At 37.9% G+C, this 119,411-nt stretch overlaps 3 protein-coding genes across 8 annotated transcripts; all 3 read right to left on the reverse strand.

Moving 5' to 3' along the window:
* Positions 1-3,613: 3,613 nt before the first annotated feature.
* LOC104432831 (acid phosphatase 1) lies at positions 3,614-81,129 on the reverse strand. 3 transcript variants are annotated; one of them, XM_039305874.1, is made up of 4 exons: positions 80,997-81,129; positions 6,475-6,884; positions 6,191-6,403; positions 3,614-3,956 (listed from the first exon to the last, which is right to left on the reverse strand). In XM_039305874.1, the coding sequence occupies exons 1-4, from the start codon at positions 81,018-81,020 to the stop codon at positions 3,779-3,781; spliced, it is 825 nt and encodes a 274-aa protein (XP_039161808.1). In that variant the 5' UTR covers positions 81,021-81,129; the 3' UTR covers positions 3,614-3,778. The 3 variants fall into 3 exon arrangements, with proteins under 3 accessions (XP_039161808.1, XP_010043653.2, XP_018727488.2); XM_010045351.3 differs by lacking the exon at positions 80,997-81,129 and adding an exon at positions 7,180-7,283; XM_018871943.2 differs by lacking the exons at positions 3,614-3,956; positions 6,191-6,403; positions 6,475-6,884 and adding exons at positions 78,038-78,361; positions 80,117-80,329; positions 80,405-80,904.
* LOC104432823 (acid phosphatase 1) lies at positions 31,896-35,230 on the reverse strand. 2 transcript variants are annotated; one of them, XM_010045356.3, is made up of 4 exons: positions 35,126-35,230; positions 34,422-34,831; positions 34,138-34,350; positions 31,896-32,418 (listed from the first exon to the last, which is right to left on the reverse strand). In XM_010045356.3, exons 1-4 carry the CDS (start codon positions 35,171-35,173, stop codon positions 32,241-32,243), a joined length of 849 nt encoding a protein of 282 aa, XP_010043658.2. In that variant the 5' UTR covers positions 35,174-35,230; the 3' UTR covers positions 31,896-32,240. The 2 variants fall into 2 exon arrangements, with proteins under 2 accessions (XP_010043658.2, XP_010043667.2); XM_010045365.3 differs by lacking the exon at positions 35,126-35,230 and adding an exon at positions 34,933-35,098.
* Positions 81,130-96,950: 15,821 nt separating the features above from the next.
* On the reverse strand, positions 96,951-103,235 carry LOC104432784 (acid phosphatase 1). Of its 3 annotated transcripts, none has more exons than XM_010045329.3 (4): positions 103,154-103,235; positions 99,617-100,026; positions 99,320-99,532; positions 96,951-97,263 (listed from the first exon to the last, which is right to left on the reverse strand). In XM_010045329.3, the coding sequence occupies exons 2-4, from the start codon at positions 100,012-100,014 to the stop codon at positions 97,086-97,088; spliced, it is 789 nt and encodes a 262-aa protein (XP_010043631.2). In that variant the 5' UTR covers positions 100,015-100,026; positions 103,154-103,235; the 3' UTR covers positions 96,951-97,085. The 3 variants fall into 3 exon arrangements, with proteins under 3 accessions (XP_010043631.2, XP_010043614.2, XP_010043623.2); XM_010045312.3 differs by lacking the exon at positions 103,154-103,235 and adding an exon at positions 100,284-100,411; XM_010045321.3 differs by lacking the exon at positions 103,154-103,235 and adding an exon at positions 100,223-100,411.
* Between the last annotated feature and the right edge of the window lie 16,176 nt (positions 103,236-119,411).

Below are 119,411 nucleotides of genomic sequence, written 5' to 3' on the forward strand. Positions count from 1 at the left end.
TTTGATATTATATGACTCTAAAGCAATTAAAAAGGAATAGGCAAAAAGAAAGCAATAAAAAAATGGTTTCGTTTGGATCCCATGAACACGCCTAACTCGTGTCGTTCCACACTTAAAAGAATTAGAGACACTTAACTAATCAAAATTTTCTTTTAAGATATCTAGAAGTTTTTGGATTGGTGCCTGAAAAATAAATATTTAGCACCTAATGAAATTAGTAATTAGTATTGATGTGAAAAACTCAATTAAGTAGAAAATTCACTTAATTTGTGTAAGCTAGTAAGAGCTTACTTAATTCGTTTAGTACAAAAAAAAATTAATGGCAATCAAAATCTTACCAAATGTATTGTTAAGACTCACCACTAATAATCATAATACTCAATAGGAATATATATCATAATTTTTCTAATGATTATCGAGCAATTTTTTTCAGTAGTAAAGATTGCTTATACTGTAAGCACTTATTTTTTTTTTTGAAATTTTATCAAACAAGTCCTTATTCTTGAGTTATTCTTTTTTTTTTTTTTTATAATACACCAAAATTCATCAATATTATATCCAACGCTTCGAATAATGTTTTTCTAAATTATTATAATCTTCTGGACTCTATTATTACTCATTTTTTTTTTGGTCAAATGACCACTTTACTTCTCCTACCAACTGCTCCTTGATCAGGTCTATACTTGATCAAATGAATTCACTATATCAATGGCTTTTACCTGCTTTTTACCCCTTTGAGATAAACCTAATTTTTTTTTTTATAAAAGTGTTGCCCATTGCAAGCATGGACCTTCCATCAATGGACAAATGGAAGAGGCTGAAGAGGCAAACGACAGTGAATCATAATGCCTCCTTGTTGGTTGAAAGGAGGGCATCAACCAACTTCAACACCTCATCATCATGTGGCTTTGCATAAACCATTCACGTTCTTCAACTTTGAATCCATTGAAAACCAGAAAGAAGAAACGAGGGCAATAACAGCAAAAGTAGCAGAAGTAGCACAAGAGAACAATGATTTGTGTTTTGTGCCCCTAACACAAAACAACCATCTCAGTGGATGTACTTCAATATTCCAGCAAATGCAAAATATTAGGAAAAAAATGGGCATAGTATATAATTTTAAATTTAGGTGCATCATTAATCACTAACAATTGATATGCTTTTGAAAGTGGATAGCCATACCTAGCTAAGATGGACAAGACTAAGACACTTTCACATCAAGTTCAAGTCAAGTTTACTTCATTCATGTTGCGTTATTTGAATTACCCATTTACCATTCATTTTAGTCTCCTTTTATATTCTTCTCTCACTTGGTCTACTGTTATCTAACAACCGAGGAGTTGTCATCTCTATTATTGACGAAAAAAAAAAATATCTTTTTCATAAGTAGATTTTGACAATTATGGATATCAATGCATTGTAGTATGGGATGGAAAGACTCACACATGAGAGGAATTAGTCAAGTGCTCATAGACCTCAAGACACCATATTGATATACAAAAATATTTATTATTAGGAGAATATAGATTGAGTAGAAAAATCTAATAATCTAAGAGAACATGAGTATTGATGAGCATTATTTTCTTTTTAAAAAAGATAAAGTTGTATTTAAATCAATAAGTAGAATAAGACCATATGTATATAAAGAGTACATAAATTACATAGACTAGCAACGAGGGATACTTTAAAACCCCTCTCACATGTAGCCACACGTGCAAACTACACTGGGAAAGAACCTAACTCTTATGGCATGTTAGAAAATTCAATCTAAAAGCTTAAGTTGAAGGAAGATCATATATATATATATGTATATAAATAGTATATAGACCCTATAGATAAACCACGTTAGAAATATTAACAAAGCCCTAAAATTACGCAACCAATAATTGCTTAATCCGGATAATCTATTTATATCCCAACTACCAATATTCTAAGTAGTTGAAAGGAAAAATGTTCTAATAGTCATAAATCTATTATATGACAACCAATTCATTTATACATTTTTTTATGGGAAAATTCTAAATAAGGATCTAAAATGCCATTATTCTCTCAAATGAGTACTTAAAATGGACCATATTTCAAATAAATGCATGAAGTGACCATATCAGTTTCAAATAAAGACATGAAGTGACTATAGCTATCTCAAATAAGGGCACCTCATTGGTTAAATATTCTACCAATCAAGAGCATTTATGTCCAAAAACAATTTTAACTAAATTTTGGTTAAATTAAATTAAAAATTAAAAAAGATAAGAACCTTTTTTTTTTTTTTTAATAAAGGAAAGCAAAAATCTAGGGAGGGTTGGTCCTCCCACCTATGGATACTACCCTACCACTAGTGGGGTGGTGATAATGGCTAGCGAGGTTGCTGGAGTCTCAACGAAGTTCGTTGGCCCTCACCTCGATCTAGCAGCCCTCCCTCGAAGCTGGGCAAGGGCCAACAACCCTCACCCATATTTGGGAGAGGGTCATTGGCCACAAGTGGAGGGCTTGTGTAGTCCTTTTTTTTAAAAAATAAGTTTTATCCTTTTTCTTTCTTTTTTGATTTTTTTTGGAAAGATTAAAACAGAAAAAGGAAAGAGAAAAGGAAAACAATCTAAAGATTTAAAAGATGAAAATGCCCTTGACGACTGGCGAGATTAGGCCTTTCTTTGAGACTAACATAGTCACTTCAAATCCTTATATGATACCACATCAACTTTAGGTTTTTATTTGAGAATATGATATCACTTTAAGTTTTTATTTGAAACAAGATTCACTCTAGGCTCTAGTTTGAGACAATGATGGTACTTTGGGCCCTTATTTGAAAATTTCTTTATTTAAAAAAAAATTGGCTAGGTTAATCCTAAATCTTTAAAAAATTTGTCAATTAAGTCATTTTGACCAATTTTGCCGAAATTGCTGATATAGCAGTCCAGTCAATGTCGATCATTCTACATGGCACCGTCGGTGCTAGTTGATACTAACATGAATGATTTTTGCACTTTTTTGATTTTTTTTCCTTTTTTCTTTTGATTTTTTGATTTTTTTTTTTTTCCTCTATCTCCCTCCTTCTATCATCGTTAGCAGCAAGTGAGGGTTGTGACCCCTTGCCAAAGGCTAACGGGGGCAACCCTCGCCTATGGGTAGTGGAGTGAAATAAGGAAAACAAACAAAATGGAAAGACAAGGAAAAAATTAAAATATTTTAAAAAGATTGTAAAATTTCTTGACATTGTGCCAATTGTACCATGTAGAACGGTTGATGGCCACGTTAGTGATTTTTGGCCAAATAAACTATAATGGTAAACTGCTAGAAGGTTTAAGATTAAATTGGTCAAATTGAAAAATTTAAAATTGAATGGACTGTCATATAATAAGTTTATGATTCTTTGGACAATTATCATGCTAGTCAAGGAATAACGAGAATACGAAGAGTTCAAATTTCTATTTAATAAAAATATTTACTAAAAATTCACCCTTCTTAAATATTTTCTCTTTATTTTTAAAACCTTTCAGCTAAGAATTGAGGTTATTTTAGCAAGGAGGAGATCCGAGTAGCAAAATAAACCACTTCAGTCATAAATTAATGATGATGATGATGATGATGATGATTCACTAGGCACAACAGGATATACCACTTTCCATAATCTTATTTCCCTCTCCCATTTTTTTTTCTCATTGTCATTCAAAAACACAATTGGTCGATTTACTATTTTTTTCATTATTAAAGTACAGAAAATTATGGGAATAATCTGTTTGTAATGTTCTCAGGTTCCGACCAAAAAATACAAATGTTCTCAACGAACGAAGTACATGGGATTAGGAATCTTAAAAGTTCGCTTGCCCACGAATTGACCCTGAAGATCACTCCATTGATCCCCAACGTTCCCCCAGATTCTGTACCCTTCTTCCACCAATTGCCTCCTTATGTCTGATTTATATGTTATCGCCCTTTGCCCTTTATAAGCCTGTGTCCTGTATTAAAAAAAAGGATCCATCATAAAAATTATCAGGATCATTATACTTTGATTTTAATAGAGGGAGGCATGATGTGGAATAAGCAATAAGTTAGCTCACAGTAAATAAATAAAATTTGAGCACTGGACCTAAGTCATGCAAGATATAGCCAATATGATACCAGTTTATAAATTTAAAGATGTCATGCATTTGCCACATAAGCGTAACGTGGATCCCTTATTTATAATGTAAGAATCTATGGGTAGTCCACGTCACAAAAATAATATTGTCCACCACATGTAGTGTCCTTAAGTGAACTGTGCACTAGTTATATAGAGCATTTCCACATATAATACACTCAACTATCCATACTATAATTTCATATCGGACGACGTGTATCAACACGTCTCCCACTTGGAGACGTTCCTCATGGACCTGGGCCGGAAATCAAATATAATATAATAGCCAATTCATGTGAGACAGATGGGAGGAGACTCATTATGGTCACCGTTTATTGACTACACGAATTTATGACATAATCGGTACAATAATTGATCGACTTATTGTGGATGCACACCCCCTATTTCTTCAATTTCGGGACTTAATATGATTTTGAAGGATGACGCCGTTCTTGATTTTGGAGTGGCTCAATAAAATGCAAATCAAACTAGGTTTTTTCCTAGATTATGGTGTGTTATTGATTGAATATTGTACATACATTGTCCTTAATTCTAATATAAGTCAATTTCAAAGAGATTTATAGGTGCTTTCAAAGTACCATGTAGTTTATCCAATCGGCAAATAACGAAGCACTAAATTTCACTATTTTAATTCTTTGAAGAAACCATTTGGATTCGCCCCAGTGGCCATTTTCCAATATGGAAGGGGGAGGTGAGGGGTTCAAATTCCCACATTCTCAGGAAGGATGGGGTGGGAATGCGTAAGTTTCAGGAGTGGGTTTTGACTCCCACGCCCTGCAAGAAGCAGGACAAAAGTCTGAGAGTGAGTGTAGAGTAGGAATAGAGTATGACTGACAAAAAAAAAAAAATTCTTTGAAGAAACTAATCTTGATAATATTCCATACTCTGTGATTGATTGGGTGGAAGGGCAACGTGACACTCTAAAGAGATCACAAAAAATTCTAAAGAGTTCTAATTATTTAAAGCCTCCAAATTCAGGACATCAAATTGCTTTGGAATTGACAAAAAGAGAGCATGCATATCTATTATTTAAACCACAAGAGGTATCCATATCGTGCCACTAACTGATCAATTGCCGTTATTAAACTATACATTTTGAGGACAAACATGCATACAAATGCCTTATTTCAAAAGGGTATCACATTAATATGTTAGCCATTATCTTTTCGATTAAAAAAAATCTAATTATTAAAAGAAATACGATGTGACTATCATCAGAATCATGGATTGAAACTATAGAAAATAGATGAACATATCAAATATGTGGCCCACCACTTGTCATTGCTTTGTCAAGCAAGATTCTTCCTATTAAGAAGCCTAAGAAATATGATTTTGTAAATTCTTTTTCCTATCATACCAAAAAAAAAAAAAATGCAATTTAAAAGATAAATAATGAAAACAAGAGCAGAGCACCTTAAGTTGCAAAGAACAAAGAAGACCCGATAAGGCTATTAACCGAAATAGCTTTGCGCTCCAAAAACCAGAAGCAAAGCAACACCTTTCTTCCAATTCTATCAAGTATGAAACCATGCCATAAGATAACATAAAAGAAAAATTATATCATATGATGTAATAGCTACTAATTATTAAATTGCTATGGCGATTGTATGGCAATTGTTCTCTTTTATCTAATTAAAATCCAATTGCCTGATGACGGGCTGACTCGAAAGACCATTAAGCAAATCACTGGGATTTGCTCTAGTGGCCACTCTTCCAACATGAAACGGGGAGGTGAGGGATTCAAATCCCCACATTCTCAGGGGGATGGGATGGGGACGCCTAAGTTTCAGGAGTGGGTTTCGACTCCCACATCCTGCAAGAGGCAGGGCACAAAATTCTAAGAGTGAGTGTAAAGTAGGAATAGAATATGACTAATCAAAAAAAGAAAGAAAAGAAAGACCATTAAGCGCATGCTACATTAATTATGTTTGTATTCTACAGGGACGACTATATTCATTGCCATCCAATGTCGTTGCAGCTTCCTAGCAAAGAAGTGCGCAGAGAGAGAGAGAGAGAGAGAGAGAGAGAGAGAGAGAGAGATGGGTCAATTACTTCATAATCAGCCGTTCATAGCCATGAAATCCCTGATTACGCAAATTGTTAAAAGTGGCAGGTCCAAGCGTCTCTTGGTCTCTGCCCGTGAGCAAGATGACCTTGAATCCATCATCTACCAGCTTCTTGAACAGCCCCAGCACCGCCGGTATCGCTGGGCACTCTCCTCGTGCCGCCCACGCCTTAAACCCCGCCGCATCGAACGGGTCACATCTAGAATAAAATGGGTATATCGCATTAACCCTAAAACAGGCTTCAAGACAAATGACTGTATATATGCATACCCATATCTCTTTCTCTTGTAGTAAAGCATATTGGAAATGATTGTGTCATCAATGTCCAAGATCCAAGCGTCCATGCCGTCGTTGGACACAGTAATTCCGTTGGCATAAGTTGTGACCTGGTCGACGGTCAGTTTGAGGTCCTGCTCATACTGCCCCCCGGTCATGTAGGACTCGACATGCCGCTGGCACTGGGGTGGAACTGTGCGCCATGCGCTCATGTTGTTCGCCTCCACTGCAAGCCTCCAGCTCAACCAGAAACCATTGCCACCTTCTGCCTCTGCTGGCACGTCACTCGCCCTCAATTGGCAGCTCGGCTTGCCGAATGTTGCTTTATGAAAGATGGCCAAGACCACTTGGACTAGTAGCTCCTGTACCCGATGCGCCATGGCTCTTATCATGTGAGTTTGATCCTATTACCAGATATACACAACATCATATTCAGTTGAAGAAGTGCAAAGATATAAGCATAGATATTTCCCTTAATTTCTGTGTCTTCGAGCGTCAATTTCATCTCACTTTTTAAGAAATTGGCATTATAACTGCCACAGTATAGTCGCTTGAGACAGATTTCCGCATTGACAGACATGAAACTGGAGCGACAAACATTCATAACCTTCGTGGAATAATAGCAAAGCGAAAAATTCGGCTACATCACATTATTTTATGTATCAAAAATGGAAGGGAACTGGGCGTCGTTGATCTTACGAGGATCGGAAACCTGGATCTCAACCTCGAAGAGACAGATGATCATGTGTGCGGGCGTGCGCATGAGAGAGAGAGAGAGAGGTTAGCTGAACACGTGAATCACAGAATGGGGATATCTGAAATGGCGAAGGGGGATAAATACGTCTTAGCCAAAGACGATTGACATTGAATACATCTTGATGATGTAGGCTAATGTTCGTCCACGGATGACGCGAGGAATATAAATCTAAGACGACGGGCGACTATTAAACAACGGTTGCTTCGAGAAACAGCGAAGAAATTGCACTTGCAATTCGCTTGATCTGACGTAGAAGCCAGGTATTCTCCTCACAAAAGAATAGAATATATGCGGTGTAGAACAGACGCTGCTATACGAAGTTACCTGACAAAATCGAACATGTACTTTTCTTGTAGAAGTGGTCTTAAATTGAAATTCAAAATATCTGTTAAATTATGTTTTGAGTTTGACTGTTTGCAAAACGCGATTCACTGGATTCTTGAAGATTTACAAAAGAGAAAATAAAATAGGATAAAATAAAAGCAGCAAAGTTTTCTTTTTCATTGCAAGGAGGCCAAATAAGGATAGTTATGTGGGGAACAAAGTCAAATGTTTGATTTTGCGCGCATACACACATATTCCACGCAAAGAAGCCAATTGTGGGCGCAAGTCTCCTGTTTCTTTTCTTGCACTGCCGAAACCCTTTGGCGTGAAGTCTCTGCACGTGAATCAGAAACATTGTGGGCCCAAAAGTCAAAGTGTTTGACTCGGGCACATGCATATAAAAGGGAAAACAAAACCCTATGAAGCCGCCGAAGCCCTACGTAGAAGAAGTCGTGATAAGCCGCACATCTGCTGAGAGAGGAGTTGCACGAAAGAAAGAAAAAGATACAGGAGATCTTTTCTTTTTGGCATACAACTTGAACACGTGGTATTTTTGTGTTATAAGTTTATGTCCAAGTGAATTATTTATTTATAAATATTTTGGGTTTGGGGTTAAATTTAGGTGTGAAAACACTCGAGCGTGTGAGCAATTGTAAACTTTGATTCTCCAATTATAGTGGATTATTTGCTACTGGCTTTTTCTGTGGATGTAGGTACCGATATTCAGACCAAACCACGTAAATTTCTAGTGTCCTTATTTTTCTCTTTTATTTCTTTAGCGATTTCGCGTTGACGTAAATTGCAAGATCCTGTCGTTTCCGTGTATGATATTCCAACAATTGGTATCAGAGCTTGGATAAGATCTCTTGATTATGATTTGGAGCTTTTCTTTGTCTGATTATTATCTGAAAATTCTGTTATTGCAAATATGTTTGAGAGGAAATTTGAAATTGAGAAGTTCAACGGGAGCAACAACTTTGTGTTATGGAGCATCAAGATACGGGCTTTATTGATAACCCAAGGTTTGACCGGTTAACTAGTTCAATCAATCGGTTAAACTCAAGTCAGGTCAACTCGGTCAACATGGGTTGGGTCATGGGTCACCGTGATGTCATATGTCACGTGTCAAACGCACATAAGGTGGTTACACGTGATATCACCATGATGTCATCAGAGACACTTGTCTAAGTTGGTGATACGTGTCTACGAATGATGTCAAGCATGACATCATCTAGCCCTTAAGACTCAAGCATTGGCTGCGTGAGCACACATGGTGGCACGTAACGCCCACTCCCAGCACCTCCTCGGCATGTGTAGGCGTGTGAGGCAATGTTTGGCCTCTTCTAGAGGCGTGCCACCCATCAAAATCTTCATTTCGACAAGAGGAATCCAAATGCATGATAAAAATTCACTTTTAACATATCAAAAATCATGAAAATGAGCAATATATATATATAATCGAGCCAAATCCAAATGCTCAAGGAGGCATTTATGGCCTCCGCCATAGGCACGCCGGCCACCAAGATGCTTGTCTTGCCAAGACAAGTCCGAATATGTGTTCAAAATCAAGTTTCAACAGATGGAATTTCTGAAGTCGAGCCAAATGCAAAAGTTTGAGTTCTAAGCTACGAGGCTTTGATACCAAATGTTGGTCGTCGAAATGGCTTCCTAAGATCAACATAGCTAGAATTTCAAACATATTGAAGGAGAAGACAGAGATTTGTGTACATGATTTGGTATCCATGATCTTGGTGCAGAACAACATCAATCCAATCCTTCTATGCTGAAGATCTTCTCTCTATCACCCTTAATACCCTAGCTCGATGAGACTACCCTTCACAAACGTTCCTTATGTGAGGAAATTGGTGTGTATGTTTCAAGAATGGTAAAAGCTAGGGTTAGAGGAGGGACCTTAATCTATTTATAGAGTTTTGGCTTGACCCTCTCATCATGGGTTGGGCCCAACTCAATTCACACAAGCTAGGCCCATGTTTGATTATTAATAAACTTTATATCTTACCTTATTGGACCAAGCCCATAAAAAAAGTCACAGTTTCAATTAATGTAGCCCACATCAAGAAAACTCTTACATATGATACTCGATATTCTTGCCTAAGTTTGAGGCGAAACCCGCCTACAACAGCACAACACTAGTTGCCTTCTATAATATTTGTCTTTTCAATTTTTAATCAATTGCAAATAGCAACAAGAATATTGCAAGATCCTAGAGGAGTGTGAAATAGACTTTGATTGCTACTTCTATCATGGAGACTGATTTTATTTCATGTTTTGAGACTACCTCGCATAATGTATGGTTGAAGAATTTCATATTTGAGCCGAGAGTTGTGGATTCCATTTTTAGGTCATTAAAGATGTTTTGTGACAATTCAACTATGGTCTTCATGGTTAAAACAACAAAAGTGATAGTTGAAGTAAACATATTGACATCAAGTATTTAGCCAAAATGAAACGTGTTAAGAAGAATGAAGTGGTCATAAAATACGTTTATACTGAATTGATGATAATTGATCATTTAACTAAAGGCATGTCACAAATGAGTTATAAGGATAATGGCTCATGTATAAACGAACTAATAATCTAGAGGTAGCTATTATTCAAATTTGAACTTTGCTGGTTTTATTGAATCCCAAGGATCAACATTTGGATATGTTTTTATATTTTCTGGCAGAGTTATGTCCTGGTGGAGTACGAAGTAAACTTTGATTGTTTTCTTAGATATAGGAGAAAAGGATTTCGTGTAATTGATTCCCTTCTTTTGATTGAATCATTTAGCAACGTGCGTAGCTTTGTACCTCTCAATTTACTTAATGAATCTTTCTTTATTTTAAAGACCCGTTTACAACCAATGGCCTTCGCACCCTTGGGCAAAATAAATAAAACCTAGACTTTGTAAAAACATGGCTTGTAAAAACATTTCGAGATTATTCTTATCTCCGACATTATAATCAGCTTCTTGTAAATACACAATGTAATTACTATGAATTTTAATGTTGCATTCTCCTAAGGATCATGTTGTTCAATTTATTGCTCAACAATTTCTGGTAATCGCTAAACAACTGGATCTCCCATATCAATATTAGCAAATTGTGGAATTTCAATAATTGGTTGTTCAATAGCTGGTTGAACTAGAGGAAAGTTGTGAACAACAAACAATCTGATACTTGTGATGGAAGGTGGAGTATCCAAATGATCTTTTTCAAGAGCAAGGTTCCGAATGCTCTTCAATGCATAACTAAATCATACTAAGTTCTCACTATCTTCTTATTTTATCTCAACCTATCATTTACGTAGAATGATGACACGTTTGCTAATCCTTTCTAAATCAAACAAAGCTCGATCATTATACATCACACATGAGATGATGCCGATCATTTTTACATGAGACTATGATTTTGACACCTAAATTTTGGCTACTCAATTTGATATTCATTGCATAGAAGTTGACTCCTAAACATAAATATTAGTTAAATCACATATAGATATTAAGAGAGTTTGCATTAATAGTTTATTATTTGCATATTTATTGGACCGGCAGTGGATGAAATATAATAAATGGTTGGACTATGCCCGTTGTGAGAGGAATTTTGGCCGAACCCATATACATCATAAGATCCGAAATTTTCATTAGACAATGTGTTGAAATATAATATATGAAAATGATAGAATCTTGCAAATTAAGTCAATGTGAAATCACTAGATAAATAAATGAGAAATAACAGGATAATAGAAATTTACATTGTTTGGTATGAATATCAGTATATATATCTATGAAGAGAACTAGCAACAAATAATCTATTATAATAAGAGAATCAAAGTTTACAACCCCTCACATGTTCGACTATTTTTCACACCTATATTTAAGCTCAAACTCAATATGTTTACATATAAACAATTTAAACTCATAACACAAAATCACTAGCGTTCAAGCATTTGACATATGCCCAAAATAGAACTCAGCGCTTTCGTTGGCTTCTTCTCCATGCGTCTCTACTTGTGTAGCTCCTCTTTTTGGCCTTCTTATTTGGCTTCGAAAAAGAGTAGTATATATACTTTTGTGGGTCTCTCTCACGTTCAATCCTTATTGACCGAGTACAAAGAAGTTACGTCCACTTCTCTCTTCCTTTTAGAGATAGATTCCTTTTTTACTATAAATAAATAAATATAAATTGGAGAATATGTGAGCCCATCTTTTTTCTTCTAGTGATTAACTAATTTAAGTCAAACTTGGATTCATATATGCGATATTTCACTCTGGATAGTTACGGAGATTCATACCCAAGAACAAGAAAACTAAATCTAATTCGGATAGGAAATAACATATTTTGAACAAATCAAAATCCTTCTACAAATTGAATTCCGTAAAAATTCAAACTCGAGACATAATTTAATAATTATCTACCTTAACTCGACGTTTAAAGCTAAATTATAGTACTCATCATCCATACCGCTCTCTCAATGCCTTGATGGGCATGCATTCTCTATAGACACTAATAAAGCAAAGCTTGAGCTTCGCTAATGGAACATACTTAGTCATCATGTCTGCTAAGTTATTAGTTGTAGCAATCTTTTTTACAATAACATTACATTTAGCTAAGACATTTTGAATGAAGCGGTACTTGATGTTGATATGCTTTATTTGTTCATGATAAACTGGATTATATAGCAACTATATTGCACATTAGTTATCACAGTGTATATCAATACTATTCTAATCTAACCCAAAGTCCAAGAGTAAACTTTGTAACCATATCAATTCCTTTGCTACAAAGGTTAGTGACATATACTTTGTCTCAGTCGAAGATAAAGTAACATGATCCTATAAAGACACTTTTCAACTAACTGCACCACATGCTAACGCAAACATGTATGCTGCTAAAGACCCGCAATCATCCAAGTCACTAGCGTGATCTGAATCCACAAAACTAGTGGCTTTATGCCATTGCTGTCCCTTTAGTACATTATACCCATGTTTGTTCTCTCTTTCAAATATCTAAGGATCATTTCACAGCTTCCCAATGAGTTTTATCAGGGTGCCTTATATATCAATTAACTATACTCATAACTTGTGAAATATTGGACCTAATACATATCATAGCATACATAATACTATTCACATCATTAAAATAAGGAATACGGGACATATGCTCCTCCTCCTCCTCCTCAGTGTGTGGTAATAATTTATTGAAAGTTTAAAGTGCTTTACTAAAGGTGTACTTATAGATTTCGTTGACTACATATTAAAATATGCCACAACATTCTCAATATATTTCTTTTGAGATAGATGTAAAACTCCTACAGCCCCATCACACAAAATCTCCATAACTATTTTTTTCTTTGCAACACCTAAATCTTTCATATCTAACTCAGCACTCAATTGCCTTTGCAGCACATCAATATCAGACATATTTTTAGTTATTATTAGTATGTCATCAATATATAAGAGTAGATAAATCAAAGAACATTCTCCAATCTCCTCAAATAAACACAACTATCGATATGACTTTTGGAGTAGTCTCGACTAGCCATGAAAGTATCAAAATGCTTATACCACTGCCTTGGAGACTGTTTCAATCCATACGAAGATTTTTTTTAACAAACAAATAGGATCTTCCTTATTCACAATAGCAAATTCCTCTAGTTGTCTCATGTAAATCCGCTCCTCCAACACACCACGAAAAAATACAGTTTTCACGTCTAGCTACTTTAACTTGAGATCTTGCAAAGTAACTAAGACAAGTACAACATAAATAGAAGTATGTCTTACCATAGGAGAGAACACCTCATTATAGCCAATGTCTTCCCGCTATGTATACCCTTTTGCCATAAGTCTCGCCTTATATCTCGTTGTTTCGACACCACAAATGCCCTCTTTTTGTTGAAAGACTCATTTATTTCCAACAATCTTTTAGCTTTTTGGTACTTTGACCAACTCCCATGTCTAATTCTGATGGAGTGATTCAATCTCTTTATTCATAGTCCCTAGTCACTACGATGACTCACTACTAGCCATCACCTCAAAGTAAGGCAAAGACTCATTTGTCTTCACCTTGTCACCTACAGTTAACACATAAGTAAAATCTGTACAGCCATAACATATCGTTGATTTAGTTTGTCTTCTTTGTTTGTTTACGGCTATAGTGTGCTATAGTTGTGCTAGTTGTTCACTATCACCGACTTCAAGAATTGTGGCTTCATTTACAGTCTCAACTTTTGTTACCTTTGAGATATTAAGAGTCTCTACTTGAAGCTCTACCTCACTAATGACATCATGATTTGTTTGCTATGCTGGTTATGTTTTAGAACTCCTTTGTTAAAGCATTGTAGTCTTATTGAAGATCACATTTGTGCCTATTAGAAAACTGGGTGATTTGGAATCAATGTACAACAACCAATAGCCTTTCACCCCATGTGCATAATCCAGAAATATGCACTTCTTCACTCTTAGCTCAAGTTTACTATCATTCGCATGAGCATATATAAGATATCCGAATATACGTAATTTGGAGTAATCAACAGTTTTCCCTGGCCATACTTTTTTAAGAGTCTTTCCTTCAATAGCAAATGATGAAGATCAATTAATAAGATAACATGCCATGTTCACTGCTTTGGCCCAAAATTCTTTACCAAATCCAACATGCTCAAGCATGCATCAAGCTCACTCAAGCAAAGTTCTATTCTATTGTTCTGTTACACCATTTTGCTGTGGTGTCTTGGATACTACGTGGTGTCTCATAATCCTTTTTTTTTTTTCTCGCAAAACTTGATAAAATCCTTACCACAAAAATCCATGCCATTATTTGTGACACCCCGAACCACCTAGGGTCGCCACAGGCACCTGGCGTTACACCTAATTACATCTCTTAGCCGAAGCGTCGTAATTCATAGACATTTTTTTTAAAACGGTCCCAGCGCGACTTATTAGCAGAAGCAAAATAAAACATCACCATCTCTCCCCTACCAACCATGATACAAATACACACCACTAATCATCATGATTTTATAGACAAGCCATGACACTTTATTTACATATATTTTCAAGATGGGACTTCTTTGGGTCGATACATCAAAAGGAAAAGCCAGGACTTAGCCACGTCCGGCCTAAAACCCCAAAAAGAACCCTCGACCCTCTACATCTCATGTGCACAACCCCCATCATAAGTGTCGGCTACTATCCCAAAAAAAAAACCAGCTCCTACTCGTCACGCATGGGCCTCACACCCAATCCGGTGCATCAGGCGGTGGCGGTGGCAACATCCCTCTCATCACCCCGTCGCGACGAACGTGGACGGAGACGAACTCCTGGACAATCGGGCCCCCAGCTAGGCCTATGTCATACATGACAAAACAGCGCACTCGTATATACGTCAATCCAGGCACAGAAGGACAGCCGAACTCTTCGCACTCAACCTCGACATCGGATGGTAGACCGTAAAATACACCCCGCGTGACGGTAGGGAGCGGCATGCTGCTAATTTGAAATGTTGGCCCCCAAAAGGGGTGAGTACAACCACTCAGCAGGTAAAAGAATCCAATAACCACTCAATGCATCATACAAGTCATACATGCATCGCATGCATTACTTACCTTGAAGCCATGCGTATACTATCATGTATCATCACCACAATCATAACACATACATGTGTATCATCATGTCATACTCATATCATCGTCATCATGCCATTATTATATCACACACATGTCATCATCACCATATACATGACATCATTATACCATACACATGTCATCATCATCATGGCATCATCACATCACACGTGTCATCATCATCATGACATCATCACATCACACGTGTCATCATCATCATGGCATCATCACATCACACGTGTCATCATCATCATGACATCATGACATCACACATGTCATCATCATCATGACATCATCATATCACACATGTCATCATCATCATGACATCATCATATCACACATGTCATCATCATTATGTCATATCATATCATGCATATCATCATGCCATGGGTGATCATCATCATTATGTCATATCATATCATGCATAGTTCAATTTTCCACTTTTTAACTTTCCATTCAATCACCACATCACCCTTCCTTGGATCCCCACTTTCATCTCATATTTTACACTCGCATCCCATGCGAGAAAAACCTCCGGCATTCAGCCATTCCAGGCCACCGGGCATCCGCCCCCCCACGGCATCTCGCATCCCAACTGGCATCACGAGGCATTCCCCTCGGGCAAAGACCTCCGACAGGGCTTCCGGCACCCCCAACTTTCCGGGCATCCTGAATCTCCCAGGGTCATCCGGCAATGTATCTCTATACATTCCGAGAATCATCATCCACCACAACCATCTCCTCATTTAACATTATTCATGTTCACCAATTTCGGTCTTAATTTAGCATGGCATATGATGTATTGGAAATCAACAATCATGTTTAGCATTTGAATTCACACATGCATCTCGATTCATTGTCATGCATACATCAAGACCTCATCATTCATACTACATGGTACAATTATTTATGAAATAAAATTTAATGGAATTATGCCAAATAAAATAATCCATTTTTCACGCCCTTTTCATTTATTTAAATTTCAGCTTGTGCCATTAAATTTAATTATTTATATAATCTCAAAAATCATAAAATTAAGGCAAGTGATAAACAAGACAATAGGATGATGATTTCATGTAAAATACATGGCCAAATAAAATTTCACATAATTCCATAAATCACACAAAACAGCATGTAATTTTCGGATGAAATTAGAATGCACAGTTTCCGAACAAATTCGATTAAAATATCCATACGACCTCCAAAAATTACGAAATTTTACCGCATTATAGCCAAGACATTATAGTACATTTTTCATGCAGACTTCCAAGTCAGATTATTTTTAGATAAATTTCTACAGTCTCACGAAGCTTCTGGATCCAACACCGAATCGTCCAGTACATGCTTCTCCGAAATACTGAGTTTTCACCTACCTATTCTTTTTATTTTCCTCTGAAATTTGGATATGTTATACATATAAATGTTCTCTAAAAGTTTCATGAAGAGATCCAAGTCAAATATCCAGATTATAGTCGTCATTTAGGTCCATGAAGTCTCGGGTGTCCTGTAATACATCTCCAGAATTACCGTCTTCAAGATCTAGTCGATTTACTAGGTTATACTTGTTCATTTCACTTAAAATTTGAGTATGTTGTAGTTTAAGATGTCCCCTACAACTTTCATGAAGAAATTGAAGAGAGATTCTTAGCACAAATCAACATGCAACCACAAATCCATCAAAAGGTCAATGAAATCTTTCCAGATCTGAGGTCTCCGTAGGATGAGAGCTTAACCCCTCAAATATCCATCATTTTCCATCAAAGTTTAGTATGTTATAGTTTAAGATGTTAGATACAACTTTCATGAAGAGATTAAAGCCAAAATCGGACTCTAAACATGCATTCAAGCTCACACAACATTATGACTCAAACTGTTCAAGCGAAAACAGCAACACCACTCAAGAACAAGCCATCCAAGCTTCGGTTTTCCTCTCATAATCACCCAAAATTCGACATACATGTAACACACACACATGCAAGAGCAGCTAGAGGACTCCAACTTGCCTCTAGACCGGACGGACGACGGCACACGGCGGCGAGCACGGCGGATGGACGGCGAGCGACGGCGACTCCCTCCTCTCGGCTTCTCCTCTCTCGGCCACTCTCTCTCTCTCTCTCTCTCTCTCGCACAATCTCTCTCTCTTTGGGCGAACAAGCAACCGGCCATTCTCTCTCCTCTCTTCCCTTTTTATCTCCCCCAAACCTCATCATTTGCAATCATGAGATGGGCTTGCATGAGCTTCTTTGCCACTCGGCAAATCTCCATGGGCTCTTGGGCCTCCTTTGTGGCCAACTTTGTGGCCCACTCCTCCTTGGGCCTCAATGGGCCGGTCGACAGCCCCACCGTGGGCTCCTATTGGGCCGACTAGCTTGGCCCACTAAAGCTTAGGCCAATGGGCCTAAGGCCCATCCTAATAAAATTTAAATTTTCCTTCTTATAATTTCTTCTATGGATTTTAAATTTTAATTTTCCACATGGCCAAAGTCTTGTGACATTTTATTTAATTCATAAGGTGCATGGCCAAGCATAGATTATCATCATTAATATATCTAATTTAGAATCTCATAAACACAAGCACAAATCACCTAATCTTAAAAAGAGACTAATGGCTAAAGCATAAACCATAGGTAATTTCATTACCTAATTAGAGGCTTTAACACACCTTATAGATTGACTTTGAATTTTTGGGATGCCACATTATTGGTCTTGGGCACTTCATTTATTTATCTAACTAATTCTCAATCAATGTCTTAAATTTCTTAAACTAATCATATTTGTACTTCAAAAAGTATATCCATATATTCCTCCAATAATCATCGATAAATGTCAGCATATAACGGGCACCTCCTTTTGAAGGAACCAAAAAGGGCCCTAAACATATGAATGAATATATTCAACTGGTCGTTTGGTCGAATGAATAGCTACAGTAAACTTAGTTTGGCACTACTTCCTAGAGATAAAGTGCTCACATAAGTCCAACTCCCTTGTCTTCAACAATCCCCTCTTACTCAACATTGTCATACTTACCTCACTTACTACATTAAACGCTTATGCCATAATCGAGTCATGTCGTCTAACTCACCTAATGAAACTGCAGTGGTTTCGGTCATGGTCTCTCCTAATAGATGATAGAGAGTACTCACTTTCTTCCCCTTCATCATTGTCATGGCACCTTAAGAGATCTTCAGTACTCCACCTCCAATGGTGTACATACATTGATGTCATCAAGTTTCCTCATAGAAATAAGATTCTTCTTGAACTCTAGTACATGTCTCACGTCTATCAATGTGCACACCACCTGTCGTGCATCTGAATCCAAATTGTTCCTATTCTCACAGCCTTGCAGGCTACATTAAAGAATTATACCACCATCTACAATCTAGTATGTAATAAACTAGTTCTTATGAGGCATCATATGATAAGAATACCCTGAATCTAGCACACATTTGTCTCCAAACCAACTAGTAGTCACACATAAAACAGCTTTGTATCACTAGTACTCTGCTCTAGAACGTTCGCTATATTACTTGTGGCATTCTCGTGACACTCAAAGCACTTCATGCGTCCCTTGGACTTTCTTTGACATGTCTTTACTAATTTTAGTGCTTGAAAAAAAGAAGTGGTTTGATTCAATGTCGGCATCAAATCAAATCCGAGACTGCTTAGCTCTTTGTTCGAGGATGATTTCCTAATTGCTAGTACGAATCAAAGGCCAAAGTCTGAAAGAATCCTACTTAAAAGTACTTGATGGACAAAGTCAAAGCTTGAAAAACTTGTCCACTTGAAAGTAGTTTACTTGCTTACCTGTTAGAGTAAGGGCTTACCACTTTTAAATTAGATGCCTTTTTTACTTCAATGCCACTAGGCCCTCAATGTTATTCTCTACCTCGAATTGTTAGTGCTTGCGCTACCCTTGCTCCAGACAGTCATCTTGTAATTTTTTCTGCCACTCCTTAGAGAGTAGAGCGGACTTTATCTTTTCCAAGGTAATTGTCGTACGCTCTTGCAACAATTGATCAGTAAAGTGCTCCCATGACTCTAGTAAATAAGTTAACAACATCATGCCCCGTTCTTCATCATCAAGTATCTTATCGACATTCTTCAAATCCATTGTGAGTTTATTGAATTCATCCAGGTGGGATCTTGTGGCATCCTAGAATTCCTTGCCAATCTTTAGGGGTGCTCTAATTCATGTCTTGCATTAAAAACTTTGGCCAAGCTTTTGGTGGTAATTATTTGATAGAAAAATTCTATTTTTGGCCATGTGGGATTATGGATTGAAATTTATTAAATTGGGTCACAAAGTTTTGGTGAAAAATAAATCTCAATTAGGTGTATATATATAATCAAGGATTAGGTGAATTAATAGGTTGAGGATGGGCTAGACAATTAAAGCCCAAACCAGCCCATTACCTCACCCCATTCTCGGCCGGCCCACGAAGCCCAAGAAAGAGAAGCAGCCATTGGCCCATGGCTGGACCAAGCCCAGCCGAAAGTGGAGGCCCATCTTGCATGAAGAAGGCCATTTGTCCCTCCTAGCCGCCAAGTGTCCTCCATGCATGACCTAATGATGGCTAATGATGGAGGGAAAGAAAAATTAAGGGAAGATGATGCCGGTTTAAGCGAGAGAGGGGGTTCGTCCGAGAGAGAGAGAGAGAGAGAGAGAAAAGAGAAGAAAGGAAAGAAAGGAAGAAAGGAAGAAGAGAAGAGGGAAGGAGGAGAGGCCGTGCGTCCATCGTCCGTCGCCGCCGTGTCCAGTCGCCGTGTGCTCGCTGCTTGCTCGGTTTAGAGGCAAGTGAGATCCTTGATCTGCTCTTGCATGTTGTTCCTGGTATGTGTGCTTTAATGGTAATAAATTTCGGATGTTTAGGATGTTAAAAGTTGAAGTTTTAAGAGGGGTGGTTGAGGCTAGTAAACTGTTCTTGAGAAAACAGTTCGACCTTGGATGTTCTAGTGGCTTGCACGTGATGTTTGAGTTGGGTTTTGGCCATGACTTCTAAATGAAAGTTGTTAAGGACTTTTTGAAATATAACATACTCAAATTTGGGACAAAACGAACAAGTATAAGTGGGTAAAATATTTATTCTTTGGAAAGACTAAATCTGGAAATTTCGGTAACTACCTTTGATGAATGCATGGACTGTAAGGTTAACTTTTTGTTGAGATTTCACTTTGATTTCTTAACAAAAGATGTAAAGGACATCCTGAGTTTTAACATATCAAAAATTTAGAAAAAACCAACGAGAATAGGTAGGTGAAATCGTGGTTTTTGGAGGTTGTTGGATCTGGAAATTTCGGTACTAGGAACAGAATTTTTAACCGCCTATATTTAATTATCTAGGACGAATATGACTTTTATTCTTTCATAAAAAATATAACTTAGGGTATTGGCTACCACATAGTCGAATTTCATAATTTTTGAAGGTCATCAGGGTATTTAATCGGAAATGTTTCTAAAACCGTGTAATCTGATGTGTTCGGACTTAGTCAGTTTCAATGCATGGGGCTATATCGTTTTGTATGAATTTATTTTGACAAAGTTTTCTTCATGAAGTATCTCTATTTATGTCTTCTCTGTAACATATTCAAATTTCATAATTTTTTAAGTTCATTTTCCTATTTAACTAAAAATGTTTCAAAAACTGAGCAAGTTGAATTGTTAGAATAATGGTGCTGTGATGCTTGGTCTATACCGAATGATATGAAGGCCCTTTTGGTGTAGTGTTCTTCATGAAATATCTGCCTTTGTGTCTTGGCTATCACATGTTCAAATTTCATAATTTTTAAAGGTCATTTGGGTATTTAATGGAAATATTTTCTAAAATTGTGCAAGCTGGATCGTGCGAATTTCAAAGGTTGTAATGCATTGACTATTCTGTTTTGCATGAGCCCCATAACTTGTAGTGTTGTATGTGATTGAATCTTGCTGCAGATGTGATGATATTTGTCATTACATATATAATAAAAAGCTGAAATTGACTTGATTTCCATCATATCATGTGCCATGTTGATATTGAGACATAAATTGTGAATATGAGTTATGATAAATGAGAATACTGTCGGAGGGGTGAGCTGACGATGCCTCGGGAGTGTCGGGATGCTCGGAAAGGGGAGTGCTCGATGCTCGGGATGTGAGGGTGTCGAATGTCCTTGGGAGTTTCAAGATGCCCGGGATGTGGGGGTGCCGGAAGCCTCGGAGGTGTGTGCCGAGGGGATACCTCATGATGTCAGTTGGGATGCGAGATGTCCTGGATGTGGGGGTGCCGGATGCTCGGCGGTGTGTGCTGGAGGTTCATCGCGATGCCAGGTGGGGTGCAAGCGATAAAATGTGAGATGCAATCACTAGTCCCAGGAAAGAGAAATGTGGTGACCCAATTTAAAGATAAAAAGTTGAAATTGAATCATGCATGGTATGGTGACATGTATGGATGTGGCACCCATCGACGGCCCCCGATCCGTTAGGGTCGTCACAGTTCGCTTTCCTTTCACTTTCCTTATTAACATGTCACTCTGATACCATTTCAATTGCAGCGAGTCCATACAACATAGGGGGTTTACACTTTTTTTTTATAGGTCCCTTGCGCAATTCATATACGGAAGCACATCCAACAAGCTTCCTTCCCTATATTTAGAAAACAATGCACACCTACTAAACATCTTATATAAGTTAAAGCCGAACACGTTTATTTACATAGAGCAGATGGACATCTTTAGTCAGTACATCAAAATGCCGTAATCTTCTATACTTGGCTATACTTCAAAAGATGACTGACATCTTCTCCAACAATCGAATACTTAAAGTCCATCGATCAGTGTCGGCGTCCAAAAGTTCCCTCCTTTGCTATCCTTCTCCTCGCGATCATATCCAACCGCTCAATCCATCTACTAATCTGAAATGTTGGTCCCCAAAAGGGGTGAGTACAACCACTCAACAGGTAAATGAATCCAATAACCACTCAATGCATCATACAAGTCATACATGCATTTCAGACAATACTTACCTTGGAGCCATGCGCATACTATCATGCATCATCATCACAAATTATAACACATACATGTGTATCATCATCATATCATACATGTCATCATCATTATGACATCACCACATCACACATGTCATCATCATATCATACATGTCATCATTATCATGACATCATCACATCACACATGTCATCATCATCATGGCATCATCATATCATATATGTCGCCATTATCATGACATCATCACATCACACATGTCATCATCATCATGGCATCATCATATCATACATGTCATCATCATCATCGTCATGCATATCATCATGCATATCATCATGCCATATCATATATCATCATCATCATCTTCGTCATGCATATCATCATGGATATCATCATGCCATAGTTTAATTTCCACTTTTAACTTTCAATTTGATCACCACATCACCCTTCCTCGGATCATCAATTTCATCTCATATTTTACACTCGCATCCCATGCGAGAAAACCTCCGGCATTCAGCCATTCCAGGCCACCGGGCATCCGGCCCCCCCACATTCCGGGCATCTCGCATCCCAACTAGCATCACGAGGCATTCCCCTCGAGCAAAAACCTCCGACAGGGCTTCCGGCATTTACACTCCCTGGCTGAGCATCCCGCACCCCAATCCTGGCATCGCAAGGCATTCCCCTCAAGCAAAAACCTCCGACAGGGCTTCCGGAATTATGTACCGATATACCACCAGACCTCCTCCTGGAATTACGTACCGTATACCACCGGGCATCCCGACACTCCCAGGGCATTATCATCCACCACAACAATCTCCTCATTTAACATTATCCATGTTTACCGATTTCATTCTTAATTTAGCATGGCATATGGCGTGACATCCAACAAGTCATACTTGGCATGAAATTCACACATGCATCTCAAATTCAATGTCATGCATACATCAAGACCTCACCATACATGCAACATGGTATAATTATTTATGAAATAAAATTAATGGAATTTATGGCCAATAAAATAATCCATTTTTCATGCCCTTTTTCATTTATTTAAATTCCAGCTTTTTGTTATTTTCAAAAATATTAAATTTAATATCTATAAATTTCCAAAAATTAAGGCAAGTCATAAACTAGCCAATAAGATAATAATTTCATGCAAAACGTATGGCCAAATAGAATTTCACACAAATTCGCAATTCTCACAAAATGGCATCTCATTTTCGGTAAAATCAGAATGCACAGTTTCTGAAGAAATTCGATTAAAATATCCATATGACCTCCAAAAATTACTAAATTTTACCGAGTTATAACCAAGACATTTTCGTACATCTTTTATGAAGAACTACAAGCCATATTATTTTTAGATTATTTTCTACAGTCTCACGAAGCTTCTGGATCCATTACCGCATCGTCCAGTACATGCTTCTCCGAAATACTGAGTTTTCACCTACCAAATATTCTTCTTTTCCTCTGAAATTTGGATATGTTATACATAAAGATGTCCTATACAAGTTTCATGAAGAGATCTAAGTCAAATAACCAGATTATAGTCATCATCTATGTCCATGAAGTCTCGGGTGTCTCGGAATACATCACCAGAATCACCGTCTTCAAGATATAGTTGATTTACTAGGCTATTCTTGTTCATTTCACTTCAAATTTGAATATGTTGTAGTATAAGATGTCCCCTACAACTTTCATGAAGAAATATAAGAGATATTCTCAACACAAACCAACATGCAACCACAAATCCAACAAGAGGTCAGTAAAATCTTTCCAGATCTGGGGTCTCTGTAGGATGAGACTTTAACCCCTCAAATCTCCATCATTTTCCACGAAATTTCAGTATGTTGTATTAAAAGATGTTAGCTACAACTTTCATGAAGAGACAAAAGCCAAAATCGAACTCTAAACATGCATGCAAGCTCTCACAACATTCTGACTCGAGCGGATTCATGCGAAAACATTCCAGATCTGACATCTCCGTAAGATGAGAGTTTGACCCCTCAAATATTCATCATTTTCCACCAAATTTTATTATGTTGTATTTTAAGATGTTAGCTACAACTTTAATGAAGAGATCGAATCCAAAATCTGACTCTAAACATGCATGCAATCTCACACAACATTCTGACTCAAACTGTTCAAGCGAAAACAGCAATACCACTCAAGAACAAGCCATCCAAGCTTCGGTTTCCCCCTTCCAATCACTCAAATTCGACACTATACCAAACATACATGTAACACACACACATGCAAGAGCAGCAAATGACCCCAACTTGCCTCTAGACCACACGAACGGCGGCACACCGATGACGGACGAACGGCGTGCGGGCGGCGACAGCTCCTTCTCCTCCTCTCTCGGCCTCCCTCTCTCTCACTCTCTCAAAACCAGCCACTCTCTCTCTCTCTCTCTCTCTCTCTCTCTCTCTCTCTCTCTCTTTCTTTCTTTTTGGTGGCTTATATATTGCATGCTTTCTCCTCTTGCATGGGGGACACTTGTCCCTAAGAAGGAGACAAGTGTCTCCTTTGCCGAAGACACTTGGAGGCCATGCGTCGGCAGCCCAATGGGATTCATGGGCCGGGCCTCTTGGCCCACTTTAGGCCCATCTCACTTGGGCCCTAGGTCCAAACTTAAATGGCCCAAGTTTATTTTATTTTATTTTTATAATGTATCTTAATCATCATTTAAATAAATATCTAATTGCATAAATAATAAGGCCATTAAACTTATAGTCACAAATCCCTAAATTCCAATTTATGATGCACATGGCCAATGATAGAATTTTATTTCCTATCACCTAATTATCCATTAAAAGCTTGGCCATATATCTTATTGCTAATTATGGATTAAATGGCCATAACTTGATGGTACTTCCATCACCTATTCATAGATTTTAATGTAACTAGAGGTCGTTATGAATTTTGGGATGCCACAATGCATGGCTATATGATATGATATGCATGAGTGCATGGAGTTTATGCACATGAGGCATGGATATGCATGAATGCTTGATGATGAATGCATGGTTGTATATGCACCTATGGCATGATGGTGTATGCATGAATGCATGGTTGTGTATGCACATATGGTATGATGACATATGCATGTCTGCAAGGTAAGTTATGCTTGGGTGCATGAATGATATGTGTTTTGTTTGTGATGCCTTGATTGTTCTATGTGATGCATTGAGTGGTTTAATGGATCATTTACTTGCTGAGTGGTTGTACTCACCCTTTTGGGGACTAACATTTCAGATTAGAAAGATGCCTCTCCCTCCGGTCACGCACGGTACCTTTTACGGCCTTCCATCTGACGTGGAGGTCGAGTGTTCGGAGATTGATTGTGTCACCATCCCTGGTCTGACTTTTATACGGGTTCATGTGCTGGTGATGTACGATGTGGGCCTGGCTGGGGGTCCGGTCATCTAGGAGTTCTTGTCGGTCCATGTCCGCCGTGACGGAGTGATTCGGGGGATGTTGCTGCCGCCGCCACCGCCTGACGCACCGGGGTGAGTGTGATGGCCCGCGTGAGGAGTGGAGAGCTAACACTTTTTGAGGATAGCCGACACTTGTAGATGGAGGATGACACGTGATCGATATAGGGGTCGAGATCTCTTTTTGGTTGTACCGACCCAAGAAATCCATCATGAAAATATGTAAATAAAAGTGGCTCGGCTTCATCTTTTCATATGGTGTGTAGTTGGTGTGCATTGCATTATGGTTATTGGAGGGAGGAATGGTGAAACTTGTTTATGCTTCCGCTAATAAGTTTCACTGGGACCGTTTTTAAAAAAAAATGCCTATGAACTATGGTGCTTATGGAAAGAGATGTAACTACTATTCATTAGATGGAGCGATAGGTACCTGTGGCGACCTTAGGTGTTTCGAGGTCCCACAGATCTAATAAACGTACCTTCAGTACATCTAAACTAAAACATCCTCGTCAACGTGTACAAATGGTTGTTCAAACCCTTCTTCACATAGAATACTTGAAGTTTTGCCCATAATGCCGTGGCATCCTTTTCTTCATCCACCTCTATTAACACATCATCTAATAAATTTAATAGGATTGTGCTCTTTGCTCTTTCCATTAGCTCTACCCTCTCAAAGGCTTTCATTATAATCGGCAACTCATTTTCACCATCTAGTGCCTTAACTAAACCTTGGGTTGTCAATAACACACGCATCTTGATGCTCTATAACCCAAAGTTGTTCATCCTATTAAACTTTTCAATTTCAGCTTTCGCCTCAAACATAATTACAATAATAAAATTTTTAGATAATAATCAAACAAGGAAAAAAGCCCCAAATCATAGTGAAGAAATCTAATCTCAAGCTTTTATACAAATTGTTGAAATATAAAACACGGAAACAATGAGATCTTGCAAATTAAGTCAATGCAAAATCACTAGATAAATAAAGGATGAATAATAGGACACTAGAAATTTACATAGTTCGGTCTAAGTATCGATATATACATATACAGGAAAATTAGCATAAAATAATCCACTATAATTGGAGAATCAGAGTTTACAATTGCTCATACGCTCCAATATTTCCTACACCTAAATTTAAATTCAAACCTGATGTGTTTACAAATAAATAATGTGAACTCAGGGAACAAAATCACGTGTGTTCAAGCCCTCTATGTATGCCTAACATAGAACTGATCGTTCCTCTTTTCTTCCGTACGGGGGCTTCTTCTTTGTGCAGCTCTAGTTGTGTGGCGCTTCTCTCTTTGGTCTTCTTATTTGGCTTCGAAAAAGAGAAGTATATATACTTTTGTGGGTCTCTCTCATGGTCAAACCCTTATTGACCGAGTACAACTCAAGATGCAAGTGACGTCCACTTCTCTCTTTCCTCTTAGAGATAGACTCCTTTTCTACTATAAATAAATATAAATTGGAGAATATGTGAGCCCATCTTTTGTCTTCTAGTGATAAACTAATCCAAGTCAAACTTGGAATTGTATATGCAATATTTCACTCTGGATAGTTACAGAGATCCATGCCCAAGAACAAGAAAACTAACTCTGATTCGGATAGGAAGTAATATATTTCGAACAAATCAAAATCTTTCTACAAATCGAGTTTCATAAAAATTCAAACTCAAGACATAATTTAATACAATGCCAAGTTGGAAGATATTGGCTTATTAGAAGCAAACTTGGGGATGGGCAATTAAAATTGGATATTAAACTTTGAAGTGAACAAACTGATTTGATATTAACACAAAGACTATCTTCTTTGAGTCCAAATAGGAAATACAATATTAGTGAGAAGCCATAAACCTAACATCGTAAAAGGAGGCATTGTTCATCAAAGAGGTAGGCTACACTCATTTTAGAGAATACGATAGGAAAAAGAGAGGAATGTTGGAGAGAAAAGAAGGACACCGCGGTCCTCATTGATAACTTCTCTTTGCTGTTGCCACCGTCCACGACCCCTTCCTGCCTCGCGTCCTCTGCAGCCTCACCAATTATCAGTCCAGCACCAGAGGAGTCAGGCGTTCGGCCCTCATCGCGCGCAACACGCCTGGCCACCTCATGCCTGTTCCTGGCCGGGCCTTGTCTTTGTTTGCTCAGCAAAGGTTCCGTTGATGAGTTTCTTGCCAGTCCTGTGTTTTGGCATCCCTTTAGGTTTCCCGGAGTTCGTCCAGTGGCAGCCGTGTTCCAGCAGTCCGGCAGCGCCTAGCTTCCTTCATCGTGACCACTCCCACTCTTGTTCTGAGCCTGCCGCAGCACCACCATCGTCTCCATCGACCAGCAGTCTCTTCCCTACGTTTTCTGTGAATTGCTGCCATCAATCAGCCTATTTTTCCGACCGACACCTTCGGTGACATCACAGCCCCGTTGATTGGCACCCTGCAACCTTGACTCGACCGCAGCTCAAATCTTTGCCGTGCTTGCCACCCCTCATCGCCACTGGCGTTACCAGAGCCTTGCTGATCCCCGCCGTGAGTCTTGTAAGCCGTGCTCCTTACGTCCGCTGGTCCTGTTTTTTAAAATACATTTTCCTAAATTTCTTAATCATTCGAAACTGAATTCATTTCAATGTTAATTGCCAAATTTGGCTTATTTCAAATCTAACTTTATTTGTTTTGACATGTTTGGGCATTATCCAATTAGGGGAGTTTATGTATAAAAAACACCCTAATGATTAATTTGAGCCGTGAGTAAAATCATTTTTGATTTTTTATTTATTTTGAATCTTGGTGAATATTTTGATGTGGTTTTGTTAAATTACATATCTTTAATCTAGTAAACTTTCTTATTTTTAAAAATGAAAAAAAAAAATTGCATGGCATGTTAGGATAGATTAGTTTCCAAGATAGAATTGTGTGTTTAGGAAATATATTGTAATTTAGGAAAGTTTCCAATTTAGAATATGATTTAATTTAAATTATTTCGGTATTCTCACATTTTAGAAAGTTTCATATTTTATTATTTTTTTAAAATCACTAAAAATAGAATGAATATATTACATAGATTTAGTTGTATCGTTGCCATGTCATCACCATTTGCCACGTCATCATTGCCACGTCATCATGCAACATCATGTCGCCATGTCATCCTTTCCATGTCATTTGTTAGTTGCATATTTAGGGTCATATAAATTAGATTGCATAAAATGTTATCATAGCTTTCAATGTTTGTCCGTCATTAGAATTAGGTCATTTAAATATATCACATAGACATAACTTAGATTAGAATTGCTTCTCATACATTGTATGTAATTCAATTTTCATTAATAAGAAAAACCCATAAAAAAGTATTAATTGGGCATAAGCATTTAGAAAATCACGTTTACATTAAGCATGCATTCTTTTTTATAAAAATCTTGCAGATATTGGGACGTAATCATAGCAAATTTATGCTTTGCTTTGCATTGATGTTAGCCTTAGTTTTAGCAATTTATTTATTTAATGCTTTGATTATCAATGTTAAATTATCGATTGTGAATCCATAAGATCACTTTTGCATGCTAGTGGTTTAGACTTAATACCAATAAAGATTGCTTGAAAAATATTTTTGAAAATAAAGAGAAATGGCACCGAAAATGTAGTAGATTAATCCAGTGTAATCAAGTCTTCAGATCCATTGATTTGGCAACACTAGAAGGTAAGAATATTGTAAGGTGTGATTAATAGGGATTGGTACAGTTTGTGCTAAGTCTTCGGGCATTGTAATTTATTAGCATTCCCTTTGGTGGTTCACCGTGTTCTTGTACATTAGCAAACTTAAATAGCAACATCGGATTCAACGAAAGGAAAAGAGAGAGAAAACTCGAAACACACGTAAGATCACTAGAAAACGAAGAAGAAAAAGGGAACAAAGGCGAAGAGAAGATTATCAAAGGGGAAATGATCAGCTAACAAGATTTTGATTTTGCTTCCGGTCTCACAGCTGATCTTGAACAAAGTTCTAGCAAATCAATACTCAAAGTTGATCAATGTGTCCATATAAGAGCGAGCGAGCGAGCGAGAGAGAGAGAAGAGAGAGAGAGAGAGAGAGAGAGAGAGAGATTGAAGAATCATGTGATAAGAGGGAGTCATGGAATATAAGCCAGCCAATGAGCTACTCCAAGGTGCGGTATCAAATGAGGAAGAAATAGACATCATAATTACGAACCCGTTTGACCTACCACATTCAATATTAATAAGAAGATGCAGAAGTTTTATCTTATTTTATTTTATTTTATTTGGCGGGGTGACGTCAGGGAGCAGACGTTCCGTATTTTATCTTGTTATCCAGAAAACCGCAAATAATTCATTTTTCTTTTTAACTTCTATATCTCATTTTACCGTTTGAGTTGGTCTCTTAACTCAAAAGTGAGTTAATATTTTCTAAAGTTATCAGCATTGGACATCGTTTTCATCTAATATCTTAGACTTTTAGATGCTAGGAATTTGGCACTCACGAATTTTTTAGGGTGCGCATGATAATCGTTTTTTTTTTCTTTTTCTTTTCTTTTCCTAGGAACAGTGTGGAATAAAAATTCATTTGATAACAGAATTTTATTTTTTTATCTCTGAAATAAATTTTTACTTCAAAAATAGATTTGGAATAGAAATTAGAAGTTAAAATTTTTAGCTTTTTTTTTTTGGAACAAAAATGAAAATAAAAACTTTTCTCATCGTTTACTCTCGTCACCACCCACCACCATTTGCTACCCGCTGGTTGTCGCCCCTCACTGCCCATCGGTTGCCACCCAATGCCGAACGATGGACGATGGTTGCTGCCCATTGGAAAAGTAAATTGCCTATTGGAAGAAAAGTGTGCAATGCTATTTGTTGTAATCTAGAAAAATACTAATTTCGATAAAATGATAACAAAAATAAACAAGAGGTGAGTTATGGCTAATCAAATCTCCTTAAAGAGATTAATTTCTACCCGCAATACTAAGCAGCTTTACAAACTATGTCTCCCAAGATACAACACCTTGAACCCGTTTATATCAATATATACAAATAGGAGTCTATTGGACACTTCTTGAAACCGGCACACTTAGAGAATTACTATAGAGAAAACTAGAAAGTACTTTGAGGAGTTCCTATAAATTGAACTAAGGAGGTATGTCTATTTATAAACGAGGAAGATAGCCGCAGAAAACTAAAATGACATGAACTTAAGAGTCATGTCAATTTTGCTCGCATTAGTTGAGCCATTAACCCTTAATAGCAATAATATTAAATTCAGAAGTTGCAGTAAAAGAAGAGTCACATTGAGTCATTAATCCATAATTACAACAATTCATCCTTATAAAAAAACACATAAACTACTACAAAAAAAGATCTGAAGAGACATAATTGTTGCACATGAATTGAAGAGATGTGAACTGAAAAAGACATCTCACTAACATCGAGCCATTAAATAACCTATAATTACAATATCATTTGCCTCTCCTACAATACAAAAAAAAATGATTTATTTTTCTCTTAAAGTTGCTAGATCCTTGTATTATGTCATCATTAAACGTGAATATGCACCTTTATATGGAACACTTGTGTTTGAGGGCCTTATAAGATAGGTTTTAGGTTTCAAAAAACTCAGAATTGATATTGATAAGGTAGGTTCCAAGGCAGGGCTCACCCTACCACATGCACACCCACATTATTATATATTTTTTATGTTTTAGTTTTTGACCCAAAATTTAGTCTTAAGTGTAAAGGAAGAGGTAAAATATTTAAATTTTAGATAAAGTATATATCTAACAATTTAAACTTATACAAATTTTTATAGTAATCTCACAAAATTTTACATTAATAATAATATTTGATATTTGAATTGCTATATTATGGTGGTTCATCCATGATGGGCTACGTTTAAGAGACACCAATTGGGCTTTGATGAGATGTGATAGGTGTGAAGGTTATCTATTAAGAGGAAGTTAAATAACTTCACAATTATAACTTCCCCATGACAGAAAAATCATGTTCTTGCATGGTGACAACACAGCAACAAGGTAACTAGAAAATTAGCCGAAACAAACAATAGCAAGTTAGGCTTGAACCTACTCTGATACCATGATAAATTTAGAGACAGAACGTAAACGCAATTTAACAAGGTTTGGTTTAAATAAGCCTATGTCCTTGGGAATCCTCTCTCAAACTTTTGTTATGAATTATTTGAAAGAGGGATTGCCTTTTTATTGATAGAGGTTCATAATTGTTTGTTGAATTACAGGAAATATATAAGGTAACAATTGAACAAGAAAAGATCACCAAATCGGGAGAATATCATATAATCTTCTCATAACAAGAATAGAACACAAAATCAGGAGAATATCGCATAATCTTCTCCTACCAAGATGGAAGGAGTCGATTTGGTTACCACGAATAGCAAAATAAAGCACTTTAGTCGTCATGATGATGATGACGATGATGATGATTCACCGGTCACAAGAGGACATGCCACTTTCCATAATCTTTCTCCCGTATTTTTTTTCTCATTGTCATTCAAAAACACAATTGGTCGATATACTATTTTTTTTTTCATTATTAAAGTACAGAAAATTATGGGAATAATCGGTTTGTAATGTTCTCAAGTTCCGACCAAAAAATAAAAATGCTCTCAACGAACGAAGTACATGGGATTAGGAATCTTAAAAGTCCGTTTGCCCATGAATTGACCCTGAAGATCACTCCATTGATCCCCAACGTTCCCCCAGATTCTGTACCCTTCTTCCACCAATTGCCTCCTTATGTCTGATTTATATGTTATCGCACTTTGCCCTTTATAAGCCTGCGTCCTGCATTAAAAAAAAAGACCCATCAAAAAAATTATCAGGATCATTATATTTTGTTTTTAATAGAGGGAGGCACGATGTGGAATAAGCAATAAGTTAGGTCACAGTCAATAAAAAAATAAAAAAATTGAGCACTGGGCCTAAGTCATGCAGGATATAGCCAATATGATACTAGTTTATGAATTTAAAAATGTCATGTATTTGCCCATAAGCGTAACATGAATCCCCTATTTATAATGTAAGAATCTACGGGTGGTCCACATCACAAAAATAATATTGTCCACCACATGTAGTGTCCGTAAGTGAGGTGTGCACTAGTTATTTAGAGCATTTCCACATATAATACACTCAACTATCCATACAATAATTTCATATCGGACGACGTGGATTAACACGTCTCCCACTTGGAGACGTTCCTCATGGACCTGGGTCAGAAATCAAATATAATATAATAGCCAATTCATGTGAGATAGATGGGATGAGACTCATTATGGTCACCGTTTATTGACTATACGAATTTATGATATAATTGGTACAGTAATTGATCGACTTATTGTGGATGCACACCCCCTATTTCTTCAATTTCGGGACGTAATATGATTTTGAAGGATGACGCCGTTCTTGATTTTGGAGTGGCTCGATAAAATGCAAATCAAACTAGGTTTTTTCCTAGATTATGGTGTGTTATCGATTGAATATCGTAAATACATTGTCCTTAATTCTAATATAAATCGATTTCAAAGAGATTTATAGGTGCTTTCAAAGTACCATGTAGTTTATCCAATCGGCAAAAAACGAAGCACTAAATTTCACTATTTTAATTCTTTGAAGAAACTAATCTTGATAATATTCCATACTCTGTGATTGATTGGGTGGAGGGGCAACATGACACTCTAAAGAGATCACAAAAAATTCTAACGAGTTCTAATTATTTAAAGCCTCCAAATTTCAGGACATCAAATTGCTTTGGAATTGACAAAAAGAGAGCATGCATATCTATTATTTAAACCACAAGAGGTATCCATATCGTGCCACTAACTGATCAATTGTTGTTATTAAAATATATATTTTGAGGATAAACATGCATACAAATGCCTAATTTAAAAAGGGTATCACGTTAGCATGTCAGTCATTATCTTTTCGATTAAAAAAATCTTATTATTAAAAGAAATATGATGTGACTATCATCAGAATCATGGATTGAAACTATAGAAAATAGATGAACATATCAAATATGTGGCCCACCACTTGTCATTGCTTTGTCAAGCAAGATTCTTCCTATTAAGAAACCTAAGAAATATGATTTTGCAAATTCTTTTTCCTATCATACCAAAAAAATAAAAGAAAAAGACACGATAAGGCTATTAACCGAAATAGCTTTGTGCTCCAAAAACCACAAGCAAAGCAACACCTTTCTTCCAATTCTATCAAGTATGAAACCATGCCATAAGATAACATAAAAGAAAAATTATATCATTTGATGTAATAGCTACTAATTATTAAATTGCTATGGCGATTGTTCTCTATTATCTAACTAAAATCCAATTGCCCGACGACGGGCTGACTCGAAAGACCATTAAGCGCATGCTACTTTAATTATGTTTGTATTCTTTAAGGACGACTATATTCATTGCCATTCGATGTCGTTGCAGCTTCCTAGCAAAGAAGTGCGCACAGAGAGAGAGAGAGAGAGAGAGAGAGAGAGAGAGATGGGTCAATTACTTCATAATCAGCCGTTCATAGCCATGAAATCCCTGATTACGCAAATTGTTAAAAGTGGCAGGTCCAAGCGTCTCTTGGTCTCTGCCCGTGAGCAAGATGACCTTGAATCCATCATCCACCAGCTTCTTGAACAGCCCCAGCACCGCCGGTATCGCTGGGCACTCTCCTCGTGCCGCCCACGCCTTAAACCCCGCCGCATCGAATGGGTCACATCTAGAATAAAAAGGGTATATCGCATTAACCCTAAAACAGGCTTCAAGACAAATGACTGTATATATGCATACCCATATCTCTTTCCCTTGTAGTAAAGCATATTGGAAATGATTGTGTCATCAATGTCCAAGATCCAAGCGTCCATGCCGTCGTTGGACACAGTAATTCCGTTGGCATAAGCTGTGACCTGGTCGACGATCAGTTTGAGGTCCTGCTCATACTGCCCCCCGGTCATGTAGGACTCGACATGCCGCTGGCACTGGGGTGGGACTGTGCGCCATGCGCTCATGTTGTTCGCCTCCACTGCAAGCCTCCAGCTCAACCAGAAACCATTGCCACCTTCTGCCTCTGCTGGCACGTCGCTTGCCCTCAATTGGCAGCTCGGCTTGCCGAATGTTGCTTTGGGAAAGATGGCCAAGACCACTTGGACTAGTAGCTCCTGTACTCGATGCGCCATGGCTCTTATCATGTGAGTTTGATCCTATTACCAGATATACACGACATCATATTCAGTTGAAGAAGTGCAAAGATACAAGCATAGATATTTCCCTTAATTTCTGTGTCTTCGAGCGTCAATTTCACCTAGATTTTTAAGAAATCGGCATTATAACTGCCACAGTATAGTCGCTTGAGACAGATTTCCGCATTGACAGACATGAAACTGGAGCGACAAACGTTCATAACCTTCGTGGAATAATAGCAAAGCGAATAATCGGCTACATCACATTATTTTATGTATAAAAAATGGAAGGGAACTGGGCGTCGTCGATCTTACGAGGATCGGAAACCTGGATCTCAACCTCGAAGAGAGACAGATGATCATGTGTGTGGGCGCGCGCGCGCGCGAGAGAGAGAGAGAGAGAGAGAGGTCAGCTGAAAACGTGAATCACGGAATGGGGATATCTGAAATGGCGAAGGGGGATTTATACGTCTTAGCGAAAGAGGATTGACATTGATTGATTACATCTTGATGATGTAGGCCAATGTGCGTCGACGGATGACGCAAGGAATATAAATCAAAAGACAACTGGCGACTATTAAACAACGGTTGCTTCGGAGAAACAGAGAAGAATTGCACTTGCAATTCGCTTGATCAGACACAGAAGCCAGGTGTTCTCCTCACAAAAGAATAGAATATATGCGGTGTAGAACAGACGCTGCTATCTGACAAAATCGAACACGTACTTTTCTTGTAGAAGCGGTCTTAAATTTAAATTCAAAATATCATTTTATATAGACGTACTAAACATGGTTTTTACTCCATTGACTTTTAGGTCTCGAACCCACTAGATTTTTTGACCCCACGAGTTCGACCCATTAAATTTAAAAGGTCCATAATTTGAGCTAATCGAAATTATATTATGGAATCGAACTATATTGATTGTTTCACAGATCATTTCGCAAAAAACCAAAACGAAAGAAAATCTCATGAAGATTCATAGGAAGACCAGCTGAAACACATTAGTATCTAGCATTCTACCGCTGTGTATGATGTTGGCTGTTGAAATTATTAAATTATGTCTTGAGTTTGAGCGTTTGCAAAACGCGATTCGCTTGGATGAGGAGTTCGTGGGATTTCATGAAGATTTACAAAAGAGAAAAAAAAAAAAAAAAAAAACAAGAAGAGGGGCCTATCACCGTGGTAAGAAGATACGAATTTCTTTTGCGGAAGCTCGCCGAAATTCGTATCCTTGTGGGGCTCAAAAGTCAAAGTCAAAGTCTTGACTTTTGGGCGCACACTCAAAATATCCCACGGCATGGGTTTTCTTCTTTTAGCCAATGAAGATAAAATAAAATGAAAGAAGCGTTTCACTTTTACGTGCAGGGGGAAACCTAATCTACTTTGAAGTAAAAAGGATCGTGGGGCCTAGAGTCAAACTTTTGACCTCTGGGCACACACACACACGTATAAAACAGCTCTAAAAAGAAGAAAAAAAGCTGCCGAAGCCCTACGTAGAAAAAGCCGCGAGAAGCCGCACATCCGCCGAGAGAGGAGCTACACAAAAGAAAGAAAAAGACGCAGGAGATCTTTTCTTTTTGGTGTACGACTTGAACGCGTGGTATTTTTGTGCTGTGGGTTTATGTCCAAGTCAGTTGTTTATTTATATGCACTTTGGGTTTGGGGTTAAATTTAGGTGTGGAAAACACTCGAGCGTGTGAGCGATTGTAAACTCTAATTCTCCGATTATAGTGGATTATTTGCTACTAGCTTTCCTCGTGGACGTAGGTACCGATACTCGGACCGAACCACATAAATTTCCGGTGTCCTTATTTTTCTCGTTTATATCTCTGCCGATTTCGCGTTGACGTAAATTGTAAAATCCTGTTGGTTCCGCATATTATATTCCAACAATTGTATCAGAGCTTGGATCAGATTTCTTGATTGTGATTTGGAGTTTTTGGTTGTCTGATTATTATCAAGAAATTTTGTTATTGCAATTATATCTGAGAGGAAATCTGAAATTGAGAAGTTTAACGGAAGCAATAACTTTGTGTTATGGAGCATTAAGATGCAAACTTTATTGACAATCCAAAGTTTGGCCATGGCACTGGATAGTGAAGATGAGTTGTTTATTATAATGAAAGCCTCATAAATGGTAGAGCTAATGGAAAAAGCAAAGAGCACAATCCTGTTAAATTTGTCGAATGAGGTCTTAATAGAGGTTGTTGAGGAGAAGGATGCCCCGGTATTATGGGCAAACTTCAAGCACTCTATGTGAAGAAAGTTTGAACAATTGCTTGTACATGTTGAAGAAGATGTTTCAATTTAGATATACTGAAGGTACGTTTATCAGAACCCACCTAGATGAATTTAATAAACTCATGATGGATTTGAAGAACGTCGGTAAGATACTTGATGATGAAGAATAGGGCATGATGTTGTTAGCCTCTTTACTAGAGTCATGGCAACACTTTACTGATTCACTGTTGCAGGGGCGTATTACAATTACATCAGAAGAGATAAAGTCCGCATTATTCTCTAAGAAATGGCAGAGAAAGTTGCGTGATGACAGTCTAGCGTAATGAGTAGCGCAAGCACTGATGATTCGAGGTGGAGAACAACATCAAAAGCCTAGTAGTAGCAGCAGAGCTAAAGGTAGATCAAAGTCATGCCATAGAAAGTCCAATGGACGCGTGAAGTGCTTGAGTGTCATGAGGAGGGGCACATCGGGAGAGATTGTCCAAAGTGAAGGAATAAGGCTAATAGGCATAATGCCACAAGCAGTGTGACAAATGTTGCTAAGGGGAGCACTAGTGATGCAGAAGCTATTTAATGTGTAACTGCTATTTCGTTAGGAGACAAATGGGTGCTGGATTTGAAGTTTACTTATTACATGATGCCTCACAAGAACTGGTTTACTTACCGGGTTACACAGATATTGCTTATGCATTGACTATAGGTGATGAAGTTGAGATAGATGAGCCTTCGTCTTACTCTGAGGCGATGGCTAGTTTGGAGTCGCCACAGTGGCTAGAGGCTATGAGTGAAGAGATGGAATCACTGCATCGAAATTAGACATGGGAGCTGGTCAAAGTACCCAAGAGCCAAAAAATTATCGGAAGTAAATGGGTCTTCACATAGAAAGAGGGCAATCCTGATGTTGAGGCAATGTGGTATAAGGCAAGACTTATGGCAAAGGGATATACACGTGAAGGCATTGACTACAATGAGGTGTTCTCTCCTGTGGTAAGACATACTTCTATTTGTGTTTTACTTGCCTTAGTTGCTTTGCAGGATCTTGAATTAAAACAGCTAGATATAAAAACTGTGTTTCTTCACCGTGAGTTGGAGGAGCAAATTTACATGAGGCAACCAAAGGGATTTGCTATTCCGGGTAAGGAATATCATGTTTGCTTGTTAAAGAAATCTTTATATGGGCTAAAACAGTCTTCTAGGCAGTAGTATAAACGTTTTGATACTTTCATAGCTAGTCAAAACTATTCAAAAAGTCAGAAGGATAGTTGCGTTTACTATAGGAGATTGGAGAATAGTTCTTTGATTTATCTACTTTTATATGTTGATGATATGCTTATAGCAGCTAAGAATATGTCTTATATTGATGTGCTGAAAATGCGGTTAAATGTTAAATTTGAGATGAAAGATTTAGGTATTGCAAAGAAAATTTTGAGTATAGAGATTTTGTGTGACGGGGCTGTAGGAATTGTACGTCTATCTCAAAAGAAATATATTGAGAAGATCGTGACGCGTTTTAATATGCAGTCAGCAAAATCTGTAAGTACACATTTAGCGAAGCACTTTAAACTTTCAGATAAATTATCACCACATATTGAGGAGGAGGAGGAGCATATGTCATGTGTTCCTTATTCTAGTGTCGTGGTTAGTATTATGTATGCTATGGTGTGCACTAGGTCTGATATTTCACAAGCTATGAGTGTGGTTAGTCGCTATATGAAATGTCCTAGTAAAGCTCACTGGGAAGCTGTGAAGTGGATCCTTAGATATTTGAAGGGGACAACAGACGTGGATATAATGTACTGGAGGGACAACAATGACAATGAGACCACTGGTTTTGTGGATTTGGATCACGCTTGTGACTTGGATGATCGCAAGTCTTTAGCAGGGTACGTGTTTACGCTATCGAGTGGTGCAGTTAGTTGGAAAGCGTCTTTACAGGATCACATTACATTGTCTTCAACTGAGGTAGAATACATGGTACTAATCTTTGTAGCGAAGGAGGCGATATGGTTATAAAGTTTGTTTTCAGACTTTGGGTTAGAACTAGAAAAGTGTGGATATATACTATGATAACCAATGTGCGATATATTTGGCGTATAATCCAGTTTATCACGAGCGAATGAAACATATCAATATCAGGTACCACTTCATCCGAGATGTTTTAGCTAAAGATAATGTTATTATTAAAAAGATTGCTACAATAGATAACCCGACAAATATGATGACTAAGTCTGTTCTTTTGGTGAAGCTCAAGCTTTACTTGAGTTCTATTGGTGCCTATGGAGAGTGAACGCCCGTCGAGGCGTTGAGAGAGCAGCATAGATGATAAGCATTATAACTTAGCTTCAAACATCGAGTCAATGTGGAGAATTGTTAAATTATATCTCAAGTTTGAGCGTTTGCAAAACACAATTTGCTTGGATTAGGAGTTCGTAGGACTCCATGAAGATTTACAAAAGAAAAAAAAAGGGGGGCTATCACCATGGTAAGAAGATACAAATTTCTTTTGTGGAAGCTTGCCGAAATTCGTATCCTTGTGGGGCCCAAAAGTCAAGACTTTGACTTTTGGGCACACACACACACAAAAATATCCCACGACATGGGTTTTCTTCTTTTAGCCGATGAAGATAAAAAAAAAAAAAAAGGAAAGAAGCGTTTCACTTTTACGTGCAAGGGGAAACCTATTCTACCTTGAAGTAAAAAGGATCGTAGGGCCTAGAGTCAAACTTTTGACCTCTGGGCACACACGTATAAAACAGCTCTAAAAAGAAGAAAAAAAGCAGTCGAAGCCCTATGTAGAAGAAGCTGCAAGAAGTCGCATGCCCGCCGAGAGAGGAGCTGCATGAAAGAAAGAAAAAGACGCAGGAGATCTTTTCTTTTTGGCATACGACTTGAATGCGTGGTATTTTTGTGCTGTGAGTTTATGTCCAAGTGAGTTGTTTATTTATAAACACTTTGGGTTTGAGGTTAAATCTAGGTGTGAGAAACACTCAAGCATGTAAGCGATTGTAAACTCTTATTCTTCGATTATAGTGAATTATTTACTGCTGGCTCTCCCCATGAACGTAGGTACCGATATTCGGACAGAACCACGTAAATTTTTGGTGTCCTTATTTTTCTCATTTATATCTTTGGCAATTCCGCATTGATGTAAATTGCAAGATCTTGTCGGTTCCGCGTATTATATTCCACTAGAAATGGCTTCCCAAGATCGATATAGCTAGATGCTCGAACATGTTGAAGGAGAAGACGAAGATTTATGTACTTGATTTGGAATTCATGATTCTTGGTGCAAAACAATGATCAATCCTTTGATGCTAAAGATCTTCTCCTCTGTCACCCTCAATACCTTGGTTCAATGAGACCACCCCTCACGGACGTTCCTTATGTGAGGAAATGGGTGCGTATGTTTCAAGAATGGTAAAAGTGAGGATTAGAGGAAGGACTTTAGCCTACTTATAGAGTTTTGACCAGGCCTCTCATCACAGACTGAGCCCAACTTGGCCCACACAAGCCAGGCCGACTGTTAAGAAACTTTATAACTTACCTTATTAGACCAAACTTGTAAAAAGGGTAAATCACAGTCTCAATTAATGTAGCCAACATCAGGAAAATCCTTACATTCTCCCACTTGAGCTATAATAATTGAGACTATACTGTATGTGCGCACCTTAATGTTAATCTAGAGATAATTTTCAATAGTCAATCCGATCTCATGAAGTTTCAAATACTGGATCATAGCAGTAACTAATATATATATACATAACCTTTCATGATCACAAATGCCTTCAACTTTACTGCTATGGATTCAATATGATTGTGTGTCAAATGGATAACACATCGTGAAGAGTAATACCTCATATGTCGTCCCTTTTATCAATCGTCATTCTCTTACTTTAAGTGTCACATAAAACTAGATATGTCACTAGAGAATATCTTAATGGTTCTAATGAACCCGCATATATGTCTTATTTTTATGGTTAACATTTCTTTATGTGTAATTGAGACATATGTAAATTGCTAATAACTGAATACCTCTAGTCTTCGCTCAAGCTTTACACAATATCCTGAGATTTTCAACTAGATACACACACACACAACTCAATAAGTATGACATCTTGATTTTGATTAAATAAGTTGGGTCTTTCGTTGACATGCTTATAGTGTTTTCCTCTGAGATGACTATTCAAGAGATAACTAGTCTATCCGATGAAGCCATTAAGGGATTTTAATGCAATAAACTTGAGAACTCGACCAGGAATTGGCTATTTGACCGTGCTCGTCTATAAGGGTCATTACGGCACAATTAAAAATCGATCGGAGACCGAAAATAGGTCGATTCGATTGAGATGTGTAATCAAATTGTGGGTGATTCCACCTGATTACAAAATTATCATCGATCGTCACTAGACCGATTTTCTTTCGTTTTGGGTGACCTGTGTTCGTATTTGAAACCTCGAGATTTTCACGACCATCGATAATCAATGTGTCGAAGAGGTACGTGTGGTTCGAAGAAAATTGACCATGGGTCAATTGCACTAGAAATTCCTAAAAGTTACTTGGTAGGCTAAATCACGCTAAAATCGCGTCTGATTGAAATTAACCGTGAATTTGAATTTGATTTCAGAAATTGAAAGTTCTGTCGTGTCATGAGTCATTCTAGGAACGTTGACTCACCTTTTGAGGAATTTCCAGCGAGTTCGAGATTTTTACAGAAAATCGATTCGGACGATTCAGAAAACGAATGGAAATTCGGATTGGTCAATTTGAAGAGATTTTTGGCATCTAGTGTGAGTGAATTGGTGAAAGGATATTCGTGGGCTTTTTTCGCAACAAATCAAACCTCAATCGGAGAAGTTTGTTCAGAAAATCGAATTCTGAGAAAAATGAAATAGAATTCGGATTCGAAGGAAATTTGTGGGATTGAGGGACTGTCTTATATTGGTCTTCTTTTGGACTTTAATTGTTCAAGTTGGTGAAGAAATTGGCCTTGAGTGACCAATTGTTTTTGTTATGAAGTTGAGCAAAGTATGTTTGTGTTTTATTTAATTTTCTCCTTGCTCTCTTTTGATCCCACGCCCATTCTCGCACACCCCCCTCTCACGCGCGTTTTCCTCCTTTTCTCTTTTTCTCTTGGCTAACCAAGCATTGCAAGTTGGCCTCCTCTTTATTTTCCCTTTGACTTGGTCTTCCCTTATCCATCCAATGCACACTTTTCTCTCTCTCTATTATTCTTTCATTGGTTTTTCTTACATGTTTAACTTTCCTCAGCTGACAATCCACCCCCCCTGAATTGTCTATTTCTGTCAAATTCTTCCATGCCAGCTGCCCCAATTTCTTTTGCCCTTTTTGGTCTCCTTCGGCTGTACACGAGCAGCAGTCAACATCTCCTTTTTAGCTGCTTCAGCCTCATCTTTTCTCTCTCTCGGCCCCACCAGCTTCATCGACGCCCAGACTTCTCTTGCTTTTGCATTATTTTTCATTTAACCGCACGTTGCTGCCCCCACCAAATCCTCCCCAACGTGGCTGCTTCTTATTCATGTGCGCCCACCGAATCTTCTCCATTCGGCCACGACATCAAGCCCGCCTGAAGCTGCCTCGCCAAACCACCCATGTCAGCCCATCCTTGCAGCCCAGCAGCATCATCACACGTCTATTTCCATCAAAACAGCAAGCCCATTGTCCGTGAGTTTCAACTTTCAAGCCGAGCCCGCACCACCACCCGCGGCTATCGAACCTAACCTCAAACTGTGCCCAAACCAGCCCCATTGCAGCTCCTTAGGCTCAAATTTTGGAGCCGAACTAGCAAAGGTTTGTGAGCTTGGCAAGCCCGTTTTGGCCTGTTCTTGGCCCCGCTTGGCGGGCTCGCTTTGAAGAGGATCGTCCCCCGTCGCGCCCTCGTTAGTTTGATCCAATTAGATCGTCGAACAAGTGAGTTTAACTCACTAATCCTTACTTAGTAGGTTAATCACACTTATGGGTTGATTAATTTAAGTTAAGCTAGATTAGGTGGTTAGTTAGATTAGATTAGAGAATTTTAATTAATTACCGATGCATGTTAGGTGGATAGTTAGTGCAATTAGAGTCTAGACAAGCTCTAGTATTTATCTAGAGTGATTCGAAAATTTTCTGGGTCCGTCTCGGCGTTCAATTAGGCTTTTCCGGGCCTAAGTCGTATTATTGGCATTTATTTAACATTTTTCGTAATTATTTAATTATTTATTTATTTTTCGAAAATTAGACCGGGATAGTCGGTGACCGGAATTTTATGCTGATTGCAATGGTGTGGTCCGTTTATTTAATTGAGCTTTAATTTGTTCTGAATGTACATGAATTGCATTTTTAGAATTTATTATTAAATTGATTTAATTTCAGTAATTGATTGAAAAATAACCGAGCGTCGGTTTATAACGCTATAAATATTTTGGTTGATCATATAAAATGGTGGGATTTATGGAGGTGAAATTATGATATTTTGGCTAAGGTCGACCGTGTACCCACACACGGCTATTTTTTTATTATCGGGTATGATAAAAATGAGAAATTGGTTATATGATTAGAGTGATATACTATTTTGGCCAGGGGACTCTAAATTGATTAGCTTTGGGTGAGATATATATAGTATACCATATTATCAATTTTGGGTGAGCACATATTATCAGCTTTGGGCGAGCACATATTATCAGCTTTGGGCGAGCATATATAGTATACTATGTTGGCCTGGGGACCCTAATCTATCAGCTTTGAGCGAGCTATACTATCTATTTTCAACTTTGGATGAGCAGTCCTGAATTAATAGAACCTTATAAATAGTATTGAATGTATCGACCATGGGAAGGTCGTGGTGACATGTAATCGACTGAGTTAATTGATCAATGATTCGATCTGGTTGAATAAATGTTTGAATTATATTGTCTAACAAGAAAGAACTGAGGCCAAGGTAAGTTCTCTAACTTGTGTTGTGCTTAGGCAGCCCTTAGGGCGTATTTTCTTCCTAATTGAGTCTTAAGGGGTAGAACTCGCTGAGACGTCGTCTCACCCCGTTGTGGGATAACATTTTCATGTTTGCAAATGGCGACTCCCCCTAGATGTCACGGTTGTCTTATGAGAGTGACCGAGTAGGTCTTTGTTTTCCCTGATCCTAGAAGTGATTGGACTTACGAGTTGGTTGTGACCACAATTTGGGTTAAAGAGGTCCCACACTAGGAGATACCTGATCGATTCATAGCTTGGTTCCACACCACTCCCTATAGTGTTAGGATAGGTCGCCTTAGGGGTTTTGATACTCTTGCTGAGGTGTTTGATGCTGCTCGAGATGAGGATCTAGCACACCCTCATGATAGTGTAGTGGAGGACCCTTCGTCTCACCCAGATCCCGTGGACTCTGAAGGTTTAGCAATCGGGTTTGAATAGTTGGTCCTAGGACAATTAGTTTTGAGAATCGACCTTTTTGGGTAGACCTTGTAAATATCATATAGTAATGTATATAAATTAATTTGATATGTATAAAGGTGTGTTGTAATTTTCAAAAATGATGGCCTACTTTTCTATCTCATTGTATTGTTGTCTGGGGATTATTTATCTACTTCTGCATGTGCATTAAAAAAATGAATAGGTCGGCGATGCGTCCTGAAACGTTGCTATTTAATCGAATATAGAGGGATAGGCACGTGCTCGGAGGATCGGGACGTGACATCCCTGTTTAATGTTATTAGAGTAAGTCTGTGTCTGTAGTGATAAGGTGCGATAGTCATGGGATAGTTAGTAGGAATGGCCTTTAATTTATGCTGGTGCATTTTTGTGATAGTTGATTGGTAGCTTGTTTGTGGATCACTCAAATCCTAATCTGGTATTGGAATTAGAAAACAGGTTTCTATAATGATCATGTAGTTTGAGTGATCAGGAGTTGAGAACTCCTAGTAAGAGGGCAGTAACCTTTGGAACTCGAGAAAGAACGCCGACAAAGATCGGTGCCCGAGGTAGTTATGGCAGAGCGCCGGCTCAGGCCAGCACGAATGTAAGAGTACTACCGTAGGTCGATACTGAGAATGTAGCAACTCCGAGCGATCCTAGGCTCAATGGGATCGTTTAGGTGCAAGTGTTCCTTAGGAATTTGTCGAGTCAGCAAGCTTAGGACTGAGTTGCCACTGTTGCCATTGTCACTATCGCTACCAATGCCATAATGGCTGTTGTTGCCACTCTTGCCGAGGTCCAACCTGGAATTGTGATCGAGGAGCAAGCTACCACATCTGAATCAAGATTTAGTTCAGGCAAAAATGGAAATCGATCAGGGAAAAGACCAATGCCAAGAGAAAGGTAGTCTATTCCGCCCAAAATAAAGGGTGGGATAGACAAGTCAGCACTGAGTTAAAATGAAGCATGTTGTTCCCATGTGTGACGACAGAGATCGGCCGTATGTCATTCCTAGGACGAGAATTTGTTTTAACCGTGGCCAACAGGGTCACTTAGTCAGAAATTGAACCAGAAGGCCGATGGGACAAAACAGAGGGAATGTACTGCAAGATATTCAGTGGGGCATTGGGAACAGGTCCCAGGTGTAAGTAAGGGTGCATGCTGTCACCCAACAAGAGATAGGAGACTCACTAGATGGATGCCGAGTTCGTAGAAGGAAGCATGAATCGACCTAGTGTCCTAGTGTGACTGGAGTGTACCATAGATGTGGCCAGAGCAGTCATCAGGTGATGGACTGTCAGTATGAGTCCAAGAGAATACAAGTACCACTACCGCAGATAGGACGCCACTAGGATGGCAAAAAGGACATGAATTGAATCGAACCATGCATCGATTAGAGGGTGAATGTTCTTGTGGAGATTTTATAAGAGTAGTGCAGCAGAGCTTTGGACTAAGTTTGTCGAATTTTAGTTTGTTGAAATCAAGCGAAAGAAAGGGGAATCTCTAGTTATAGTTGTGCTCGACTAGATGTTGAGGTATAACTTTGACGTCACATATGAATATAGTGGGCTCGTGGAGCATCTAATGGTAATGAATTATTGTCGTGGAGTAATCCAGCTCAGTCCATTATCAGGTGGAAGTGTCGAGTTTATTGGGAGTCGAGAAGGACCCTCGATTTCATTAATCTTGTCTATTGAAGACAACCCGTTTGTTAGACGAAGGTTGCCAAGGGTACGTGGCGATTGTCATAGATAAGACAGATTGAAGAACTGAAAATTTAGGACATCTCAATGGTCTAAGAATTTCTACATGTGTTGTCACAAGAGTTGTCAAGCCTGTCGTCAGAGAAAGAGATAGTACTCGTGTTGAGTCAACACCCGGGACTAAGCCACTCTCTAAGGCTTATTACCAGATGTCATTGTCTGTGTTGAAAGATCTAATGGCGCAAATGCAAGAATTGTTGAATAAGGAATCCATATATACTAGGGCATCACTTTGGGGAACCCTAGTTTCGTTTGTGAGAAAGAAAGATAGTTCATTGCAATTATGCATCAACTATCGTTAACTCAATCAAGTGAGGATCAAGAGCAAGTGTCCATTGTCGAAGTCTATGTTTGATACTCGAGTAAACTATTACGAGAATATTGTAATGCCATTAGATCTGGCGAACATTCCAACTGCTATCATGGATTTGGCAAACTGAGTGTTTAAAGAATATCTAGATTAGTTGTGATCGTGTCTTTTAATGCTAAGAAGCACGAGAGACATCTGAGAATGGTGAAGAATACTCTGTGGACCCGACCAAGATCGAAGCAGTTATCAATAGACCAAGACCGACAACAGTATCAGAGATCAAAAGCCATCTGGATTGAACATGGTACTATAAAAGGTCCGCAGAAGGATTTTTAGCATCAATGTCACCGTGGACTTGACTCCTGAAGAAAGGAGAGAAATTCATATGGACAAACAAATACGAGGATAGTTTCAAGAACTTAAGCAGAAGCTGGTTACAGCACTTATGCTGATTGTTCAATATGGTTCTGGAGAAAGCGAGATCTATAGTGATGCGTCGTTTAGAGGATTGTGTTGCATGTTGATGTAACGTGGTAGAGTGTTACACATGCGTCCCATCAGTTGAGACCTCTCGAGTTGAACTACCCGGCGCATGACTTGGAACTCGCAGCATTAATTTTCACACTGAAGATTTGGAGATGTTAGTTGTGTGGAGGAAGATTTTGGATTTTCACTTACCAACAAAGTCTCCAGTATTTATTCTCTCAGAAGGAATGGAATATGAGATAGCGCTGTGAATAAGAACTTTTGAAGGATTAGGATGGTGGTATTCGATATCACTCTGGAAGAATGAAAGAAGTCACTGAGGTGTTGAGTCAAGAGACTTCAATTGTGTATAGGCTGGTTAAAGTATGGACCTTACTTGAGAAAGTTTAAGATTCGATTTTCAAATTTGAGGTAGGTCACCTTTCGAATTTTATGGCCACCCTCATAATGGAACCGAATATTCAGGTTAGAAGGAGACACTTCAATTGATAGATTGGGATGTTTAGGAAATCCTGTAAAAGGATACCGGTAAGAGAAATGTTGACTTTCAGATTTCAAAAGATGGAATGCCGAAGTATCGTGGGTGATGATAGGTGTCAGTCAGTACGGAACTTGAGGAGGAGACCTTGTTAGGAATTCATTGTAGTAGTTGTAGTATTCGACCAAACATTACAAAGTAGTTCAGAATCGGTGTCAACTCAATTGGTAGACCGATATAAAGGTAGATATTGACAAACGGGTTGCAAGTGTCGAGTGTGCTAATAAGTGGAAGTTCAGTAATACAAGTCTGGAGGACTTTTACAATCACTCGAGAGTCCCGAGTGGGAACGGAAGTATATCATGATGGACCTTGCGAGGAGCTTGTTAAGAAATTAGAGAGGCAATGATTCCATTTGGGTAATGGTCAACAGACTGACAAAGTCGACTTCTTTGTTATGTGAAAGGATCTTAATTTGAACAGACACGCAGAAGTGTACGTGAGTCAGATAGTTCGTCTACATGGAGTGCTAGTAGCGGATCTATATCAGATTTAGAACCAAGGTTCCCAGTTGCAATAGAATAGTCAGGTGATTCCTCTTGAAACAGGACAGAGCAGAGTGTTCAGAACGTCAGTTTGTTGAAGTGAGGTCAGAGAATGAAAGATCACAGGCTTAGAGTCAGTTTAGCAATCAATGATTACAGTTGTCGTGATCAGAATCAGATTAAGGACCGCTCAAAGTCGCCGAAAAGGTAGTATCGTTGGGCATTGAAGGCCCTTAGAGTTCCAAATTGGTGAGTACATCTTTCTAAAGGTGTCACCAATGAGGGATGCCTTGTGATTCAGCAATGAGGAAAAACTGAAACCGGGGTACGTAGGTCCCTTTGGGATTCTGGAGAGAGAATCGGGATCCTAACGTATCGTCTTGCATTACCGCCGAGGTAGACACGAGTGCATGACGTCTTTCATGTATCGAGGTTGAGGACATATGAGCCTGACCCGACCCACGTGTTAAATCTTGAAGAATCAGACGTTAACGATAGAGTAACCGATTCGGTTGGTAGAGTGTCGTGGTCTACGTGGAAATTCTTCGTCGATCGGCACTAGACCGATTTTCTTTTGTTTTGGGGGCCTTTCCCGATGTCCGTATTTGAAACCACTCATGAAATTTTCACAACTACAATATACTTGAAAACTTGAGTCAACTACTCGCCAATGTGATCAAAAACCGAAGAGATAAGATGTGTAATCAAGTGTGGTGATTCCACTTGAAGAAAATCAACCAAGGATCAATTGCACCAAGAAAATCAACCAAGGATCAATTGCACCAGAAATTCCTAAAAGTTACCCGATAGGCTAGGTCACGCTAAAACCGTGTTTGATTGAATTAACCACGAATTTGAATTCGATTTCAGAAATTGAAAGTTTTGTCGTGTCATGAGTCATTCTAAGAACGTTGACTCACATTTTGAGGAATTTCCGGCGAGTTCAGGATTTTTATAGAAAACCGATTCAGACGATTCAGAAAGCAAATGGAAATTCGGATTGGTCAATTTGAAGAGATTTTTCACATCTAGTGTGAGTGAATTGGTGAAAGGAAATTCGTGGGCTTTTTCCGCAACAAATCGGACCTTAATCGGAGAAGTTTGTTCAGAAAATCGGATTCCAAGAAAAATGAAATAGAATTCGGATTCGAAGGAAATTTGTGGAATTGAGAGACCGTCTTATCTTTGTCTTCTTTTGGACTTTAATTGTTCAAGTTGGTGAAGAAATTGGCCTTGAGTGACCAATTGTTTTTGCTGTGAAGTTGAGCAAATATGTTTGTGTTTTATTTAATTTTCTCCTTTCTCCCTTTTGATCCCACGCCCACTCTCGCACACCCCCCCCTCTCACGCACGTTTTCCTCCTTTTCTCTTTCTCTCTTGGCCGACCAAGCATTGCAAGTTGGCCTCCTCTTTATTTTCCCTTTGACTTGGTCTTCCCTTATCCATCCAAGGCGCACTTTTCTCTCCCTCTATTATTCTTTTATGGGTTTTTCTTGCATGTTTGACTTTCCTCAGCCGACAATCCACCCCCCTGCATTGTCTTTTTCGATCAAATTCTCCCATGCCAGCTGCCTCGATTTCTTTTGCCCTTTTTGGTCTCCTTCGACTATACATGAGCAGTAGTCAACATCTCCTTTTTGGCTACTTCAACCAAATCTTTTCTCTCTCTCGACCCCACTAGCTTCATCGATGCCCAGACTTCTCCTACTTTTGCATTATTTTTCATTTAACCGCATGTTGCTGCCCCCACCAAATCCTCTCCAACACGGCTGCTTCTTCTTCACGTGCACCCACCGAATCTTCTCCATTCGGCCACGACGTCAAGCGCGCCTGAAGCCGCATCATCAAACCACCCATGTCAGCCCATCCTTGTGGCCCAACAGCATCATCACATGTCTATTTCCATCAAAATAGCAAGCCCATTATCCGTGAGCTTCAACCTTCAAGCCGAGCCCGCACCACCACCCGCGACTGCCGAACCTAACCTCGAACCGTGCCCGAACCAGCCCCGTTGCAGCTCCTTGGGCTCAAATTTTGGAGCCAAACCAGCAAGGGTTTGTGAGCTTGGCAAGCCTATTTTGGCCGGTTCCCGGCCCCACTTGGCGGGCCCGCTTTGAAGAGGATCATCCCCCATCGCGCCCTCGTTAGTTTGATTCGATCAAATCGTTGAACAAGTGAGTTTAACTCACTAATCCTTGCTTAGTATGTTAATCATGCTTAAGGGTTGATTAGTTTAAGTTAAGCTAAATTAGGTGGTTAGTTAGATTAGATTATAGAATTTTAATTAATTACTGATGCATGTTAGGTGGATAGTCAATGCAATTAGGGCCTAGACAAGCTCTAGTATTTATTTAGAGTGATTCGGAAATTTTTTGGGTTCATCTTGGCGTTCAATTAGGTTTTCCATGCCTAAGTCGTATTATTGGCATTTACTTAATATTTTCCGTAATTATTTAATTATTTATTTATTTTCCAGAAATTAGACTGAAATAGCCGGTGATCGAAATTTTATGCTAATTGCAATGATGCGGTCCGTTTATTTAATTGAGCTTTAATTTGTGCTGAATGTGCACGAATTTCATTCTTGGAATTTATTATTAAATTGATTTAATTTCAGTAATTGATTGGAAAATAATCGAGCGTCGGTTTACAACGCCAAAAATATTTTGGTGGACCATATAAAATGGTGGGATTTATGGAGGTGAAATTATGGTATCTTGGCTAAGGTCGACTGTATACCCACACACGGCTATTTTTTTTATTGAGTATGATAAAAATGAGAAATTGGTTATATAATTGGAGTAGTATACTATTTTAGCTAGAGGGCTCTAAATTTATCATCTTTGAGTGAGCATATATATAGTATACCATATTATCAGCTTTGGGTGAGCATATATATACTATACGATATTATCAGCTTTGGGCGAGTTATACTATTTATTTTCAACTTTGGGTAAGCAGTCCTAAATTAATAGGACCTTATAAATAGTATTGAATGTACCAACCAGGGGAAGGTCGTGGTGACATGTAATCGATTGAGTCGATTGATCAATGATTCGATTTGGTTGAATAATTATTTGAATTATATTATCTGACAGAAAGGACTAAGACCAAGGTAAGTCATCTAACCCGTGTTGTGCTTAGGCAGCCCTTAGGGTATATTTTCTTCCTAATCGAGTCTTAGGGGATAGAACTTGCCGAGACGTCGTCTCACCCTGTTGTGGGATAACATTTTCAGGTTTACAGATGACGACTCCCCCTGGATGTCACGGTCGTCCCATGAGAGTGACTGATCAAGTCTTTGTTTTCCCTGATCCCAGAAGTGATTGGACTTACGAGTTGGTTGTGACCACAGTCTGAGTTAAAGAGGTCCCACACTAGGAGATACCCAATCAATTCAGAGCTCGATTCCAAACCACTCCCTACGGTGTTAGGATAGGTCCCCTTAGGGGTTTTGATATTCCTGCTGAGGTGTTTGTTGCTGCTCAAGATGAGGATCCAGCACCCCCTCCCGATGGTGTAGTGGAGGACCCTCCGTCTCGCCCGGATCCCGTGGACTTTGAAGGTTCAGCAATCGAGTCTGAATAGTTGGTCCTAGGACAACTAGTTTTGAGAATCTACCTTTTTGGGTAGACCTTGTAAATATTGAATAGTAATGTATATAAATTAATTTGATATGTATAAAGGTGTGTTGTAATTTTCAAAAATGATGGCCCTACTTTTCTATCTCATTGAATTGTTGTCTGGGGATTATTTATCTACTTCCGCATGTGCATTAAAAAAATGAATGGGCGGCGATGTGTCCTAGGATATCACTATTTAATTGACCATAGATGGATGGGCACTTGCTCGGAGGATCGGGACGTTACAATAAAAATCCATACAAAAAGAGTCGACATATATCAAAATGTTACCCAATGTAACAAAGCATAGATGTATATTTTATTAGAGCAAATCTGAAGCAGCTCCTACTAAACAACAACATATAATGACTCTCCCAAGCTCATGTTTATGACATGTCGCTCAAATACACAAGGGCGAAGGCTTTTTGTTACTAGATTTGCAATCATATTGCTTGTGGGAATATACTCTAATATGATGTCACCAATCTATACCGTTTCATTTATGGTAAAAAACTTAATCTCCATATGACCCTTTGAGACTTTTGTTGTTGAAAAACAATACTGCAGAGTTATTATCACAATATAATTGTATGGGCATATCCACAAAATCAAATACAGTTAATTCCCTAATGAGGTTTCGAAGCCAAGTAACTCGAGTAGAAGCTAAAAAACATGCTATAAACTTTGCTTGCATGGTAGATGATGATATAGATTTATGTTTCTCACTTTTCCACGATATTATACCTTTTGCTAACATGAAATATATCCAGTTATCGACTTCCTATCATCTTGACAACTCGCAAAGTCTACATTCAAATATGTTACCGGCCGCAAATCACAAACATATCTGTAAATCAACATATAGTCTCTTGTCCTTTTTAAATACCTCAAAACTTTCTTTGCTGCAATCCAGTGATCATATTTTGGAGTTGACTAATATTTATCTAGAAGCCCTATCACAAAAGCGATATTTGGTCTAGTGTAAATTTGAGCAGACATGATACTTATAAGTACACTAGCATAAGGTAATATCCTTCATTTGGTTTTTCTCAAAATATGATTAAAGACATTGTGAAAGACTCAATTTGTCACCCTTAACAATAGGAATAGTTCCTGACTTGCAATGCCGCATGATGGATTTCTCCAAAATATGATCAACATATGCCTCTAAGATAAATTTAACATACAACAAGAATGATCCTTATGGATCTCAATGCCAAAAACAAAAGATGCATCACCAAGGTCTTTCATGTCAAAATTCTTCGACAGTATTTTTGTCTCATGCAGTAATTCCATATCGCTACTTGTAATTAAGATGTCGTCCACATGAAGTATGAGAAGAACAAATTTCCTCACACTAACCTTGTAGTATATGCATTAATCTACTTTGTTCTCAACAAAACCAAAAGAAGTGATGACATTATGAAGCTTCAAGTACCATTGTCTATAAGATTGTTTGAGACCATAAATAGATTTCTTCAATTTATATACAAGCTTACCTGAATCATTTACTGCAAAACCTTCAGGTTGCATCATATAGACTTCCTCATTAAAGTCTCTATTCAGAAAAGCAGTTTTAACTTTTATCCGGTGTAACTCCATATCAAAATAAGCTACTAACGCTATGATTACTCTGAAAGAATTTTTAGAAAAAACTGGAGAAAAAGTTGCTTTATAATTTATTCATTCTCTTTGACCGAAGCCCTTGGCCACTAATCTAACTTTAAATTTCTCAATATTTTCTTTAGAATCCATTTTAGTCTTATAAACTCATTTGCAACATATGGGTTTCCAACCTTCTGGTAATTCAACAAGCTCTCAAACGCTATTATGTTTCATAGATTGCATTTAATCTTTTATCGCATCTATTGTGGCATCCCAAAATTCGAGTCACCCTCTATAAGAATTAAAGCCTATAATTAGGTAATGAAAATTTCCTATGCTTATGTTTTAGCCATTAGTTTTCTTAAGGCTTTGTGTTATTGTGCTTGTGTTCATGAGATTTTAAAATTGATAGATTAATGATAATAATCTATGCTTGGCCGTGCACTTTATAAATTAAATTTCTATAAATAAAATGTCACAAGACTTTGGCCATGTGGAATTTAAAATTTAAAATTTATAGAAGAAAATAAAAAAATAAAAAAGGGGAAAAGTTAATTTTTATTTGGTTGGGCCTTAGGCCCATTGGCCTAAGCTTAGTGGGCCGAATGGCCAGCCCAATTAGGCCCACGGAGGGGCTGTCGCTGGCCACAAAAGGAGGCCCAAGCCCAAGCCCAAAAGCCCAAGCCCATTATGCATGCAATGAGACAAGTGGCAAGAAGGATGGCATGCATTGGCCATTGGTGAGGCAATCTCATGATTGCAAATGATGAGGTTTAGGGGGGATAAAAAGGGAAGAGAGGAGAGAGAATGGCTGGTTAGCTATTCACCCGAAGAGAGAGAGAGAGAGAGAGAGAGAGAGAGAGAGAGAGAGAGAGAGAGAGATTGTGCGAGAGAGAGGGAGAGCGGCCGAGAGAGAGGAGAAGCCAAGGAGGGAGTCGCCGTCGCTCGCCGTCCGTCCGCCGTGCTTGCCACCGTGTGCCGTCGTCCGTCTGGTCTAGAGGCAAGTTGGAGTCCTCTAGCTACTCTTGCATGTGTTTGTGTTACATCTATGTTGTAGAAAAGTCGAATTTTGGGTGATTAGGAGAGGAAAACCGAAGCTTGGATGGCTTGTTCTTGAATGGTGTTGCTGTTTTCGCTTGAACAGTTTGAGTCAGAATGTTGGGTGAGCTTGCATGCATGTTTAGAGTTCGATTTTGGCTTTGTTTTCTTCATAAAAGTTGTAGCTAACATCTTAAACTACAACATACTAAAATTTTGTGGACAATGATGGAGATTTAAGGGGTTAAACTCTCATCCGACGGAGACCTCAGATCTGGAACGAGTTCACTGACATCTTGATGGATTTGTGGTTGCATGTTGAGTTGTACTAAGAATCTATCTTCAATTTCTTCATGAAAGTTGTAGGGGACATCTTAAAATACAACATACTCAGATTTGAAGCAAAATGAACAAGTATAACCTAGTAAATCGACGAGATCTTGAAGACAGTAATTCTGGAGATGTATTACAGGACACCCGAGACTTCATGGACCTAAATGACGACTATAATCTAGTTATTTGACTTAGACCTCTCATGAAACTTGTAGAGAACATCTTGATGTATAACATATCCAAATTTCAGAGGAAATGAAGAAGAACAGGTAGGTGAAAACTCAGTATTTCGGAGAAGCATGTACTGGACGATTCAGTGTTGGATCCAGAAGCTTCGTGTGACTGTAGAAAATAATCTAGAAAGAATCTGACTTGGAATTCTTCATGAAAAATGCACTTTAATGTCTTGGCTATAAATTGGTATAATTTCATAATTTTTGGAGGTCGTATGGATATTTAAATCGAATTTCTTCAGAGACTGTGTATTCTGGTTTCATCCGAAAATTTCATGGACCTAAGTACCTAAGTTCTAGATATGACAATATTTTACTAATAAACAAATTCTAATTAAACTTATTATGCAAATTAACTAGCATGTACCTAATATTTTTTGGATTTGTTTTTTATTGAAATTCGAAATTAATAATAAAGAATAAGTAAACTATCTAAAGTGAATAATATTCTAATTTATTTTAGGAATAAATTTAACTTAAACTATATCTTATCTTAAAAACTATATAAGAAATCAAGACATGCCAACATTATTTAAAATTAGCCCTAACAAAAATCACCCATCTAAAAGTATAATCTAAAAATTATAATTCTATAAATGCAATTCTAATTTACTAACCCTAAAAATACAGTCCTAATTTACTAAATCTAAATGCTCCAATGCAATATTTAGAATTTTATGCACTTTTTGATTTTTTTTTTATTTTTTTTAATCTTTCCAAACAAGTAATTATTTTAAAAGAAAGATGATAAGAATTAAAATAACCGAAAAAAAAAAATAATCCGTTGTCTCATGGATTAAATTAACAATTATTTTAACTCTATAACGATTTAACGATTGAAATATTAGTAAAATTACTAAAAATTAAAGTAATTAAAAAAATGACCCGACGTCTTACGGGTCAAATTAATAATTACCTTAATTTGAGATAAAACCCCTAATGTCTACAAGGTCTACAAATTATTGACATACAAAATATTGCAATTCAAATAATTAAACTAAAAAAAATAAACAAAATAAAGTAAATAAAAAAAAGAAAATAAAACTACCTAATTTTTTTTTTTTTTTTGTTTTTTCCTTTATTCTTTTTCCTCCCAAGAGACTTGGGCGTAGCAGTGGCTGCTCACCGTTGGGCACCGGTCACGGTTGTCGGATCTCCGGCGAGGATCGGCAATGGGTGAATCGGCGGCGAGCGGTTCGGCGGCAACAGCAGGTCGCGGGTGTCGGTTCGGAGGAGAGCGCGCCGTCGGGAGGAGCTCGAGTCGGTGGCGTCGAGTGTCGCCCGGGAGGGCAGCACGGTGACCTGCAGAAGGGACAGAAGCGCGCGGTGATGGGCACTGCAGATTGCGGCAGGTCACAGGTGTCGGTTCGGAAGGGGGGCGCAGCGTCGGGAGGAGGGCGCGGCGTCGGGTTGTCGCGGCAACGGTGCGAGATCGGGCACGGCAGCAGCAATCGTCGGAGGAACAAAAAACTGCCAGCGTCTCTGGTGGCTCGGAGGCCGACTGAGGGTGGTTCAGAGAGGATCTGCTGGCGGAGCGGCGGTGGCGCGACGATGACCGGCTGAATCGCGAACCGGCGGGTTGCAGGCGAAGCGAAGGGAGCTGCTGCAGGCGTCGGCGGCGGGGCTGGAAGTCACGGCGTGACTGGCGTTGCGGCGGGCGGAGGCGAGCAGGTGCGGGTGGGCAAGACGCGGCACCGGTGGCTTCGGAGAAGACGGACTGTAGCCCCTTTTCTTTTCTTTTCTTTTTTTGTTTTTCTCCCTGCTCTTACTGCTCTTTGTCTCTGACTCTTCTCTCTCGTGTATTCTTTTTTTTTCTCTCTCACCTGACACTCTCTCTCACCTCTCCCTCACGTCACCTCCCTCTCTGCCCCCTGTACACTTTCCTTTTTCCAGCAAAAAGGACAACCCAAAGCTTTTTCCTCTTTCTCTTCAGTTTTCTATTCTTTTTTTCTTTTTAGACGAACCATCGAGAGAAGCCCCCGGTTCCGAAACCTCGCATTCCTTTTTATAGAGGAAAGACTTGAAATTGTTGAAGATCCGGCGATATTCACTCAACTTCTTCAACAAAGAAATGGCTCCAAAAATCAAACGGTTAATTTTTTTTAAAAATTTTGAAATGAGAGTATATTTTCAACAACAAAGATTTTCAAAAACTGAATTTCATTTAATTTATTATTTTCTAAAATATTAGGTGTCAACAAGTGTCTAAGTTACTTTTAAGAGTACGTAGGATGTGTGCCTTTACCAACCTTTTAACTCTTTCTTTAGAGATATGACCAAGGTGTTTATGCCACAATACATAAGTTCTTTAAGTAGAGATTTTTTGAAAAGAATAAACAATATTTTCAACTATATTAGCAACGTATATATCATCGAGAGATAAACACAATCTATGCAATTCATTGAACATATTACAACACCAACCTTATTCGAACTAAAGAACATAGGCATAATATTATTCTTTATTTCAAAAGAGTAGCCATATATGTCCAAACATGATACGGAAACTAAGTTTCGTTTAAAGGAATGTATATAAAAGATGTTTCTTAGTGTCAAATTGAAACTAGAATCTAAAATTAAAATGACATCTCACATGAACTCAATGTCGATTTTATCATTGTTTCCCACAATGAGCTTTGATTCATCATGATTTGGCATCCTTCTGTTTGTGAATTCACATATGGTAAATGCAACATGATTAGGTGCACCACTATCTAGCCACTAAGAACTGGACGGGGCTTCAAATAGATTGAATCATAGACAAATGCTAAAGAATCATTACATTTAGGCTCATTCTTGGACAACCAAGTTTTATATTCAATGCAATGTTTCTTTATGTGTCACCTTTTTCTACAAAAGTAGCAAAGGACACCCTCCTTCTTAAGAGGTGCTTTTCTAGGACCCATGCCATTGGAAGGACCAACAGCTTCAAGATTTCCTTTATTAGGAGCTTGACTGTTAGAAGGGCCTATGGCTTTGGGATTTCCTTTATAATTAAGATGTACAATCCCTCTACCTTTCCTGCTAGCAGAACTGGAGGCATACAAGATGGGATGTCATCTTTCTTTCTTTAGTTTCTCTTCATTTGCCACACTCTAACTATTAGGTCATTCATTAACCACATCTCATCTTGCGAACTATAATTGATCTTAATAATTCCAAAATTATGAGGAAGAGTATTTATCTATAAGTCTACCATCATAAACACATAATCTTTGGCCCCACTTGAACCATCATACCTCATATTGAAAAATGTTTGCATAAGTGTATCAATCTTAGCATTGGAAGAGACACGGTACCTAATCTCTAGGGCTTCCATCATTTACTTAGTAGTACAGTCAGTTGGTAAGCTACTCATCAAATGTTCCTAAATGGATGGTTTCATAATGAGCAAGCAGATCCTTTTGCTCTTTTCCCAAGCAGTGAAGCGTACTTTTTGGGCTTTTGTACTGATATCAATAACATATGTCAGTCTTTCCTCAATAAAAGCAATATGAACACCTGCCAACTCCATCCCAAATTGAAAATCATCTTTCCATTTCTTAAAATTTGAACCAGTAAAAATCTCAATAGTAATGAAATTGCCATTTACAGAGAATGTGATTAATTTCACAAGCAATGCATATAATTAGCATTTTGTGAGTATTGTGTAACTTGAAAATCATTTAAGTACACATCCTGAGAGCTACATACATGATCATATAAGCACATTTGAACAGAATACATAACATGCAATTGTATACTCTCCACATGATAGCAATCAAAAAATATATTCCAACCTTTTGTGAATTCATCACCTTTGGGTATATGAACCACTAAGGTCAATCACTCATCAACTATATATTATACATATATCCCTCCATGAACTAATACACAATCACCTCATTTGAAAGTATGACCATGCATTAGAACAAGAGATATCACATTATAATGTGAGATCAATATTTCTCAAATCCAACTAAGTGTGCCACTTTGGCGGTCACAACCCAATTGAATCATTAAAACTCTCTCATACCAAGAACATAAACTTTATGTCTCACATTTACTTTATACATATGATTTTAGACTTGATGACAAGGACAATTTGCCACTAAATCACATGCCATGTCAATTACATTGCTCCATTCATTAATACATGTTGAATCATATACATGTTATTGATGGATCAATGTTCTACACATTCTTTATGTGATGATATATACCCATGAGCGTGCAATTGTATTTTCAAAAGCATAGATAAATACATGAAAAAATACATCAAAATACACTTATTTAGGGTTCTATGTGTATTTTCACATCTTTAAAAGTATCAAATATGCAAAATAAATACATCACGGTGTAGAAAATTTCCATACGAGCATGTAAGTACCAAGCATATGCCAAACAGAGCATGCAACCGCCTTCATGAGTCGTTGGAATACGTGGCACATGAACTGCACGCATTTGCATGCATGAGTCAATCTAAAGTCAATTCGACTAGCACAAATCAGTCAACGGTTAACGATCGGTTTGATCAATTCGATCAATCAGTTAAACTCGACTCGGGTCAATCCAGTCAACTCAAGTCAGGTCACTTGGTCAACATGGGTTAGGTCACAGGTCACCCGTGATATCATCCATGACGTCATATGTCACGTATCATATGCATGTAAGGTGGTGATGACACGTGATGTCACCATGATGTCATTAGAGACACTTGTCTAAGTTGGTGACACATGTCTATGGATGACGTCATCTGGCCCTTAAGACAGTTCACATATTGGGCGCATGAGCACGCGTGGCGGTGCGTGACGCCAACTCTTAGTACCTCCTTGGCATGTGCAGGCATGTGAGGCAGTGTCCGGCCTCTTTTAGAGGCACCCCACCCATCAAAATCTTCGTTTTGACAAGAGGAATCCAAATACATGATAAAAATTTACTTTTAACGGATCAAAAATCACAAAAATGAGCAAAACAAGCCAGATCCAAAATACTCAAGGAGGCACCTATGGCCTCCGCCATAGGCATGCCAGCCACCAAGATGCTCGTCTCACCAAGACGAGTCCGAATATGTGTTCAAAATCAAGTTTCAAGGGATGAAATTTCTGAAGACGAGCCAAATGCAAAAGTTTGAGTTCCAAGCTGGCTCTAATACCAAATGTTAGTTGTCGAAATGGATTCCCAAGATTGAGATAGCCAGAAACTCGAACATATTGAAGCAGAAGACGAAGATTTGCATACTTGATTTGGAATCCATGATCTTGGTGCAGAACAACGGCAATCTGATCCTTTGATGCTAAAGATCTTCTCCTCTATCACCCTCGATACCCTAGCTTGATGAGATCGCCCTTCACAAGCATTCCATATGTGAGGAAATTGGTGTGTATGTTTCAAGAATGGCAAAAGCGAGGGTTAGAGGAGGGACCTTAACCTATTGATTGAGTTTTGGCCTGACCCTCTCATCATGGGTTGGGCCCAACTCAGCTCACACAAACTAGGCACATGTGCGATTGTTAATAAACTTTATATTTTACCTTATTGGACCAAGCCCATAAAAATAGTAAATCACAATTTCAATAAATGTAGCCCACATCAAGAAAACTCTTACATATGATACTCAATATTGTTGCCTAAGTTTGAGATGAAACCAACCTACAAAAGCACACCACCGGTTGCCTTATGCAATCTTTGTCTTTTCAATTTTTAATCATTTGTGAATAGTAATAAGAATAGTGCGAGATCCTAGAGGAGTACAAAGTAGACTTTGATTGCTACTTCCATCATGGAGGCTAGATTTATTTCTTATTCTGAGGCTACCTCGCATAATATATGGTTGAGGAATTTCATAGTTGGCTAAGAGTTGTGGATTCCATTTTTAGGCCATTAAAGATGTTTTGTTGCAATTCAACTACGATCTTCATGGTTAAAAACAACAAAAGTGATAGTTGAAGTAAACACATCAACATCGAGTATTTAGCCAAAAGGAAATGTGTTAAGAAGAACGAAATGGTCATAAAAAATGTTAACACTGAATTGATGATAATTGATCATTTAACTAAAGGCATGTCACAAATGAGTTATAAGGATAATGGCTCATGCATAAATGAACTGATAATCTAGAGGTAGCTATTATTCAAATTTGAACTTTGGTGGTTTTTTTGAATCCCAAGGGTCAACATTTGGATATGTTTTTATATTTTATGGTGGAGTTATGTCCTGGTGGAGTACGAAGTAAACTCTTACTATTTTCTTAGATATAGGAGAAAAGGTTTCTGTGTAATTGATTCCCTTCTTTTGATTGAATCATTTAGCAACGAGTGTAGCTTTGTATCTCTCAATGTTACTTAATGAGTCTTTCTTTGTATTAAAGACCAATTTACAACCACTGGCCTCCGCACCCTTGGGCAATTTAAACAAAACCTAGACTTTGTAAAAACATGGCTTGTAAAAACATTTCGAGATTATTCTTAGCTCCAACATTATAATCAACTTTTTGTAAATACACAATGTAATCACTATGAATTTTAATGTTGCATTCTCCTAAGGATCATGTTGTTCAATTTATTGCTCAACAACTTTTGGTAATCACTGAATAATTGGATCTCCCATATCAATATCAGCAAATTGTGGAATTTCAATGATTGGTTGTTCAATAGCCGGTTAAACTAGAGGAAAGTTGTGAACAACAACCAATCTGATACTTGTGATGGAAGGTGGAGTATCCAACTGATTTTTTTCAAGAACAAGGTTCCAAATACTCTTCAATGCATAACAAAATCATACTAAGCTCTCACTATCTTCTTATTTTATCTCAACCTATCATTTACGTAGAATGATGACACGTTTGCTGATCCTTTCTAAATCAAACAAAGCTCAATCATTATACATCACCATCTTACACATGTGATGATGCCGATCATTTTTACAAGAGATTATAATTTTGACACCTAAATTTTGGGGGAGAAGTACACTATCAGTGCCATAAGTTGTGTACGACGCTCATTTTGGTGTCAAAAGTTTCTGTCGAATCACTTAAGTGCCAAATCGGAGGAAAAACGATCACTTTAGTACCACTAGTGAGAAATTTTGGCCAAAATGATTACGTGGCTTTTATATTTAAAAAAAAAATCGATAGACCCTTTAAACGACATCGCTTTCCGTCCTACTTAAGAAAACGACATCGTTTTGCCGCCATATGTGAATGGCTTAGGAAAAACGACGCCGCATAGCTAATTTGGGATTGAAATTAGGGTTTTTTTTTTCATCCTCGTCGACCTAGCTTGCTCAGCCACCATGCCCAACAGAAATTTTTGGCACCAAAGTGAGCATCGTACACAACTTATGATACTGATAGTGTACTTCTCTCAAATTTTGGCTACTCATTTTGATATTCATTGCATAGAAGTCGACTCCTAAACATAAATATTAGTTAAATCGCATATAGATATTAAGAGAATTTGCATTAATAGTTTATATAATTTGCATATTTATTGGACCGGCAGTGGATGAAATATAATAAATGGTTGGAATATGCTCTTTGTGAGAGGAAATTTGGCCAAACCCATATACATCATAAGATCCGAAATTTTCATTAGACAATGTGTTGAAATATAATATACAAAAATGACATAATCTTGCAAATTAAGTCAATGTGAAATCACTAGAGAAATAAACGAGTTATAACTGGACATTAGAAATTTACGTTGTTTGGTGCGAATATCGGTACTTATATCTACAGAGAGAAGCAGTAGCAAATAATTCATTATAATTAGAGAAGCAAAGTTTACAACCACTCAAATGCTCGAGTATTTTTCACACCTAAATTAAGCTCAAACCCAATATGTTTACAAATAAACAATGTAAACTCATAACACAAAATCACCAATGTTCAAGCCCTTTACATACGCCCAAAATAGAACTCAACGCTTTTGTCTTTTCTTGCATATGTTGGCTTCTTCTTTGTGCGGCTCTACTTGTGCAGCTCCTGTTTTTGGCCTTCTTATTTGGCTTAAAAAAAGAGTAGTATATATACTTTTGTGGGTCTCTCTCACGTTCAAACCCTTATTGACCGAGTACAACTCAAGAAAGAAGTTACGTCCACTTCTCTCTTCCTTACCCAAAAAAAAAAAAAAAAAAAAAAAAAAAATTGGAGATTATGTGACCCCATCTTTTGTCTTCTAGTGATTAACTGATCCAAGTCAAATTTGGATTCATATATGTGATATTTCACTCTAGATAGTTACGGAGATTCATACCCAAGAACAAGAAAACTAAATTTAATTTTGATAGGAAATAACATATTTTGAACAAATCAAAACCTTCTACGAATCGAGTTCCATAAAAATTTAAACTCGAGACATAATTTAACAATTATATACATTTGCTCAACATTTGAAGCCAAATTATAGTGCTCATCATTCATGACACTCTTCCAACGCCTTGACAGACGCTCATTCTCTATAGACGCTAATAAAGCTCAATCTTTGCTTGCGCTTCGCTAATGAAACATACTTAGTCATTATGTTTGCTGAGTTATCTGTTGTAGCAATCTTTTTTACAATAACATTATCTTTACCTATGACATCTCAAATGAAATGGTACTTTATGTTAATATGCTTTATTCGTTCATGATAAACTGGATTATATAGCAAATATATCGCACCTTGGTTAGCATAGTGTATATCAACACTTTTCTGATCTAACCCAAAGTCCTAGAGTAAACTTCATAACCATATTATCTCCTTTGCTACAAAGGTTAATGCCATTACTTTGCTCAGTAGAAGATAAAGCAAAGTGATCCTATAAAGACACTTTCCAACTAATTGCACCACCTACTAACGTAAACATGTATGCTGCTAAAGACCTGCAATCATCCAAGTCACTAGCGTCATCCAAATCCACAAAACTAGTGGCATCATGTTGTTGCCGTCCCTTTAGTACATTATACCCATGTTTGTTGTCTCTTTTAAATATCTAAGAATCCACTTCACAACTTCCCAATAAGCTTTACCAGAACACTTTATATATCAACTAACTATACTCATAGCTTGTGAAATTTCAGACATAATGCATACTATAGCATACATAATACTACCCACAATACTAGAATAAGGAACACGAAACATATACTCATCCTCATCCTCAGTGTGTGGTAATAATTTATCTAAAAGTTTAAAGTGCTTTGCTAAAAGTGAACTTACAAATTTCGTTGACTACATGTTAAAATGTATCACAATCTTCTCAATATATATCTTTTGAGATAGACATAAAACTCCAGCAGCCCTATCACACAAATTCTCCACACCCAATTTTTTTCTTTGCAACACTTAAATCTTTCATCTCAAACTCAACACTCAACTGCCTTTGTAGCACATCAATATCATACATATTTTTAGTTGCTATTAGTATGTCATCAATATATAATAGTAGATAAATCAAAGAACACTCTCCAACCTCCAAAAATAAACACAGCTATCCATCTGACTTTTGGAGTAGTCCTAACTAGCCATGAAAGTATCAAAATAAACACAGCTATCCATCTGCCTAGGAGACTGTTTCAGTCCATATGAAGATTTTTTTTTAACAAACAAACACGATCTTCCTTATTCATAATAGCAAATCCCTCTAGCTGCCTCATGTAAATTCGCTCCTTTAACTCACCATGAAAAAATATAGTTTTCACATCAAGCTGCTTTAACTCGAGATTTTGCAAAGCAACTAAGACAAGTAAAACATAAATAGAAGTAGGTTTTACTGCATGAGAGAATACTTCATTATAGTCAATGCATTCCCATTGTGTATACCCTTTTGCCATAAGTCTCGCCTTATATCTCGTTATCTCAACACCACGAATGTCCTCTTTTTTTTTAAAGACTCATTTACTTCTAACAATCTTTTAGCTTTACGGTACTTTGACCGTCTCCCATGTCTGATTTCGATGGAGTGATTCCATCTCTTCATTCATAATCCCTAGTTACTACAATGACTCATTACTAGCCATTGCCTCAAAGTAAGGCAAAGGCTCATCTGTCTCCACCTCGGCACCTACAGTCAACACATAGGTAAAATATGTACAACCATAATATATCGGTAATTTAGTTTGCCTTCTATGTCTTTTTGCGGCTATAGTGTGCTACAGTTGTGCTAATTGTTCACTATCACCCACTTCAAGAATTGCCGCTTTATCTACAATCTCAACTTTTGTTACCTTCGAGATATTCAAAGTCTCTACTTAAAGATCTACCTCACTAATGACACCATGATTTGTTTGCTCTGTTGGTTGTGTCTCAGAACTCCTCTATTAAAGCATTGTAATCTCATTGAAGATCACGTCTTTGTTTAGTAGAAAACTAGGTGATCTTGAATTAGTGCACCACAACCATTAGCCTTTCACCCCATGTGCATAACTTAGAATTATGCACTTTTTCACTCTCGGCTCAAGTTTACCATCACTCGCATGAGCGTACATAGGACATCCAAATATACGTAATCCAGAGTAATTAACAGGTTTCCCCGACCATATTTCCTCAAGAGTCTTCCGTTCAATAGTAAATGATGAAAAGATCAACTAACAAGATAACATGCCATGTTCACTGCTTTGGCCCAAAATTCCTTACCAAATCCAACATGCTAAAGCATGCATTGAGCTCACTCGAGCAAAGTTCTATTCTTTTGTTCTGTTACACCATTTTGCTGTGGTGTCCCGGGTACTGTGTAGTGTCTCATAATCCCCTTTTTTTCTCGCAAAACTTGATAAAATCCTTACCACAGAATTCCATGCCATTATTGGCCTCAAGGAATTCATTTATTTACTTGACCGCTAATCAATCAATGTCTTAAATTTATTGAACTGATCATTTTTGTATTTCAAAAAGTATACACATATCTTTCTCGAATAATGATCGATAAATGTCAGCATATAACGAGCACCTCCTTTCGAAGGAACCGAAAATGGACCCCAAACATCTGAATGAATATATTCAACTGGTCGCTTGGTCGAATGAATAGCTATAGTGAACTTAATCCGACGTTGCTTCCCAAAGATGCAGTGCTCACATAAGTCTAGCTTCCTTGTCTTCTGACCCTTCAATAACCCCTTTCTCACTCAGCATTGTCATACTTACCTCACTTACTGCCTTAAATGCGTAAGCCATAATCAAGTCATGTCTCACCTAATGAAACTGCAACAATTTCGGTCATGGTCTCTCCCAATAGATGATAAAGAGTATTTACTTTCTTCCCCTTCATCATTGTCATGGCACCTTGAGAAATCTTCAATACTCCACCTCCAATGGTGTACCTATACCCAATGTCATCAAGTGTCCCCATAGAAATAAGATTCTTTTTGAACTTCGGTACATGTCTCACGTCTATCAATGTGCACACCACCCCGTCATGCATCTAAATCGAAATTGTTCCTATTCCCACAACGCTGTAGGTTACATTATTTCCTAACAAAACTCTACCACCATCTACAGTTTGGTATGTAGTAAACTAGTTCTTTTGAGGCATCATATGATAAGAATACCTTAAATCTAGCACATATTTGTCTCCTAACGAACTAATAGTCACACATAAAACAACTTCTACATCACTAGTACTCTACTCGACAACGTTCACTATATCGCTTGTGGCATTTTTCCTATCACATTTGTTTTTTCGCTTCAAATAATCTCTCTTGATGTGCCTCTCCTCGTGACACTTAAAGCACTTCATGCATCCCTTGGACTTTCTTTGGCATGTCTTTATAGATTTTAGTGCTCTAAAAAAGAAGTAGTTTGATTCAACGTCGGCATCAAATCAAATCTAAGGCTGTTTAGTAGGGGTGAGCATCGGTTTAGGGTCAACTCTGGACCAACCCTGGACCGACCCAATCCTACCGAGCCTCCGGTTCCCAAGGAGACTACGTCAGTCCTTGGTTCTATGATTCCTAGATCATTACTGTGCAGGTTGGTCCTCGGTCCTGGATGTTCAGGGTCAGTCTAACCTGGACCAACTCTAACTATATATATATATATATATTTATAATTATTTAGAAAAACCTTAAAATAAATGGTGTCAATAACAGTAAACTACTCTTTAGTGAGGAGTTCAAGTAATTTGATATTATTCTATAATAACTTAGATTTTTAATGTCTTTTACAACATCAATAGTAGTAATTTACGAAGGAATAAAATGTTTTTGTGAGAAGTTCTCATGGCGTCTAAAATGGCATAAACAGCTCCTTACGACATCCTTCTTTAGTACTCGTTCTCTTCTGTCTTATTTGTCCTCTTAGTCTTCAATTTGCCAAAATCGAAAGAAATAACTTCTCTGCTCGTCACTCGACACTCGCCTCACTCGCTTTGGGTCACTCGTGCCACTCGCCACTCGATGCTCGCTTGGCTTGTTGCTCCCCTCTCAACACTCGATGCTCACTCTATTCGACGCTCACCTCACTCGACCCTCACCCCACTCGACCCTCACCGATTGCCTTTCTTAGCTGACCTCGCTTGTTATCGAACTTGTTGGGTCGGTCCAGTCCTCGGTTGCCCCTTTAAGGAGTACAAAAAATGAAATAAAAAAATATTGGTTGGTCCTAAGTTAACCTTGGAATTAAACCAAACCCATTGAGTCAGTCTAGTCTTCAATCGCTTTTTCAAGGAATGCAAAAAATGAAATAAAAAAATGATCGATTGGTCCCGGGTTGATCCTGAAATCCGATCGAACCCACTGGGTCGGTCCGGTCCTCAGTCCCAAACTCAATAGGGTCGGTTCTCAGTCCTAAAAATTGAGGACCAGCATTATGCGGGTTGGTCCTAGGATTAGGGGGTGGACTGACCCATCGAACCATGCTCACCCTTACTGTTTAGCTCTTTATCCGAGGACGATTTCCTATATGCTAGTACATATCAAGGGCCAAAGTCCAAAAGAATCCTAGTTAAAAGTACCCGATGGACAAAGTCAAAGCTTGAAAAACTTGTCCACTTGAAGGTAGTTAACTTGCTTACTTGTTAGAGTAAGGGCTTACCACTTTTAAATTAGATGCCTTTTTTTACTACAATGCCACTAGGCCTTGTTATTCTCTAGCTCGATTGTTAGTGCTTGCGCTAGCCCTTGCTCCAGACCATCATCTCGCAATTTTTCCCTACCACTCCTTAGAGAGTAGAGTGGACTTTATCTTTTCCAAGGTAATTGTAGTATGCCCCTACAACAATTGATCAGTAAAGTGCTCACATGACTCTAGTAAATAAGTTAACAACATTATGTCTTGTTCTTCATCATCAAGTATCTTATCAACGTTCTTCAAATCCATTGTGAGTTTATTGAATTCATCCAAGTAATAGACATACCTAGCTCCTGCAATAATTGACTAGTAAAGTGCTCCCATGACTCTAATAAATAATTTAACAACATTATGCCCCATTCTTCATCATCAAGTATCTTATCAACATTCTTCAAATCCATTGTAAGTTTATTGAATTCATCCAAGTGAGATCTAATAGACGTACCTTCAGTATATCTAAACTGAAACATCCTTGTCAACATGTACAAATGGTTGTTCAAAGCCTTTTTCACATAGAATACCTGAAGTTTGTCTATAATGTTGTGGCATTCTTTTCTTCAGCAACCTCTATTAACACCTCATTCGATAAATTCAACAAGATTGTGCTCTTTGCTCTTTACATTAGCTCTACCCTCATAGAAGTTTTCATTATAATTGGCAACTCATCTTCACTATCTTGTACCTTGGCCAAACCTTAGTATGTCAATAGTGCACGCATCTTAATGCTCCATAACCCAAAGTTGTTCATTCTATTAAACTTTTCAATTTTAGCTTTCGCCTCAAACATAATTACAATAATAGAATTTTAAGATAATAATCAAACAAACAAAAAAGCCCCAAATCACAGTGAAGAAATCTGATCCCAAGCTTTGATTTTAATTGTTGAAATATAATACATGGAAATGACGAGATCTTGCAAATCAAGTCAATGAAAAATCACCAAAGAAATAAAGGATAAATAATAGGAAACTAGAAATGACATGGTTCGATCTGAGTATCAGTATCTACATCCATGGGAAAAACTAACATCAAATAATTCACTATAATCAAAGAATTAGAATTTACAATCAGCTCCACTATCTCCTACACCTAGTTTATGAATAAATAATGTAAACTCAAGGCACAAAATCACCAGTGTTCAAGCCCTCTGTGTTTGGCCAAAATAGAATTGAGCGTTCATCTTTGCTTGCGTACGACGGCTTCTTCTTTGTGCAGCTCTAGTTGTGCGGCGCTTCTCTTTTTGGTCTTCTTATTTGGCTCCAAAAAAGAGAAGTATATATACTTTTGTGGGTCTCTCTCATGGTCAAACCCTTATTGACCGAGTACAACTAAAGAAAGAAGTGACGTCCACTTCTCTCTTTCCTCTTAGAGATAGACTCATTTTCTACTATAAATAAATATAAATTGGAGAATATGTGAGCCCATCTTTTTGTCTTCTAGTGATAAGCTAATCCAAGTCAAACTTGGATTTGTATCTGCAATATTTTACTCTGGATAGTTACGGAGATTCACGCCCAAGAACAAGAAAACTAAATCTGATTTGGATAGGAAATAATATATTTTGAACAAATCAAAATCTTTCTACAAATCGAGTTCCATAAAAATTCAAACTCAATACATAATTTAACACAATGCCAAGTTGGAAGATATTGGCTTATTAGAAGCAAACTTGGGGATGGGCAATTAAAATTAGATATTAAATTTTGAAGTGAACAAATTAATTTGATATTAACACAAAGATTATTTTCTTTGAATCGAAATAGGAAATAAAATCTTAGTGAGAAGCCATAAACCTAACATCGTAAAAGGAGGCATTGTTCATCAAAGAGGTAGGCTACACTCATTTAGAGAATACGATAGGAAAAAGAGAGGAATGTTGGAGAGAAAAGGAAGACACCGGCGGTCCTCATTGATAACTTCTCTTTGCTGTTGCCTCCGTCCACGACCCCTTTCCTGCCTCGCGTCCTCTGCAGCCTCACCAATTGTCAGTCCAGCACCAGAGGAGTCTGGCGTTCGGCCCTCATCGCGCGCAGAACGCCTGGCCACCTCATGCCTGTTCCCGGCCGGGCCTTGTCTTTGTTTGCTTAGCAAAGGTTCCGTTGATGAGTTTCTTGCCAGTCCAGTGTTTTGGCATCCCTTTAGGTTTCCCGGAGTTCGTCCAGTGGCAGCAGTGTTCCAGCAATCCAGCCGCGCCCAGCTTCCGTCACCGTGACTGCTCCCACTCTTGTTCTGAGCCTGCCGCAGCACCACCATCGTCTCCATCGACCAGCAGTCTCTTCCCCGCGTTTTCTTTGAATCGCTGCCATCAATCAGCCTTTTTTTCCGACTGACACCTTCGGCGACATCACAGCCCCGTTGATTGGCACCCTGCAACCTTGACTCGACCTCAGCTCAAATCTTTGCCGTGCTTGCCACCCCTCATCGCCACCGGCGTTTCCAGAGCCTTGCTGATCCCCGCCGCGAGTCTTGTAGGCCGTGCTCCTTACGTCCGCTGGTCCTGCTTTTTTAAAATACATTTTCCTGAATTTCGTAATTATTCGAAACTGAATTCATTTCAATGTTTAATTGCCAAATTTGGCTTATTCCAAATCTAACTTTATTTGTTTTGACATGTTTGGGCCTTATCCAATTAGGGGAGTTTATGTATAAAAAACACCCCAATGATTAATTTGAGCTGCGTGTCAAATCATTTTCTTTATTTTGATTATTTTATTTTGAATCTTGGTGAATATTTTGATGTGGTTCTGTTAAATTACATATCTTATTTTGAAAAATGCAAAAAAAAATTGCATGGCATGTTAGGATAGATTAGTTTCCAAGATAGAATCTTGTGTTTAGGAAATATATTGTAGTTTAGGAAAGTTTCAAATTTAGAATAGGATTTAATTTAAATCATTTCGGTATTCTCACATTTTAGAAAGTTTCATGTTTTATTTTATTTTTAAAATCAATAAAAAAAAGCGTGAATATATTACATATATTTAGTTGTATCGTTGCCATGTCATCATCATTTGCCACATCATTGCAATGTCATCACATGCCATGTCATCATGCAACATCATGTTGCCATGTCATCATTTCCATGTCATTTGTTAGTTGCATATTTAGGGTCATATAAATTAGATTGCATAAAATGTTATTATAGCTTTCAATGTTTGTCCGTCATTAGAATTAGGTCATTTAAATATATCACATAGACATAACTTAGATTAGAATTGCTTCTCATACATTACATGTAATTCAATTTTCATTAATAAGAAAACCCATAAAAAAAAGTATCAGTTGAGTATAAGCATTTAGAAAATCACGTTTACGTTCAGCATGCATTCTTTTTAATAAAAATCTTGCAAATATTGGGACGTAATCATAGCGAATTTATGATTTGCTTTGCATTGATGTTAGCCTTAGTTCTAGCAGTTTATTTATTTAATGCTTTGATTATGAATGTTAAATTATTGATTGTGCATCCGTAAATCCGTAAGATCACTTTTGCATGCTAGTGGTTTAGACTTAATACCAACAAAGATTGCTTGAAAAATATTTTTGAAAATAAAGAGAAATGGTACCGAAAGGGTATTAGATTAATCTAGTATAATCAAGTCTTCTGATCATTTGATTTGGCAACTCTAGAAGGTAAGAATATTGTATGTTACAATACAAGTACCAAGGTGTGACTAATAGGGATTGGAACAGTTTGTGCTAAGTCTTTGGGCATAGTAATTTATTAGCGTTCTCTTTGGTGGTTCACTCTTGAGAAGGTTGAGACATTGAACAAAATGAAATGCAAATTTGATCAGTTTTACTGATTAGTTTAACATTTTTAGGGTGATGGATCACCGCATTCTTGTACATTAGCAAACTTAAATGGCAACATCGGATTCAATAAAAGAAAAAGAGAGACAAAACTCGAAACACACGTAAGATCACCAAAAAAATGAAGAAAGAAAAAGGGAACAAAGGCGAAGAGAAGATTATCAAAGGGGAAATGATCAGCTAACAAGATTTTGATTTTGCTTCCGGTCTCACAGCTGATCTTGAACAAAGTTCTAGCAAATCAATACTCAAAGTTGATCAATGTGTCCATATAAGAGCGAGCGAGCGAGCGAGCGAGAGAGAGAAGAGAGAGAGAGAGATTGAAGAATCATGTGATAAGAGGGAGTCATGGAATATAAGCCAGCCAATGAGCTACTCCAAGGTGCGGTATCAAATGAGGAAGAAATAGACATCATAATTACGAACCCGTTTGACCTACCACATTCAATATTAATAAGAAGATGCAGAAGTTTTATCTTATTTTATTTTATTTGGCGGGGTGACGTCAGGGAGCAGACGTTCCGTATTTTATCTTGTTATCCAGAAAACCGCAAATAATTCATTTTTCTTTTTAACTTCTATATCTCATTTTACCGCTTGAGTTGGTCTCTTAACTCAAAAGTGAGTTAATATTTTCTAAAGTTATCAACATTGGACATCGTTTTCATCTAATATCTTAGACTTTTAGATGCTAGGAATTTGGCACTCACGAATTTTTTAGGGGTGCGCATGATAATCGTTTTTTTTTTCTTTTTCTTTTCTTTTCCTAGGAACAGGTGTGGAATAAAAATTCATTTGATAACACAATTTTATTTTTTTATCTCTGAAATAAATTTTTACTTCAAAAATAGATTTGGAATAGAAATTAGAAGTTAAAATTTTTAGCTTTTTTTTTTTTGTTTTTGGAACAAAAATGAAAAATAAAAACTCTTCTCATCGTTTACTCTCGTCACCACCCACCACCATTTGCTACCCTCTGGTTGTCGCCCCTCACTGCCCATCGGTTGCCACCCAATGCCGAACGATGGACGATGGTTGCTGCCCATTGGAAAAGTAAATTGCCTATTGGAAGAAAAATGTGCAATGCTATTTGTTGTAATCTAGAAAAATACTAATTTCGATAAAATGATAACAAAAATAAACAAGAGGTGAGTTATGGCTAATCAAATCTCCTTAAAGAGATTAATTTCTACCCACAATACTAAGCAGCTTTACAAACTATGTCTCCCAAGATACAACACCTTGAACCCGTTTATATCAATATATACAAATAGGAGTCTATTGGACACTTCTTGAAACCGGCACACTTAGAGAATTACTATAGAGAAAACTAGAAAGTACTTTGAGGAGTTCCTATAAATTGAACTAAGGAGGTATGTCTATTTATAAACGAGGAAGATAGCCGCAGAAAACTAAAATGACATGAACTTAAGAGTCATGTCAATTTTGCTCGCATTAGTTGAGCCATTAACCCTTAATAGCAATAATATTAAATTCAGAAGTTGCAGTAAAAGAAGAGTCACATTGAGTCATTAATCCATAATTACAACAATTCATCCTTATAAAAACACATAAACTACTACAAAAAAGATCTGAAGAGACATAATTGTTGCACATGAATTGAAGAGATGTGAACTGAAAAAGACATCTCACTAACATCGAGCCATTAAATAACCTATAATTACAATATCATTTGCCTCTCCTACAATACCAAAAAAAATGATTTATTTTTCTCTTAAAGTTGCTAGATCCTTGTATTATGTCATCATTAAACGTGAATATGCACCTTTATATGGAACACTTGTGTTTGAGGGCCTTATAAGATAGGTTTTACGTTTCAAAAAACTCAGAATTGATATTAATAAGGTAGATTCTAAGGCAGGGCTCACCCTACCATTAGGGGTGTCAGAACCCGAACCGAAAACCGAACCGAACCGCGAACCGAACCGAACCGAACCGAACCGAACCGAAAAATTTGATTTTTTCGGTTCGGTTCGGTTTTCATCAAGAACCAAAAAAATTTTATCGGTTTGGTTTTTATCGGTTAACCGAACCGAAAACCGAACCACAAAGGCACGAACCGATAAAATCATTCTAATTCGGTTCTCTCCCGACTCCCGTCTCTCAGTCCTCTCGTGTCTCTTGGTTTTTATCGGTTCCCGTCTGAGTTCTCTCAACGGCGACGGCGGCAGGGACGGCGACGGCGATGGCGATCGATTGAGGGACAAAGCCCCTTTCTTCTGCAAATCTCTCCTTCGTCCCTCTTCCTTCTGCGATGGCGACGGCAACAGAGCATGTCCTGCGCGCGCTCTGCTCTGGACTGAGGAGCCGCCACCTTCACTTTGCCAGCTATACACCTCCAGTTCGCGACTCATCCTCTCGTTCGACGGTTCCAGCTCTTTGATTCGCCTCACCGACTTGGCAATCTCGGCGTTCTTGGAGCAGATCAGGCCCTCCGGCAGCGGGACGAGGAACGCTGTCTCTGGGACAACCTCGTGCTCGGGGAGCTCGAGCTTGACGTGCGACGGCGGCTTCGGCGATTTCTGGAAGCCCATCGCCATCTTCACTTTGCTGGCTACCATCGGAGGGAGATTCTAGAGCTTGGGTTTCCGGACGACGGTTGTAATTACTTGGGGCATTTGAGGGAGATTAGGAATGTGGGCGGGGGTTCCGCTTTCTATCATAATCCTAAGGCTAGGCTTGATCTGGTCTCGAAAGATGTCAAGGTGGGTCTCTTAGGTCTCTTGAATTCGTGGTTTTCTCTCTTAATGTCTGCAAATCTTAGTGTTCCGCTTTCTACAGAATCTGAGGTTGGGATTACAGGGTATGGAAGAAAGGGGTGAGTTTGCGTTTGAGGTTAGTGTAAATGTGCAGCATTTGAGATGTGAGTGTTGCTACTGTATTAGACTCAGGTTAATTTGAGGTTGGGATTACAGGGTGTGAAAGAAAGGGGTGAATTTTTGTTTGAGGTTAGTGTAAAGGTGCAGTATTTGAGGTGCGAGTGTTCTACTGGATTAGATTCAGTTTAATCTGAGGCCACTTCTAATCCTCTCTCCACCCTCTCCCTCTATCTGTCTCTCTCTCATGGGTAGTTCAAAACAGAATTATAAGCTAATAGCCACATAGCATGATTTAATTGATTCTAAATGGAGCACTAGTAGCTAATGGCCTCTCAACTAGTCAACCGTATTGCAAGTTCGCTACTGCGGTGCAAGGTTGTATTTCTAATCGAGGAAGAACTTAATGCTAAAATCGACTCTTTCAGCCTAGTGTATTTCAATCTATTAGGGACTTTATTTTAGGAGATCTTATCAGGGTAGCTGCAGGTCCCCGCTATTCTGTAATTTAGAGATCATGGTGTTGTTTATATCCTTCGAGATCCTTTTACATGTTCAATCTATTAGGTGCTCTGTGGTGTTTGAGCAATGCATTGCTGGGTGAGAGGCAATGTCCACCAAGAGTTTAGATTACTAATTTCCTTGCTCCTTTTGCCACTCATATTCCCTATAGAAATATGCTGAAATAGCTCGAACAATTTCAAATGTTCTTCCGACCATGCCCAGCATTAACTACATACAAAACTTTTGTAGTAAACCCACCTAGTGCAAGAAGCTTTTAGTTTAGTTGTTGTCGATGGTGTCGTTCATGAGTATAGTCCAGTCTTTGTTTGGTTTCTTTCATGGTGAATATGAACTGATATGGGTTATATTTTTTTGCAAAGTGGACCTTCCATCTTTCTATTTTGAAGACCAAAAAAATCTACACTGTTCTTGTCAGTGCGGGTCTTAGCTTTTCTTGTTGTAAGTGTTGTTTTCATTTAAATTGTCTCATTTACAGTAGCGTGCGCATTTTTTGGATTGGAAGAGTGATCGGGATATCTAATAGGAAAGATCAAGCTGTTAGTTCTTATTGCATTGCTAGTCTTAAACCTTATTTTTATTTTTCGACAAATAATGCAGGCTTCTCAGATTCTTTGGATCATCACATTTTATTCTACAGCTTGTCGTAGTCTCTCCTCACCGAGATCTCGAGTGTGGTCAAGCTGTGACATTCGAAGAGGCATTTACATAGAAATCTGTATGTCGTCTGGCGGAAATGCACCTCTTTATACATATTTGTGCTAGCATATGCTTCTTTGTATCTTTGTATGACCCTGGTGGTGGTTGACTTTTGATCACAATAGAACTAATATTGTGGGGAAATTATGCACAACGGATGAAGATTCAGATTCTCAACAGTATTTCCTCTCTGGCCCATTCAGCTATTCCCTAGTTATCAGCGTTTACTTATCACATCCCCACATTGTTCTCGTTCTTTTGATTGCTGTTTTATTACCAAGAATGGGATGTGTGCCTTTCCAGGATGGGATATGTCCTGCTCCATACAAACTATGCTATGTCATGAACGAGTTTGTGACTGTATAAAAAAATTGTCATGTACCTGCATCCGCTGCTCACTTATTTGAACGTGTGTTATCCAAGACACGGTGCAGATGTAAAAACAAAACATTAGAAAGTCTAAATGGTTCCTAGTAGCTGTACTCGATTTGTCGGTTGGTCTTAATTTTAGAAGTGTGATCTTTTAGTTTTCTCAATGAATTACATTGTCGTAGCTGGTTATCCGGTCTGCGCGTCTAGGCGAAGTGATTCAACCGGTATATAGTTAATCTGCCGGTCCATTTCAAATGGTTATCATTCAAGTTCTTCTTCAGGGGATACGGCTTGAAAAATGGACGATACAATTAGTGCCAGAACAGGATATCAAAGAGTAACAACTAAGTTCTAACCTAGAACCAACAATTTGCGACGTCATGGGAGTCAACTTTTAAACCCTCATTGCTATATATTGCAATATCTCAGCATCCTGATCTGGCATATTATGAAGTTAACTGATGTTGACTGAATGAACAAGATTGGAATGTTCGATGTATATTGCAATATCTCAAAGATCATCGAAATACAGGGAAAGGAGAAGGGGACGATTCTTTGGTGATTGGTTTGAGTTAAAATGTTCTAGTTCGATCATCTTTTGAGAAACTAGGAAGCACACTTTAAGAAAGCAACAAAAACAGATAGAAAAATGGATGCTGTTAACCATTTCTAGTAGCATTGCGACATTGTATCATTGAAGAACTTCACAATGACAAAGCAGCAATGTACCAACATTATCATTGTAACATTCTTGGAAGGGGCTTTTTTTGGGGTCAAGATTCTTTGGAGCATCAGATAAAGGGATTGATCTAATAATTTTTTAAGGAGCATATACAGAAGGTAAGCCGCCGAACCGAAATTTCTGAAAGATGAAAAAAAAAAAAAAAAAAAACCGAAAACCGAAAGCTAAAAACCGAACCGAACCGAACCGAAATTTTTTAAACGGTTCGTATTCGGTTCGGTTCGGTTCGTATTCGGTTCGGTTCGGTTTTGTTCGGTTCGGAAATTTTTAAACGGTTCGGTTCGGTTCGGTTTTCAAAAACCGAACCGAACCGAACCGTTTACACCCCTACCTACCACATGCACACCCACATTATTATATATTTTTTATGTTTTAGTTTTTGACCCAAAATTTAGTCTTAAGTGTAAAGGAAGAGGTAAAATATTTAAATTTTAGATAAAGTATATATCTAACAATTCAAACTTATATGAATTTTTATAGTGATCCCACAAAATTTTACATTAATAATAATATTTTATATTTGAATCGCTATATTGCGGTGGTTCATCCATGATGGGTTATGTTTAAGAGACACCGATTGGTCTTGATGAGATGTGATTGAAAAGCACCTCTTCAAGAGGTGTGAAAGTTGTCTATTAAGAGGAAGTTAAATAACTTCACAATTATAACTTCCCCATGACAGAAAAATCATGTTCTTACATGGTGACAACACAGCAACAAGGTAACTAGAAAATTAGCCGAAACAAACGATAGCAGGTTAGGCTTGAACCTGCTCTGATACCATGATAAATTTAGAGACAAAGAACATAAACATAATTTAACAAGGTTCGGCTTAAATAAGCCTATGTCCTTGGGAATCCTCTCTCAAACTTTATAGAGGTTCATAATTGTTTGTTGAATTATAGGAAATATGTAAGGTAACAATTGAACAAGAAAAGATCACCAAATCAGGAGAATATCATATAATATTCTCATAACAAGAAAAGAATACATAATCAGGAAAATATCACATAATCTTCTCCTACCAAGATGGAAGGAGTCGATTTGGTTAACACGAATAGCAAAATAAAGCACTTTAGTCATCATAAGAATAATAATAATGATAATGATGATGATGATTCACTGGTCACGAGAGGACATGCCACTTTCCATAATCTTTCTCCCGTATTTTTTTCTCATTGTCATTCAAAAACACAATTGGTCGATATACTATTTTTTTTCATTATTAAAGTACAGAAAGTTATGGGAATAATCGGTTTGTAATGTTCTCAAGTTCCGACCAAAAAATAAAAATGCTCTCAACGAACGAAGTACATGGGATTAGGAATCTTAAAAGTCCGTTTGCCCATGAATTGACCCTGAAGATCACTCCATTGATCCCCAACGTTCCCCCAGATTCTGTACCCTTCTTCCACCAATTAACTCCTTATGTCTGATTTATATGTTATCGCACTTTGCCCTTTATAAGCCTGCGTCCTGCATTAAAAAAAAAAGACCCATCAAAAAAATTATCAGGATCATTATATATTGTTTTTAATAGAGGGAGGCACGATGTGGAATAAGCAATAAGTTAGGTCACAGTCAATAAATGAATAAAAAATTTGAGCACTGGGCCTAAGTCATGCAGGATATAGCCAATATGATATTAGTTTATGAATTTAAAAATGTCATGTATTTGCCACATAAGCATAATGTGAATCCCCTATTTATAATGTAAGAATCTATGGGTAGTCCACGTCACAAAAATAATATTGTCCACCACATACAGTGTCCGTAAGTGAGGTGTGCACTAGTTATTTAGAGCATTTCCACATATAATACACTCAACTATCCATATAATAATTTCATATCGGACGACGTGGATTAACACATGTCTCCCACATGGAGACGTTCTTCAAGGACCTGGTCGAAAATCAAATATAATACAATAGTCAATTCATGTGAGACGGATGAGACTAGACTCATTATGATCACTGTTTATTGACTATATGAATTTATGACATAATTGGTACAGTAATTGATCAACATATTGTGGATGCACGCCTGCTATTTCATCAAATCAGGATGTAATATGATTTTGAAGGATGACGCGGTTCTTGATTTTCGAGTGGCTTGATAAAATGCAAATCAAACTAGGTTTTTTCCTAGATTATGGTGTTTTATCGATTGAATATTGCCCATACATTGTCCTTAATTCTAAGATAAGTCAATTTCAAAAAAGATTTATAGGTGCTCTCCAAGTACCATGTCGTTTATACAATCGACAAATAACAAAAGCACTAAATTTCACTATTTTTATTCTCTGAAGAAACTAATCTAGATAATGTTCCATACTTTGTGATTGATTGGGTGGAGAGGCAAAGTGACACTCTAAAGAGATCACAAAAAATTCTAAAGAGTTCTAATTATTTAGAGCCTCCAAATTTCAGGACATCAAATTGCTTTGGAATTGACAAAAAAGAGAGCATGCATGTCTATTATTTAAACCGCTAGATGTATCCACATCGTGCCACTAACTGATAAATTGCTACTATTAAATTATATATTTTGAGGATAAACATGCATACAAATGCCTTATTTAAATGGGGGTATTGCGTTAGTATGTCAATCGTTATCTTTCGATTAAAATAAAATATAATTATTAAAATAAAATATGATGTGGGTATCATGAGAATCATGGATTAAAACTAAAGAAAATAGATGAACCTATCGAATGTGTGCCCCACCAATTATCATTGCTTTGACAAGCAAGATTCTTCCTATTAAGAAGCGAAAGAAATATGATTTTGCAAATTCTTTTTCCTATCATACCAACGTGCAATTTAAAAGACATAATGAAACAAGAGTAGAACACCTTCAGTTGCAAAGAACAAAGAAGACCCGATTAGACTATTAACCGAAATAGCTTTGTGCTTCAAAAACCGTAATAAAAGCAACACCTTTCTTCCAATTCTATCAAGTATGAAACCATGCCATAACATTACATAAAAAATTTATATTTTTTTGTTGTAATAGCTTCTAATTATTATGGCGATTATTCTCTATAATCTAACTAAAATCCAAATTGCCCGACGACAGGCTGACTCGAAAGATCATTAAGCGCGTGCTACAATTATTATGTTTGTATTCTATGCGGCCGACTATAGAGTCATTGCCATTCAATCTCGTTGCAACTCTCTAACAAAGAAGTGCGGAGAGAGAGAGAGAGAGAGAGAGAGATAGGTCAATTACTTCATAATCAGACGTTCATAGCCATCAAATCCCTGATTACGCAAATTGTTAAAAGTGGCAGGTCTAAGCGTCTCTTGGTCTCTGGCCGTGAGGAAGATGACCTTGAATCCATCATCTACCAGCTTCTTGAACAGCCCCAGCACCGCCGGTATCGCCGGGAACTCTCCTCGCACCGCCCACGCCTTAAACCCCGCCGCATCAAACGGGTCACATCTAGAATAAAAAATGTATATCGCATTAACCCTAAAACAAGCTTCAAGACAAATGACTCTGTGTATATATGCATACCCGTATCTCTTTCCCTTGTAGTAAAGCATATTGGAAATGATTGTATCATCAATGTCCAAGATCCAAGCGTCCATGCCGTCGTCGGACACAGCAATCCCATTGGCATAAGCTGTGACCTGGTCGATGATCAGTTTGAGGTCCCGCTCATACTGCCCCCCGGTCATGTAGGACTCGACGTGCCGCTGGAACTGGGGTGGGACTGTGCGCCATACGCTCATATTGTTCGCCTCCACCGCAAGCCTCCAGCTCAACCAGTAGCCATTGCTGCCTTCTGCCTCCGCTAGCGCATCACACGCCCTCAAGTGGCAGCTCGGCTTGCCAAATACGCTCATATTGTTCGCCTCCACCGCAAGCCTCCAGCTCAACCAGTAGCCATTGCTGCCTTCTGCCTCCGCTAGCGTGTCACACGCCCTCAAGTGGCAGCTCGGCTTGCCGAATGTTGCTTTGAAACAGATTTCCGCATTGACAGGCATGAAATTGGAGCGACAAACAGTCCTAACCTACGTAAAATTAGAGCAAAGCGAATAATTCGGCTACATCACATAATTTTATGTATCAAAAGTGGAATGAAACCGGGAGTCGTCAATCTTACGAGGATCGGAAACCAGGATCTCATCCTGGAAGAAAAACTAGCGATCACGTGTGCGTGCGTGACAGTGAGAGCGAGAGCGAGGGAGAGGGAGAGCGAGGTTAGCAGAAAATGAAAATGATAGAACAGGGATATCTGAAACTGCAAAGGGTGGTTTGCAATATCTTAGCCAGAAAGGCTGCATTATATAACAAAGCAATGACGATGACGTAATTTGTGTCGTAGATGCGATGACGCAAAGCACACGAAGTCTTAGACAACGGGCGAATTTTAAAACGACAGTTTTTTTCTGAGAAATAGTGAAGGAATCGTTGTGATTCGCGTGTTTTACATATCGGGCAAGGATCCTCCTCACAGAGGACTAAAATATATGCAGAGAATGTAGAACGGACGCTGCTACACGGAGCTACCCAACGAAATCGAACGCGTCCATAGCTCTCTTCTCATAGAAGTCGTCCACGTTTCCGTCTTCACGTTACATAGACGTCTCCGTCTTCCGCGGAGAGAATGGCGTGTAAGACGATAACCCGTGTAATTATTTTTAAGATGCTTGTCGAACTGGAAACTAACTGTAAGAAGAAAACGTCTCTCTCTCTCTCTCTCTCTCTCTCTCTCTCTAGCAGGGATTATTAAATTGGAACTTGGCAAAAACTCATAAATATTTTTATTTGGAGAATGCGTAGAATAGGTTGTGAATTACTTGGTCTTCGGGCTTTCGGCAACTAATCTGTGATTATTTAATCGACAAACATAAAGGGTATTGTTCTATTAGTGTGTATGAATTTTCTAGCATATGATTATTTAATACGACAAAAGATTTTATTCATTTTATATGTCGAACGACTCGTTTTGAGCGAGCTTATTGGTTTTTTTTTTTTTTAATTTGATCACAATAGTTTTTTTAGCTCCCCTACACCGTTGACCAAGAGATGGGTTCGGGGAAGAAGAAGAAGCGAGGGAGAGCCGTGACTGGTTCTGGGATTGGGTAGGATTGTTGGGGTTTGGAAGAGAAAACTGTAAAGTTTACATTTGATTTTTCTAGCATTTTCGTTAAACAAATTAAAATATTGAATAGTAATGTAATATAAATTTCAAATAAAAATTGATGATGCATGTGACTTGCACAGAGTGGATTTTCCCCACAAGAATCGAGAATCAGGTGACGGATTCTAGAAGGGTAGGGCGAGGCTGGTAATAGGTCCTTCCGACCCCGCGTATTTTTTGTTTTAGCAACAAGGAATATTGTGTCTTTTGATAATTTAAAATACAGTAATCGTAGATAATACCCTCAAATATAGAAGATTTTACAAGCATTTTGTGTAATTTTTTTTAAAATTTAATATAGATGATAACCACAAATAATATATCAAAATTTAAATTATCAACGCAGTTCATTATATCAAAGTTATCGGTTAAAAATTATGATTTTTCATAGCTATGTTGCCATTGAACATTACAATATTTCATACCACGGCTTCTTCTATGTGCAGCTGTAGCTGTGCGACAAGCACAACAACATGTAGGCAGACCACCTCCACAAGAGAAATCTCAAAGACCACCAGCACAAGGAATGGTGTACACGATCACCCAGGAGGAAGTGAAAGCTTCCAAAAACGTTAACCTAGGTACAATCTCTATAGATAATAAGAAGGTATATACATTATTCGACACGGGTGCTACGCATTCATTTGTGTTTGGGTGATATAGACAATTGTGAGAAATAAGAACCAAATCTTTAGATATGCCTCTTGATATTTTTACACCACTGAAGAACATGGTGTTGTCCATGTTAGTATGTGGCTTCTCTTTTTGGTCTTCTTATTTGGCTTCAAAAAAGAGAAGTATATATACTTTTGTGGGTCTCTCTCACGGTCAAACCCTTATTGACCGAGTACAACTCAAGAAAGAAGTGACGTCCACTTCTTTCTTTCCTCTTAGAGATAGACTCCTTTTCTACTATAAATAACTATAAATTGGAGAATATGTGACCCATTTTTTGTCTTCTAGTGATAAACTAATCCAAGTCAGACTTGGATTTGTATATGCAATATTTCACCTGGATAGTTACGGAGATCCATGCCCAAGAACAAGAAAACTAAATCTGATTCGGATAGGAAATAATATATTTTGAAGAAATCAAAATATGTCTACTGATTGAGTTCCATAAAAATTCAAACTCAAGAAATAATTTAACACAATGTCAAGTTGGAAGATATTGGCTTTTAGAAGTAAACTTGGGGATGGGCAACTAAAATTGGATATTAAATTTTGAAGTGAACAAATTGATTTGATATTAACACAAAGATTATCTTCTTTGAATCGAAAAAGGAAATAAAATATTAGTGAGGAGCCATAAACCTATCATCGTAAAAGGAGGCTTTGTTCATCAAAGAGGTAGGCTACACTCATTTTAGAGAATACGATAGGAAAAAGAGAGGAATTTTGGAGAGAAAAGGAAGACACCGGCGGTTCTCATTGATAACTTCTCTTTGCTGTTGCCTCCGTCCACGACCCCTTTCCTGCCTCGCGTCCTCTGCAGCCTCACCAATTCTCAGTCCAGCAACAAAGGAGTCTGGCGTCCGGCCCTCATCGCACGCGACACGCCTGGCCACCTCATGGCTGTTCCTGGCCGGGCCTTGTCTTTGTTTGCTTAGCGAAGGTTCCGTCGATGAGTTTCTTGCCAGTCCAGTGTTTTGGCATCCCTTTAGGTTTCCCGGAGTTCGTCCAGTGGCAGCAGTGTTCCAGCAGTCCAGCCGTGCCTAGCTTCCTTCGTCGTGATTGCTCCCACTCTTGTTCTGAGCCTGCCGCAGCACCACCATCGTCTCCATCGACCGGCAGTCTCTTCCCCGCGTTTTCTGTGAATCGCTGCCATCAATCAGCCTTTTTTTCCGACTGACACCTTCGGCGACATCACAGCCCCGTTGATTGGCACCCTGCAAACTCGACTCGACCACAGCTCAAATCTTTGCCGTGCTTGCCACCCCTCATCGCCACCGGCGTTTCCAGAGCCTTGCTGATCCCCGCCGTGAGTCTTGTAGGCCGTGCTCCTTACGTCCGCTGGTCCCGCTTTTTTAAAATACATTTTCCTGAATTTCGTAATCATTCAAAACTGAATTCATTTCAATGTTTAATTGCCAAATTTGGGTCAATTATGATGGAATTTGAGTGAAGCAGAGGTGAGTCGCCAATAATTTGAAGTGCAGAAGAATCAACGAGATGACCGAAGACATTGGAGAAGACTCGAGCATGTCGCGAGGAGAAACTCTAACATAATCGAGAGAGAAGTTTATTTCATCCTCTGTAGTCATCGAACCTTTTCTCCTCTTCTCAACCCCATCTGTTTGCTGCTGGTCTTCCCAATTTTACTTGCTTTCGCCATTTCAGAGTTGCATGTATGCGATCCTGGACATGCAACCCCCGAGGGTTTGTTTTCTGTACGGTGTTCCTGTCAATTAACCCATATCAGCAAATTCATGTTTCATTTTGGCTATGGATGAAAGTGACAATACCTCGCGAATTGCTTCGCTGTGTCACCGTCTGGGATGACTGTGTTCGGAACAGGAATTGGAGGTTTGGGATGACGTACCTTCATCGGAGAAACTGAAGGACTATCGCCTCATCCTGATTGGTAACATCTTCACCAATCGTATGTCAATTTATCTGCCTTTCAAATCACAATGAAGAAAGCGTGGCGTGTTGATCAAGTAGATATCTCTCCTAGCAATGGTGGGCTGTACATCATTAAATTTCGATCTGAAATGGAAAAACGGCGTATATTAGATGGCAACCCTTGGTTATTCTCAAGTCATTTGGTCCATCTACGTCCATGGCAACCAAATACTCCTTTACAATGTTACGACTTTTCTAAGTGCGCATTCTGGGTTCATGTGATAGGCTTACCTTTGGAATGGACCACTCCACCGCTTCTGTGTCAAGCTATGCAACAGGTGGGACACGTTCTGGAAGTGAAACCTGATACATCTGGGAGGGTTCAAATAGAAATAGACCTGAAAGCACCTTTAAGGTCAGGAAAGCTCCTAAGAATTGAAGGAAAACCCCTATGGCTAGGTTTTCGCTATGAGCGACTATCCCACTACTGTTATTCTTGTGGAAAGCTTGGTCATTATGCCACTTCATGTAAAGATTACCCTTATGAGGAAGCACAATTTGAAGGCCGTGAGACCATGGTCTATGGCCCGTGGCTGAGAGCAGAGGTTAGACAGCTTAACCCCTATTGGGATGCTTTTTACCATCTGACAACACAAGTCGAGCAGATGGAAGAGACAGTACCTAAAACCCCTCCAGCTATGCAGCCCATTCTCCCAGCTTTACCTCACATTCCTGCTTCAGAGGCCCCTGTTTTGACCCCTGTCCTACCCCCAGGGACTTCCTCTCAACTGACCTATGTTAACCCAGCAGCGAGAACTACTGATTTGGTCCCTACAAAGGCTAAGTTGAAGAGCATTCAGCTACCTTCATCGGACATTCCTCAACAGAAGAAACCAAAAATCCCTAGAACAATGACAATTCAGGGATCGAGTAAGAAAACCAAAAGATATTCACCATATGAAACTCAAGCTACTTACTCTGCAGACTTGGATGAAACCCAACTTCTGGACACTCCTGTGCTTGTGGCAGACAATCCTGCTCCTTGGGCTTTGGTGGCTGGCCCTCAACAGCCACCGCTTTCCAAATGAAACTCCTGAGTTGGAATTGTCAGGGGTTGGGCAATCCCCTGACAATTCAAGCACTGAAGGCGTTGTTAGCCTCTGAAAAGCCCGATATAGTTTTTTTAATGGAAACAAAGAATGTACAGAAAGTTGTGACGAGCTTACAGCGTAGATTTCACTTCCCTCACTCCTTCTTGAGGGATCCGGTTGGCTTCTCGGGTGGACTTGCTGTATTTTGGACTGACCTGTTTGATGTTACTATTGTACAGTCGGATGATCACTTTGTAGATCTCATAGTCCTTGATCCTTTGACAGCTGCTTCGATGCCGATGCATTTAACATGCCTGCACGCCCCTTCTACTAATCAGGCACGTCAGGAATTTTGGGATACAATTAGGGTAATCTCTGCTGCGAATCATTTACCTTGGTTGTGTGTAGGTGACTTCAATGATTTCCTTTCCCCTTGGGAGAAAATGGGAAAACAACCAGCCATTTACTCACGCATGACATCATTTCGGAATTTAATCAATGATTATGCTTTACTCGAACTGCACAGTAAAGGTTGTGAATTTACCTAGTCTAATAATCGAGCAGGGGATGCTCTAGTAAAGGAGAAGTTAGATCGTGTTTTCTGCTCCATGGATTGGATGCTATCATATCCTTCTGCAGAAGTGCTTGCCCTACCACCTATAGGTTCGGATCACTATCCTATCCTGCTGCACACTCGTTCTTCATCTGTCAAGTGAGCAAAGACCTTTCATTATGAAGCTTTCTGGAATCAAGATCAAGCATGTCAAGAGGTAATTCAACAGGCATGGGAGAGTAGGCATACCTCTTTAGTATCTAAATTGCAGGCAGTTTCTGTCAAGCTCGCTAGCTAGAGCAAGGAACGGTTTAGTAATGGCCATCAGCGCATCTCTCAATTGCAACATCAACTGCAGACAATTATCAACAGGAAATTCTATCAGACTAGAGATAAGGAGCAAGCCACTTCTATTAGAATTGAAATTCAAAACCTGTGGAATCAAGAGGAGCAGTTCTGGGCTATGCGCTCCCATATTAACTGGTTGAAATGGGGAGACAAAAATTCAAAATTTTTCCATGCCTGTACTATGCAAAGGAGACAACGAAATCGAATTGCTATGCTTAAAGATGCTAATCAGAACTGGATTAGGGAGCCAGAACAGCTCAAGGATATGACAATGGGTTTCTTTTCTCATTTATATCAGTCTGTGGGATACCGGGATTTTAGCCCATTTTTAGAACAATGTACAGCTATGGTAACACCTGCAATGAATCAACAATTGATGAGTGGGGTAATAGAGGAGGAGATTTACCTGGCTACTTTCTAGTTAGGTGCTTCTAAGGCTCCTGGACTTGATGGCCTTAACGGTCTTTTCTATCAGCATCACTGGAATATCATCAAAACAACTATCATTAAAACAGTTCAAGATTTTTTCACAATAGGTTGTATGCCTCCTAGACTAAACAGAACGATAATTGCCCTAGTTCCTAAAGTTCACCATCCATAAAACATTGACTAATACCGTCCCACCAGTCTTTGTAATTTCGCTTACAAGATTATTTCGAAAGTTATGGCCAACAGACTTAAGCCTTGGCTTTCTAGTTTGATATCAAAAGAACAGGCAGCATTTGTCCGTGACAGGCAGATACAAGACAATATCATGGTGGTACAAGAAGTGCTTCATCAGTTTAAAGTGAGAACATGCAAGAAAAGATTCTATCTTATTCTGAAAACAGATATGCAGAAGGCTTATGATAGGGTAGGATGGGATTTCCTAGAAGCCTATTTGCAGAGGTTGGGCTTTCATAACAGCTGGGTTACTATGGTCATGGCTTGCATTACTACGGCTTCCTTTAGTATTCGTTTTAATGGGGAACAGCTCCCTTATTTTTAGCCTACTAGAGGGATTCGTCAAGGTGACCCCCTCTCCCCATATATTTTCATTCTACTTGCTAATGCTCTGTCAACTACTATAACGCAAGCTGTGGATATGGGCCACATACAGGGGATTCAATTCAATAGAGCTTGTCCTAAGTTATCCCATTTGTTCTTTGTTGATGACTCAGTATTTTTCCTAAAAGCCATAGTCTTTGAATGCCAAAATCTTGCTAATATATTAAACCAGTATTGCCTAGTTACGGGTCAGCTAATTAATAAGAACAAATCTGGTTTATTTTTCAGCAAATACTGCCCTATAACCTTACAAACTAATTTAGCAAGTGAAGTGAGAATATCTGTGGTCAGCAAATATGGTAAGTACCTAGGCATCCCTTCTGATTGGGGCCGTTCCAAGCGTGAGATGTTCTCTTGGATCCTGGCAAGAGTACATGCTAAATTAGCTGGATGGAAGGAAAAATTCTTATCAAAAAGTGGCAAGGAGATTCTACTGAAATCAGTAATTTAGGCCTTACCTCAGTATGCCATGTCCATCTTTAAGCTTCCCTTGTCGATCTGCAGATTAATAGAGAGGAAGATATCAGCATTCTGGTGGAGCAAACACAACAATCAATCAGGAATTCATTGGCAAAATTGGTCAGAGTTGAAGCAATCAAAAAAATCAGGGGGCATGGGATTCCGAGATCTGATTAACTTCAATAGAGCAGTGCTTGGTAAGCAAGCTTAGCGTCTTTTTCAGCATCCTAATGCTATCTGAAGTCAGCTTTTTAAGGGCTTATATTTTCGCAATCCCTCTTTCCAAAGTGCCCAAGCAGGCTATCGACCTTCATGGGGGTGGCAGAGTATGTTAAAGGGTCGACATACCATTATTCCTAAACTACGTTGGTTAGTTGGGGATGGAACACGGATTCAAATAAGAGAAGAAATCTGGCTACCAGTTGGTAAGTTAGGAGGATTAGCATAGGAGGGTGAACCTGTTGTTGTTGCTGATCTAATGGAATTATCAAAAATAGAATGGAAGACATCTCTTATCACCACCCTCTTTGATGCCCTGGTCAGTGAAGCTATCTTGAATACTCCTCTAAACCCTTTGCTTCTACAGGATCAATTAGTGTGGACTGCTACTTCCTCAGGTAACTATACAGTGAAAAGCTGTTACCACTATCTATCTTTGACCCAAAATACCCCAATTAATGTCACTTCATCCTCTTATCAAAACCCTACTCAGTTATGGAGGAAAATCTGGCATATGCGAACTCCTCCTAAGATTCGGGTGTTTATGTGGTTAGCCTGTAAAAATGCCATTGCTACAAAAGCCAATCTCTATCAAAGACATATCTCCCCCAACCCCTATTGTACCCTTTGTAACCTCAAAATTCCAGAAACGATTGAACATCTTTTCTTCTTCTGCCCTTGGACACACAACATCTGGAATCATGAAAAAGTTAGGGTTTCGCTTTCACCTATCTCAGTACGACGTTTTGATGAATAGGTTGCAGCCCAAGCTCTTATCTCCAAGGCGTCCCCTGCTTTCGATGTGATCGCCAATTTACTGTGGGAGATCTAGCAACAAAGAAACAATGCAGTCTTTCGACAACAACACCTGGATCCTCTCCAAGCCGTGGACAACGCCCTAGCCCAGAGTCGAATAATGCTGCTTTTGCACCCCTCTGTACAGCGGATTCACAACACACTGATCAATTCAGATCGAAGATGGAAACCGCCTGAAAAAGGCTACCTTAAATGTAATGTTGATGGGGCTTTTCGAATAGGGTCTGAGGATGGATCAATCGCGTGTATCTACAGAGATTTCAACGGAGGATGGATCAATCGCGTGTATCTTTTAATTCACTAGCCTATTGGGGTCGGCTAGAAACCAACCGAGACACGGGAGTGTTGTCTCGATTTCTACGCAACCAGAGATTTCTAGAAACGATTTCAACGGAGTTCTTACCAATGTGATTACCAAAACTGTTCCAGCCTTTGAAGCTCGGATGAAAATAGGTAACCTTCACCGAAAATGATCAACCGAACGCATCAAAATGAACTCTCCAAGAAGCCAAGCCGAGATCTACGCACAACGACGAAAAAAAACATGCAAAGGGGAGTAACAAATCAAACATGTAGGGGCTCATAAAAGCGAACAAAATTGGCTATCAAACATCTGATCCAGCAAGGGCCTTCCCGATCTCCGTTTGGGACTTCATCTCGAACGCATTCTTCGTGGTTGAGTCCCCTTCCTCTCTCTCGTCTCCTTCTTTTCATCCCTTCAAAGACCTTGCTTGAGTGATCTTATCCCATGTTGGTGGAGATCGTTAGCCAAAGGAGCAGCCGCCATGGACTGCTATATACGAGTGCCATCTTTTTGCGATTCTTCGCGATGTGTATTCTCGATGCCCTAATCTTTTCTCTCCAAATGTGGTCTTTTTGGCTCAGCATGTTCAATTTCAACTTAATTGATGACCAAGATGAAGCAAACCTAACTTTTGAGCTAACTAGGCTGCTAAATTTAGCCCACAACGGGATCACGGCTCACGGCTCGGCTCGCAACTGGCTTCTTTTCCCCCCTTTTATTTTCCAGGATATCATATCTACTGAAGCTTTAGACTCTAGTTGTACTTCCGTTTGATCTAATATATGGTTTGTTTTGACCAAAAAAAAAAATCTAACTTTATTTGTTTTGACATGTTTGGGCATTATCCAATTAGGGGACTTTATGTATTAAAAAAAAACACCATAATGATTAATTTGAGCTGCGAGTCAAATCATTTTTCTTTATTTTGATTTTTTTTTATTTTGAATCTTGGTGAATATTTTGATGTAGTTTTTTTAAATTACATATCTTTAATCTAGTAAACTTTCTTATTTTTAAAAATGCAAAAAGAAATTGCATGGCATGTTAGGATAGAATTGTGTGTTTAGGAAATATATTGTAATTTAGGAAAGTTTCCAATTTAGAATAGGATTTAATTTAAATTATTTTGGTATTCTCACATTTTAGAAAGTTTCATATTTTAAATTTTTTTTTTAAATCACTAAGAATAGCATGAATATATTACATAGATTTAGTTATATTGTTGCTATGTCATCATCATTTGCCACGTCATTGCAATGTCATTACATGCCACGTCATCATTGCTATGTCATCATGCAACATCATGTTGCCACGTCATCATTTCCATGTCATTTGTTAGTTGCATATTTAGGGTCATTTATATTTAGGGAAAAGACCACCAAAAACCCCAAATTTTGCCCAAAGTAACAAATTTACCCCAAACTTTTTTTTGTGACATAAAAAACCCCGAACTTTGCCAACCATGACACATTTACCCCAAACTTTTTTTCGTGACACAAAAACCTTGAACTTCTATTCGTGTGACACATTTACTCTAAAATGTGACATTTTGGTCATTTTACTTTTTAAAATTTTTTTTTCTTTCTTATTCTCTCTTCTCTCCACCGACCATGGCGGCGTCAGTGGAGGGAAGCCGGCGTCCGGCGAGGGCTACCCTCACCGGTGTCAAGCAAGGGCAGCCCTCGGCTGGGTTGAGCGAGGGCCTCCCTCTTCGACGTCAGGCAAGGGCACCCCTTGCCCTCGCCAAGCCCTCGTCATCGTCAGGCAAGGGGTGCCCTCACAAATTTGGCAAGGGCCGTCCTCGCCCGACGCAGGCGAGGGCAGCCCTCGTCGTCATCGGGTGAGGACGGCCCTCGCCAGATCTAGCTAGGGGTAGCCTCGCCTGACGTTGGCGAGGACCTAGCGAGGGAGGCCCTCGCCTGACCCAACCGAGGGCCGCCCTCACCTGACGCCGGTGAGGGCGGCCCTACCCAGCCCAGCCCAGGTGAGGGCGACCCTTGCCCCAACACTGATGAGGGCAGCCCTCGCTAGACGCCGGCTTCCCTCCGCCATGGCCGGCAAAGGGAAGAAAGAAGAAGAAGGAAAAAAGAAAAAGACAAGATGAAAATGTCCTTGGTGGGGTAAATGTGTCACAGCTTGCAAAATTTGGAGTTTTTCATATCACAAAAAAAAAAAAAAAGTTTGGAATAAATTTGTCACTTTTGGCAAAGTTTTGAGTTTTTTGTGGTTTTTTCCCAAATTAGATTGCATAAAATGTTGTTACAGCTTTCAATGTTTGTTTGTCCGTCATTAGAATTAGGTCATTTAAATATATCACATAGACATAACTTAGATTAGAATTGCTTCTCATACATTGCATGTAATTCAATTTTCATTAATAAGAAAAACCCATAAAAAAGTATTAGTTGGGCATAAGCATTTAGAAAATCACGTTTACGTTAAGCATGCATTCTCTTTAATTAAAATCTTGCAGATATTGGGACGTAATCATAGCAAATTTATGCTTTGCTTTGCATTGATGTTAGCCTTAGTTCTAGCTATTTATTTATTTAATGCTTTGATTATGAATGTTAAATTATTGATTATGCATCCGTAAGATCACTTTTGCATGCTAGTGGTTTAGACTTAATACCAACAAAGATTGCTTGAAAAATATTTTTGAAAATAAAAAGAAATGGTACCAAAAGTGTATTAGATTAATCTATTGTAATTAAGTCTTCAGATCCATTGATTTGGCAACTCCATAAGGTAAGAATATTGTATGTTATAATATGAGTACCAAGGTGTGATTAATAGGGATTGGAACAGTTTGTGCTAAGTCTTTAGGCATAGTAATTTATTAGCAATCCCTTTGGTGGTCACTCTTGAGAAGGTTGCGACATTGAACAAAATGAAATGCAAATTTGATCATTTTTAGTGATGAGTCTAACATTTTTAGGGTGATGGATTACTGCGTTCTTGTACACTAGTAAACTTAAATAGCAACATCGGATTCAACAAAAGAAAAGGAGAGAGAAAACTTGAAACACACGTAAAATCACCAAAAAAATGAAGAAAGACAAAGGGAACTAAGGCGAAGAGAAGATTATCAAAGGGGAATGATTAGCTAACAAGATGGTGATAGAGGCATTTTGATTTTGCTTCTAATAATGTGAAAATTGATGCAAGTATTTGGCATGCTAGATTAAATCATATTGGGTTATAGAGAATAAAAAGATTAGCTAGATAATGTCTTTTAGGGTTGCTCGCTAAAATTTACATATATGTGAATATTGTTTAGTAAAGAAACAACTAGAAAATCATTTGATAAAGGAACTAGAGCTAAACTTCCATTACAATTTATACATTCTGACATTTGTGATCCATTATATGTAAGGCCGAGGCATGTGGTCTCATATTTCATCATTTTTATAAATGACTTTACACATTTCAATCATGTCATTCTGATATCCCATGAGTCTAAAACATTGGATTGCTTTAGACGATATATAGCTTTTATAGAGAATCAGTTAAACAAAATGATAAAAAATATATATATTAAGAACCAATCACAGATGTAAATATCTATCTGAGCAATTTAAATCTCTTTGTGATGAAAATGGTATTATATGACATTTGACTATTTGTGGTACTCCGTGATAAAACAGGGTTGTTGAGAAAAGAAATAAAATCCTATTTGAAAGGATAAAGTCTATGATAGTCTAGGAAAATCTACTTATATCGTATTGAGAGATGTGTTATCGATTGTTGCCTATGTACTTAACCGTGCGCCTTCTAAATTTATCACTTCCACTTCTTATAAATTATGAATTGATAGAAAATCAGACTTAAGTAATCTACTGTATTGAGGATGTACTACATATATTCATGATTCTTTCCATAAATATGAAAAATTATATCATAAAGGAAAATTTGTATTTTTATAAGATATTCCGAATACTCCAAAAGATACATGTTTATAGGTGAACAAGTTGATGAAAATGTGACTGAAATGGAGTCACAGAATGTTACATTCTTGGGTAACAACTTTTCCAATAGATGTGAGATTATTAAAGACTTTCAATTATATGAGATAGAAAATCTTGATAACACACCCGCAAATGTTGTTGAGGAAAATGAAGATTTATCTTAACATATAAGATTTAGTGGGAGTGTTATATTGCCTAGTGAATTTAATTCATGAGAAGTTTAGTTACATAAAAGTAATCATAAAAATATTCCCCATTATTATTGTAAGATTAAAGGGAAAGAATTTAAAATTACTTCACAAGACAATGTCGAGCCGAAGACAATCCAAGAGGCTCCCTCATCCTTTAACAAGGAATAATGAAGAGAAGTTTTAGAAGATAAAATAGAGTCTATGAAAGTAAACCATGTCTAAGACTTGATTGATCTACCACTTGATCGAAAGGCCATTTTCAAGATCAAGCAAAGAGCGAATGGATCTATTAAAAGTATAAGATTTGCCTTGTGACAAAAAGGTTATACTCAACAAGAGGGTATAGATTATGAGAGAATATTTTCACCAATTATAAGGTTTGCTTCCATATATCTTATCCTAACTATTGTCATACATTTGGACCTAGACTTACATCAAATTGATGTAAATACAACATTTCTCAATTGGAGAATTAAATGAAGAAATCTATATGAAATAACTGATAAGTTTCATAGCTGAAGGCTAAGAGCATAAAGTTTGTAAGCTTTATCGCTCAATATATAGCCTTAAACAATCATCTAGATGGTGATATTTTCATTTTCATCAAGTCATAACTTCTTTTGGGTTCATGATAATCGAAGAAGATAACTGTGTGTATATCAAACAGTTCAAGGATAAATTTATGATTTTATCACTTTATGTGGATAATATTTTATTAGTTGAGAATGACAAGGGTTTCATTATCACCATAAAAGAATGGTTGTCCTCTAATTTTGAAATGAAGTACATCATAGAAGTTTCTTATATATTGACAGTTAAAATAAAAAGAGATTGATCAAGAAAACTCATTATTTTGTCCCGAGAGTTTTATATAATGAAGACTCTTAAACATTTCAATATGCAACATTGTAATCCCATTAATACAATTGTCGTGCGAAGCAAAAGCTTGAGTTTTAAGATGTGTCCTAAGACTTCAGGAAAAAAGAAAGAAATGGAAATTGTTCCTTACGCTAGTGTGATTGGAAATCTTATGTATGTTATCACATGTACTCGACCTGACATATGTCATGTCATAAGTTGGTGAGTCAACACTAATCAAATCATAATCAAACACACTAGAAAGTAGTAAAAAGGATCTTGAGATACTTAAAAGGCACCATAAACTATCAACTTTTTTATCGAGAAAACAATTGACACTTATTAGGCTGCTCAGATGCTAATTGGGAAAGATACCTAGATAAGTGTAAATCGAAATCTAGATATGCGTTCTTAATTAATGAATGCACAATTTCTTGAAATATCAAGAAACAGACATACACAACTCTATCTACGATGGAGGTAGAATTTATTGCATAATTTGCTACAGAGCAAGAAATATTATGGCTAGAATGTTTTTTTGGAAAATTTAGTTATTGTCACTTATGTTCCAAGACCAATAAGAGTTTATTATGATAGTTAATAACCATTGCATATGTGAAAAATCTCAAGTATCATGGTAGGATGAAAAACATTGACATAAGAAATAATTTCATTAGAGATATAATAACGCAAAAGGAAGTGCTCTTACAATATATTTCAGCCAATATGATGGTTGCTAATCCATTCATGAAGGTTGTTCCTAGAGACATGTTCTTGATCCACAGGATGTCTCTAAGGTTGCATAAATGTGATATGTAATATTGTTGAGAATCATTAGATTATATATATGTGAATATATGAATTGTACTTGTTTGTTTTTTAATGAATTGATGTTTCATCAACAATAACATATTCATCATGAGACTAGCACCAACAATATATTATCGAAAAGTATATTAGTAGGTAACGATTGGCTCACTCACTCGAGCAACCACCTCGAGTGCTATAATTAGTAAATTAAGATGAGACGGTATGTACTATAAATGCTAAAAGAGCAAGTTTAGTACATAATACAATTTTATGTCACATTGATTAGAATCAAGATGAGGTCTATGAATTGTATGTGATAAGACTAAACATGATATTTCGACAATCATATGTGCCTAAAGAAAGCTGGATACAAGTACTTAATTGGGCATTGCATAAAGCAAACTAATATAGCACTCGAGCTAAACATGATTACGTGAAAAGCACGTGACTATGTTTAAATAAAGATTCATATAGTGGATGTGTCAAACAATGACATTCGCTTTTAAAGAAAAAATAACATGTATTTCACACTACATGTGCATTATTCAAGGGAGATCAATGAAATTATTCATATTTACTCATTATGTGAGTCTTTGAGGTAATATATGAATTAATCACCTCATTTTTATGCCATTTGTTACTTCTGACTATGTTCTCAAAATGACATATCAATATTGCTACTTTAGCATATTATCAGCGGTCATAAATACATATGGCTTTATGAGACATGTATAGGAAAGCAATTATTCTGAAATGATAAGAGAAATTGATGCGAATGAAAACTATTATTATTTTACATCTATCATATGTATTTACTAGTCAACCAATTATATCAACTTATGTGGTCTCAGATATAATTGTAAATATATGGCATTTTGAGAATAATCAAGTACAGCCTTTAAGTGATTGGTATATTTAGACTGACGAACAAAATATGTTTAGGGCACTGTGAGACATCAATTGTTTATTTCTTTTTGGGCTTGTAGCCATTATATAATTTCTGAAATGTGCATAATTTAAGCTCCCAAGTATAGGTGTACTCACTGATCACATGGCTTTTTCACCGGTTTGAATTGTTTTTAAAGTAGATGAATGTTGAATGTCTCGTATTCTTGATAGAATATTATCAAGCCCATCATGTCTATGTGGAAGATGTTATCTTATGGTGGTTCATCCATGATGGGATGCATTTGAGAGGCACCGGTTCATCTTAATGAGATGTAATTGAGAGGCACTTCTTTAAGAGGTGTGAAGGGTTATCTATTAAGGAGAAGTTAAATAACTTCCCAATGATAACTTCCCCACCACCAAAAAATAACTTCCTCTAGAGACTATAGATAAGAATTGAAAAGAATGTTATGTTCAAAGTGAACATTCCCCACTTTCTCTCTTTCCATCAAAGAACGACGGAAAAAGGCTTCCTAAGGAAACAATCAGTATTAACATTATGGAACGAGAATACTTTCCTTGTGATTATATTCGGACCATCGCGAAGTCATAGATTCGTCTATTGCGCACTAATGATTCAATATATATTGCCGGGTAATTTATTCACCATGTATCAAATAGATGCGACCCTTTTACACGTTAATGTCAGAGGAATCATATAATGGATTGTCCACTATCGATGAATGGAATCATGGTTAAGTGATCTTACTTTTGAATGCATCACATTTCACTTAACTTTTGGCAATCTTATTTCCCTTTCCCAATTTTTTTCTCATTGTCATTCATAAACACAATTGGTCGATTTACTTTTCTTTTTTTTCATTATTCAAGTACAGAAAATTATTATGGGAATAATCGGTTTGTAATGTTCTCAAGGAACAAAGTACATGGGATTAGGAATCTTAAACGTTCGCTTGCCCACGGATTGACCCTGAAGATCACTCCATTGATCCCCAACGTTCCCCCAGATTCTGTACCCTTCTTCCTCCAATTGCCTCCTTATGTCTGATTTGTACGTTTCTGCACTTAGCCCTTTATGAGCCTGTGTCCTGCATTATTTAAAAGAAAAAAAAAATGACCCAAGAAAAAAAAATATCAAGATTATTATATTTTGTTTTTATAATAGAGGGAGGCACAATGTGGAGTAAGCAATTAGTTAGGGCGCAAGAATAAAAAAAAAATGTAAGGCAGGACCTAACTCATGCGTGATGTAGCCAATATGACGCTAGTTTATGAATTTATAATGTCATGCATTTGCCACATAAGTGTGACGTGGATCGCCTATTTGTAATGTAAGAATCTACGCGTAGTCCACATCACAGAAATAATATTGTCCACTACATATAGCGTCCTTAAGATGAAGCGCGCACTCGACTATTCATATAATAATTTCATATCGGACAACGTGGATTAACTCATGTCTCCTATTAAAGAGGCATTCTTACATGGACAGGGTTCCGAAATCAAATATAATACAACAGCCAATTTATGTGAGACTCATGAGAGGAGACTCGTTTCGGTCACCGTTTATTGACTCTTTGAGTTTATGATATAATTGGTATAGTAATTGGTCGACATATTGTGGATGTACGTCCCCTATTTCATCAAATCCGAGACGTAATATAGTTTCAAAGGATGACATGGTTCTTGATATTGAAGTGGCCTGGTAGAATGCAAATCAAACTTGGTTTTTTCTTAGATTATGGTGTGTTATTGATTGAATATCGAACATACATTATGCTTAATTCTAAGATAAGTCAATTTCAAAGAGATCTAAAGGCGCTCCCAGAGTACTATGTTGTTTATACGATCAACAAATAACGAAGCACTAAACTCACTATTTTAATCCTTCGAAGAAAATAATCTAGATAATATTCAATACTTTGTGAGTGATTAGGTGGAGGGGCGACATGACATGCTAAACAACACACAAAATATTTAATATTTTTTATTATTTGCGGCCTCCATATTTCAAGGCATCAAATTGCTATGGATTAGATGAAAAAGAGGCATGCATATCTTTGATTTAAACCGTAAGAGGTATCACGTCGCGCTACTAACCGATTAATTGATGTCATTAAATTGCCATTTCGACGATAAACATGCATATAAATTCCTTAATAAAAAATAAAAAATAAAAAGTAGGTATCACGTTAGCATGTCAACTATTATGTTTTTTATAAAGAAAATTATCTAGCTAGTAAAAAAAATATGATGTGGCTATCATGAGAATCATGGATTAAAACTAAAGATAATAGATGAACCTATCGAACTTGTAGCCCTACCACTTATCGTTGCTTTGCCAAGCAAGATTCTTCCTATTATTAAGCCTAAAATATGATTTGGCAGATTCTTTATCCCATCAGACCAACATGCAATTAAAAAAGAAATGATGGAAAAAAGGGTAAGACATCTAAAGTTGCAAAGAGGGAACAGGACCCCATTAAACAATTAACCGATATCGCTTTGTGCTCTAAACCTGAAACAAAGCAACACCTTTCTTCCAATTCTATCAAGTATGAAGCCATGCCATAAGATAACATGGGATGAGTCTCCATAATCTAACTAAACTTGGTTATTAGAAATCAAGAACTCCAACATCTTTCAAGAAAATTATCCAAAAAATCCTAAACCTTTAAATTATGTCATAAACATTTAATTGTGCCAATATAGTCCTAAACCTTTTGAAGATTTCATAATTTAGTCTTAAACTTTTTGACAATTTATTAATATAGTCCTTTTAGCCAATTATCCAATCAATAGGTTTAGGACTAAATGTGTAAAACTTCACTAAAGTGACACAATCAAAAGATTTAGGACTAAATCGGCAAATTATCAAAAAGATTAGGACTAAATTGATATAATTGAAAGGTTTATAACTAAATCAACCAAAGTACAACACGTTTATCACTTTTTTGAACAACAAATCTTTCAATATTTCCTGCTTTGAACATGTCAGATTTTAGAGGAATGAAAATCCAAATTGGCCGACGACGTGTTGACTCGAGAGAACCCATTGCTTACCGAGTCTTGTTGAAACTTCCTAGCAAAGAATTGCACAGGGAGACAGAGACAGAGACAGAGAGACAGAGATGGGTCAATTACCTCATTATCAGACGTTCATAGCCATCAAATCCTTGATTAAGCAAATTGTTAACAGTGGCAGCTTCAAGAGTCTCTTGGTCTCTCCCAGTGAGCAAGATGACCCTGAATCCGCCATCAACCAGCTTCCGGAACAGCCCCCGCACCGCCTGTATCGCTGGGCACTCTCCTCGCACCGCCCACGCCTTAAACCCCGCCGCATCGTACGGGTCGCATCTACGACAAAAAAAGCATATGAAATCTTTCACATTAATCCTACAACAAGCTTCAGGAAATATATCTATACGTACATATACATACCCATATCTTTTCCTCTTGTAGTAGAACATGTTGGAAATGCATGTCTCATCAATGTCCAAGATCCAAGCGTCCATGCCGTCATCGGACAAAGCAATGCCGTCAGCATAAGCCGTGACCTGCTCGACGATCAGGTTGAGGTCCCGGTCGTACTGCCCCCCAGTCATGTAGGACTCGACATGCCGCTGGCACTCAGGCGGGACCGTGGGCCACCCGCGCATATTGTCTGCCTCCACCGCGAGCCTCCAGCTCAAGCAGTAGCCGTTGCTGCCTTCCGCCGCTGGTGGCACATCACTCGGCTTTGAGTGGCAGCTCAGCCTGCCGAATGTTGCCTTGGGAAAGATGGCCAAGACCACTAGGACTAGTAGCTCCTGTACCCGACGCGCCATGGCTCTTATCATGTGAGTTTGATCCTATTACCACATACATACAGCATCATAATCAGTTGAAGTGCAAAAAGTACAAGTATAGATACTTCCTCCAATTTCTGTGTCTTCAAATGTCAATTCAATCTCGATATTTAAGAAACCGGCATTATTACTACTACAGTTTAGTCGCTCGAAACGAGTTTCCACATTGACAAACACGAAACTGGAGCGACAAACATTCATTACTGTTGCAGAATTATAGCAAAGTGTATATTCTGGTAACTGGGCGTCGTCAATCTTACGAGGATCAGAAACCAGGATCTCATCCTGGAAGAAAAACTAGCGATCATATGTGCGTGCGTGAGAGCGAGAGCGAGGGAGAGCGAGGTTAGCAGAAAATGAAAATGATAGAACGGGGATATCTGAAACTGCAAAGGGTGGTTTGCAATGTCTTCGCCAGAGAGGCTGCATTATATAACAAAGCGACGACGATGATGTAATCTGTGTGTCGTAGATGCGATGACGCACACGGAGTCTTAGGCAACGGGGCGAATTTTAAAACGACAGCTTTTTCTGAGAAACAATGATGGAACCTGCTGTTGTGATTCGCGTGTTTGACATATCGGACAAGGATCCTCCTCACAGATGACTAAAATATATGCAGAGGATGTAGAACGGACGCTGCTACATGAAGCTACCTAACGGAATCGAACGCGTCCATAGCTCTCTTCCTGTAGAAGTCGTCAACGTTTCCGTCTTCACGTTACATAGACGTCTCCGTCTCCGCGGAGAGAATGGCGTGTAAGACGATAAACCGTGTAATTATTTTAAGATGCTTGTCGAACTGGAAATTAACTGTAAGAAGAAAACGTCTCTCTCTCTCTCTCTCTCTCTCTCTCTCTAGCAGGGATTATTAAATTGGAACTTGGCAAAAACTCATAAATATTTTTATTTGGAGAATGCGTAGATAGGTTGGAAATCACTTGGTCTTTTGGCTTTCGGCAACTAATCTATGATTATTTAATCGACAAACATAAAGGGTATTGTTCTATTAGTGTATGTGATTTTTCTAGCATATGATTATTTAATATGACAAAAGATTTTGTTCATTTTATATGTCGAACGACTCGTTTTGAGCGAGCTTATTGGTTTTTTTTTTTTTTTTTAAATTTGATCACATTAGTTTTTTTAGCTCCCCCACACCGTTGACCAAGAGGTGGGTTCGGGGAAGAAGAAGAAGCGAGGGAGAGCCGTGACTGGTTCTGGGATTGGGTAGGATTGTTAGGATTTGGAAGAGAAAACTGTAAAGTTTACATTTTATTTTTCTAGCATTTTCGTTAAACAAATTAAAATATTGAATAGCAATGTAATATAAATTTCAAATAAAAATTGATGATGCATGTGACTTGCACAGAGTGGATTTTCCCCACAAGAATCGAGAATCAGGTGACAGGGATTCTAGAAGGGTAGGGCGAGGCTGGTAATAGGTCCTTCCGACCCCGCGTATTTTTTGTTTTAGCAACAAGGAATATTGTGTCTTTTGATAATTTAAAATACAGTAATCGAAGATAATATCCTCAAATATAGAAGATTCTACAAGCATTTTGTGTAATTTCTTTAAATTTAATATAGATGATAACCACAAATAATATGTCAAAATTTAAATTATCAACGTAGTTCATTATATCAAAGTTATCAGTTTAAAATTATGAACTTTACGATACTTCATAATAATACGATAAGATAAACTCCCGAAGGATTAAAATGATAAACCACTACTATTGACTTATTTGTATCTACGCCACTATTAAATTAGAAGAACAGATATAAACATTATCAAAATAATTTGAAAAATTATTTAAACAATCTTAGCTGAAAAAAAAAGGCAATTGCTTAATATTACTCTTTCTATAATCTAATTGAGTATGAAAAGACATGTTAAAAGTAAATTTTAAGTCTATCCACCAATATAGACTCAATGTGCAAAAGTCTATCAATCTAACTGCTAATGATGTTCTTACACAATTACATTTATGTAAATCTACAATTGTATCCTAATGATATTGCGCCAATTAACATTGTCAAATTAGCAGAATTATTGGCTAAGTCACATATATACATATGGAACAGTTAACTTAGAAGAACAAAATAAAACCACCTTAGCAAAATAATATGAAATATCATTCAAACGATCTCAGTAAAAAAGATGAACTACTAAATTATTTCAATGATATGTTATTCATTGCTTAAAATTATGTAGAAACTGGGATATATAAAATTTACTCCAAAAAAAATAAAAATAAAAACAATTTTTTGAAATTTTCAACGCGGGGCCTTGTCCACGAGGTGCCCACCTCGCACTCCTTCCCCGCCCTGTCCACTATCCATCCCTAGGTTGAGAGAGGATCAACATATATCGTACGAGGGCACTTTTATAATCTCTGGAGACAGATCTACCAATTGTAATTTGTTGTGACTTATTATACTTTTTTAAGTAATTCCTATACAAAATTTCATATTACCCAATATTTAAAGGGCTTCGAATTAACATGTGAATATTAAACATCTTATTCTTGATTGTGGATTTGCTAGTAAAGGCTTTTTGAGAGTATGTTCTAGGATATCATTCAACTAATCTTATTTTTTTCATTGACAACTGATAGTGCTGCCACCGCTCTTAAAAGTGAGCATACAGTAGTATAGTACCATCCATTAGTTTCGATGGAAACATATATATTTAAAATTCTATGGTGTAATGATGTACTAATAACAAAATAAATAGTGATGCACAAGGTTTGAGATGCTCTATCTTCTTATTTTATCTAAACATATCGTTTATGTAGAATCCACGGTCAATGATCCTTTTAGAATCAAACGAAGCTAAACGACTATATATCAAGATCTTACTTATATGATGATTTCATTCATTTCTATATAAGACCATGAACAAAACGGAATGCTAACTTTGTCGCTTTTAGTGACTAGCTCAACATTTTCAAGGTGATGGGTCACCACATTCTTGCATATTAGACAAATTTATAATAGAAATATTTGATTCATCATATAGAGAAAAAAACATGAAACACATGTAAGATCGCAATGAAATGAAATAACAAAAAAAAAAAAAAAGAACGAAGGTGGAAAGGAAGATTATTGAAGGGGGATTGATTACCTAACAAGATGGTGATAGAGGCATTTTGAATTTGCTTCTGATCTCACAGCTAATCTTGAACAATGTTCCAGCAACTCAATACTCAACGTTGATCAATGTGTGTGTATATATAGTGAGAGAGATCGAGCCAAGAGGGAGCCATGGAATATAAGCCAGCCAATGAGCTCCTCCAAAGTGGGGTACTACCGAAAGAAGAAGAAAGAAACATTAAAATGACAAACCCATTTGACCTACCACACTCAATACTCACAAGAAAATGCACAAATTATATTATATTATATATTATTTTATTTTATTTTATTTTATTTGGTGGGGTGACGTCAGGGAGCAAATATATCATTTCATCCCACCCACATGGTGGATTTGGCTCTGGGAAGAGTCCGAAGAGGGGCGGTGGAGCTCCATCGGTGGTGGCCGAGGAAAATTGTTGACACCTCCTTTTCTGCTCTAATAATTATTTCGATCAGTTTTGATTTATTACATCCAATCTTTATTTTGTTCCACCAAAGTGGTCAATGTCTGTATTCTATAGATTGAACCGATTTGCACTCTAAATTGATATTTTAAGATGGGTCGGCATTTCACAATTGGTTTAAACTTTGTTTAGTCAATCTAGAAACTATTATCAAAAAGTCGAAAAAAAACCTCAAATATGTATTGTCTTTCTTTATTTGAGTTGGTCTCTTACCTCAATTGTGAGTTAATGTTTTCTAAAAAATTTAATATTAAACATTACTTTTAACTAACTTCTTAGACTTTTAAAACTGCTAACAGTGTGTCCTATAAGATTTTACATAATATCAGGATGGAAGGTCTTGGAATTGAGGCTCTAAAAATAGGTAAATATAGACTTAGCGATACGTAGACATGAGTAGACACTCACAACACTTACGACATCTCGCACGCAAACTCAATTGAGAGCCCTCAGTTATCTTTTTTTTTTCTTTTCTTTCTTTTTTTTTTTTTTTTTTTTTTTTTTTTTTTTTTTGCGCTAAAGAAATCTCAATTTTCGTTGATTCATCAGAGGATAAGCTATATTACAAGCGAAGACAAAACGACTAGATGCTAGAAAACGGCAATTCATTAAATGCAAATCTCCTATTAGATAACTCTTACGAGAGGAAAAAAAAACATATTAGATTATAAAGATAAATTAGATATCTAATCGGATAATTACTAAAAGTGAAAGTGAGATCGTGTAAGATGTTAGAATACTATCTAAAATTTTTAAGAATCCTAAAAATGCATTTAAAAAGAAAAAAAGAAAGGAAAGTTTAAATAATAAAATGCTGAATATGTCACAAAACAAATTAATATCAAGATAGAAGTGCCTCGCATCTCGACTTCACATCTTTCGAAGCTTCATTTGCCTCTTCTACTATATCAGAAAATAATTTATTTTGCTTTCAAAGTTGTTAGAGCTTTGCATTATGTCATCATTAAACATGAACGAATACCTTAATATGGATGCACTTGTGTTAGAGGACCTTATATGATAAGTTTTTGGTTTCAAAACTTAGAATTCAAATTAATAGCGTAGGTTCTAAAGTAAGGTAAATACTCTCCTCACCCTACAACGTGCACACCCACATTATTATATCTTTTCATATTTCAGTTTTAGGCCCAAAATTTAGCCTTACGTGTAAAAGGATGTGTTTGAATATTTACATATTAAATAACGGATATATCCGATAGTCTTTTTTAGGAACTTTTGTAGTGATTCCATAAAATTTTACATTAATAGTAACATTTGACATTTTGAATAGATGCGGCCCCTTTACACTCTAAAATTAAAGCAATCATATGATGGATTTTTTTATCCACTATCGATGAACGAAAATGATGGTTTAGGGGTCTTAACTTTCGAATGCATCACGTTCCACTTAACTACGCACTAGGCAATCCCATGCATGCTTAAAAGGGAAACTCAAATCACCTAATTTGTAAGGGATTTAAAAAATAATAATAATAACATGTTTTGATTCTTAATATGAAAATTGTGAATATATGTGTGTGTATTTTTACAACCAATCATTACGAAGCCAAAAAAGTGGGGAGGGAGTCAGCGACCAACAACTCGGACCAAAAGTAATCAGGGTGGAGCTTTCAGGCCAGGATCAAATTTTAGTCTATTCAACGGACAACATGTGTCGTATTTGAGCCCACCGTCACAAATCCCCACAACTTATCTCTCTCTTCAATTAAAGTTTCATCTTTCTTTTGACCAAAAAAAAAAAAATTTAAAGTTTCATCTTCTCTCTTCAATTGTACAACTCTCCCCTCTTCTCTGTTCTGCATTTCAAAGCCCTCCGCCGCCTCCAGCACATCACCTTCTTTGCCGCCATGTTCATTGGCTTTTTCTTTGACCTCTAGCGCCACCACCTCTTGTCGAACTCCTTCCATGCCCTTTGCGTCAGCACCGGGTCGGCCAAGAGCTTGAGGCCCTCCATCACATTGATAAATCATGCCGTTGCCTCCACTTTCATCTCATCCATGGCCAATGTCAACCTCTGCTTGGTTGACCTCGAATCAGATTAGAGGTCGAGCTGAGCTCTAAATCACAAATCTATGACTCCATCTAGAGATTGCTCAAGCTCATATCCAAAATTTGAGGCTCAAATTCATGAGCCGAGCTCAAGCGCAATGATGGAGGACTGAGACGATGGTGAGGTGGTGGCTTCCGGTAGACTGAGACGATGAAGCATTGTGTCTCTAGCGGAGTAAAAGGAGGAGGAAAAAGAAAAGGATAAGTAAAAACATTGATCGAAAAGATAGACAAATTGCATGATTTCTAACGGTGGGCCTAAACACGACAATTGTTGCTTAGTGAATGGACTCCAATTTTGTCACGCTAGTCTGAGAGCTCCATCAATATTTTCCCACCAATTGCATGCCTTTCCCTCCAACATTCACACCTTATTGGCTGAGTCAATCCAATCTATCAAATCATGGCGCCACCTCATCAACTACCACCCCAGCGAGGTTGGTGATTGTAAAAAAGTTGAGAAAACGACATGGCAGTACACATTATCATTTTGATTTGATAGATACCAACGTAATAGTTCACACAAAGAAAAATATAAATATACTTAGAAAGATTACATTTCAAGAAATTTTGACAATTGAAAAATCACGTTTAACATTAAAAAAAAAAAAAAAGTTTGAATAGTGCTGTCATTACCCATCATGGTCTTTGAGTATGATTTGCTTGTAATTGGTCGAGTTAATAAAATGGCTAATATTTTAACCCACATAAAGAGAGTAAAAATATAGACCACCTGAAGTTCGAAACATAGGTTAACATGGGTTTTAAGTATAGGAGTTCATAGGAAATGGGTTAGAAAGTGGGTCTGTTTCATCCCATTTATTAACCCACTGATTAAGTTAGCCTCCATTGTCGATTTTTTTAACCCTTGGTCTTCCTCATCTCCCTCCGACCCCGGCCATGGCTCCACCACTCGCTGAAGGTCAAAGTCTCCTTCCAATGTCGCGAGCTCCCCACCAAACCTATCAACCTCCGATAGCTCCACCGTCCCCCCTAACAACCGCCGCCCCACCTCTGACCCGCCATGATTCCTTCTCGAGTCTCTCCGTCGGTCGCTCTCCTCCTACCCCTCCGATCCGTCACCCTCCTCCACTTCATTCCATCTGCCCAGCCTCCCGAAACCCTAAATCTGGCCTCGAATCGGAGGAGCGCCAACTACATCAGCCGATCCACCCCGCTTCTAGTGCTTCGAGTATCCGAGAAGCCGACCGGCTTCAAGATGGTGTTGACCGAGGAAGGGGCGGCGAGGGAGGGCTGGCGAAGGATGTGAGCTAGCTTTGAGCTACGGGAGAGAGGTTGCTTGGAGACAGCGACGAGAGGTCTTTTATATTTTTTTTTTCTTTTTACATTTTTTTCATTTTATTTACTTACATCTTTATATTTTGTTATTTTACTTTTCTAATTTGATATTAAAATATATATATATAAGTAATTCATGAACGTGAAGAGTTTAAAGTGGATTAAATGGGTCGCTATTTATTTGCATAGGTAAGGTTAAGTATTAATATGTTTTAATAATATATGTCAAGTTAGGTATGGGTCATTAAATTTATATAGCATAAAAGTAGGTCAATATAGATTAAATGGGTTGGACACCAAGTTAGTTCGACAAAGTATGTGTTTCTCCTCATAAAACTGAATAGGTTTTACAGTATTAATTGATCCCAACACTCTATATTCTACGTTTCAATACGTTAATAAATACCATGTTTGTATGGTGGCACGATGTAAGCAATTAACCACTAGAACGAAAAGCTTAAAACTCGTGGCTACTCCATGTAAATTTTTCGATCTAATGCTAGTGAAGATGAGTTTGCAAAAGGGCATTAGGGACCCGCCAATTCCGTGGTACTTCACGAGTAGTCATTCGTCAATCTTTTTGTCTCCCAGAATCTTCCACCTATGCTCGTGCCCCTCAATTGTGCTTTGGCGCCATCGGGCCTCATCGCTTCGTTTCTTGCTTCTCGCCACTATCAATCTTTGACTGCGCATGATAAAATTTCTTTTCTTGATTTCTATTTCTTTGTTCCCCGAAACAGGTTTGGAATGTAAACTGTTTGGTAACGCACTTGATTTCTATTTCTCAAACAGATTTATATTCCGTAAATAGATTTAAAGAATAAATCATAAGCTAAAAATTTTTAGCTTCTCGCTTTCGAAATAGAAATTGAGAAATCAGTTTCTAAATAGAAATTGAGAAATCAATTTCTGGCCAGAAATCAATTTCTATTCTGGAAATTTTGTCATATGCACCCTTTCTGTCTCTCGAAATCTTTCTGGAGTAGTGTGAGCCCAAAAACCTCAGACCAAATGAATTGGTGGAGTTCGGTACTTCCATTGCCCCGACGGATGTGAGGACCAGAGAGAGAGAGAGAGAGAGAGAGGCACGAAGGGAAAAGGTTTCCCCCGGAACGACACGCAAATCAACGGCAAAGTGCTTGTCACCTTCCACCTCAAACTCATGGAAATTCGTCGATAGGGGTTGGCCAATCAAGAGATTAGGGTTCCATCGTGGCGTGTCATCAAGGCGTTTAGAAAACTGATATCCATGTGGAGCACACGCAAGATCCATAAAGACGGCCATTAGAAAAGGGGGGAGAGAGAGAGAGAGGAGCGAACGAGGTCACAAGTCAACTGCACAAGATCGTGGCGAGGGATGCTTGTCTTAGTGGGAAACGCATGTCATACTAGAGAATAGTAAGAAAAGGAGCCAATGTCTTATGGCCAAAGTAAACACCGTAAAGCTAATGTCATCTCCATCGATTCTACCGTGTTAGATCAATCGAATCAATCCTGTCTTGAGAAAGCATTCAACTTTTTAAAAGATTCGGCTCGTTCCGCGTGGTCAAACCTTCGAGAGGAGTGGTAGAAATTACTGCACAAAGCGATAAATTTATACCAACGAATCTTGCTTATAAGTAACATCACAGGATTGACCCATTCAACGTGAGACTTGAAATTTCACCGATTCTCATGCTGGAATTTTCGGTGTCCTCAGAAGTGTATGTCCGTATTTTCCCTTATGAGATGTGTGACTCAATCCAACCTATCCCCTACGCCATCCGGCCCCCTTGAGATGGGTTTGATCGTTACACTTACATCAATTTCATTATCCCACTAATAAAAACATATTCATACATATCTTCTTACTTTGGCAATCCAAGGGCATGAGTTTAAAAATAGATTCTACAGATTCTATATTTGCAACATTTGGGGTATATTTGAACTCTTGGCTGGACTAAATGCATGAAAACTCATCTAGGTCTTCATCTTCAAACCGAGTGAAATGATTTCAACAAAGGCGAGCATCTTCTTTCAAACTCAACGAACGCCACTAGGATTACCTTCCTATTCACGTGCATCACGTAAGACTCTATCACAAGATGGGCGGGCCTAATCTCTCGAGATCATTTTGGTTATTATTACATTACCATCGGTTTGATGATTTGATCAATCAAATCTACACGCACGCGCAAATTTTCATTTGCAAATAATAGCACCGCCATAGCTTCTCCAGCCAATAATACTTGTTGTGGGATGTTTGTGGGGAGCGAATGTCAACCCAAAGGATTGGAAGAAGATGGCTTCTTTTTCCCAAATTTTCAACAACGAGCACTTATACGATCAGAAATTCAAATGCTGTCTTTATTTTTTGTGCAAGAGTTGTCCAAATCAATTAGCTTTTTAGTGCTTCTTTCACGCCCACTTTAGCGATGGTGGCCTATATTAGTCGAACCGACTGGCAGTACTTCGATTACACGAGATATAACCTATGGGCATTCGAAGCAGGTATACAAAAGATTCAGCAAATCTTTGCATAAAGAACCATAGTGGATGCCATTTTTCCAACCATTTGCTCCTTCTGATTGTGAGCGAATCATTACAGATCTTGAATATATATATTTCAGGTTACATCAAGAATTCTCTAAATGAGGTGTACAATTTCATGTCGCTATTTCAAATATGACGGAAGCTTGTAGATATAAATGCATAGTCAAAAGCATGATAAAAATCATTTTGTACCTACCTTAATGTATGGTCACTTTTGCGAGTCGATCGGGCACAAACCCAGTGGGCTCACAAACACGGTTGACTCATTAACCACCTCAATGTACGGCAAACATTCCGTTCTGGAACCACGATGAAAATATAACCACAGAAATGGATTACGCCCGCATGCCACAATTTAAGAGTCGTGTGTTTTCTCATTGGAACCGGTGGAAACAACATAGAATTTCTCTCATGCCTTCAAATGTGCACGAATTTAATGCAAACGTACATATTTATATCTACATCTTCAACAACCAAGATATCAAATCTATATATTTAAGGCCGTGGTTTTTGTTGAAAAATTGTTCTTAATAATTCCATAAAATGCCCTTATTGCAGCTCTAACTAGAATTTCTACCCTCACTAACATGCTATGCGTATATTACAATCTAAACTATTATAAGATTAAGGCATCTTATTTCATTCATGTATCTTAAAATATGTTTAAACCATGTAAAGTAGTAAATATAATGAGATCAAAGGAAAAATAAAATAAAAAAAAAAACGATGGAATTTGATGCGTGATGGGGTGAGTGATTCCAAATTGAAATTTTTTCAGATGAGATTTTTCTAATTAAGTGTATGGAGTAGTGTATACGGAGAAGAAATGAAAATGAATAAGAAAAGATAGAACGATCTCCTTCCAAGATATAAATACCACACCACCAACCGAGGATGAGGATCGAGATCTATGAAGTTCACCACTAAGGCCTAAAGCTTCCACCAACCAAGAATAAAGGACTTCGGGATAGGAAAACTCACCACTAAGGCTTAAAGATTCCACCAACCAAGAATAAAGAGAAACTCACCACTAAGGCTTAAAGATTCCACCAACCAAGAATAAAGAGTTTCTTGGCTCACCACTAAGGAGTGATCTACGCTCCAAGGATAAAGAGACCAAAAGAAGTTATCCCTAAGGATCACCACTAAGGAGTGATCTACGCTCCAAGGATAAAGAGACCAAAAGGAGTTATCCCTAAGGAGTGATGTACGCTCCAAGGATAAAGAGACCGAAAGGAGTTATCCACTCTCTGAAGGAGTTCACTCAAGCAGAGGAATTCTCACAATTTTCATTCATCAAATTCGTATCCCCCCATACATTGAATAGTTTTCCCCTATTTATAAAAGGATTTTAGACTTAAGAAATAAATAAATAAATAAATAGACTTTAATGACCTAGGTACTTAAGAAATGCATTTATTAGTACGGAAACTTGCATTTTTGAACCTTTGGCCTTTCCGCATTCTTGAACCTTTAGCTTTCGATATTCTTGAATTGCATTCTTGAACCTTTAGCCTTCCACATTCTTGAACCTTTAACCTTCCAAAATTCGTGCTCCTCCCTTGACCAGAAAATAATCCTCCTGAAACTTCATCAATTGGTCATGCAAGACATCTAAAATGGTCTCACATTGATAGTTATTGATTTACCACAAAGTATCGATAAGTAATTAACATTATTCATTCAAAATGATCCATCGAAACACATAATGCCCAATTTCTTTCTTGGCTTGGATAAACATCAATGATTCTAAGTTGGTTGATGGAGCTATGTTAGATGCTCCCGCATCAGAATTAATGAAGTATATGTAATTATGTTATGAGTAAATGTATCAATTAGATTTTCTTCTTTTGAAATTTGGGAATTTAAGATGCCATCCCCAAATAGGGTGGACATTTTAGAAGGAACTAAAGTATTTACTTGAAAAAAATGAAAGAAGTTACCTCAAAATTGCTTCACTTCCCTAATAAATTTGAATTACTAAAGCGATATTTTCCAATGGTCAATTACCCTAACTACTCATTTCTCCATAACCTAACTTCTCCACATTTAGCTTGCGCTCTCACTCCATCTCCTATCCGTTTGCCTCTATACTAGAAATGAAAGCCAAAGAACGATGCTAACTTCTTTTAAATCTATCTCGATAACTCTCTCCTAGGTTTGATTCTCATTCCAAGTCCATCACTTGATATAATATCCCAAATAGACTCCACAAATGGATTTATAAATAAGATTTTCCTAAGCTCTACTGTCAATGTAGAAAATAAATTACGCTTCCATTGTTGAATGATCGACGAATGGAAGATTTCAATTAGGATACTAACTATAAGCACATATGTCACTCATTCAATGGTAAATGTGTAATAAAATTTTTACACAAACAGCAGATCAAATAAAACCCCAATTTCAATAATACAATCAAACCGATACATGCAAATGAGTAGATTTGACCCATCATTGACCCCATTAAAAGGAGAACACCCTTCCAAATTTACTCTCAAATATAACGGTACTATTTTTCTATGAAATTTATTCGTTTGTTTCTTGATTATCTAGATCTATACAATTCCATATTCTCACCTATTAGAAATTTATGGGGAAAATTACCGAAAAAGTTATAAACTTATTGAAATTTTTCCAATTTAGTCCTAAATTTTTTTTTGCCAATTCAATCCATTCAACTAAATTTGGCAAACCAGCATTGACATGAATGTCCGGCCAGTGCCAGCAAATAATTTTTAATAATTTTTTTTTCCACCTCCCTCCTTTCTCTTACTTCAATGACTAGCCAAAGATGATGACCAATCGGTAGGTGAGGGTGAGCTAGCCCAACCACTGGGGAGGCAAATCGCCACTAGATTTGGTCAAGGCTCACCACGCCTAGCAACGCCCAGATTCAATGAGACAAGCCTTCGCCTATGGCTAGGTGAGGGCACCTCATCCAGATTTGACGAGGACGACATATGACACCTCCAACGTTGAGCAAATAAATAAATAACGGAGAGAGACCCTTTCGATTGGTGCACGTGTCAAAGGAAGGATTACCCACCATTGATAGAAGGAAAAGAATATGGTCTCTATGACATCATCACTAGCACACTCCAATTTGTCTCCTCTATCGTGCAAGGGATTTTTTGGAAATTTCAAACAATCAAACCATGCAAGGCCAACCTTGCCAATCCACTAGTAAGGACTTGCCTCGCCAAATCTGGGCAAGGTCAGCCTCATCATTACTGGCGAGGTGAGCCTTTGCTAAATCCCATGAGGGCTCGCCTCACCAATGGCTGGGCAAGCTCAACCTCGGCCATCAGTCGCAAGGTGAGCTTGCCACTAGTTAATGGCTAGCCCTCCCCTTTGGCCAGTCGTCGGAGTAAGAGGAAGGAGGAGGGAGGAGGGAGGAGGGAGGAGTAGGGGTGTGCATGGTCCGGGTGGGCGGTTCCCAACCTAAACCGAAACCGTCCACTAAAAATTAGTTTCAAAAAATTAGAATCGAGAATTGCACGCTAGTTGCATGGATCCACTCAAGAACCGAACCGTCGGTCCGGTCTGGTTCTTGGGTGGATCCATAGAACTGGTCTAACCCCGCGCCTTCCCCTTTTCGCTCTCCCCATATCTACTTATTCTGGCTCCTTCGACCATAGTAGCTTTATTCTCCTCAAAACTAGCGCCGTGGTGGCGGCAGTCATGACCATCACGCCGCTTCTGTCCCAACCACCACCACCATCTTTGCCATTGCCTCCACCGTCTCCCGCTCCTCCCTCGAGACTAACAATGAGAAGGACAATGGGGATGATGAGCCATTCTTAGACTTGGAGTTCGCCCTTGTCCCCGAAAATGAGGATAATGGGGGGAGGCCTAAGGAGGGGGAGGAGGAAGAGAGGAGGTAGAAGCGGGACAAGCCTAACAACAAAGAGAACGATAGTGACAGTGAATGCAAAGGTGGCGACGAGGATGGCGACGCCATGGAGAGAGAGTTCAAGTTCAAGGGGGGGAAAGAGAATCAACTCACTGTTTTGCCGAGTTCGAACTAGGACTCGAAGGGAAATGAATAGATCCTGAAGTGAATTGGAGAGGAAGAGGGAGCTCGGGGAGATTTTGAATTAAGAGAGACGAGGTGGAGTAAGAGAGTAGTGAATTAAGACAAAATGGTAATTGGAGTCCTAAATTTTAGATTGGCTAATTTCGAATTTTTTAATATTAAAAATTAATATATTATTATAATATAATCGGTCTAGTTTGGGTGGGCGGGTCCACCCATGGAACCGGAACCGACCGATTCCCTTAGGAACCACCAGTTCCAAGCGAGTCGGACGAATCCCGGTTCTTTTATACATCCCTAGAAAGGAGGGAGAAAAAAAAAGGAAAAGAAATAAAAAATTTCAAATAATAAAAAATTGTTAAAAAAATTATCCTCAAAGTCGGCCAATGTCCACATCAACACTAACTAACCAAATTTAGCCAGATGGATTAAATTGGCACAATTGCAAAAATTTAGAATTAAAATGGCCAAAAAAATTTAGAATTGAATTAGAAAAATTGCAATAAATTTAGGATTTTTTTTTTTTTTTTAATTATGTCCAAAGATAGCAAAACAATTTTTTCTTTATTCCCCCACCCCACCCCCCAACCTCTTCCTTCTTTTTTGTAGGGGTAAAGAAAGAAATTCGAAGCTAGAGCGGCTTTAAGCAGTACATGGGCCAGAGAAGAGAAGGCCGACTAGCTATAACTTCCTTTAAGACCCACGAGCCCAATCATCTCATTGAAAGTGTATACCAAGCTGGAATTTCTGAGCCCAAATCAGATTACTTTCCTGGAAACTTTAGGACATGGTAAATACCAAATTTAGGAACGTTTTAATTCAACAGAACTTCTTTCGAACCAGGAAAAAAAATTGTCTTCGATTGCATCACATTATAGAGATCATGCCATGACTGATTGACTATGCACATTTAATGCAATTAACTATACTAATTGTTATTTTCTGTTGGCAATTTATCGAATACTATCTTTACATTTTAGGTTCTCGTATTTCATAATCTACATTTAGCATCTCCAAAAAAAATCTTGAATCTCAAGGGATGAATTTGCCCCTCTCTAAAAGAAAGGCTAGGAAAGAATCTTAGTCGGGTCTCTTTCTCTCCTTTTTGAGCCAGAGCTCTAAACAAAACTCGTGGTTTAGACCAAAGCTTGGCCAATGACTCTAAGAGCTCATGCGTGCAACCAAATCTGATCTCGATCTAGGCATTGATGAAAGTCGCAACCATCTAAGAGTCATGACCGCAGTGATGACCTCCGACTGGTGCATAGAACTTCATCCAATTAGGATGGAACGGTTGGTCCAAATGAGCAATCAAGAGGGGAGGAATAGGTTTTTCAAAAAAAAACAAACAAATTTTGTATAACCAACCCCAATAAATATATTGCTTCGAGTGTAAAGTGAACTAACAATATAAATAGTGGAAGTTAACGAACTTTACGGAATGATTTATGGAGATCTGGCTTGGGATACCCACTCTTTTCTTTCAGTCTACCATCTCAAATAAGCCAAACCCCGCTAGTCATGCCACCATTACAATTTCCGTCTTATTACAAGCGTAGAACATGCTACCTCGCAGAATTCGGCTTCCTTCTATAGCGAGCCCGCCAAGAGTAAGTAACTTTGGACCCTTTAATAATCGATCTCCCAGCTAGGGTTGCGAGAGACAGTTGGGCATGAGTGCGTCGTAATCTGATCGCATTCCATCGAATATTCTTCAGACATAATATGGACAGATGTGCATGCTTTCTTTAATGTTGCATCCGTAATTATTGGTACTAATTCCGGTGTCCTATGCAATGGACGGTTTCGTCGGTCACACATGATGCGTCCGGAATATTTTAGGATAAAAGTTAGCAGGCAATTTTTTTTAAATTTAGGGTTCTTAAACAGCATGAAAATCAATTCCTCCGGCAGAGTCCATCTGTCTTCTTGTCCCCAACTTAATGCTGGAATATTGGCCCAATAATAAAATAAATAAATAAAAATCAATGGAGGTTGAACTGTTTAAGAAACAAGGGAAAATCTCAAATAAAGGCATGAAGTGGGTCTATTTTCTCAAAAAATATCCAAAGTGGACACCGTATCAAATAATGACCCAAAGTGGCTAATTTTGTCTCAAATAAGGACCTAAATTTTCAATCTTATTTACAACTTGGGATAGTTTTGTCCAAGAACATTTTTTCTTTGATCTTTTTTTTCTTTCTTCATCTTCCTCACACCTCCTCCTTCACTCTTTATTGCCTCCTTCTTCAACACCATAATTAGGGCCCCTACCAGCGACCTCGTGAGCTTCATGTCATCACGTAGTTGGTCCTAGTGACAAGAAGTCGGATTGGAGTTATTTGCTACCGGTCACCTTCTCGGATGCTAAAATCCTCAGTTCCTCAAGATGCATCAAATCTCAGCTCGCTTGTGCTCAGCCTAAAGCTCGAATTGACCTCCATCTAGCAACGACGATGCTGGATTTTCTATCAAGGGTAGTGGTCGATGAGGTCGAGAGCTAGAATATGACTTGTCAATGGCGGCAATGGGGCAATGAAGTACAATAGTTTCTACAATTAATGATGTCAAATACAACTAATGATCAATCTCAATATAGGGTATCAATTGAGGAGAAGAGCTGTGTTAATGAGAATGGCAAGAGTGTGAGTGGGTGTCTCCATACTAAGGATTATTGAAATGAGCCATTGGCATTGTAAAGGGGAAGGGGGATCTTTGAAAGATTGAATTTACACAAGAGAAGCAAACTCTTGCCGAGGTTGAAATAGTCGCCAGCTGCAACAAAATTGTTCTTTGGCGTGAAATTGTTGATCACCAAGTGTAATTTGAATAGAGACATAAGTTAGTCAAACAAGACGATCTGGCGATGCTTGGATATTGCTACTCTGTTGTTGGCAAGCAGGACTTAAAATAGCACAAAAAATTGGAGTTGCTGGGTTAGCGGAAGGCCCGGAATAAGTGGAGTTTGATGCACTCTCGAGGTGAGAAAAATACATCGCCAAAAGGATTAGTTGCATAGCTTGGGAGTTGGACAAAAAGTTGAGTCTCAGCAAAAGCAGATTCATATTATGGCTTTGAGATCAGAATTTGCGATGAATGTTGGAATAAAAAGAACTTATTTTTGAACGCTCATTTCGGCTTCATGGAATTGTCTACAAACCATTTTGAAAAGCGAAATTTAAAATTTTCAACGAGTTAGACGACATTGTAATGGCTCGTGTTAAAGAAAACCCAATCTTGGTCATACAACAAGATGACACAAAGAGCAATGGAGGGGCTGATAATGGAGGTGATGTAGAGAGTGAGAAAGATGAAGAAAGAAAAAAGAAGAAAGAGAGAGACAAAAAATAAACAACAATGTTCTTGGACAAAAGTACCCTTAGTTGTGAATAAATTTAGAAGTTCGAGTCCTTAATTGAGAGTAAGTTAGCCACTCCGGTCTTTATTTAAGACAGTGTTCACTTTGGGTCCTTTTTTGAGAAAATGGCTCCACTTTAAGTCCTTATTTTAGATTTTCCCAAGAAACAATGAAGACAAAAAAGAAAAAAAGAAGAAGAAGACAATATTAGATGCCAGGATTAATACACCTCGTCTGTAGAATATGGTCATTATTAATTCAATTGCAATCACTAGATCCATGCAGCATACGTTCAAAAAAAAAAAAAAAGGAGAAAATGACTCAAATGATCCTAAACTTTAACTCAATATGCAAGATGATTCCTAAATTTTTAATGTGTTCAATATAATTTATGAACTTTAGCCAATTGTGCACTATTGCCCCTAAACTTTCAATTTATTCAATGTAATCCTTGAACTTTTGATACTTGAATCATCAGACTATATGAAGACATTTAATATTCATAGTCGAGGGAATTTCAACATTCAAATGAATTTAATTAAAATTAGAGTATCTATGTTGTTTTTAGATGTGCACTTTTTACCTAACCACCCAAACGTGTGAAAAAAGGGGTCACATCGGATTCCGATACCATACCTAAAAGAGGGCATCTAATCTTAGAAATAATGAAAATGACTCATCCAGCATAAATTTCTACCACGAAGCACGAATTGAATGTATCTTGCTTTTGGCTTGAAAGGACATCCTATATTGTGATCTTATACAGATATCAAAAAGATTCATATTTTCAATTTTCATCGAATTAGGTTAAGTTGTGAAGCGACCAATTCAGATGGGACAAATTCCATGTTCGAAAAATTGAGTCGGCAAACTCGTCGTGTGGATGCAACCTTACCCAATAAATAATTGAGCCAAATTATTAGGCAAGAATTTTGTGCAAATCAAAACGCTTTAAAGTTAATGGAAGCTTCTTCTTCACTTTTTGTGTTCTCTTTTTCTTTAAGTATATGATGACTCGAAAAAGGGTTTCCTAATTGTAAATTAAGAAACCATCAAATCATTTAGAATATCTGAGTTGCCCGGTCAAACACATCTTGAACATATTGCATACTTTCTAAGTGGTCCCATCCGTGTCAACAAATAGTAATAAGCCCCGTAATATCTGTGGGTCACCAAAGTTACTTTTTCTCATTGCAGGGTAAGACCATGCCAACTAATATTTGGTGGCCACATCACATCATCATCTAAGGATTTATTTCTTTTTCAGTCTAGAAGAAATTAATCTCGTCCAACAACTTTATTTTTTGATTTATTCTACCGCATAGCATATTGACAGACACTCGATTAGTTACCACAACACACTGAATATTATTTTCCAAACATCGGATGTAGTCAATATTACAATCAGTAAAATAAGATCCACATCACAATAATATCATGCTGATATCAAATGATTAAAATTAAAGCTATTAGAGATAATCGGGGGTTCTTATGGTGTTAAGGTCCAACAAATGCAATTTTTATCTAGGGCACATTATGATGGACCACATTGGAATTTTCGTCCTACCCACTAAACATTAAAGTCGCATCTACTTTCTCCCCCTCTATGAATGCCAACACCCTGGAAATTAGATATTAGGTACAATGATGTCCAAATTTTGGCTATTTCATGCAAATTCGGAGCTAGAAATTTTAAATGGCTTCATGCGCATCAATTATTACACTTGCGCTCCCACATGATTTCAGCAATATTTGGCCCTGTTTAAATACATTAAGTTACACCAATATCCCTTGTGGGGTCCACAACCTTAGCCCACCTTTAAAAAAAAATACTAGGAGGACACAATTAAATAATTTGGTAGGGCTTGGCAAAAAAATTGAATTAGCTAACTTGGGACCCGTGGTACGTCCCTTTCATTAAGGGAGTTATCTCCATCGTCCACGGTGACACAAGAAGAATCATTCATTCTTTTTCCACATCTCTTTATCTTTGAATAAAGCGAGAAATTATCTAAATCTATAAAAGTTTGTTTGTTTCGTGAAAAAAAAATACATGTTTTTAAAAAAGTTTTCATTATTAATAGTAATTTACATTTAAACACTTTCATGAATGATCGAAATTGTTTTTCATTCAGTTATTTTTTAAGTAATACAACTAATTTATAATTTTCAAACAATTTATTTTTTGCAAAACAAATGCATCTTAAGAATTTTTTTCCATATTGATTAGATCTAATTTTAAGCATTAGAGGTGCACAGGGATCAATCTGCGTATTGTTTTGCTTTAAGCAGCATATAATTAGTTTCTTGCCACAACATTAATTTCGAGGACAAAATTGAGCTATAGCAAAGCCCAATATTATAAAGGGAATTAATCGGCAAATCAATTGTGAGATGGTTATTTTGGGCATGTTTAATTTGGTTGGTTGTTGAGTTTAGGGACTATTTGTATTTGGATCACTGAACAATGGATGGCGCCGTCGTT

This window comes from Eucalyptus grandis, chromosome 1 (genome assembly GCF_016545825.1).
Source record: "Eucalyptus grandis isolate ANBG69807.140 chromosome 1, ASM1654582v1, whole genome shotgun sequence".
Taxonomy (NCBI): Eukaryota; Viridiplantae; Streptophyta; class Magnoliopsida; order Myrtales; family Myrtaceae; genus Eucalyptus; species Eucalyptus grandis.

Bases quoted from the DNA above. Each gene is read 5' to 3' on its own strand.
- LOC104432831 (XM_039305874.1), bottom strand. From the start codon at position 81,020: ATGAGATCCTGGTTTCCGATCCTC. The intron at 6,404-6,474 runs GTATGCATATAT...ATTTTATTCTAG, and splicing joins TACAAGAGAAAGAGATATGG to ATGTGACCCGTTCGATGCGG. The intron at 3,957-6,190 runs GTAATTGACCCA...TTTTTAATACAG, and splicing joins TATGAACGGCTGATTATGAA to GACACAGGCTTATAAAGGGC.
- LOC104432823 (XM_010045356.3), bottom strand. From the start codon at position 35,173: ATGATCATCTGTCTCTCTTCGAGGTTGAGATCCAGGTTTCCGATCCTC. The intron at 34,351-34,421 runs GTATGCATATAT...TTTTTATTCTAG, and splicing joins TACAAGGGAAAGAGATATGG to ATGTGACCCATTCGATGCGG. The intron at 32,419-34,137 runs GTAATTGACCCA...TTTTTAATGCAG, and splicing joins TATGAACGGCTGATTATGAA to GACGCAGGCTTATAAAGGGC.
- LOC104432784 (XM_010045312.3), bottom strand. From the start codon at position 100,331: ATGATCGCTAGTTTTTCTTCCAGGATGAGATCCTGGTTTCTGATCCTC. The intron at 100,027-100,283 runs GTAAGATTGACG...ATGTGGTAATAG, and splicing joins GATCCTGGTTTCTGATCCTC to GATCAAACTCACATGATAAG. The intron at 97,264-99,319 runs GTAATTGACCCA...TAAATAATGCAG, and splicing joins TATGAACGTCTGATAATGAG to GACACAGGCTCATAAAGGGC.